This window comes from Camellia sinensis, chromosome 12 (genome assembly GCF_055761805.1).
Source record: "Camellia sinensis isolate YWXY chromosome 12, ASM5576180v1, whole genome shotgun sequence".
NCBI classification, from domain to species: Eukaryota; Viridiplantae; Streptophyta; class Magnoliopsida; order Ericales; family Theaceae; genus Camellia; species Camellia sinensis.
Window position 1 is genome coordinate 84,872,594 of NC_138972.1, and position 144,179 is coordinate 85,016,772.

Consider the following 144,179-nt stretch of genomic DNA (forward strand, 5'->3'; position numbering starts at 1 on the left):
TCCGGTATCGGGAACTTGTTATATACTTAAGCCACGGTATTGTTACCTTTCGGCAAGAGTCATGAGACCACGGTGTTATTACCCCCGAGCAAGGGCTTTGTGCTAAGGATGCCACGAATACATTTCAAAAATTTGGGCAATCATTCATTCATACAAAACATCGCATTTCAGAAAACTGATCATTTCATAGCATTAGAAAATAATTAAAGTTAAACATAACTTTATAGACTTATTACTCACAGATGGCTCCACTTGCAGAACAGATAAATCAGATAACTTGTGGCTCGTGACCTGCACTCATGTAGTAGAAACACATAATGAAACACACATTCGGTTGGTACTTAACTTCTTTCGTTTCATTCTTAGTGTGTTTCTAAGTCTTAACCTCTTATTGAGTCTTAATCATGGCCTAGGAATGCTTGGGATGCAATGTGAATGCCAAAATGCACTTTGGGACTTTTAACAAAACTTACTGAAAACATGGGTCACGCTCGAGCGCAATTTCCCTCGCTCAAGCGGACATGCAAACATGTGAGGGGCCTCTCGAGCGTAGATTCCCTCGCTTAAACAGTCTGTAAACTCTGAAAAAGTATTGGTTGTGTGAAATCTCCGCTTGATGGCTGCTCGACGGTCACTCGAGCATGAGACTGAGGTCCCCGCTCGAGCGCAACTTCTGTCGCTCGAGTAGTTTGTAAAATATGAAAACTTCTGGGAGCTTGCATTTCTCGCTCGAGCGAACTTTTGGTCGCTCGAGCAAAAGTTCAAGATCACAGAGTGGTCGCTCGAGCTCAGATTAAGCTACTGAAGCGGAAGTGCAGAATTTGGAATTTCTAGATTGTACTCCCAAGCTCCAAACTCGAATTACACCCTTCAAAACTCATTTTTTTGGCCAAATTTCTAGAAAACATTTAGAAACTTGTAAAATACCGTGATTTGAAGATCATTTTACTAAACCAAGGCCCCAAGGCATGTCAATTAACCAAAACTCCAACTTGAAATTATGAATATGCCATGAACATGACATGCATGAATTCCTTTGAACTTAAGCTTTCCAAAACATGATCAATTAATGTCAAATGGTAAGAAATGTGATGAATTCTCAAAACCAAGTCAAGATGGACATATGCATGTGAAAATTCTTTAGAAATCTATTCAAAATGCCATGATATATATATGCATGCATGCATGATATGGTTCAATCCTTTTCATTTCTAGCTCAATTCTTGTATTATCCATCATAATTCTCTAGAGTTCATGTTTTACACATCATAATTATACAATCTAGAGGTTGAATTCTTACCTAGAGTCTTAATTGCACAAGTGTAGAAGTTTCACCTCTTAATTTTATTCAATTCTCTAACTATTCCTAGCAATTCTCCTCTCTCCTAGCTTTGATCTCAACTTCTTCCTTCTTTCACTCTCTCTCACGCTTTTTACATCAAGAATGAAGATATAAGAGTGTGTGAAAGTGTAAGAAAAGGGTCATTTATGCCTTATATAGGCTTATTTAATAGTATAAATAAATTGTTGATCAAACCAATCAATTAGACACTAAATTATTCCAATTTAATCGTTTTGAATCGAATTCTAAGGGTATGTTTGGTAACCGTTTTATTTTCAGTTTACAGTTTATATTTACAAAAATTAAAAAAACTGTAGTAAAAACTCGTTTGGTAAAAAAATTGGTTTATAATTCGACTTCCCAATTTATAAATTTTACCCAAAAAACGAAAACAGAAAAAACCTGTTTTCGCTGATTTAATAAACTAGCACTGTAGCGGAAGTTACTGTAGCGGAGCTACAGTAACTTAATTGTTGGCAACTTGATCCTGGTTCAAATCTCCGCAGCACCAATATTGAATTTATTTTGTCCAACGTTAATATCTCATCTTCCTCCACCTCATTCATTTTGACTTGAACTTCACAGATCAGGTTAGTCTCTCTTCTCTCTCTGTCTCCCTCTCTTCTCTGTGTTCACCGACCTTGCTCTCTATGTTCACCGAGCTTCGATTTTTGTTTTCTTTTCTAAAACATTATGTTGCAAACATGCAGATCTTTGTAGATCTGTCAATAAATTGATCTCAAGTTTGTTTCTTCTCTTTCTCTTGCTATGGTTTGTAGGTTAATAGATCTGTCATGAAATTGATTAATGATGAGACAAAGGGTATGTTTGTTTGTTGACAGATCGATTTCATGTGCACTTAAGTCTCTTTCTTCTCTCTCTCTTCGATGGCAGCTTCGATTTCATGGTAGCTTTGGGATTTCAGCTGCCATCAAATTGATGGCAGCTTTGGGATTTCATGGCAGCTGAGATCAATTTCATGGCAGCTTCGATGGCAACAAATTGATCTCAGATTTTTGTGGAGCTACCATGGTGGTTTTTTTTTTTTTCTCTGAAACGACAAATCTATTTTGCAGATCTTTTGCAAAATTTCTGAACCACATCGATCTCCCTCTCAGGTCAGTTTCTCTTTCATGGTTGGTTGTATCTCTTTTTTTTTTTTCGGAACCAATTTCTCTATTTTTTTTGTTGGTTGTATAGATGGGTTCTTCAGATTTTCAGATTTTCATGAAAAGCAAAACCCATCAAGTATACTTTGTATGTAGAGTAGTATTTCTAGTGTAAACTGAATATGGTTAGATTAGTTTTAGTGACTAGTTAGTTGAGTTAGATATATATATATATATATATATATATATATATATAAATTGTTGAAACAATCTTCTGTGTATATAAAATAACTTGAAATAAATTCAAACAAAATAAATAAATAACATACCAGATTTATTTATCGAAATGAATTAAAATTAAGACCAAGTCGAGTGTGTGACACTCTGTCCTTAAGACAAATTCGCCCCGCTACAGTGCTTACGGTTGAGTGGCGTCTATCTCCCAGGATACAATGATCTTCACAAAATTGTTGTAGCACTTCAAACAAATTTGTTCGACGAACCAAACCTGTGTTCTAACTCTCTGAATATTTATTCTTAAATCTAAAATGAAGAATAATGCACTAAGTAATTTTGGACAACAAAAAGACAAAATATGAGATTGTTTTTAATTCCTCTCCAAGACTGTTGGTAAACCCATGTATTTATAGGCAACTTCAAAGACCCGAATAGGTGCCACAATTAAGTGAAAAGGTGCACCTCTTATTTCAAATAATTTGTCTGACCAACGGCACTAAGGAAAACCAATGTTCAAATAATTTGAAAAGTTTGACCGTTAGTGGACAAATATCAAACTGTTGGAACTTTTGAACAAATTATTCAAACTTTTGAATATGAAACCGTTGGTCAACAATTAAAACCTGTAGAACTTTATTATTTATTCAAACTATTTCAAATATATATATATATTAAACTTATTAAATATATATATATATATATATATATTAAACTATTGAAATAGTTAAATAAATAAATAAATGATGAGGTACAAACTTTAGGAAACTTTTTAGGAACCTAAAATTTGAATTTAGAATTAAATTAAATTCTCACAATTACAAATTTTAAGAAACCACTTAGGAACTCAAAATTTGAATTTAGAATTAAATTAAATTCTCACAATAATTTTTATTAAAAAAATTCAAATGAATTTTATCTAAAAAATTAATGTTAGACCCGAAAATGACGTCAACTTCCCATTCACTCATAAATGGTTTTGACGTTCCGTCTTCACCGTGTGACTTGCCACGCAGCAAGGAACACGTCACCTCTTCAGACCTACCCCACTCAAATTAGGGCTCAAAAATATGCCTATATTAAACCATTTTTCCAACAATCCCCCACATGAATGGAATTTGACGGAGAGAAAATGCAACAACATGATTTAATTACAGAGAGTACAGAAATTGGAAATATTCTGCAAAGGATAGGTAGCTTTTGGCTTTAAACTTTCCCTTGTGAGACACTATCGGATTTACTAGCTAACCAGTGAACATGATGTCTTGAACTGTTCAGCCGTTTGTGTAAACCAAGACAATAGAACTCGCACAGTATATCCCCAGACACAGTTTAGTTCTTACTAATGTCTTCATTTTGGCCCTGAACAACCTGGTTTTTCATGAGTGCTCTAGAGAATTGTAGCCCTTCACAAATCTCATAGAACCGGCCCAGTTCACACTCACATAGGTGATTCTTATGAAGAGTATCCTGCTATACTCCACTAGGTTAACCTAGATATAAGAATCATTAAAATTTTACTTAACCTTTAACGCTGCAGACATCATTATTTCATCAAAGAAATGGGTAGGAGTTAGACTCCCCAATGATCCTTCTGAGTCATTCACAACTCGGTTGTCCCTTTGAACCTAGATCTTGGGATCTCCAGTCAACTAGGTTGGGTTGCCGTTGTGGTAACTCTTATTTAACAGGCTTACATCCCATTCCCCTCGATGAATTCTCAACTAACTCTCTTGCTAACCCTTTGGTTAGTGGATCCGTTATGTTGTCTTTAGACTTAACATATTCTATGGAAATAATTCCATTAGAGAGTAGTTGTCTCACGGTGTTATGTCGACGACGAATGTGTCGTGACTTACCGTTATACATATGACTCTGTGCTCTACCTATAGCTGATTGACTATTACAATGTATGCATATAGCAGGCACCGGTTTTGGCCATATTAGAATATCTTCAAGGAAGTGGCGAAGCCATTCTGCCTCTTCCCCTGCTTTGTCTAAAGCTATGAATTCAGATTCCATAGTAGACCTAGCAATACAAGTCTGTTTGGAAGATTTCCAAGATACAGCCGCCCCACCAAGAGTAAAGGCATACCCACCAGTGGACTTCGAGTCTTTAGTATCCGATATCCAATTTGCATCACAGTATCCTTCAAGTACTGCTGGATATCTAGTATAATTAAGCTCAATGTTACGAGTAAATCGGAGATATCTTAGAACCCTTATCATTGCTTTCCAGTGTTCTACTCCCGGATTACTCGTATATCTACTTAATTTACTTACTGCATAAGCTATATCTGGGCGGGTGCAGTTCATCAAGTACATTAAGCTTCCAATAATTTGGGCATACTCTAATTGAGAAATACTTTCCTGTACATTTTTAGAAAGATACAAATTAACATCTACAGGAGTTCTAGCAAGATGATCATCATCTCTGCTGAATTTGTCAAGTATTTTCTCAATGTAATGAGATTGTGACAAAGCATATCCTTATGATGTTTTAGTAATTTTCATACCAAGAATTACATCAGCAATGCCCATGTTCTTCATGTCAAAATATTTATTCAACATTTTCTTGGTAGTTTTAATCATATCATAATTACTACCTATGATGAGCATATCATCTACATAAAGACATACAATGACATAACCTTTATTTGTGTTTTTAATATAAACACATTTGTCACACTCATTAATTTTAAATCCATTTGACATCATTGCCTTGTCAAATTTCTCATGCCATTGCTTTGGCGCTTGTTTTAAACCATATAATGATTTAACCAATTTACACACTTTCTTTTCTTTCCCTGGAACAGAAAAACCTTTTGATTGTTCCATGTAAATTTCTTCATTTAACTCACCATTTAAGAAAGGGGTTTTCACATCCATTTGATGAATTTCTAGATTGTATAGAGATGCAATGGCAATTAGCATTCTAATGGATGTTATTCTAGTAACCGGTGAGTACGTGTCAAAGTAATCAAGACCTTCTTTTTGTCTAAATCCTTTGACTACAAGTCTTGCCTTGTATTTGTCAATTGATCCATCTGCTTTCATTTTCCTTTTGAAAATCCATTTATATCCAAGAGGTTTACAACCTGGTGGTAAGTCCACTAATTCCCAAGTGTGATTTTGCAAGATGGATTCAACTTCACTGTTGACAGCTTCTTTCCATAAAGGAGCTTCAGGACTGGACATAGCCTCTTTAAAAGTTAAAGGCTCATTTTCTACCATATATGTTAGAAAATCTGGACCAAAAGATTTTGAGGTTCTAGCACGTTTACTACGCCTAGGTTCCCCTTCTTCATTTTGATCTAACTCTTGTTCTTGATCATGTTCTTGATCATTACTAGTAATAGCATCAAAAGATCTTTTCTTATTACTAGTCTCTTGTCCAATCTTATTCGGAAATACATGTTCAAAGAAAGATGCATTCCGAGATTCAATAATAGTATTTACATGCATTTCGGAATGTTCTGATTTATGAATCAAAAACCGATATGCACTACTATTTTTGGCATAACCAATGAAAATGCAATCAATGGTCTTAGGACCTATCTTAGTCTTTTTAGGACTAGGAATAGCCACTTTAGCCAAACACCCCCACACTTTTAAGTATTTGTAGGATGGAACTCTTCCATGCCGCAATTCGTAAGGTGTTTGATTTACTTTCTTTTGGGGTACTTTATTAAGTATATAATTAGCAGAAAGTATTGCTTCCCCCCACAAGTTCTGAGGTAATCTAGAACTTATTAACATGGCATTCATCATTTCTTTTAAAGTCCTATTTTTCCTTTCAGCAATTCCATTTTGTTGAAGTGAGTAAGGAGCGGTGGTTTGATGAATTATTCCATATTCTTTACAAAATTCACCAAAAGGTGATTCATATTCACCACCTCTATCACTTCTAAGTTTCTTGATTTTCTTACCAAGTTGATTTTCAACTTCATTCTTATATTGAATGAAAGTTTCCAAAGCTTCATCCTTGGTTCGAATTAAATAAATATAACTATATCTAGTATAGTCATCTATAAAAGTGATAAAATACTTTTTCCCACCTCTAGTTTGAATTGATTTAAAATCACAAATGTCACTATGAATTAATTCAAGTGGTTCCGTACTTCTTTCAATTGAATAAAAATGAGTTTTAGATAATTTTGCCTCAACGCAAATTTCACATTTATGATTTGAATCAATGTTAAATTTAGGTAAACATTTCATATTAATTAATCTATGCAAAGATCCATAATTAACATGTCCTAGTCTACCATGCCATAAATTTGAAGACTCAAGCAAGTAAGAAGAAGATGTAGTATTATTAATAACTGAGGGTACAACGGTCATTACATTTAACTTGAAAAGGCCATCAGACATGTAACCTTTTCCTACATACATCCCATTCTTAGTAAGTACAAATTTATCACTCTCAAATACTAGCCTAAACCCATTCTTACTCAACAAAGATCCGGAAACAAGATTCTTGCGAATGTCCGGTACATGTAACACATTGTTGAGAGTGAGTTCCTTCCCAGATGTCATCTTGAGTATAATCTTTCCTTGTCCTTCAACTTTGGAAATTGAGGAGTTGCCCATAAAAAGTTGTTCACCATTGTCCACTGAAGAATAAGATGTGAACATCTTTTTGTCGGCACAAATATGGCGAGTAGCACCAGTGTCCACCCACCATTCTTTAGGATTTCCGACAAGATTTGCCTCGGAAACAACTGCAGAAAGATTGATGTCATCAACACCATTGGAAATATTGTCCACTTCAGTCATGTGGGCTTGAGCAGACTTCTTGCTTGTTCTTCTTTTGTTTTTGCCTTTGCTACGGCAATCTTTGGCCCGATGTCCCTCTTTGTCACAGATGTAACATTTGCCATTAAACTTGTACTTTTTATTTTCCCCTCCTTTAGAGCCTTGTGATGAACTTTCTCCAGAAGATTTTCGTTTCTTGGTTTTTGAAGCATGTTCCACTACATTTGCCTTAGACTCCATAGGAAGCTTACCAGCCCGCTTTTCAGAATTGCGGTTGTCCTCCTCAATCCTCAAACGCACAATTAACTCGTCCATAGAAATTTCTTTGCGCTTGTGTTTGAGGTAGTTCTTGAATTCCTTCCAGCTTTTTGGTAATTTTTCAATTAAGGCTGCAACTTGAAAGGATTCACTGAGAGACATACCTTCTGCGTGAATGTCATGCAGAATGAGTTGGAAATCTTGAGCTTGGCTGATCACAGTTTTTGAATCAACCATTACAAAATCCAAGAATCTGCCAACCACAAATTTCTTTGAGCCGGCATCTTGCGTTTTGTACTTTTTCTCCAACGATTCCCAAAGTTCCTTTGCTATCTTGATTGGACCGTAGACGTTGTATAATGTGTTGTCAAGTCCGTTCAAGATGTAGTTCCGGCAAAGGAAATCGGCATGTTTCCAAGCATCAACCGCAGTAACCACTTGCCGGTCGGTTTCATCCTCTTTCAAGATAGGAGCATCTTCACGGAGGAAACGAGCCAGGTTCAAAGTTGTAAGATAGAATAACATTTTCTGTTGCCATCTTTTAAAGTCAGTTCCTAAGAACTTCTCTGGCTTTTCACCGTGATTTATCGGTACTGTTACAACAGGAGAGGGGGTTGGCGTCATTGCAGCCACCACAGTAGTACTTGTTTGGGCATTTGTTTCAGTAGCCATCAATTCTAATATATAAAACAAAATTAGAATTAGAATTTATACTACACAGAAAATTAAACCAAATTCACAGAATTAAATTCCGTAAAAAATAAAAGAAACAAGAATGTAACTTTTATTTTTCAATTAATTTGAAAATAAAATAAAATTTTATTTAAACAAATTAATTCCACACAGAAAATTAAATTCTGTAAAATAAAAGAAATAAAAACTTTAACTTTTATTTTTCAATTAAATTGGAAATAAAATAAAATTTTATTTAACCAAAAATAATTCCACACAAGAAATTAATTTCAGTAACACTTCAATAATTAAAATACTGAAACAGAATTTTAATTAATGAAAACTCAGAAAATAATTTCTAAAACCCAAAATTAATTTCTGAAAAAATTCCACAAAAATATATTCTGAATTGTTAATGACACCAGTATCGTACTACTAGTTGTTGTCAAAGAAAAGAGACAGTATATTACTACTATCTGTCAAATAGCATATAATCACTATTTATTTTTCCAACCAGAATATTATTTTGTAAATCCACAGAAAATAATTTTCTTCCGAAATTATTTACGAAGAATGAAAAAGGAAAACAAACGAAAAATTCTGTAAATAGAATAATTCGAATATGTCTTAAGATTGTTGGAACAATCTTCTGTGTATATAAAATAACTTGAAATAAATTCAAACAAAATAAATAAATAACATACCAGATTTATTTATCGAAACGAATTAAAATTAAGATCAAGTCGAGTGTGTGACACTCTGTCCTTAAGACAGATTCACCCCGCTATGGTGCTTACGGTTGAGTGGCGTCTATCTCCCAGGATACAATGATCTTCACAAAATTGTTGTAGCACTTCAAACAAATTTGTTCGGCGAACCAAACCTGTGTTCTAACTCTCTGAATATTTATTCTTAAATCTAAAATGAAGAATAATGCACTAAAAGTAATTTTGGACAACAAAAAGACAAAATATGAGATTGTTTTTAATTCCTCTCCAAGACTGTTGGTAAACCCATGTATTTATAGGCAACTTCAAAGACCCGAATAGGTGCCACAATTAAGTGAAAAGGTGCACCTCTTATTCCAAACAATTTGTCTGACCAACGGTACTAAGGAAAACCAATGTTCAAACAATTTGAAAAGTTTGACCGTTAGTGGACAAATATCAAACTGTTGGAACTTTTGAACAAATTATTCAAACTTTTGAATATGAAACCGTTGGTCAACAATTAAAACCTGTAGAACTTTATTATTTATTCAAACTATTTCAAATATATATATATATATATTAAACTTATTAAATATATATGTATTAAACTATTGAAATAGTTAAATAAATAAATAAATGATGAGGTACAAACTTTAGGAAACTTTTTAGGAACCTAAAATTTGAATTTAGAATTAAATTAAATTCTCACAATTACAAATTTTAAGAAACCACTTAGGAACTCAAAATTTGAATTTAGAATTAAATTAAATTCTCACAATTACAAATTTTAAGAAACCACTTAGGAACTCAAAATTTGAATTAAATTCTCACAATAATTTTTATTGAAAAAATTCAAATGAATTTTATCTAAAAAATTAATGTTAGACCCGAAAACGACGCCAACTTCCCATTCACTCATAAATGGTTTTGACGTTCCGTCTTCACCGTGTGACTTGCCACGCGGCAAGGAATACGTCACCTCTTCGGACCTACCCCAAACGTTGTTTGGGCCCACTCAAATTAGGGCTAAAAAATATGCCTATATTAAACCATTTTTCCAACATAAATATCATCTACTGTGTAACCTCATTCCTTTAATCAAGAATATACTTCTACATTTCTTCAAGCATATCTGGGTAATCCGAGAAATGTCACTTTTGAGGGACCTAATATGCACAAAATGAACCATAAAGTACAGCTATTGTTTTATTATCCATTTTGTAGAATAGATTCGTGTCTGTTGAGAGTACAAATTGTATGACTTACGGTGACAATGCAGTTTTATGCCTGTGTTGAAGAGAATTAGCAGATGTAGGTTGAATTCAAACAAGAATAAAGTTTTGCTGCCTTTATACTTGAATGGGGATGGCAACAACCCTTGCCATTAAGCTGACCTGATCGGAAGAAACCTCACCCTGATTTAGAATATGTTCAAAGCCTCAAACCTAATCTGATTTAGCTTCAAAATTGCTGGTCTAGACCTCATTTTAGTATTTTTCAACTTGTTTCTATAGGACCTTGGAAGGAGCCCTGATTAACCTGTGCCATAGCCATTGCTGAACATGAAATCAGATTGTTGTCAAGACTTGAGCATCAGAATTGAAAATATATTTATTGTTACAATGAGAGTTTCTTACATTCTGTCTGTTACAATGAGAGTTGAGCATAAAAAGTGACATTTTTCAGATTTTCATGTTTGTATTGATGGGTTTTGCTTGAAACTGAATTGGGTTTTGGGGAGATTTTGAATATTTGACTGGTTCTATACTATTTTTTTGATGGGCAAAAAAAAAAAAAAAAAAAAAAAAAAAAAACTCTGAAAAATGAAGGAAATGGGAGGGTGAGATATTTTTTGCCTAGTGAGTTACAATGTTCATTGTATATATATATGACATGATATGTTTGCATATATGTATGTGTTTGGGTTGGTTTTTTTCTTCAATTTCTGGTTTTTTCTCGGCATTATGTGCTTGTGAGGGTCCAAGTTCTGATTTTTCATATTTTTGTTGATGGGTTTTGCTTGAAACTGTCTTGGGTTTTGAGAGATTTGAAATATTTGACTGCGTCTGTACTATTTTTTTGGGGCAAAAAAAAAAAATGCTGAAAAATGATGGAAATTGGAGAGTGAGATCTTGTAGTTACTAGTTAAGAGCTTTAAGTGCATTGTCTGATGAGTTAAATGTTCATTGTATATACGTAGATGATATGTTTGCACATATGTATGTGCTTGGATTGGTTATCCTCTTCAATTTCTGGTTTTTTTCTCTTTCATGTGTCAGTATTATGTGGTTTTGAGGGTCCAATTTCAAAATTTCATATTTTCATTGATGGGTTTTGCTTGAAACTGAATTGGGTTTTGGGAGATTTCGAAAGCTTCAAATGCTAGTACACGTTTAACAGAATGCTAGTGATCTATACATTTATTTGACTTATATTTTTTGACTTAAGTGCTATTTTTTAACAGAATGCTAGTAAGTGCTATTGTTTGACTTAAGTGCTATTTTTTCACTTAAGTGCTACTTTTAACAGAATGCTACTAATCTAGTAACCTATACATTTATTTGATTTTAACAGAATGCTATTTTTTGACTTATATGCTAGTAAACTCATATTTTCATTTATTTGACTTATTTGCTAGAAATCTTCGAAATCTGCTATACCAACCCACAGGATATTTAAACTGCTGTTTATTCTTCAATGTCTCTTCATTTTATTTGACTTATATTTTTTTGAAATTTGTTTATCTATGAATAAATATAAATATTTAGGTAATGACATCAACAATACACTATGATCTCCCCATTGATGATGATGATGTTGTTGAAGTTGGTAGAGGAAACAGTGGTCCGTGGCCTCAGACAAATGAGGCTCTTTTCATTACCCTCATGGATGAGGAGGTGAAAACTAAGAATAGTAAAATAACTTGAACATTCACTAAACAAGCTTGGAACAGGTTGAGAGATCAAATGAACGCAAAAACCCAATACCAGTATAACGCATACCAGCTTCGGAACAAATACAATCAGCTGCGTATTATGTTCAACAAATTTACATCATTACTGAAGCATACTGGTGTTGGTTGGGATAGCCAGCGACTTACTATCACTGCACCGTATGACGTTTGGGAAGCCCTTTACAAGGTTTAATTAACTTTTTGCATTTTCTTTACTACATTTAATTGGAGAATTCTTCATGTTAACTTGAAATTCATTGGTTTGTAGGTTAATACCCATGCAAAGAGGTTTAGGAAGAAAGGGATGGTTTGCTACCATGAGTTGTCTCGTATCTTAGGAGACACATCCGCAACTGGTAAACTAGCTTTTCCTTCCACCAAATCACCTTCTGAAAGTAGTGCCAGTTCTGATCCTGAATTTAAGGTAAAGAATGAGGAGTTAGATGCATTGCAAATTGATAGTGATAATGACAATAGAGATGGCCAAGGCAAGAGCAAGGGCAAGGGCAAGAGCAAAATGAGAGGTAAAAAGAGTAAGAAGATGAGCTCTTTTCAAGCTAATATTTTTGAAGCACTCAAAGAAATGAGTGAAAATAGCAAGAGGAAGGTGGACCTAATGGAAAAGCATTTCACAAGTGCTTCAGTTACTACTGTTGGCGATGACAGTGGTTCAATTGAAGGTGGCTCTACTTCATCACGTTCATTACTGAAAGAGTGCATGGCACTATTGCATGGTATGGAGGAAATTTCTGCTGCTGCTTACACTAAAGCTGTGAACAAACTTTCATCGGATCCTATAATAAGGGAGGTATTTGTTGATATGCCTGCTAGTAGGATGAGGGATTAGGTCCTTAATCTTTGAAAGCTATTATGAGAGAGTGCTGCAGATTTAGTGTGGTATGTGTTTGTGTTGTTTAATTTATTTGGTAGTTTATTGTGGAAACAGACTTATTATGGAAGTTTATATTTGGTACTGTAACTGTTGTATTGTTGGATAATATTTGGTGCTATAACATACTTATTGTACTTTTTATTTTAACAGACTTGGTGTATTCTGTGAACAAGCTTGTATTGTTGGATAATATTTGGTGCTGTAACAAATTCGGTGCTGTAACTGTTGTATTGTTGTTTTTATTTTATTTTATTTTATTTGTTTCAGAATAATTTATTATGGAAACAGAGTTAGGTGTATCCAACATGTTTTTAATATTGTACTGCAAAGAGATGGGTAGATGGGTAGATATAAAATTGAGTAAATGGTATGCAGGCTCTCCATTATTGATATAATATTGTACTGGTATGCAGGCTCTTTTTATTATGGTAGTTTATGGTTAGTTGAAGTATTGAATGCTCTTTCTCCTATATAATGTTTATTAGTAGTATGCTCTTTTTACTGCATTGTCAACATTGCATAGGAAGTATTGTCAACATTGTATCACTGCATTCTCAACACTGCATTGCAAGGTATGTATGATCTTCTTCTATACAAAATTCTTATGTCACTGTATTGTCAACATTGTTTTTTCCATTACCTGTTCGATGAAATGTGCCAATGTGTCTAGATTATTGATACTGTTCTGTTCTAGTCAATGTGTCTGGATTTCCCCAAACTTTGAAGTCATATAAAACATCACTACATGTGGGTTTCTGACATGAATTAAAATGATTGAATTGACATTGAATTGAAACAAAATGAGTCTTATTTACATGCATGCATTCACTATGCACTGTGGATGCTCAGTTATGCATACTTGGCATACTGTTGGAATTGACACCCTAATAGGCATTGCCAAAATAATCAAAGCTGGGCTGAGTGTAGAGTTTGAGATGGATGACAAAAGTACATTAGAGCAGAGAATTACCATTTTTTATTTTTGAGATGTCACTTTTTAAGCTGTAAAGTTTATTTTTGAGATTATAGTACTATTTGGTATGGTGTAGATGCTTTAATGTATCTCATGGGCTTAAGTCCATAACTTGAACAAAAATACCCTCATCTCTAATCAAGACCTCCAATGTACTAGACCAATAAAACTACTTGGGCCTATACCTAAAAAATAATCAATTGACTTTGTAGCATATGTCACCGCTTCCATATTTATTCTTTGGCTTGGGCACTATTGACAAGAGGAACAAAAGAATGAGCAAGAAAAAGGCACCAAAAATTATTTTAATTATTTGCGTAATTGATATGAAATTATTTTAATTATTTTAAAGTGATATGAAATTAAAATATATGGAGCCAACATTTGAATTGGACCAAACGAAATGGTTAAAACTGAAAAAAAATCAATGAAAGAAAAAATTATTGTGTGACCATTATTTCATGTATTTTCATTATCACTAATACTTTTGTTTTTAAGGGGTCAGCACAATATCACAGTGATATATATGGAGCCGATGCATGCTCTTGATTTGAGTTTTGACTCAGACAGTGACGATGAAAATATACAATTTCTGGTGTGTGTGTAGCACTACATGAGTATTGTAATACTTACCTTCAACCTAGACCATGCCGAATGTCCATATTACAAGGACATGACTACGTATTAGAAATATTGAATGGCCATGAAAGAAGGTCTAAGGAAAATTTTAGAATGGAACCAGATGTATTTATTAATTTGTGCGAGGCACTTAAGGTATATGGTAAACTGGAACACTCACGTTATTTGACTGTCCAAGAGCAAGTTTGTATATTTTTGCTAACAATTGGTCACAACGAAGGAAATCGTGTTGTCCAAGAGCGATTTCAACATTCTGGCCAGACCATTTCCAAATACTTCAACCGAGTCTTGAAGGCAGTGTGTAGGCTTGGTAAACAAGTTACAAGGCCTCTAGATTTTGATGAGGTGCCTGCAGAAATTCGACATAATCCACGCTTCTATCCTTTTTTTAAGGTAATCACTAACAGAATATTTGAAATATAAATTTTAGTAAAATATCCTACATTATTAAAGTCATTTGTCAAATAGGATTGTGTTGGAGCAATTGATGGTACCCACATATCTGCAAGGGTGCCAGCATCAGAGCAAATACCATATCGGGGTAAGCATACAGTTACAACGCAAAATGTAATGTGTGTTTGCTCATTTGATATGTGATTTACGTATGTATTGGCTGGTTGGGAGGGCACTGCAAATGATTCTAGAGTGTTCATTGAAACCATACATGATCCAACAAATTTATTTCCAATGCCACCAACAGGTACGTATTATATGGCATTTTGTTAATTTATAATGAATATTCTTTTGTCAACCCATAATAATAGATACATACACGTTGAACAGATAAATACTATGTTGTCGACTCGGGTTATACAAATATGCCTAGCTTTTTATCGCCATACTGTGGTGAGAGGTACCATCCAAATGAGTTTCGTAATCAACGTCGACAACCAAGAAACAAGAAGCAAATGTTCAATTACCGACACTCCTCACTGCGCAATGTGATTGAGAGATGCTTCGGTGTCTTGAAGGTTCGTTTTCCAATTTTGAGAGACATGCCTCCGTATTCAACTAAGACGCAGAGATACATCCCCATTGCATGTTGTACAATACACAACTGGATAAGGACACATTCTCAAAGTGACACATTGTTCGCTGAATGGGCCAATCGAGATCGTATCGTTGAAGATGATGGGCCTAGTGGAGGTGGTAGTAGCAGCTCGACACATGCAGGAAGTAGTTCTCAGCAACCAATTGACTTAGACATTAGTCAACCTCAATTACGTCACATGTCTGATGTAAGGAATCAAATTGTTGGTCAAATTTGGGAATCTCTCGGAAACAATTGAAATATTATTTATGCGTATAATAGATTGTGGAAGATGTTTTTTTTATGGTTTATGGAAGAATTGAGATGTTATTATTATAGTTTGTAAGTTGTTATGAACATTATGGTTTATTATGGTTATTAAATTTATCTATGGTTGATATTGTATCAATATGATTATTATGGATAATGTGTATGATCCCATTGTCAAAAAAAATTTTAAAAAAATTAAAAAAAAAATTTTAAAAAAAAAATTAGGCCTTAACAAACATGTTTCTTAGTTTATATTTTCAAAAATTTTCAAATATTTTGTCTAAACCAAACGGGTTTATTATTTATGTTTTTCTAAAAATAAACAAAAATCAGTTTATAAAATTTTTGTAAACATAAACCAAAAACGTAAACGTTACCAAACGTTACCTAATTAAACCTACCATAATGTTCTAAAAATCCTAAATAGCACATAAATCAAGTCAATTTCTTAATTGGATGCCGATAAGGCCTTCAATTCACAAGAAGAAACAGAAATGCAAACAAATCTTTCTACGATAGATAGATATAAACACAATAATGCGGCACATACACATGCAATTAATTCAGAATTTCACTTAATTACTGATTAGGTTCATTTAACGTTAATCAAAAGTCGGGGTTGTTACAGTCTTCCCTCCTTAAAGAGTTTGGTCCTTCACACTCGAATTACCTTCATTTTGAAAGAACACTAGATCCAAAGGAAATAAGTCAGGGTATCTCTTTATCATGTATTCTTTCATTTCCCATGTTGCATAAGTCCCTCCGTGGTTTTGCCAATCAACCTTCACCAATGGAATTTCCTTGTTCCTCAATCTCTTGATTCTTCGGTTAACCACCTGAATTGGCATTTCTTTATACGTATAATCTTTTTTCAGAAGCACATGGGTTGGTTCAATGACATGTAATGAATCTCTCAAATAATCCCAAAGCATTGAAACATGAAAAACTTTGTGCATATTTTCCATCACCGGAGGTAAGGCTACTCGGTATGTTACTGAGTTAATTTTCTCTAAAATTGCATACGGGCCAACGTATCTTGGTGCTAGCTTTCCTTTCATCCTAAATCGGGTTTGACCCTTCATTGGAGTTACTTTTATGAATACATGGCCACCAACTTCGTATTCCCTATTCTTCCTCTGGACATCTACATAACTCTTTTGGTAGCTCTGTGTAGTTTTCAGACGTTGTTGAATCAGTTTCACTTTCTCAGTTGTTTCTTGCACAAGTTTTGGTCCTAACAAAGGTCTGTCACCTACTTCAACCCAGCAGATTGGAGATCGACACTTTCTACCATACAAAGCTTTATAAGGAGTCATGCCGATACTCAAATGGTAGCTATTGTTACACACAAATTCGGCCAATGGTAAATAGGTTTCCCAATTGCCTTGAAAGTCTAGGGCACACATCCGTAACAAGTTTTCCAACGTCTGAATGGTCTGTTTAGATTGGTCATCTGTCTGTGGGTGATAATCACTGCTTAGTCTCAATTTAGTCCCCAGATCTTGCTGTAGACTCTGCCAAAATCTTAAAGTGAACTTAGGATCTATGTCAAATACAATAGATACTGGCACGCCATGTAATCTCACAATCTTATTAACATATAAGTTAGCCAACTTATCCGCATTATACAAAGATTTAATAGGTAAGAAATGTGCAGATTTAGTCAAACGATCAACAATTACCCAGATAGTCCATACCTCAAGGAGAGCGAGGTAATCCCACAATGAAGTCCATTGTGACATGTTCCCATTTTCATTCCAGTATTGGAAGCGACTGTAGCAATCTGGCAGGTCATTGATGTTTAGCTTTAACTTGTTAGCAGTGCAAACATCTAGCTACAAAATCTACAATACACTTTTTCATTCCCGGCCACTAGAAATTTTGTTTCAAGTCATGATACATCTTTGTGTTTCTCGGATGCATAGCAAATTTCAAATTGTGAGCTTCAACCATGATGCGTTTCCTCAAGTCAAAACATTCTAGCACACGAAGGCGATTCTGAAATTTCAACACATCATTGTCAAGCACAAATCCTAGTCTCGGTTTTGAGTCAATCTCATCAATAATTTTCCTCAGAAACTTATCTTCACGTTGTTTCTCTTTAACTTCTTCAATTATTGCAGGTTGGGTAGAAATGGCAACCTAGATCCTACCTTGTTCACGTAACACAATTTCAATTTCATTCTTCTCCAAGCCACACAATAACTCTCTCTGACTGGTGAGCAAACATGACAAATTCCCAATAGATTTTCGGCTCAATGCATCTGCAACGGTATTTGCCTTCCCTGGATGATACAAAATTTACAAATCGTGGTCCTTGATCAATTCCAACCATCTCCTCTATCTCATGTTCAACTCTTTTTGGGTGAAAAAATATTTTAAGTTTTTATGATCTGTGTATACTTCACAAGTTACTCCATACAGATAATGGCGCCAAGTTTTTAAAACAAATATCACAGCGGCTAATTCAAGGTCATAGGTTGGATAGTTCTTTTCATGAGGGCAGAGTTGTCGAGAAGCATAATCAATCACTTTCCATTTTGCATCAACACACACCCCAAACCTTTGTGGGAAGCATCACTGTAAACTTGAAACCCATCAGTACCATTAGGCAAAGTCAAAATTAGTGCAGTTACTAACCTGGTCTTTAACTCTTGGAAAACAGTCTCTTTTTGATCAGTCCAATCAAATGGTGTAGCTTTCTGTGTTAATTAAGTGAGTGGCAAAGCAAGTTTGGAAAAATCTTTTACAAATCTGCGATAATAGCCTGTAAGTCCTAGAAAACTTCGAACTTATGATACATTTGTCGGTCTAGGCCAATTCACAATAGCTTCAATTTTCTGTGGGTTAACGGAGATACCATCCTTGTTGATTACATGCCCCAAAAATGGCACACTGTCAAGCCAAAATTCGCATTTGGAAAATTTTGCATATAACTTCTTTTCTCTCAGTATTTGTAAAGTAATTCTCAGGTGATTTTCATGTTCTTCCATACTTTTAGAATAAATCAATATATCATCGATGAACATAACAATAAACTCATCAAGGAATTGTTTGAACACTCTATTCATTAAGTCCATGAATGTTGCAGGTGCATTAGTTACCCCAAATGGCATGACTAAGAATTCATAATGTCCGTATCTAGTTCGGAAAGCGATTTTCTCAATGTCTTTTGCTTTCACCTTTAGCTGGTGATATCCGGATCTAAGGTCTATCTTAGAGAACACTTGTGCTCTTTGAAGTTGATCAAACAGGTCACCTATTCGGGTAGTGGGTAACTGTTCTTGATAGTTACTTTGTTCAACTCACGGTAGTCAATACATAGTCTCAAAGACCCGTCTTTCTTTTTGACAAATAACACTGGAGCACCCCAAGGTGAAGTGCTCGGGCGGATAACCTTATTGTCTAATAGTTCCTGGAGTTGAGTTTTTAATTTCTTCAGTTCAGAAGTGGACATTCTATATGGGGTTTTAGAAATTGGTTGTGTCCCGGGTACTACATTAATGGTGAACTCAATTAATTCCCCAGGTAGGTCAGTAGGAAATACATCAGGAAATTCATGGACTATAGGTATCGTTTCTACATTAGCACTATTCGAAGGCTCAGTCAACACACAACACAAGTAGCCCCGATAACATTTTTTTAACAATTTCCTAGCTTTCATAAATAAAATCAAGTATAACGGAGGAACTACCCCATTTCCAGTAAAAACAAACTCAGGCATACGAAGTGGTCTAAACACAATAGATTTATTCGCACAATTAATGGTGGCGCAGTATTTAGTCAACCAATCCATACCCAAAATACAATCAAAATGATCAATGCTCAGGGGCAACAAATCAACATACAATGTCATATTACCAATCATAATATCACATGCCAAATAGACATAAGCACATATCATAGAACCCCCAGACGGTATAGACACAGATAGTAAACAGTTCATAGGTTCTAATAGTCTAGTTAATTTTTGAGAAAAAATATGAGATACAAATGAATGTGTAGAACCAGAATCAATCAGCACATGGGCATTCTAAGCACAGATAGAGATTATACCTGACACCACTGACTTAATATTTTGTACATCCCCAGGTATTAATGCAAAAACCTGGCCTGTCTCAAAGTTTCTCCTCCAGTATTGGCCTTCAGAAGGGTATTGTACTTGTAGACCATGGTATTATTACCTCTGAGCAAGGGCCCTGTGCTAAGGATGCCACAAATACATTTCAGAAATTTAGACAATCATTTATTCATATAAAACATCATATTTCAAAAAACTGATCATTTCATAGCATCAGAAAATAATTAAAGTTATGCATAACTTTACAGAGTTATTACTCACAAATGGCTCCACTTGCAGAACAGACAAATTAGATAACTTATGGCGCGTGACCTACACACATGTAGCAAAAACACATAATAAAACACACACTCGATTGGTACTTAACTTCTTTCGTTTCATTCTTAGTGTGTTTCTAAGTCTTAACCGCTTATTGAGTCATGGCCTAGGAATGCCTAGGATGCAATGTGAATGCCAAAATGCACTTTGGGACTCTTAACAAAACTTGCTGAAAATATGGGTCATGCTTGAGCGCAACTTCCCTCGCTCAAACAGACATATAAATGTGTTAGGGCCCGCTGGAGTGCAGATTCCTTCGCTCGAGCGGTCTGTAAACTCTGAAAAAGTATTAGTCGTGTGAAATCTTCGCTCGATGCGCAACTTCTGTTGCTCGAGCGGTCTGTAAAATGCGAAAACTTCTGGGAGCTTGCATTTCTCGCTCGAGTGAACTTTTGGTCGCTCGAGCGTAGATTATGCCGCTTGAGCGGAAGTGCAGAATCTGAAATTTCCAGATTGCACTCCCAAGCTCTAAACTCGAATTACACGCTTCAAAACTTATCTTTTTGGGCCAAATTTCCAGAAAACATTCAGAAACTTGTAAAATACCATGATTTGAAGATCATTTCACTAAATCAAGGCCCCAAGGCATGTCAATTAACCAAAACTCCAACTTGAAATTATGAATATGCCATGAACATGACATGCATGAATTACTTTGAACTTAAGCTTTCTAAAACATGATCAATTAAGGTCAAATGGTAAGAAATGTGATGAATTCTCAAAACCAAGTCAAGATGGACACATGCATGTGAAAATTCTTTAGAAATCTACTCAAAATGCCATGATATATGCATGCATGCATGATATGGTTCAATCCTCTTCATTTCTAGCTCAATTCTTGTATACATCATAATTCTCTAGAGTTCATGTCTTACACATCATAATTATACAATCTAAAGGTTGAATTCTTACCTAGAGTCTTAATTACACAAGTATAGAAATTTCACCTCTTAATTCTCTTTAATTCTCCAATTATTCCTAATAATTCTCCCATCTCCTAGCTTTGATCTCAACTTCTTCCTTTTCTCACTCTTTCTCACGTTTTTGGCATCAAGAATGAAGATAAAAGAGTGTGTGAAAGTGTAAGAAAAGGGTCAGTTATGCCTTATATAGGCTTATTTAATAGTATAAATAAATTGTTGATCAAACCAATCAATTAGACACTAAATTATTCTAATTTAATCATTCCAAATCAAATTCTAATTAAACCTACCATAATATTCTAAAAATCCTAAATAGCACATAAATCAAGTCAATTTCTTGATTGGATGCCGATAAGGCCTTCAATTCACAAGAAGAAATAGAAATGCAAATAGATCTTTCCACGATAGACAGATATAAGCACAATAATGTGACACACACACACATGCAATTAATTCAGAATTTCACTTAATTACTGATTAGGCTCATTTAATCATGAATTAACGTTAATCATAGGTCGGGGTTATTACAAATATGCAAATGACTAATGCAACACATACAAAATGCAACTACTAAGCTCGGCTACTATCATGGCATGTGAGTCAATTCAAGGCATGCGACAAAGCACGTATTCAAATAAGGAATTTGAAATCGACATTGATTAGTATGATGAACAACCTTATGCATGCAAGACAAATGGGTTCAAATTATAGAAAACGTTAATTAAAACATGATGCTCTACGCAATCCATCATAAGCAAGTAAATAAAAGGAAGAAAGAAATGGAGATGGAAGACATACACATTATTACAATTTGCTCTCATGTAGGAGGGTCCGAATGAATATCCTAATACTAAATATTACACTACCAAAATAATTGCCAAAAATAATTAGTTATCCTAACTAATCAATTAAGTATAACACAAACTTAATTAGCTATTCTAACTAATTAATACAAATTAGAATTAAACTAACTACTAGTTACAATACGAAATTAATTAACTAAGTAATTGATTATTACAAGTCCACTACTTTAGGTACAACATGCTACTATTAACCATAATTTTAGCGGGCCCCGAGAAGCGAGGGATGGCTCATGCATGAATGAGGATTTCCACCCGAAAATGCCTTTGTTCTGCTGCCAGAATGGTTTTGTTGTGCTGCCAGAAAAATGAACTGTTTTTCCCTAGCCTTTGCACTGTTTTGTAAGGAAAAAGACACTGCTTGGCTGAAAAGAGGTGGCCAACTAGCCAGTAAAAGTGGTAGGTCGTACAGAGAGGTGCTGGTCGGCCACTAGTTTTGGGTTCTCCCTTACTACAACAGAAAAGAAACAGAGCAGAAACAGAGTATTTTCAAGAGATGTTTTGTCTACCCTGTCTCTCCTTATCATTACACAGATCAAATGAGGGGTAGGCTTGATTCGCAAGCCATCAATCAACGCAAACTTGTTGCGTGATGGTTTATGAATCAAGGGGCAAAATTCAGTAAATGACAATGAGAGACCAACAAAACCTCCTTCCTATCATGGAAATGATCGAGAAAAGTGGTTGACATTAATTCTTGAGCCATTATCATCACTAAAAGTATGAAATGACTCAAGACCCAATGGGTTCAATTAATGTCTGATTGAACCCAACTTGATTTTATTATCTTGTACCATTTTAGTCTAATTTTATTGCTTCTTTTAATTACTTTTCCATCCCTTAGTCATTTTGGTCCAAAAATGATAATTAAATCCATTAAATGGAGAAAAGTGTCAAACAAAAAGTTGTTTTGGGCATGAGAGAGAGGTAATACCCTAGTAATGAACCTCCGAAGAGATTAAACCATTTAGCATTGTATGGTCCCTTTCTCAAGCTTAAACAACACTCGGTTGAAACAATTCTCAAAGAAATAAAAAGCCCAGAAAAAAGGGAGAGTGCAGAGATGATTATATGTGAACACAAGTAGGAAAAACATGAAATAAATGCTATTAATTCAAATAGGTTGGTGGCTAAGGCCTAACCCACCAAACCTATGAGGACCACTACACTACAAGCATGCTATACAAAGAACAAATGAAATAAACAACTTAAAACAGTCCTAAAATAGCTCAAAACAGTGCTGAAAATTACATGAAAAAGATTGAAAAAGTTTGCTAAAACAAAGAAGAAATTGAGCTAGTAAACAAGCATAAGGAGGGGTGGCCAACCCCTCCATTTTTGGGACTTCAAAATAATATTTTTACCTTTTGAAAACCTCTAAAAAATAGTGGTAAAAAATTGGAAAAAAGTTGAGAAAGAAATGGGAAACATAAGGGCAAAAGCTTAGAGAACAAGGTTCAAAGAAGGGTGGTTAACCCCTCCACCTTTGATAGCTTTAAGCCACAAGTTTCAACCTATAAAAACAGTCTAAAATAGTTCAAAAATAGCAAGAAAAGATAGGAGAGAAGTAGTGTAGAGATGCTCAAAATTATACCTCTTGAAGCAAGGTAACGCTTTTGTCAACAAACTTACAAGTTCTCACTCTCAAGGGCTGAGATTTGAGCTCAAGAACCTCAGCAAGAAGAGCTAAATTTTTGGTTTAGGAAGTGTAGAGAGAGAGTGTGTAGGTTGCAAGATAGAGAGAGAGAGAGAGAGAGAGAGAGAGCTATGAAAGTATTGGAGCTTTTTGAATTTTTTTTAACCTAATTTCAAGATGGGTGGTCATCTATATATAGGAAAACACGTGCCGCAGTCGAAAATATCAATATAGAGATAGCTGGTGCAGTGCATGCACCTGTGGGAATAGTTGGCGCAGTTAGCAGTAAAATATCTGTTTTGCTGGCATAACTGTCCGGCCAGCCACTAAAGGGGACTACCGGCAACTAAAATTGGCTTATGGGGACACCTGGCTGAAATATCTGCCTCTTGGGACACCTGCCGACTGGCCAGGTACTTGTACGGCCATCCACAGAAAGTGGCCGGCCGGCCACAAAACTCTACTTTTAAGTCCGACTTCAAATAGCATATCTCACTTATCCGGACTCGGTTTTAGGTGATTCTTAAGTCTAATTTGAAGCCTCGAAAGTCTACTTTGCAATGGTGGTGGCCTCGCATCTAAATTCTAAGTGTGAAAAGAGACATGCCTAATTTAGGGAAGACTGCTCACTTCTCTCTTAACGGTTGGATGCTTAACTATTCCCCCAACTAGTTTTCTTCCCTTCCTTCATATTTCCTCAAACTCTAAACCTATAAATAAGACGTTTTTAAAGATTTTTCAAAGAGTTCACCTCCATTTAATTTATTTCCACTTATCTTTTATCGAAAGGTGTAATATTTTGAACGAAATGCGAGTATCGGAACATCGTAGAAACATTTGAAAAAATATTTTGAAAATAAGGGTTTTATGGTCTTAAATAGTTTTGGTCAAAAATGGGATGTAAGGTTGGGATTTAGAAGCTCTTCTTGCTGAAGAAATCGAACGTTTGTACAGTATAACTTTCATCATTGAGTGATCAACCTGAGACGCCCAAGTCTTAAGGGAGGTCAAAAATGGGGTGTCTATAGTAGGCTTCGGTTTGCTTTCTTCTGCCATTTTATTTTTAGGAATTTCTGTTCTATCTATGTATAATTTCCAACATGAAATTCAGATTGTTAAATATATGAATTTATTTGAATTATGTTGTCACACAATTTGTATAACATAAAGCAATAGTGCAAGCTATTCCAACTTATGTCATGTCTTGTTTTTAATTACCTGACATGTTATGCTCAGAGATGGAAGCTATAACAAGTTCCTTTTGGTAGGGGCAAAACGAAGAGAAACGTAAAATCCATTGGAAGAGGTGGGATGCTCTGTGCTCTTCAAAAGTTGAGGGTGGAATGGGTTTCTAATGTCTAAAAGCTTTTAATACGGCGATATTAGCAATGCAAGGATGACGCCTTCTAATGTTCTCGGACTCAATGTTGGCTAAATTATTGAAAGGTAAGTATTTTTCTAATATGCCTTTTCTTGAAACCCAATTGGGGGCAAACCCTTCATATACATGACGGAGTATTTTTCAAGCTAGATCTCTACTTGAGGAAGGCCTTTGATGGTGTATTGGGAATGGTGAGTGTTCGGGTGTGAGGGAATCAAGGGTTGTATCGACCAAGTTCTTTTCAAGTAATTACTCATTGTGTAGATGATTAAAGGGATATGAAGGTGAGGGATCTTATTGACCAAAATCAGTGATATTGGGATGTAGCAAAATTGAATGTTTTGTTATTAGAGATGGATGTAGAGGCTATCCTTCAAGTTCCTTTAAGCCCTAGACTTTCCCTAGATTCGTTGGTTTGGCATTACACCAAGAATGAAACTTTTTCAGCGCGATCGACTTTCCACCTTCAGCGGGGTATTGATTGGCATCTTGGGCAGGCTAGCTCGTCGAATGGAGATCAGGAGGTGAGGAATTTGTGGGGGGAAATTTGGGGTTCACGGATTCTGAATAAAATTCAAATTTTTATTTGGAAAAGCTTGATCGAATGGAGATCAAATATTGTTGAAGTGGCGGCGAATTGCCACGGATGATATTTGTGCGCAATAGAGGGATTTTTTGGAATCAATTTGTCATTGTTTGAGGGATTACCAGATGGCTCAATATGTTTGGGAGATGAGCCTGATTAGTTCCGCTCTTCAACGTTATGTTTGGATTGAGTGATTTGGAGAGAAAAGAAAAGAAATGAAGAAATATGTATTTCTCTTACTTGTTTGGATAATTTAAGTAGAGAGAAATGTGAAGAAATTGAGAGAAATTGAGAGAAACTTATTTATCTTATAAGCCTCATTTTCAATCTTCCCAAAAGTGGAGAGATTGAGAGAAAAAAGAAACCACTATTTTTATAATACCAATTTTGTCCTTATAAAAATAAAAGAAATAAAATGATTGAAAATATAAAAAGGTTATTTTGGTAATATAACATAAAATAATTTCTTTTCTTTTCTTTTCTCTTAATGAAATCTAACCAAACAAGAATAAGAGAAATTATAATCAATTCTTTTCTTTTATTTCTTCTTTATCCAAACAAAAAGGAGAGAAATCACAATCATTTCATTTCATTTCTTTTCTTTTTTCTTATAACTTAAGTAATCATTTCTTTTATTTTCTCTCCTAGATTCCCAAACATAGTGCAAGGGACTTCGCAACTAGACTTCATATCTTGGGTAAGTGAGATTATCAAGCGTTGTCATGCAGAGAGTTTGGGGTTATTTTTTGTGCTGTGTTGGGGGATTTGGTAGGCTATAATAAAGCTTTGTTAGCAGTCTATTCCAACGGATGGGATGATGCAAACAACTGATTTGTTTCAGGATTTCACAAAGGCAAGAGAGTGTGTTTCTGGAGCACAACGTCGAACAACAGGTGTGGTTTGAGTGCCTTCTGATGATACGATTTTTAAGTTAAACTTTGATGGGGCTGTTTTTGATCGGCAGAAAGGAATTGGGATTGGGGTGATAGTTCAGGATTTCAAGGGGGAAGCTATTACGACCTTGTCAAACGAAGACCTTTTTAGGTTGGAGCTGATTGCGCCGAGGCTTTTACAGCAAGTCGAGCTATTCAATGAGCTTTCAGTTTGGATGGAGAATGTTCCGCCAGGGTTAGCTATGCTGGTGGCATCTGAAGCTCCCTCTTTTTTTTTTTGATCGGCAAAGAAAATCTTTATTGATGAAAGCATGCAAAATAGATACAGAACATCAATAAAGAGGAGTTTGGAACTAAATGAAGCTCCAAGCTCCAGTTGGTGAGAAACCAACAAAGAAAACAAGAAGAAAAGCATAATAGATCAGTAACCAAGAGATGAAGGAATAGGCAGCCACAAAATTCAGACCATGACTGGAAACCCACACCACTCAGCACACCAGCAAACAACTCAAGCTAACTTTAGCACCAGCAGACCAGCAGTAAAGGCTTTAGTGAAATCAAGAAGCTAATTCAAGCACCAAACAACCCAGCAGCATAGTCAACCCAAACTACCCAGCAGAAGCTAACTCAAATTCTTTCTTAGTCCTCTCTTTTCCTCCAAATTGAAGTAACCTCACATTATCAAGTTGGGTTGCATACTTAGCACCAAAACTAGAATCTGGATTCTCTGACAACACAATGTCTATAATGATCACCTTCCCATTCTTTGGCAATGCTTCATCGCAATTCTTCAAAATTTTCAAGCACTATTCATCACTCCAATTGTGGAGTATATTCTAATTATTCAATTAGACCAGAGCTGAATCTGCAAACTCTGAATCAACCTCCTCTGAACCAGCCACCTCTGCAAATTTTGAGTGCATACCAAGAATGCAGATGGACACTCCTCTGTCTGACAATTGGATCAAAACAGAATTGAAACTTAATAATACACCAGAATTCAGGACTGCCCAACTGAGAGCATAACAAAGCATAGACCCAGCCAACTCTATCAACTGAATCAAACAGAATTGAGACTTGAAAATACAATCCAGACCAAAGACCCAACCATAGCCAACTGGACCATTTGATCACCAGCTCAAAACAGACTTCAGAATTCATTAATACAATCCAGACCCTGAATCAGGACCAGCACAGAAACAAAGCAGACCAAGGTTCAGGACAAACCAGCAGAAGCCAACATAAACCAGCCAAGGACATCAATTCAGAACATACCAGCCACAAAAACCAGATCATCATTCCATTCCTATAGACCAGCAATTCAGCACTGAATTACGCACAGAGACACACTTGATTCAGGTTATACATAATATCTTGCACCGAATAGTTAAACCCCTTCAAAGATGAAGAAACCCATAACGCAACTCTAGCCTTTATCAGGTCTTCCAATGCATTCCAATCTGGTTATACCTTATTAAATAAACAATCATTTATGCTTTTCCACATAGACCACATAACTGTTAGTGGTATTATCTTCCATATCGCTTGCAACTTCTTCTTCGTTTTTATACCTGACCACAACAGAAGTAATCCCTCCACTGATCCAGGGATAACCCACTTATAATTCCACCAGTTCACTAGCTTGGCCCACAATTTCCAAATAATAGGACAGTGCAGAAAAACATGATTTATAGACTCCACCCCAGATCTGCAGAACACACAGAGAGCAGAGGCATTTGGGCTCAACACTCCAATTCTTTGCAAAAATTCAGAACATTTAATCCTTTCTCTCCATGCTAGCCAACTCAAGAATTGAACTTTGGGAGGGGCTAAATTGTTCCAAATGCACCTAGTGACTGTACAGTCTACCTCTTGACTTGCTTCATCCACTTCCAAATTGATGCCACAGTGAACTCTTCAGACGGGTGGGCTAGCCAAGCACAAGAATCTACCACCCCCTTCATTGAGCCTAGGCGCACTCTATAGTAGATCATTAAGTCTTTGCACTTCCTCCTCTTCCCATGCTAGAAGGGGTCTTCTAAAAACCAAATTCCAGTCTGAATCTGCCACTCTTCGGTGAAAAAAATCAAACAACTTTCCATCTTTATCAACTGATAATGTGAATAATCTGGGAAAAGACACACTCAGGTTTTGGTTGTGGCACCACATATCAGTCCAAAAATACATCCTCCTACCATTTCCAACAACTAACTTGAAATTTTGCAAGAAGAAATCACGCAGAGCAGTGTTAACTACAGCCACTGATATTATATCTTTCCACGTATGCGACAGCCACACTGGACTAGACAAAAATGGGCACCATCCACCACCTAGACCTCCATACTTATGACATATCACTTGTTTCCACAAAGTTGCCTCCTCCTTGCCATACCTCCACCACCATTTAACTAGTAGGCATTCATTAACCTGACTTAGATTTCTCACACCTAACCCACCTTTAGTTTTACTTAGGCATATCTCCTTCCAGTTAATTAGGTGCACTTTCTTCCTGATTTTAGACCCTCCCCAAAGAAAATTGGCTTGAATTCTATGTAATGCTTTTGCAATGCCCACTGGCAGCTTGAAGATTGATAGAAAATATACTGGCAAACTTGACATAATGGACTTGATCAATGTTACTCTGCCCGCAAAGGATAAATACCTTCTCTTCCAAGAAGCTAGCTTGCTCTTAAATTTGTCTACCACAGGTTTCCAAGAAGCCTTTCGCCTTGGATTTGCACCTAATGGTAACCCCAGATAGCTCATTGGCAACTTTTGACTGAAACAATTTAGCTTGTTTGCAAAGACCTGGACAATATCCTCCTGCACACCTACCCCACATACCTTGCTTTTATGGAAATTTATTTTGAGTCCAGACATCAACTCAAAGCACCTTAAAATTCTTTTCACGGCTACAACTTCCTCCCACTCCGCTTCACAAAAAATAATGGTATCATCGGCAAACTGTAAGTGTGTAATTTTCAACTCAGGCCTCGTTTAGCAAGAGGTTATTTTAGCCAATTAGCCAAAAAGTTACTAAATTAGCCAAAAAGCCAACAACCCATACCAAAAAGTCAAAGATTCTCTTTTCTCTCTACTTTTTGCACATCTTTTCGTAATTAGCCAAAAAGTCATCCCAAACATACAAGTTTTTTTTACCTACCTTTTTAGCCAAATAGCCAAAAAGTTACTAAATTAGCCTGTTCCCAAACGAGGCCTCAGTTGGTCCTGCGGATACTCCTCTAATCAGTCCCAATTCCTTAGCTCTTTCCAATAGAATGTTCAGACCCTCCGCTACAATATTAAAGAGAAAAGAAGAGAGCGGATCTCCTTGCCTAAGCCCTTTCATGGGAGAAAACTCAGAAGTTGGTGAGCCATTTACAAGCACTGAAATTCGAGCTGTGGATATGCAAGTCTTCATCCACCCCACCCATTTCTCTCCAAAACCGAAGTTTTCATCATTGAGTACAAGAACTCCCAATTTACGGAATCATACGCTTTTTCAAAATCCAGCTTTAGGATGAGACCTTTCTTCTTTGACCTTTTCCACCAGTCCACCACTTTGTTGGCAATTAGAACCCCATCTATAATGTGCCTTTCACTCAAAAATGTAGTTTGAACTTCACTAATGATCTTAGGCAACACTTTCCTCAGCCTTCTTGATAAGACTTTAGCTATGATTTTGTATACGGAGGTAATCAAGCTGATTGGCCTATAATCCCCCAACCCCACAGGATCTTCCTTCTTGGGAATTAAGGTAATGAATGAACTATTTATTCCTTGGGCTAACTTTCCATTAGAATGAAACTCATTCATCAACTGCACAAACTCAACTGAAGCTCCCTCTTTTAAGCGCTCTTAGTTTCTTCTCATGAGTTACCTTAAACAAAACAAAAAAAAAAAAAAAAAACCAAGAATTGTTGTATGTCAATTTTATTTTTCACAATTTTAACAAGCTTTTTAAATGTCTAGACATTTTCAGAAAATATGATGAGGTATGAAGTGGGAAATAAATCTAAAAACTTATTTAAGTGAAAATAATTTAAAGTAACTATATATTTTTTTTAATAGAAGTCCAAGTGAACATGTATTCAGTGCAAGTAAAAACTTTGGTATAAGATATAATTCTTACTCACTCCCACATATACCTCTGTAAAAATACAATTGAATTGTTCCAATTTATAAATGCATTTTTTCAATAAATTATGATAAAGAATGTAACCACTATAACATTTTTTTTTGAAGGAAATACTTTTTCTAGCTCATGATTTTAACATAAAACTGAAATCAACTATAGTATAAACCCAAAATTTTTATTTAGAAATAGTAATGTGTAATTTAAATTTAATCTACGCATAGGCCATACAAACAATACTTAAATCTCAACCCTTAATACACAATTTGGATAATTTTCCTGACTGAAAATCTGAGTCCTAAGGCTTTTTGAACTGAAATTCTTAGAGAGAAAGCGAAACAAAACCATGATATGAAATCATCATCGTAGGTAACAATTTTTTAAAATTGTGTTTAGATAATGAATTCAATAAAAGGCTATTTACCAATAAATTCTATCTCACAAACAGTTTTACCGATTGATCGTAAGGTTATTTCTATTGTTCTGATTAGTCCTATTAGTGGAGAAATATCTTATCAGTTGATCTTATTTCCTTTGTTTGGTAACATTGATTGGTCAATTATACTCTTCCGTGCGTGTGTCACGTGACATATATCATTCCAAGGCAAAAAGCATAAAGAGCCTTAGTGTACTTTGTTGATGTGTGGCACCCATTGTGTGTGTCACGTGACATGCATCATTCCAAGACAAAAAGCATAAAGAGCCTTAGTGTACTTTGTTGATGTGTGACACCCATTGTGTGTGTTACGTGACACTCCAAGACAAAAAGTATAAAGAGCCTTAGTGTACTTTGTTGATGTGTGACACCCATTGTGTGTGTCATGTGACACTCTAAGACAAAAAGCATAAAGAGCCTTAGTGTACTTTGTTGATGTGTGGCATCCATTGTGCGTGTCACGTGACATATTGTGTGTGTCACGTGACACACCCTCATAAAGAGTCTTAGTGTACTTTGTTGATGCGTGACACCCATTGTGTGTGTCACGTGACACACCCTCATAAAGAGCATGCATCTAATAACATCTAAATGAGGGCATTAAGGTCCCTCGAAATATTCAAAAACTAAACAGTTAATTAGAAAAAACTTGGGACCAATTGGCTCATAAATTTAACATTTGAGATTTATTGGTGAATGTCCTTTCAATCAAATTTAAAAGGAAAACAAATTATCTAAATGTATAAACTAAGGGTGTGTTTGGTAACGTTTACGTTTTCAGTTTATATTTACAAAAATTTTATAAACTGGTTTTTGTTTATTTTTAGAAAAACATAAACTATAAACGCGTTTGGTAATTAACAAAATGTTTAAAAAAATTTTAAAATATAAAAAAGAGTGAGAAATGGCAAGTGGCGGCGAAAGACGGTGGTGGCAAGTGGTGACGGTAGGTGGTGGGTAGCTGGTGGTGGCGGATGGTGGCGGGTGGGTGGTGGTGGTGGGTGGGTGACGGTGGCGGGTGGCGGGTGGTAGCGAGTGGGTGGTGGTGGGTGGCGGATGGCGGGTGGTGGTGGGTGGTGGAGGGTAGGTGGTGGTGGTGGCGGGTGGGTGGGTGACGGTGGCGGGTGGTGGGAGGTAAGTGGTAGCGAGTGGGTGGTGGTGGTGGCAGATGGGTGGCGGATGACGGGTGGTGGTGGGTGGTGGGCAGTGGCGGGTGGGTAGTGGGTGGTGGGTGGTGATGGTAGGTGGGTAGGTGACGGTGGCGGGTGGTGGGTGGTAGCGAGTAGGTGGTGGTGATGGCAGGTGGGCGGCGGATGACGGGTGGTGGCAGGTAGGTGGCGGGTGGTGGTTGGTGAGTGGGTGGGTGGGTGGGTGGGTGACGGTGGTGGGTGGTAGGTGGTAGTGAGTGGGTGGTGGTGGTGGTTACAGGTGGGTGGTGGATGGCGGATGGCGAGTGGTGGTGGGTGGTGGCGGGTAGATGGCGAGTGGTGGTGGTGGTGGGTGAGTGAGTGACAGTGGCGGGTGGTAGATGGTAGCGAGTGGGTGGTGGTAGTGGTGGTGGTGGGTGGTAGGTGATGATGGTGGTGGTGGTGGTGGTGGTAGTAGCAGGTGGGTGGTGGGTGGTGGTGGTGGTGGGTGGTGGGTGGTGGGTAGTGGTGGCGGGTCGGTAGCAGGTGGCTGGTGGTGGTGGGTGGCTGGTGGTGGATGGTGGGTGGTGAGTGGTGGTGGCGGTGGCAAGTAGATGGCAGGTGGTGGTGGCGGGCGGTGGATGGTAGTGGCGGGTGGCGGGTGGTGGTGGGTGGATGGTAGGTGGGTTGCGGGTGGTGGTGGTGGCGGCGGCAAGGGGTGGGTGGTGGTGGCTAGTGGGTAGCAGGTGGGTGGTGTCTGGTAGTGGTGGGAGGTAGGTGGTGAGTGGTGGTGGTAGGTGGTAGTGGGAGGTGAGTGGTGGCTAGTGTTGGGTGGTAAAAAAAAAAAAAACTGAAAACTCAAAATGAAAACACATTTTTTGTGTTTTCATTTTTTGGCCAAATTTATAAACTGAGACCACTGATTTATAAATCAAAAATTTTACCAAACAAGTTTTTATTTGAGTTTTTAAAATTTTTATAAATATAAACAGAAAACTGAAAACGTAAGTGTTACCAAACAGCACCTAAACAAAGAGTAATTGTGTCTAAACCAAATGCAAAATGTCGTCATACAAAAACTTGAAGACTTGGTCGAGGTGACCGAACATCTCTCACCAGATCTCGACTGTGTCTATACTATCAAATGCCAACAAACCCAAGAAAAGCTGCATCACTGACACATGTCAGTTATCACCCTCAATCTCTCCCTCCTCTCTTCCCTACATAAATCACCTCTCCCCACCAGTCTCTCCACACATCACATTACACACTGGTTTTAAGAGAAAGAGCAGAAGAGATGGGGAAGAGAATGGCCGTGTTGGTGCTGGTGGTGATGTGTTATGCAGTGGCAATGGTGGGTGGTTATGAAGTGGAAGGAGGGAGGAGAGAGAGAGGAGGAGGAGGAGGAGGGAGGAGAGAGAGAGGAAAAGAAGAGATGTTTTTGTTGCCAGAGATGAGGCATGTGGTGAAGACTGATGCAGGGGAGATGAAGATGGTGAAGGGTTTTGGAGGAAGAAGGGCTACTATGGAAAGGCCTATGCATGTTGGTTTCATTACCATGGAACCCAAGTCTCTCTTCATTCCTCAGTACCTTGATTCCAACTTGATCCTCTTCCTTCGCAAAGGTAATATCCATCAGCAATTCCCAGAAAATTTATCTAGAAAAATACTCAAAAAAATATAAAAAATAAAATAAAAATTGTTTAGCTATTATATTTCATTGCTTTTTTATACTATTCCGTTTATCTTCTTATTTCAAAAAGGGCAAATTACATATACACCCCTCCAGGTTTGACAAAATTACAGATACCCCCCTGAGGTTTGAGAAATTACGAATTCCCCCCTGAATGCTATATTTGCATAAGAAATTAGGGGGTAATTTGTTATGAAATATAAACATCAGGGGGTAAATTGTTATGAAAATACAAACCTCAGGGGGCGGGATGTAATTTCCGAAACCTCAGGGGTATCTGTAATTTAACCAAACTTGGAGGGATGTATATGTAATTTGCCCTTTCAAAAAAGAAAACGTTTTGAACCTCCAGTTTTGGACTCTCAAGCCAATTTCAAGTGATGTGTCATAAGTTATATCACTTAAAAATCTTATTAAAATATAAAAACTATTCAACGAGTATTTGCCATGTCATTGAGGGTCCAAAATGGAGATTTAGCATTACTGTTCCAAAAACGAATAATATTATGTAAATAAAAATTTTATATAAAAAGTTTAGAACAGTTCTAGGAACTAGAAATGAAAACCCAGATATCTATTCAGAATTAACAATCAAGAGGCAAGATTTGTTCACAGCATGACCTACAATAACAACTTTAAATATGGACCATAGATTTGAACCATCAGAGTCAATTTTTGATTCAAAATCTGAGATAATAAACTTTTTGGAAAGTTTATATATAGAATAGCACGACTTTTTATGATAATTTTATTTTCAATCAAAACATTTACTATTTTGATTTATAATTACAAGAATGTTGTTAATATACTTATACCCACCATCTATTTTTCAAAATATATAAAATAAAAATTTATTTTCCCATGCCTGCACAATATAGTACCTACAAATTAGAGTATTTGATGGTCATATATACCCAGCTGGACAATCCGGAACCATCCAATATGCCTATGGGGGCCGCTATGAATCTGTTTATTTTGAAGTTTTAGTGCATATAAATCGTTTGAGAAATTAGATGATTTGATGATGGTAACTATATAATTTTATCATGCATGCTTTTCTTGAAAATATTGACTTGTTTTGAGGGTGGTTGTATAGGGGAAGCAAAAATTGGTTCAATATACAAAGATGAAATGGTGGAGAAGCGGTTGAAGAGCGGAGATGTGTATAGAATCCCGGCCGGTTCTGCATTCTATTTGGTTAACACCGGCGAGGACCAAAGACTTCATATCGTTTGCAGCATAGACAAACCTGAGACCTTCGGATGGGGCCATTTCCAGGTACATTATTAGGTCATCGACAAATATTTACTAATTTATTGCGCATTACACTTGTGTGTCGTGAGTTTGATTCTAAGAGACATGCAATCGTTTTGAGAAAAAATAAGGACGATTTGAACACGTGACAATTAATAATTAAACTGATACACTACTTGTTAATATACCGTAATACTTTTTGAAAAATGCTAAGTATTATGAAAAATGCTTTATGAAAATGATCATGAATAAATTTCCATCCTTGTATTACACTTTGTAACTTATTGTATATCTAATCTAAGGGTAAAAAATCTTTTATGATTATTTTCATGAAATATTTTTTTTCTAAGTCTATAGCATTAATGTCTATGCCAGTGTTCCAAAAATTTACCGAAATGTTTGCCCTTTTCTTAATGTCTCTGCAGTCTTTCTTCATCGGAGGAGGAACTTATCCAACATCTGTTCTTTCTGGGTTCGATCACTTAACCTTGTCGACCGCATTTAACGTAAGCAAATCATAACAACTTACATTGATCTTTACATCTTAAAATTTATAATTTAAAAAAAAAAAATTGACTCTAAATCAATGTTAATTACAGGTCTCAACATCAGATCTGAAGGAGTTCATGACAAGGCAGGACTCAGGCCCGATTGTATACTTATCGGATTCACACCACCCGGTACAAAACATATGGACAAAGTTCTTGCAGCTAGAACAGCAAGAGAGAGTGCATCATTTGAAGAGAATAGTGAGATTCCAAGAAGAGTCAACTAAAAAAGAGGATGATGATGATAAACCAACAACATGGTCATTGAGGAAGCTATTGGGTTCTGTTTTTGGAAATGAAATCAATGGAGATGATAACACAAGAAGCAAGTCGCCGCACTCTTACAACCTCTACAGCAAGCATCCGGATTTCAAGAACAATTACGGCTCGAGCATTGCTCTTGATGAGTCTGATTATAAGCCTCTCCATCACTCTGGCGTCGGCCTTTATATGGTTAATCTCACCGCGGTAATTAGTCACTTCCATACTCGCCGTTACTTGACTTCTCTCGTACATGCTCACCATTTTTTGATTCATTTTTGTCTTTTAGTAATTTTTTTTAAAAAAAGAAAATATGTCATTTTTTAAAAATATATTTTTGGTCAGTCTACATGATCTAAAAATTTAAAAAATAATGCTTGGTTATCATTTTTCAAAAACACTTTTCAGAAAATTTTGTTTTTTTATTTTTCGTATTTTTTTTGTTTTTACTGAATTTTTTAAATATTTTGAGCAATTTTTTAAATATTTAAACATACCTAACATACATATACCTAAAAAGTAAAATTTTTTTGAAAAACACCTTTTAAAAATTCACTAAATACCAAAAATATAAAAAAAAATATGAGAATTCAGTACATTTTTTTATATTTTTATGTATTTATTAATTTTTAAAATATTTTTTTACAAATTTTTTACTTTTTAGATACATCTAAGTAAGGTGCATCTAAAAAAGGAAAAAAAATGTTTAAAATTTTAAAATTTTAAAAATATTCACTAAAAACAAAAAAACACGAAAATCAAAAAATTCAATTTCAAAAAACTTAATTAAAAAAACTCAAATCAAACACTTTTTTTTTTTTTTTGAAAAGGTTCACTATAGAATAAGCCAAGTTTTGTAAAAGTTGGCTTATTTATGTTTTTATTTTTAATTTTTCCCCCAATTTAGGATGATCTAGTTTAGATAAATTTAAAAAATAAAATATTTTAATCTAAAATTTTAAAAAATTACTAAAAATAAAAATAGGCCTAAAAAATATTACAATGCAATCAAAAGAATCCAAAATATTGGCCGATATGTATTGGGGTTTTTATCTTTTAATAAAGATATTCAATAATATACCTGCTGATAAATGATTGAATTATCGATACGATTTTGTTATTTAAAACCGTGTTACTATTTGGTTAAGTTTTCTAAATCTATTTGTCAAAATTTAAAAAAAATTAGTTTAGTTAAAAAAAACAACAACTTATTATTTTCATATAATTTTCTTGTTTATAGGTGACTATAATTTTCAAAATATCAAAAATATATAGGGTAAATTACAAATACACCTCTTGAGGTTTGATTAAAATATGAATCGCTCCCTGTGGTTTTCAAAATTACATTTCATCCCTAAGATTTCTAATTTTATAACAAATCGTCCATTTTATTAATAAATCATCAAGTCAATTAATAGTTTTTAATGATGTTAGAAATATATTTCAATTAATAATTTTCATAATTTTATTATTGTATAGGAGAACAATTATGAATTTTATTTTTTTAGTGAATTCTGTTAAATAAAAATACTAACAAGGGGATATCTATAATTTTTTAAATCACATGAGGCAATCTGTACTTTAAGCAAATGTCAAGAGGTGTATTTGTAATTTACCCAAATATATAATATTTTTTTTATATTTATTTTTATCAAATTAATTTCTAATTTTTCAAAAAAAATTATTAAAACTCAACCAAACTATTCTTTTATATCTTGTGTTTGTAACATAGGGAGCAATGATGGCACCACACATAAATCCAACAGCAACTGAGTATGGAATAGTGTTGAAAGGAACAGGTACAATCCAAGTAGTGTTTCCAAACGGAACCCTAGCCATGAATGCCATGGTGAAAGAAGGAGACGTGTTCTGGGTTCCGCAGTACTTCCCATTCTGCCAAACAGCCTCTCGAGAAGGCTCTTTTGAGTTCTTCGGGTTCACAACCTCGTCGAGGAAGAACAAGCCGCAGTTCCTCGTGGGATCAAACTCAGTTCTTCACAGCATGAGGGGTCCCGAGTTTGCGGCTTCTTTCGGGGTGTCGGAGAAGAAGTTCAAGAAGATGATGAATGCTCAGGGGGAGTCGGTTATTTTGCCACCACCCGAGGCGCCATCACCGAGTAGGGTGGAGGAGGAGGAGGTGAAGATGAAGGAGGAGGATGAATGGATGCCCAAGGTTATGAGGAGCTTTGAAAATGAAATGATTATGGATTTTGATTGAGGAAAAAGGTGGTGATGAAGGAGAGGAGAAGAGGTGGAAAGTGTTTTGAGAGCAGTTTCTATCTTGCCCAGTGTTTTTGTTTTTTTGTTTTCTTTGGCAATTTTTTTTTTTTTTGGGATTAATTTTGCTACTGTTTTGTTTGTTCTTTCATTATAGTTAATTATGAGGTCGAGTTGTGAATAAAATGGCGGTTTGTTTTTGTTCTCACTCCTGTAGTTTATTTTTTGGACTTTTTTTTTTTAATGTTGAGCATTATTTGTTGGTGAGAATACGGTGCAAACCACTTATGGTGGTTCACAAAATAAAAACAAATACGAGAGAGAGAATGTATAATCAGAAAAACAGATTATTTAACTCAAATATTTAGGATCCACTGAGGAGAGGAAAAACTCTCTAACTCTCTTCTTTTTCCCACACACTGAACTCTCATAATACAATAGCTATATATAGATAAAACTAACAATGTGAACGCATTAAATGTAACTACGGTTGAGGCAACAAATTTCAAACGACAAACTTGATTTGCAGCTGCTACTTTTGACAATCTTGATTTGCAGCCTCCATTCTACTCTTAGGCTGGTTCTTGGGCCAGTGGAAATTGTTTTATAGTGAAGCAAGATTACTTCACAACATCCCTCCTTAATCTTGATTCTCCATGCTACTTCATCTCGAGCATTCTCTTCATTCTGTTGAACAGATCATTTTTCAATGGCTTCATGAAAATATCTGCAAGCTGATCTTGAGATTTGTAAGGAAATAATTCCGCCTCTTTATTTTTCACATGCTTTCGGATGAAATGATAGCGGATGTCAATATGCTTACTTCTTTCATGATAACTGGGTTATTTGCCAATGCAATTGCTGAGCGATTATCAACATAGATCTCAGTGGGTTTTTCTTGTGGAAATCTCAAATGCTTCAGCATGTTCCGTAACCATATTGCATGGCACACAGCTGAGTTGGCTGCAACATACTCAGCTTCGAAAGTCGATAATGTCACAATGGCTTGCTTCTTGGACGACCATGTGAAGGCTGTATCTCCCATAAAGAAAGTAAATCCCGTAATACTTTTCCGTTCATCCAAGTCACATCCCCAGTCGCTATCTGAGTAACCAACAAGACTAAAATTATTAGTTGGTTTATAGAATAAACCATCATCGACTGTACTTTTGATGTAGCGAAGAATCCTCTTTGCTGCATAAAGGTGTGACTGATCCGGTGTTTCCATATATCTGCTAATCAGTCCTACTACATAGAGTATGTCTAGCCTGGTGTAAGTAAGATATCAAAGACTTTCAACTAGGCTCTTGAAATAAGTTGGATCCACATCACCTGGCTTTGTACTTTTTTTGAGCTCCACTCCACTGTCTACAGGAGTGTTCACTAGATTGCAATTCTCCATTCGATATCTCTTGAGAATTCCTTGGCATAGCCACTTTGGGAAATAAAAATTCCATCTTTTCTTTGTGCCACTTCAATGCCGAGAAAATGAGCCATCGATCCAATATCTGTCATTTCAAATTCTTAGACCATGCTTCTTTTAAAGTCTTTGAACATGGTTGGATTGTTTCTGGTGAAAATTAGATCATCAACATAAAGACAAGCAAGCAATATGCTTCCATCAACTTCCTTCTTCAAATATAACGCGTGCTCATATGGACATTTTTCAAAACTATTGTCATGAAAATACTGATCAATTCTAGTATTCCATGCACGCGGAGCTTGCTTCAATCCATAAAGTGTTTTCTTCAATTTGTACATTTTGTCTTCATGCACATTCTGAACATACCCCGAAGGTTGTTCAATATAAATTTCTTCTTCAAGGAAACTGTTAAGAAATGCAGATTTCACATCAAGTTGATAAATCCGCTACTTGTGCTGGGCAACAAAAGAAACCATTAGCCTGATTGTCTCCAATCGAGCAACTGGAGCAAACACCTCTCCATAGTCAATTCCAGCTATCTGCTTGTAACCTTTTGCCACTAATCTCGCCTTGTAGCGTTGCACTTCGCCTTGTGCATTCCTCTTTGTCTTGTATACCCATTTCACTCCAATGGGTTTGTGCCCCTCCGGTAAACTGGTAAGCTTCCATATGTCATTTTTTTAATGGCATGAATTTCTTCATCCATTGCTTTCTTCCATTTATCTTCTTGGATGGCTTCTGAGAAGGTAAGTGGATCACTATCTGCAAGTAGGTAGAACAAGTTCAGACCTGCTTCTTCTGTAGCTTCATATATCTCATGTAAATTTCTCATTGGTCTTGGTTGTTTGAAAAAACTATTATCTGATGATGCTGATGATGATGATGATGTAGCGCTTCTGTGAGAAACTGGCGATTTAGGTGCTGGTATTCTATGTGGAGGAGTTTGTGGCTCATCTTGAACTTCTCTTGTGATTTCAACCGGAGCTTTTGATGTTTCATCTTCAAGAATGAGTTGTGCATCTTAAACAACTTCATCTTGATTCCAGTTCCAAGCTTATTCTTCTTCAAATATCACATCTTTACTCATGATCACCTTTTTGGTAATGGGATTATACAACTTGTATCCCATTGTTCTATCTCCATATCCGACAAGGATACATTTTTCTCCCTTATCATTGAGCTTGGTTTTTCTTGCTTCTGGAATCTTGGTGTACGCAACACACCCAAATATTCTGAGATGGTTGACACTTGGCGTATGTGAACTCCAAGCTTCTTCTGGAGTCATAGAATCAAGGCTCCTAGTTGGACATCTGTTCAACAAATATACAGCACATGATACGGCTTCAGCCCAAAATTGCTTGGGCAGTCCCTTCCCTTTGAATATGCTCCTTGCCGTATCTAAGATTGTACGATTTTTCCTTTCAGCAACACCATTCAGCTGTGGTGTATAGGATGGTGTTGTTTGATGCTTGATTCCATGCTCTTTGTAATAATTCTTGAAATCATCTGAAGTATATTCTCCACCTTGATCTGATCGCAATGTCTTGATGTAGTAGCCGCTTTGCTTCTCTACAAAAGCTTTGAATTCTTTGAAAATACTGAACACCTCCGACTTTCTTTTAAGAAAATACACCTATATTTTTCGGCTATAATCATCAATGAAGGTGAGAAAATATCTATTCTGTCCATTTGACATTGGCTTCAATGGACCACACACACATCAGTGTGCACTAACTCCAGCACCTTCGTTGCTCTCCACTTCACTTCTTTGGTAAAGCTAGTTCTATGAGCTTGCCAAGAATGCAGTTTTCACAGACTTCATTAGTATGAGCAATATGAGGGAGCCCTTTCACCATATTCTTGCTTGATAACAGCTTCAAGCTTTTAAAATTGAGATGTCCAAACCTCAAATGCCATAGCCAGTCTTTGTCTTTGATGATGGCACTTAAACACTTCGCAACATCATGTTGGATGTTCAATGCAAACATCCGATTCTTGGACATTCTCACCCGAGCGATCAAATTACCATGATTGTCTTTGATGGTAAGACGACAAGCTTTCATGCTAATGTCGTATCCTTTCTCTAGGAGTTGTCCCATATGCAAAATATTGTTCTTCATGACAGGAACATAATAAACATTAGAGATGTAATCATGATCTCTATTCTTGAGCTTGATCAGAATATTACCTCTTCCTTTCACTGGAGTCTTTGAAGAATCACCAAATGAGACTTGTGCTTGTACAGTCTCGTCAAGCTCAACGAACAACTCTCTTTTACCACACATGTGATTACTGGCTCCTGAATTTAGATTCCAAACATTGTTTTGGTTTTCAATGTCTCCATGGTGGACAAACAGGACTGTAGGTCCAACTTTGTTTGTTTCCTGCTCAGCAAAATTTGCTTGCTCTTCGGTTTCTGTTGTTGCTCTACTTTGGCATTCATTGCTATAATGCCCGAACTTGTGGCGCTAGTAGCACTGAACATTGCTTTTGTTAACTCCCGTTCGGTTGTTGTAACCACCTCCTCTACCACTTGCACTTCCTCTTGGAGCAAAGTGTGGTTGACTTCTTCCTCCTCTGGCTGGACCTCTTACGCCTCTTCCTCGAAAACCAGAACTTCGGTTATTGTAACCACGGCCTCTTCCTCTACTTGTTTGTGATGTCCCCCCTTGCTTGTTTCTGTCATCTCTGAAAGACAGCTTTGATTGAAAAGCTTGCTCTAGGGAATTTGAGGGAGTCTTCTTGTTGATCCTTTGTTCATGAATCTCAAGTGTGCCCATCAACTCATCGGTGGTCATGACACTGAGATCCTTGGACTCTTCTATTGCTACAACCACGTGCTCGAACTTGTCTTCTCATCTGATTAACAATGGTCAATGTTCTGTTAAAGTACTCAGAAATTGACTCATTTTCATTCATGTGCAACATCTCGAATTCGCCACGTAACACCTGGAGTCGAACTTTGATCGTCTTCTCAATTCCACGATGTGAATTGCGAAGAATACTCCATGCCTTTTTAGAGGTTGTTGCTGCTAAAATCTTCTCAAAACTAGACTCATCAATGCCTTGATAGAGTAGATACAAGGCCTTTTTATCTCTCTTCCTTAAATCTCTTTATGCCGTCTTCTGAGCATCATTTAAACTTCCTTCATCTTCGAGAGTAGCTGGCTCGTCATATCCTCAATCCACTAACTCCCACAAATCTTGTGAGGCTATTAGGACTTGCATTTGAATACTCCAATTTTCATAGTTCTCCTTGTTGATTTTTGGAAACTGGGGCTGAAAGAAGTTGTTTGTGTTGGCTATTGGTTGTCTTTAAAAAACTGCAAATTTTTAGAATGGAATTTGCAAATTCTAACCGTACAGATGTGTCCAGAATATTCCAAATAGTTGGAAACGCACTATTGGATCACTAAAAATGGGTTTCAAACGGCTTAGATCTAGCAAAAAATAATTGAACGGCTCAGATCGGCAGAATCTGGGACTTCTGAGAAACACCAGATAATTTTCTGGTTCAGATGATGTCAGCGTGACGTCAGCAGCTTGGCGGCTCAGCTCGGTCGCTGGCTAGTGAAAACAAAAATTAGTTTTGAAGTGCGGCTGTCGAGTTTCGAACGTTGGCCCTTGGAATTTAGAAAAGAGAGTCAACCACTTTTCCAGACAAGTTCCTTTGTTTTCAAAACTCAAGTTATATTATTTAACTTAACTCTTCTTCACTCTGTCTCCGTCGTCTTCTTCCTCCAGCAGAGCGTGAGCACGTTGGAGCGCGTCAGAATGGTGTCAGTGGCACTTGTGGAGCGTGCGAAGTTGTCCGAAATCCTTTTTCGACGCGATTTTCACAGTTATGCTCGTCTCATCGGGAGCTTCAAGCTGATGTGATCAAAAATAAATTTTGACTACTTTGATTTCTTGGCAATTTTTGAAAAACACTCTGTTTTTCCACAAACGCACAAAATCGACTCTGATACCACTATTGGTTGGAATGGGGTGCAAACCACTTATGGTGGTTCACAAAATAAAAACAAATACGAGAGAGAGAATGTATAATCAGAAAAACAGATTATTTAACTCAAATATTTAGGATACACTGAGGAGAGGAAAAACTCTCTAACTCTCTTCTTTTTTCCACATACTGAACTCTCATAATACAATAGTTATATATAGATAAAACTAACGATGTGAACGCATTAAGTGCAATTGTGGCTAAGGCAACAAATTTCAAACGACAAACTTGATTTGCAGATGCTACTTTTGACAATCTTGATTTGCAGCCTCCATTCTACTCTTAGGCCGGTTCTTGGGCCGGTGGAAATTGTTTTATAGTGAAGCAAGATTACTTCACAACATTATTATAATGGGTGTTTGGCTCACTACAAGAAATAACCAGTTTTGCCGACCAAAATATTAGTCGCCAAAGATCGGATTTTTAGTCGTTGATACCATTTAGCGACTAAATTTTTTTGTCACCAAGTTAGTCGCCTAAACCCTGTCGGCGAATGTTTTAGCGACTAAACGCGTGTTTGGTCACTGAAAGTGCAACATTTGGCTATTATTTTTTTTAGTCAGCAATGTTACCTTTTAGCTACTAAATTTTATTTAGTCAGCAAAAATAAATGTTTTGGCTACTAAATTATTGGTCGCCAATAATCAATTTTATTTTTTAAAATTATACATTTACCGACCATTACTCAAGAAATCGGCGACCAAACCTTGTAGAGATTCAAACCATCAACCTTAAACAACACACTCTTTCCACTACGCCTCTATAACACCATATGATTATATATGCAACATATATTATTTATATAGTACATAGACTCGTATTAATATAAAAGTATATATATAAATATAATTATTTTTTATTGAACATAATTTATGTAAAAATAAATTATTTACTAGAGAAAAAAGAGACCACTTTTGGCGACTAAACTTCTTTTTGGTCACCAAAAAGTCTCACTTTTAGCTACTAAAATTTTATTGTTGGTAAAAGCATCACATTTGGCTACTAAACATTTTTTTAGTCGCTCAATGCCTCACTTTTGGCTACTAAATTATTTATTGGCTACTAAAATTTTTTTAGTCGGTAAAAGCATCACATTTGGCTACTAAACATCTTTTTAGTCGTCCAATGCCTCACTTTTGGCTACTAAATTATTTTTAGTAGCCAAAAGCCTTACTTTTGACTACTAAAATATTTTTAACCGATAAAAGCCTTATATCAGCGACCAAACAGATTGTTAGTCGCCAAAACTTATACTTTCAGCGACCAAAAGTGCTTTTTTAGTCGCCAAAGATGCTTTTTCTTGTAGTGGCTACACTTCTTTTTTAAACAAAAAAAACTTTTTTTGTCTTTTAGAATTATGTTAAATTTTTTTAATTTGTTAGTTTGTTTTGGGCAGAGGGAATCTAAATAGTAAAATATAAATAAAAATAAAAAATCCAAAAATAGAAAACAAAGCAAAGATAACTATTTTTTACTTCGGACGAATTACACTAACTGTCCTTATAGTTTGAGACTTATGTCACTTCAATTCCTGACTTTTCAATTGGAACATATTTGATCTTGAATTTTGAATCTTTTTTCAAATAAGGACAATTAAAGATACCATTGCTTAATTTCAAGGGCAAAATCGTCGATTTGATAAAATATAAACTAATTTAACAAAATAAATATCAAGAAAATATTTTTCAATTTTTAAAATTATTTCTACTTACTAAAGATAAAATTATGTAAAATTGATAAATCTTTTAGACATTTTTTTTTAAATTTTTTTACCAAATTAATTTTTATTATGTGTTTGGATGATAATCATATAATGGGTGATTGTTTTTATTTTCATTAAATTAGTTTCTATTTTTTTAAAAGTCAAATATGGCAACAACTTTGATATCATTATTAGAATAATCCATTAAATCAAAACATTCGAAACTAAAAATATTTCATATATTAAATATATCGATTACACATTAAAATCCTAACAATCACTCATTACATGATAATCATTCACACACATAATAAAAATTAATTTGGTAAAAAAAATAAATAAATGTCTAAAAGATTTATTAATTTTACATAATTTTTTTTTGATGGATGTAAATAATTTTTAAAAATTTAAAAATATTTTTTTTGACATTTATTTTTGTCAAATTAGTTTATATTTTATCAAATTGACGATTTTGTCATTGAAATTAAGCAATGACATCTTCAATTGTCCTTATTTGAAACAAGATTCAAAATTCACGGTCAAATATGTCACAATTAAAAAGTCAAGGACTAAAGTGATACAAGTCCCAAACTATAGGGACTATTAGTGTAATTTGCCTTTTTACTTTTTAGTCTTTTCTAATTTTTTTTTTTCAAGAAAAAAAAAATAGAATGATGTTATATAGTTTTTTGTTTTTGTTTTTGTTTACCGGTTGTTAATCGTTAGATTAACATGTATAGGAGTAAGTTTTCCTACCCTTGCAAAGCACGAAATGCATGTTTCCTAATTCAACTCTCCCTAAGAAAAAATTAACTTACTCTTTGGGATTAAATTCTTAGAAGAGTCATTAAATTCTTAGAAGAGTCATGATGATCAACTAAACTAAACCTAATTGATTGATGTGATATAGTTAGAGAGGAATTATTCAACTTATTATTATCTATCTTATTATTAAGTGAAAGGTTTAAATTGGTTTAGTGAAACTTTTTTCTCCTCATGCCATATGATAACTTTATATATGTTAAAAAAAAAAATTATTATACACAACGTAAGTAAATTTTGAATACAAGACCTTGGGTTTCATTAACAATATACTTATTACTTAAGCAATATACATATTATGATATTAAATTTTTTATTATTTGTTTTTATTATCAGTTATCTAAATTACACACGTATCGTGTGTGTCACCCGTTAGTCTTTTAGAAAGTCTAAGCCCTTAGACTTTGGATCCCATAAGTTGTTAGGATTAAAAATGTGTTATGGAATCTAAGTGTAAAATGAATCTGAATTATATATATTAATATTTTTAGATAAAATTTCTAAATTTATACTGATTATTTTTTATAAAATTATAATTTTACACATGCGATCCTCTATTTTTTTAGATAAAATTTTTAAATTTATAATATTATTGATTATCTTTCACGGAACTATAATTTTACATATGCAATCCGCTATTTTTTTTATTATTTTTTTTAATTTGTGCTTATTCTTGTTGAGTTAATATTCTTAGGGTAAATTACATTAACAACCTCTGATGTTTCTGTTTAATACAGATTTTTTATCACATTTGAAAAATTACACTTACCCTCTATCAGATTAAAATGACATATTTGTCCTTTAACCTTTATATATATAAAATAATAAAATAATATAGATATTTTGTTCATGCCATTTCAAGATAAATAAAAATCACCCTCTTTAATTTAACTCACAGAAAAAATTAAGTTTTTTTATTTTTCATATATTTTTTTTTATTTTTATTGAATTTTTTTAATATTTTAAGTAAATTTTATTTTTATTTTTTAGATATACCTAATCTAGATATACTTAAGATGTATAATATTTTATATATTTTTTAAAAAATTCACTAAATATAAAAAAAACAAAAATACAATACATTATTTTATTATTTTGTTGTATTCAATGGATTTTTTAAAAGTTTTTTGTACAAATTTAATACATTTAAAATATATCTAGATTAAATTGATCTAATCTAGATATAATGGTAGAAATAAAAATAAAAAATTATATTCATATATAAAAATTTATACAAAAAATATCATAAAAATGTTATGATAGTGATATTGTTGTAAATATAGATCATGTTTATGAGCGTTTTGTTTTGAAGTGAAAGGTCACTATTAAGTCATATCATTGTGCTTGAAAATTTTATATAAAATTTATATTTGTATATCATCACTCAATAAGAATATGTTTAAGTAAAATTTAATAATGAAAAGTTATAGAATGTAGTCATGATGATAGAAAGAATAAATGGTAAAAAAAATAGCAAGATAGTCATTTAAAAAATTTTAGGACATGACATCAGCAATCTAGAAATAATTTGTAATAAAATTACAAACCTCGAAGAAGAGAATATAATTTTTTAAATATGAGAGGAAAATCCGTGTTAAATAGAAACCCGAGAGGGTGTCAGTGTAATTTATCCATATTCTTTAATTCTACATATTTTTGTGCATCAATATGCATATGCTTGTGCAGCCTACGTATCTTTTTTCTAAACAAAAATCTTTATTTCATGATAGCAATCAAGAGAAACAGAAGGAAAAAAAGAAAAAAAAAAAAAGAAGATTGAGATATTTCTAATTACATATTCTTGGTCCCTTTTTTTTTTGGTGGTTGGGGAGGAGGAGAGAAAAGAACTTCATTAATGAAGAAGAAAAGGTACACATAATGTGAAAACAACCCACAACAGAATGAAGACAGTAAACAAATCACAAAGAAAAAATTTAGACGCACAGAAGATTTTAAATACATATGTTTGGTTTGGGGGGGGGGGGGAAGAGAAAAGAACTTCATTAATGAAGAAGAAAAGGTACACATAATGTGAAAACAACCCACAACAAAATGAAGACAGTAAACAAATCACAAAGAAAAAATTTAGATGCAGAGAAGATTTTAAATACATATGTTTGGTTTAGTTTTGAGAGAGTAGTTTTCAAAAATTATTTTGGGGGAGAGAGAGTTTAAATTTTTTTTGGGTAAATTACATTTACCTCCCCTAAAGTTTCTGACAAATACAGGGATCTCTCCTGTAATTTGAATAATTACAGTAACTCCTCCTACTTTACTTGACAATGTCAAGATTCCCCTATTCCGTCTATTTTGCACAAACGACGTTAGTATCCTATAGAAAATGACCATGTTACTCTTGCTTTTGCTTGCAAAAAGACCAAAAAGCCCTTTGTTCACAAAATCCCTAATCAATACATTCACAATACAAATTCAGAGAAAGAAGAGAGAGGGAGGCGACAGTAAGAACGTAAAGCAAGGTTGATCTGTGTGAAGAAGACGAAGAAGCTATTCGATTTTGAACCGATCGTCATTGCCAGTACACAATGTAAAAGAATTTCATCGGTGAAAAGTTGTTGTTACGGCTTCCAGGTAAGATTTCAAACTCTGTAAACTTCGAATATGATTAATTTGAGTTGATGATTTTTGATTTTTTTTTCCATCTTTTTTCTTACAAATTTGTTTCTATTATGTGTTTGATTTGATGAAATGTATGTGAAAATGGTTTTATTCAAAAATATATATTTAGAGCTTATATTTTATTTGCAAAATTTCTGACTGGAAAAAAGGAATTTGTTTAATATTACTATAAGAATAGTGTAATTTAGGGATTTAATATAAATTTCTGATTTTTTTGATTTTATTTATGAGATGTATGTTTAGGGCTTTCATTTGATTTGCAATGTTTAGGGCTTTTATTTGATTTGCAAAATTTCTAATTGGATAAAAAAGGATTTTATTTTATTTGCCAAATTTTTTATTGGAAAAAAAGGAATTTGTTGAAAATTTATGAATTTCTGATTTTCTGGGTGCTATTCATGAGATGCATAGAATGAATTTTTGATTTTTTGGGTTTTACTTATGATTGTTTAATATTAGTATAATTATAGTGTAATTTAGGGATTTCTTCATGTTTTCATATTTTCTTCAGTTAATTGTTGAGTACAGTACATCTTAGGAGTTAATTTTTACATCATTTTTCTTCTTTTTCTTGTGAATTTGGGCTTTTCTTCATTATAGTGCTATTAGGGCTTTTCTTCAATTTTTTTTTCCTTTTATTCAGTTAATTGTTGAGTACAGTACATGTTAGGAATTAATTGGTACATCATTATGATCACAGTATGGCTGCATTTCCTTATTTTGATTTAATCATCAACTACAAAGGGACTGTGGGAAGAGTGTATGATGTTGACCTAAATATGTATTGCTACATTGATGCCTTGAAGGATGTAACTGCAACAATCCTCTTTCACATTTCTTGTAGTGAAACAAAAGCAATCACATTACATTGTGATATGCCTGGTACTGACACAAGGAGATTAGTAGAAAATGATCTTGATGTGCTAGACATGTTTTATGTGCAAGGTAGGAGTAAAACAATTAACTTGTATGTAGACATAACATATTCTATTGGAATGAGTGATGGTGGACATAAAAGTGATGTTGGAAATGAAAATCATGGAGTAGATGCTGTAGATATAGAGCAAGACTACCATACTATAGATGTAGATGAAGAGTACCATGAGGACAATGTTTATGGGTTTAGTGATGAGGATAGGGATTGGAATGCAACTACTGAGGATGAAAACCAATCAGATGGCTATGAGATTTTGAGTGATGATGATAATGAGTGCTCAAGTGAAGATGATGATGCTGAACTTAGTGATTGCCAATCTAGTGATGATGAAGTGCCATATTCTACTACTGATGATGATTATGATGATGAAGCAGACTGTCTAGATGATGAAGAGATGAGGTTTCCAGGCATGAAGTATGATGGTACCTACAATGGAAAAGAGCCATATATGAATCAAGATGGAGAAGTTGTATTGGAAGAAGGGATGATTTTTCCAAAAGTGAATACTTTCAGGGCTACATTGAGGGACTAGACAATGCAAACTGGTTTCAAGATAGTAAGAGACAAAAATGAGAAGTTTAGAGTAACAACCCATTGTGCTGCTGAGGGCTTCCCTTGGAGAATTCATGCATCTCTACTTCCAGATGGGATCACCTACAAGATTAAAACCTTAGTACCTACTCACACATGTAGCAGGATGAACACAAACACTTAAGCTACATCAGCTTGGATTGCTAAAAAAATGGTTGAAAGTTTTAAGGACAATCCACACATGGGCTTAGATACCATGCAAGTGAAACTAAATAAAATGTTTGCGATTGAGGCTTCAAGAATGCAACTATGTAGAGCCAGAAGGAGGTACAAAGAGGAGGTGGATGGTGGTCATGGGAGCCAATGTGTTGTTACCAACATATGTTAATGAAATCAACAAAACAAACCCTGGCAGCTTGGTGGTCATAAATTATGACATACCCTCTACCACAGTCTCAGAAGATGGAGAAGAACCAAACCCTACCATTCCTCAATATCCATTGTTCCAAAGAATTTTCATATCATTTGATGTAATGAAAGCATGGTTCATTAATGAATATAGGCCATTCATAGGGGTAGATGGTTATCACTTGAAGGGTCCCTATGGTGGTGTTTTAATTTCAGCAGTTGCCTTAGATGGAAATAATGGCTTGTTTCCATTGGCATTGGCAGTAGTAGAGGGTGAATGCAATGACAGTTGGTCGTTTTTCTTGCACAACTTGAGAACAATCATAGAAGATGCACTACCTTCTAGACCATGGGCCATCATGTCTGATCAACAAAAGGTACTTTACTGACATATTCAACAATTACTTCACTTACATAATTATGCTTGATTCTCTAATTTTAAACTTCTAATGGTTACTAATATTTCATTGTTTTTGTATGCAGGGCCTTGATAAGATTGTGAGTGACATTATACCAGAGGCAACTCATAGAAGATGTTGCATGCACCTATATAACAATTTCAGAGCCAAATTTCAGGGTTTAATTTTGAAGAAGCAATTTTGAAGAGCAGCAAGGGCTTACAATCAGATGGAGTATGATCAGGTTATGCAAGCCATTAAGGACCTGAACAATGATGCTTTCATTTGGTTGCAGAAGGTTCCAGTTGAAGGAAGGTCTATGCATGCATTTGATGGTAGGATTAGAAGTGATCACATCACAAATAACATGACAGAGTCCTTTAATAATTGGTTAGGAAATTTGAGAAGTCAGCCAATTTTAACTATGTTAGAAGGCATAAGGTGCAAGTTGATGGGTAAGTTTTAGATGAGGTATCAAAAGGCAATGCAATAGAAATCTAATGTGACATTGAATGTGAAGAAACAGCTTGAGGTCACACTGAAATGGTCGAGGACTTGCATAGTGGAGTATGCAGGAAGCAATGAGTATGAGGTGAAGGATAATGAGGGGGTTAATCACATTGTCCATATTGGGGCTATGACTTGTGTATGTAGACAATGGAAAATATCTGGTCTTCCATGCCAGCATGTTGTGGCTGCAATTTCTTACAGTAGGTTAGACATAGAAAATTTTGTCCACCCTTACTATTCTAAGGCAACTTACTTGAGAGCCAATGGTGGAATGATACATCTCATCTTAGACCATAGCATGTGGACACTTATACCTGGGGACCCTTTACAACCCCTACCACTGAAAAAATTGCCAGGAAGGCCAAGGACTTCAAGAAAGAGGGCTGCTCATGAGCCACCAACTGGAACAAGTCAGAGCAAAAGGTCTAGTACTTGAGATGCAAATGGTGCATGCAATTTGGACACAACAAGAGAACTTGCCAAAAAGGTCCAGTCAGGAGTGAAACATCCGCTACTGGTAGGGGCAGTGGTAGAGGCAGTGCCAAAACTGCTGGTAGGGGCAGTGGCAGATCTGTGAGTAGGGGCAGAGGTAGAGGCAATTCAAGTGGGAGAGGTAGTTCAGCTAAGAGGGGCAATGCAAGTGGTAGAGGCAATTCAAGTGGGAGGGACAGTTCAGTTGGAAGGGGAAATACAACTACAAGAGGAAGTTCAACTGGGAAGGGAAATTCAACTGGGAGAGGCAAGGGGAAGGCCAACCATGTACAAGTAAGTTTTTTCTATTCGTTTTGCCTTTTCATTTGTGATTTTTATTTGTTTTCTCTATCAATTTATGATATTGATATGCATATTTATTACCTTACTTTGGTTTTCAATTTAGGATATTCCAAGAGGGACCCCCCCAACGCCTACTCAGTGTGTGACATAGGTCACACAACATCATGTTAGTTATGAACTTACTTATGAAGTTACAATGAAATTAGCTAAGCTGTTGATATTTGTTTGTTTGTGACACATGTCACACAACATCAATTTATTTGTTTGTTTGTTTGACTTTTTTGCGGATGACTTAGCTAAGCTGTTGATATTTTGGGTACAAGGATTAATATAGGTTGAAGGTATAAAATTTATGTTGCTTGACTGTATAGTTAGTGAGGATTATGTTTCACTTTTTTGTATTTTTATAGTGGACATGCAATGCTAAGAAATATGATGATGTGGCCATTTTTGTTTTTTTTTTTGTAGTGGCCATGAAGTATTTTATAAATACTCATTTTGGGAATGTATATGATGTAATTGCATAGACTTGACAAATATGGTCTATCGAATGATGTAACTGAACATATCTGATAGGAATGATGTAAGTTAACTACTTGAACATATTTGACAACAATCATGATGTAATTAAACAGATGTGCATATTTATGGAATGGTTTTACTTGATGTTTAGATGATTTAATGGAATGGTTTTCATGTTTACAGGTCATTATGTTAGTCAAATTAGATGTGCATATTTATATAATGCTGAAATAACTTCATCATATTTATATATGGTCCATTACAAAACATACTGCATTACAAACATAAGGTCTATTACAAAATATTACAAAACCTTACATAAGGGCCATTACAAAACATTAGGTGAATCATTACCATTACATTTTCAGAGCAACCATTAGGGAAATCAAACATAAAACAACATTCATGATCATTATTATCTTTATAAACCCCATTTTTGCTTCAAGTACTTGCATCCTTGTTTGCATAGCCCCATTTGGTTCATTAAATTCATTGCAAGACTTTCTTCTTCATAGGATAAAGTGTGTCTATTAACAGTTGTTTGAGTGTCTTTCATCATCATTTCTTATCCAACAGATGAGTTTACTGGTTTGCACCACTCCCAGAATCCACATTTCCCATTTGGGCATAAATAATACAATTTGCCTCTGTTTTTTTCAGATTCAGTGACTTTAATTGTTGTTTTGCTCCCACAGTAACAGAGCTTGCTTCTGTAATGCCCTCAAAATAATAACATTAAAACCCAACAACATAGACATGCATTGGTATAAAAGATAAATATTCTTCTATTCATCAGAGTAGTTCCTTACAAAAGTATTACATGTTAACAATAAAAGCAAATGCCCTACGGGCTTACAGCTTTCCAAGTTAACACTTGGTTACAAAAGAAGAGTGTTAACTCAATACATATTAAGCCCTTGGCTTGAATTTACATGTAATACATCAAAAGAAAGTAAACAAAACAATCTGTCTGCCTCTAGCCTCCCAAGCTATGTCCTTGGAGGTGGCATGCTACCTGTACCTGAAAATGATGTTCCATAAAGGGTGAGCCACAGCCCAGTAGAAATACACTAAACCAGCCATGAACAATGACTAAAAGATTAGCAGTTGATAGATGGTCAACATAGATACATCCACATATATCACATTTCGATTTCATGACATTAAGTCCATGTTACATTTCATTTCTCATATCTTTTCTAACTTTGAGTTTGAAACCAAGGCTCAACACCTAGCCAAATAACTTAATGAGATTTAGATTCATCTTAAAAACACTTTCAAAATTTCTGAGGGATGCACATTTTTATGCTGTATCAATAACACTTAAACCATTTCTACACTTTGCGAAAGATACACATTTTAATGCTGTATCAATAACACTTAAACCATTCCTACACTTTGCGAAAGATAAACATTTCGGTGCTGTATCAACATAACATAGAATCATTTCTATACTTTACAATTGATAACGATATACATTTTAGTGCTATATCAAATCAATTCAAACACTTCCATAATCAACACTTGATACACATTGTAGTGCTGTATCAATGTCACACAAAATCCGGTTTAGAGGTCCATCCCCTATCTCCTCCCACACAACACATGTATATAAACATAGGTCATATACATTCAATCAATACATAGAATTAATGTATTATTCCAGTTGCTATATTCGATAGCATACTCAATCGATTAGTTTTAGTTTGCCTAATCATCATGCAGTGTCTACAACAATCAAGACTATTCTCTACCGATAACTCAAAGCAGTTATTTCTATACTGAAAATAAATGCACCAAATGGATATATAATCAAAATTTCAACTAGGTGAGCTATGAACAAATCAAACTACACCCTTTAATCCCATACACATCCAATTCCAACATTTTCGATTTAATTCTTCATTCCTTCAAATTAATTATCCCAATTAATTTATCAATGTAATTAGAGCATTTCTCATAATTAACATCACAACCCCAAGGTTCCATTTTTACCAATAAACCAATATTGATCTCATTTCTCTATGCCAAACTTGCATACAAGTTCATATAAACAAAACCCCAATTTTTGTAAAATTACACAAAGGCCCAAACTTTTTCAAAATTACCCACTAACCCCTAACTCATCAAAATGCTAAAATTCAAAGACAAAACTCATGAGAAGGAGTAGAATATCCCTACCTCGAAGTTAGAGCTCAAATGGGGAAGGAGAGAAAGTGAAAATGCTCCAAACACCACGATTCTCGGATCGAAACGAAGCCCTTGACGATCAACACACTTTTTACAAAGGTCGGAGGATAGAGAGACACTCTAACTAGATCAAACCGTAGAGAGAAGGGAGTTTTTAGAGAGAGGAGCTCTCAAAATAGCTTTTTAGAAAGTAAGAGAGAGAGAGTGTGTGTAAAAAGTGATTTTAAAATGCCCAGCTGCCAACTGATATACGACATTCCCGCTCGAGCGGAGAACACAACGCTCGAGCGTCAAGAACAAAAACTAGGTACGCTCGAGCGCAAGAAGGCCCGCTCGAGCGCCAAGACACAAGAATAAAGTACATCTGCTTGAGCGCGAAAATCAGTCCGCTCGAGCGTAGATTTTCCCCTCCCAGAATTTACACCAAAAAGTACAACCCGCTCGAGCGCCAGAGTACCTGCTCGAGCGCGACCGCTCGAGCGTAAAGAAACCCGTTCGAGGGTAAAAATCACACCTGCAGAAGTTTTGCAGGGACACGAAAAACTGGGAGTGTTTAATCTCCGCTCGAGCACAACAAGGCCCGCTCGAGCGGAACGACCAAAAACCTGGCAACAAGATTCAGACCAAGGTTCAACCCACATGTTCGAAACAAGCCCAACACATCCTAGAACTCAAACAAATGGAATTAAAGGATGACAACAAGATAGATACAACTACCAACTTCACGGAACCGAGTCCGGAATACAATAGAACAGTAAAGGGACAACCGTGATCGCTATAGCTTCTATATTTCATCACCCCTCCTCCATTACTTGATGATGATATATCCATCCAATGAACCTACATTCATGAAATGTGAGAGTTATAATGCATTTTCAGAACATATATTGCATTTTGTTGTTGTTGTGCTTTATTTCTAAATAATGGGACATACCTGTGTTGGATGTTTGTATTTTGTGCTTCATTTCTCAATAATGGATCATAGTTATAATGCATTTTCACATGCAAATTTTTTTTTTTAAATAGTTAATGTGAGTGGGAACATACCTGTGTTGTGTTTGGCCCTTTCTTCTTTTTGTTGTTCTTCAGTTTTGGTTGCCTTTGTAAATTTCTCTCTTTAACTTGGATTTACTGAAGCTGGAGAACTCTAGCATTTGGTATATATAGATGGGTTGAGGGTATTATGGGCATTTTATTATTTACATTTGATGATATCGACAGGGTCTATTAAGGGTATAAGTGGTTGTCAAATTTTGGGAAAATCTTGACATTGTCAGGTAAAGTAGGGGGGGGGGTTACTGTAATTATTCAAATCACAGGAAAGGTCCCTGTATTTGTTAGAAACCTCAGGGGAGGTAAATGTAATTTACTCAAATTTTTTTGATTTGTTTGGTTGTGTATTTTGAAAGTAATTTTGGAGTTTGAGAGTTTGGAATGATTTGATATTTTGTTATAATTGAGTAGATGTGTGTGAGAGAAAAAGTGATTGAAAATGATAGAGAAAAAGTGATTGATTAATGTGTAAGAGAGAGAAAGTAATTTCGAAAATTGTTTTGAAAAAATTACAAACCAAACAAGTTTTTTAGAAAATTTTTTCCAAAATCACTCTACAAGACCAAACCAAACATTTATGTTTGGATGTGATCTACAAATGTGAGTTTGATTAGAGAGCTTCTCTCTCTACCCCTTTTCTTCTTCTTCTAGGGTTTCCGTCTTTGAGCGCCATTGGGGGTGCGGGTGGGGGTTTTGGCCTCCGGCTGCCTTTCTCCTCCTCTTTACCCATTTTTTTTCTTCCGTTTTCCTCTGCCACTTCTGGTCAATAAGCTTTGGAAGCTTTGCTTTCCACATTTCTCCCTCCTTGTGAGGTGTTTTCCCCTTATGGTGGATTTTCAGTTTGTTTTTCTCCACTCCTCTTTCCCTCTGCCTTATCCCAGCTGAAGCCTTCACCAGATCTGCTGTCTCCCTCCTCTTTGCTTCATGCCGGCGTCGCTGTCACCACCACCACATCGACACCAACTCTGCCACTTCTAACCAGATCTGCTGCCTCCCCCTACCGGCCTCCTCGGATTTGGCTTCTAGGAGTTTGAGTACGAGCCATGGTGGAAATGTGCTTACCCACTGGTTTTAAGGTTGAGTTCTGGTCTTCTTTTGTTTTTGTTTGTGTTTATTTTGGTTTGGTTTTGCCTCTAAAATCTATCAGTGCTTAGTGTTGCTTACTCACTTTGTGATTGTAACCTATGATCTATTCTCGGCATGCTCTACGATCATTTGTTGGCCTCTGCTTGCAGTACGAGTACAAGCACTTGGTATGCAGCTGGGTATTTTTCATCGATTTACTCTTGGGTTTTCTTTGTTTTTCCATCTTTCCTTTGATGGTGTAAGTTTATTTTGGATGGTTTCCTCTCTTTGTAAGTACCGTTTGGCTACTTTAATGGAAATTTCTTTTCTAATAAAAAAAAAAAAATCTACAAATATGAATATTTTTTATCTCACATTTATATATTCTGTCTTATCACAGCTAAATCACAACATGGTGGACCGAAGATTAATATTTCCCATGATATTTTGAGTTTAGGAACACAGCATCACCAAACAGAACTCCGCTTTAGTGCTCGTTGGGGGAGATAGGTTTGGGATTTTTTTTTAGCTAAAATAGTCACACAAAAAAATAAAATAGTTTTATTAGTTTAATAAAACAAAACATCACATGTAATCCATAATCATTACATTATTTTTCTCACAAAAATCAAAAAAATCAAAAAAAAATCCATCCCAAATGAGATTTTTTAATCCCATACTAAAATAATTAAAAAATCAAAAAACCAACCCAATTCCTAAACCAAGCCTTCACCAGAATAAAGTGTTTACTGGGGAAGTTGACATCCACTTTAGTACCTCACCTTAGGGGTGTGCATAATACCGCCGAAACCGCCGAAACCGCACCGAACCGCACCGCCAAGGCAAATTCGTTATTATTTGTCAATCGAATCGCCGGTTTTTAGTAAGAAAAATGGCAAATTCTAGTGACACTTTTATCAATCCGCCGGTTTCTATTTTTCTTCCAAACCGCACCGACCCGCACCGCTATTAAATCATGTTTTATAGGATTCTAAAAATTCTTTATTATTTAAGTTTGCTTTTGTTCTATACCTTAGAATATAGTATTACATTACTGCTCGAGGGGAATTTTATGTATTGTATTTGATCATTGTAGCTTCCACAGATGCTTGTAATGAACTGATGGCATAGTCGTTGATATTATCATGTTGTTGCTACACTTGCTGCATCAGAAGAAAGTTTCGCAAGATGCTTAACATCACGATATCTCTCGTCTTTTTTTTACTCTTTGATTTAAGTTTTGTAATTTGAATTATATTTTTTATAAACCGCCAATCCGCCCGAACCGCCAAGGCAAATCCGCCATTATTTGCCAACTGAACCGCCGGTTTTTGATAAGAAAAATGGCAAATTCTAGTGACACTTTTATCAATCCGCCACCCGCCATACGGTTTCTATTTTTCTCTCAAACCGCACTGACCCGCACAGCGCACACCCCTACCTCACCTATTGTGTTTGTTGGATTATTATTATTATTATTATTATTATTATTATTATTCTTAAGTTAGAAATTAATAATTATAAAGTCAAAGTTAAATAGGAAAATTACAAGAAAATAATATGAACATAAAATAATTGTAATATTATAAAAGTATAAGTAATTTATACCTTAAATCATGCAATTAAGTGTTGTGTTTCCATCTCTTTATAATTATTTTGAGTTTATACTATTTTCCTGCAATTGTCCGTAGTTAAAAGTATATATTTCTGTTTGTACAAGTCACTTTATGTCTAAGTTCTAAGTAAAAATTACACTAAATATTTTAACATAAATTTTATAAATTTTTTTTTATAAGTAACTCCATAAATAAATAAATAAATAGCAATAAACAAGGCAATTGCTAGTATAGTGTTTTAAATTAATAGAATAACTTTGCCTCGAGTAGGCTTGAATGTATATTTGTAGGCATGTTTGACAATGCAGTTTTGGAAATCAAAATAAAAAGTCACGTTTTTGTTAAAATGTCCAAAAATACAAGCGACAAAAACATAACAAAATTAGTTTAGAAAGTATCAAAAACGCAATTGTGAAATTACAAATTGGGACTTATGACAAAAAAATAAATTTCTTATGTTAGGTAAGGATATTTTGGTCATTTTAATTTGATTTGATACCATAAACAAATATTAAACTAAAAAGTTAAAAGTCAACTTTTTACCAACTTTCTAAATCACTTTCCAAAAAGCTAAAAAGTTTGGTAAAAAGCCAAAAGTTAGCTTTTTATCCACTTCCCAAAGCACCCCACTTTTTATATAAAAAAAATCAACTAAAAACAGTTTTTTCTTTAATTCTTAGGGCAGTTTAGTGTAGTAAGATTTAAAAAAAAAAATTATTTTTAGATTTAAAAGTGAATTATTTTTTAATTAATTTTTTTTTACAAAATTTAAAAAGTACTTGACAAGCACATTTTTAAGTTGGCCATGTTTGATTTGTGTTCGTGAAATAATTTTAAAAAAGAGTTTTTTAGAAAGAATTTATAAAATTTAAAACTTTATTTAATTGTATTTTTTTAAATAATTTTTGAATTTTGAAGTTTGAAATGATTTAAGTACCGTTTGGTTTACTTTCTGATCAGTTTTTCTTTATCCTTTCTCCTCTCTCACATTCTATACATTAATCAATTAAATTTTCTTTTAGACTCATCTATTCAATTACAAAAAAAAAAAAAAAAAAAAAAAATTTACAAATTATCCCAAAATTATTTTCAAAATTTATAACCAAATAAATTTTTAATTTTCAAAACTATTTTTAACAATTTATTTTTAAAATATAACTTAAAACTCAAAACTCATTTCAAAAATTAAATCAAACGGAGTTTTAATTGATTTTTTTTTTTATAATTGAATAGATGAGTGTGAGAAAAAAAATAATTTATTAATATATAATAGAAAGAAAAGTGATTTTAGATTTTTTTTAAAAAAGTTTTCAATTAAATAAATTTTAACATTACTCAAGAGACGAACTAAACAAAGTTTTGAATTATAAATTTGAATAGAAATTTAAAAAGAAAAGAGAAACGAATTTCTGTCTGTAATAGTGACCCCAGATAAAATAGGACTAATCAAGTCCGCAATTGGAGAGGGAGAGAGAGAGTACGATCACTGGTTTGAATTTGTTCGGAGAGTGAAGAAGACAGAGAGTCATCAGAGACACAGAGTGAACCTCAAAACTGTTGGTGCGATGAAACTCTTCAATCAGCGTTCTCTGATTCTAATATCAATTCTTCTTTTCAATTCACTATCTTCTCAAGCTGAGGTCATAACCCTAACCGCTGATACTTTCAATGACAAGGTCAATCTCATCCTCCAAAACCCCCAATTCATCTTCTCAACTAGGGTTTTTAATTTATCTAAACTGACATGTTGAATGTTTAGAATTCTTCGTTTTTGGTGCTGGATTATCAAAATCTGGGTTTGCATTGTGCAGTTTGTTGCTTTATGAAATGTGGATCCCATTAAGGACAAATTTTAGTCCTTTTGATTAAAATGTTTGCTCTTTGGATGATTGAACAATTAAGTTGTATTGGGAAGTCAATATGCAGATCAAAATTATTTTTTTTTCAAAGTTATTTGTGGTTTAAAAAAAGATTTGTGCACATATGTTGTGAACTTCTGGGGCTGAACTGAATGTGATACTTAAGAGATTTTTTTTTTTTTTTTTAAATGACCGGGTGTCCGGTCCAGCTTTCGTGTACCTCGACTAATCCAGGATCCCTCCACGTGGATCGGGCAAATTTTGGGCAGAGTCCGCAGTGTGGCCCCAATGAGCGGATTACCCCTAAGAGATCTATGTGCTATACACATTTATATTTCAGTAAAATGATGACATGTTGTAGTGAATTGATTGATATATTCAGCACAACTTCTTTTATTCTATGTTTGAAGTGGGATATGCTCATGTTGACTTCTAATGCTTGTTGAAACCATATTTGGGTTTGTCTGTGTTTCATTTAGGTGCAGGAGAAGGATACTGCATGGTTTGTGAAATTTTGTGTTCCTTGGTGTAAGCACTGGTAATAATTCTACCTTTGTGATTCCCATGAATACAATGAATTTCGCTCTAATGGGTTATATTGCTTTTTTGGCTTATTTTCAATTGTTAAAATGAGTTTGCAGTAAGAACTTGGGGTCATTGTGGGAGGACTTGGGGAAAACTATGGAAGGGGAGGATGAGATAGAGATTGGGCAAGTTGATTGTGGTACTAGTAAGCCACTGTGCAACAAAGTTGATATTCATTCATATCCTACATTCAAGCTCTTTTATAATGGAGAAGAAGTCACAAAATATCAAGGTACATTTGAGTTTCCTGTGATGCTTTGCTTAGTATTTTTGAAATACCAATAGCAAATCACTTTTTCAAGATTTCAAGTTTGTAAGTTGTAACTCGTCATCTAGATCCAAAGCACTGAAAGTTTAAGCTTTCATATGCTTTTGTTTTAGCATGTTTGCTGATATTTGAATTCAGTATTCTTGTTGTATAATTGTTGTGGCACTTGGGTTTTGTTATGAATTTAGTGAAATCTACAATACAAACCTAAGGAAAAACATATACATCAGCCTTATAAATTAAGAGACGAAAGAGTGGAATGAAATGGGCTCCAACCCACATGTAGAAGAAGGTTAAGTTCTACCGTGTATAACATAACTTACCAGTTGTTTTGTACCTACTTATGACTTGTTCTGAAAAGACTTGCTACTTAGTATGACTCTCTAAATTGGTTAGTTTTTATGAGTGGAAAGTGGGATCATATTTAGTAGTATAATAACTTAATACTATGTATGGCATTACTTACCACTTGTTCTAAAATAACTTACTATGCAGTATGATTCTAAGTTGGTTAGATTTTAGATTTTATTGAGTGGTAAGTAGCTTGTAAATGAGTGGAAAGTAGGATAATATTTAGTAGTATAATAACTTACCACTTGTTTTAAACTTAATTACCACTCAGGTTGAGCTAATTAATTCTAACACTAACTAATATTCAATTTCATGAAATTAATTTTTCTATACTTACGACAAATGAGATATCCTTGTCCTCCTCCTCCACCACTCCACCACCCTACCAACACGTCCATTTCCATCACTTCCCGTATCCAATTCACCCAACCTCTACCTCCATCACCACCATCTCCACCTCCGTACCCAGTTCAACCAAACCATCATCACCACCACCACCTCCCATACCCAATTTAACCCAACCCGCTTAAATCCCTTTAAATGAGCAGGTTTGACTTCGGTTGTTTTAATGCACAACCCATTTTGACTCAGCCAAACCCGATCATTTGATTTCGATGAAGTTGATAAATAGGTAATTTGGATAATTTGATTTGATTAAAATGACAAAACGGGTTTGGATAATTTGATTGATTAAAATGATAGACTGATTATTTTAAACCATTTAATTTTATTAAAGTGGCTAAAAGGTTTATTGGGACTGTTTGTTTTGATTAAAATGACAAATGGTTGGTATTTATTATAAGTTTGCTCTTATTGAGTGGTAAGTAGTTTGTAATTGAGTGGTAAGTTGGAACACATTTGGTAGTAAAAAACCTTGCACTCGTAAACAAACTTATTAATATTGTGACCAAACTTTACTATAACCAAGTGTCTCTAAATTCTTTACTAGAAACAACCATAATAACTCGTAACTAAACACAACTATAGATCATAACAAAAAACTGCTAGTTTTATAGCACTTTAATATTTAGGTGGCCTCATAACCATATCAAGCTTAAAAACCATTAGAATATGGGGGTATATGAAACCTGAAACTGCTTTTTTGGAGGGACCATCCTATTGCAATTTGCATGTCAGGAGCCCAAAACACTACAACCTAATGGAATTCTTTTGATCTTAGCAGGAGCCACAGCCCCCCCTAGCCTGCACTTGGGTCCACCTGTGACCATTTTTGCTTCTTACTGTGACTTACTTTCCACACCTGTGTCCCTTCTTACTTTCTCACTATGTTAATTGCTTCTCATTGTGACCCTTCTATTAACTGCAAGTTTATTCGTATTTATTGAAAGTTGATTTTACGAAGTGATAAATAGTTTTTCATCAAGTAGTAAAAAAACTTGCTGTCCATTATCAGCGAACTTACCAATATTGTGATCAAACTTACTACTCAGTGTGTTACCACCACATGTTCCTTACCACTTAACTTCACCTTACCATACAATGTTGAGCCTCCTTGTTTTTCACTGACACATTGCGACCAATATTACCAACGTCCTTGACACGACAAACCGCAAATATGCAGCATTAGCAGTAAAGTTAGCAGCATCAATAATGCTACAATGACCACATTATCTTATCACATTTTGCTTACTATGTGATGTGTCACTATTGCATTGGTAATAAACATGAGTGGTGTGACCCACTTAACCAATGTAATGTTGATACATTACATGGTAAGCACAATGTAGTAAGATAATATGGTCATTGTAAGAGCATCTCCAACCCTTCACCATTTTTTTTCCCATCTAATAAGAATCTAAATTTGAATAAAAAGTTTGATTTGATATGAACTATTCCAATCTTTTTATTAAATTTTCATCAAAATCTTTTTAAAAGCTCCTCTCTTATCCCAAATTTCCCTTCTCATCAAATTTGGTGAAAAAAAATCATCTCCAATGCTTCATCTTTTTAGATGAAGGATTTGATGAGTTCTCAATATGATGAAAAAAAATAACTCTCCCTAGATTTGATGAACATTTGAGGAAATGATTTGAGATAATTTTTGAGCACTTTTTAATTTGATGAAAGAAAATGTGAAGGATTGGAGATGCTCTAGCACCATTCTAGTAGCATTACTGTCCCTTCTACTACTTTTTGATTGTTTATTTTCATTAGAGTTCAGATATCTCATAGCATGATTCCTTTGGTTTAATCATTTCTCCTTTTCCTCCAACTCTCTTGGCAAATGAATTACTTCAGCACCTTTATTGTCAAAGCTAGCGCTTCTTGCTCCAATAAATGTTTGCTATTAAAGTTTGATCACATATCTTTATTATAGACTTCAAATTGAAATTACAAAGAGAGTTAGATCGTTTCTAAATACAAAATGAGAGAGAGAGGAAGGACCGACCGCCATAGAAATACGGGAAATGCTATGGTGTGCACCCCTTTAGGGATGCATACCATATGCACCCTACCACAAAATGCGTAACTTTACCACAAAATTTTGTAATATCAACCACAAAATACGTAATCTCGCTACAAATTGGTACAACAAAAAATGCCGTAATCAAACCACAAACTTTTGCAACATCAACCATAAAATTTTGGACATTTTGTTACGCCAATTTGTGGCTAGGTTATGTATTTTGTGGTTGATGTTACGAAATTTTGTAGTAAAGCTGCACATTTTTGTGGTAGGGTGCATATGGTATGCACCTCTAAAGGGGTGCACATCATAGGGTTTCCCTAGAAATACAGAGAATGAATCAAAGGGAGGGAGAGCAAACCATGAAATCTAGATATTCGGAGGGAAGGAGGAGACGAACTGTAGTGACAGGAGAGGGAGGAGAATTTTGCTTCACCGGTTGTAACTGGTTACCTCTTTTATCTTTGAATGCTCAAGATTCAAGATCCTCATCTCATGGTTGAAAATCATTTTTAGGTATGGTACCCAAATTTGGGTACCATAGTTGGACCCAAATTCTAACGGTGGAGTTCTGTTCTATCGAAATTTAGCTTCACAAATCACTTCATTGTCTTCCATACTTGTGCACATCAGAAATAAAAGTAATGAACGATTTTCTAGAAAATTTAGACTTTGTTTTTTATAATTCATATTTCTGTAAAGCCAAGAAACAAGGGCATTTATCTGCTGCCAGGCACATTTTTCGACAGTTGACACTTCCATGCAAAGTTTCTTCAGAATAAGTTGCTTTGTATCATTCAATTTCTATAATTCCTTTGCTTACTAGATCTGATTATGATTTTGCTAAACTGGCATGTAACCAGGGCCTAGGGATGTGGAGTCGCTAAAAACATTTGTTTTAGAAGAAGCAGAAAAGGCAGCAACAAAAGCGCAGCTTGAGAGTGAGAAAGAGTTATGATAGTCTGTCAGGTAAATAAAGAAGTTATGTTTGGCTCTGGTTTCTTTTTGTACATCAGAAGGAAGTCTTTCTAGGGAATGAATGAGTTGCACTACATGGAGTTTATTTTTATTTCTGTCAGAAATTTTCTTTGCCAAAAAAAAAAGAAGGTTTATAACATTGGTCATTTGATAGATAAAATATCTTTATATTGACTCCTTAAAAGTTCCAGCAGTACGTGACTTCACGTTCAAATTGATGATGATCTGTGCAGTCTTGGTTCTCGTCATGGAGGCTGAACGACCGTCAGCCATTAACAATGAAAGCAGGAAAGCAATGAAAGCTACATCCCCATGTTGTTATGAAGTTTTGGCAGATACTTTAACGGTGTTCAATTATTTTTTGTTTTACTACCGGATGTTTGAACAGAGTGATGCCACATAAACAGATCTAAGCTTGTAGGTGTTTTTATATGCATATCAAATTTATTTTGCAATGAACATTTTGAGATTGTCAATGTTATGCACTAATGTTATGATGACACTATTGCAACCCCATCAGCCCTCTCAGATTGTTATGATTCAGAATGCTGGTGGAAAAACAGCATGATTAAAAAAACTTAATGTCGCTTTAGTTTGTTCTCCCAGATAGTTGAACAACAAGAAGTAAACAGTGTACCAGGATTTAGAATTAGGGTACAACTCTCTTGCAAATTTAGCACAGGGAAAGGTGGTGCCGTCTAATCAGGGCCGACAAGCTCCCCTTCTTGACCCTTGGCTCCTTTCCTACTCTGCACTTTCCCTCATGGAATTTGTTTGGAGCTCCCTGTTTCAGATTCCAATGTGGTCCTGCAAAGATAAGCCTTCAAAGGTAATTTGATCTTTCGAACTGACAGCCCAACCTAGTGCAATTATGTGGCCTGTGTTGACCTTAACTCCACTGCCTGCCCGTTTGTGGGTTGACTCACAAGAGATCTGCACTTCGCTACCTGCTCGTTTGTGACTCGGCACGAGATGCAACTAGCAACTAGTTCAGCAACTAACGGTTCATGTTTGAGCGTGTTGGCTTGCTCTTGCTTCATTGTCATTTACGCTACTTGAATTTACTTGGTAACCCAAAGGAGGATCCGGATGGATTGAGAGATAGAGTGCAACTGCTCCCGCTCTGCCCCCTCTTTTCCCTCCAAATGCAACCTTTCCCTCTCTTGCTTTCTCAAGCACAGGAACAAATCACAAAAGAAACGGTAAACTGTCACTCGCGTGGACCAATAAACATACTGCCATAAATACATTAATTCAACAGCGAACTGAAGAGTATACCGAAAATTGTGACTGTCATCATGATCGGTCAGGGTTAGATTGTTGTTAGGTTGCACAATTTGTGATATTCAAGGAGAGAAAAGGCACGTCGAATTGTACAAGGATCGAGTCCTCCATGAGGCTACATCAAATGCATCACTCTAATCAACCCTAAGTTGAAAATGAACTCTGCTAGCCATAACAGAGTCGGCGACTTTCTGCTCTAGGTCAATAGGAGACCTTAAAGTGAGGATCAAGATTTTAACTTAGTTTTGTTTGCTCTGACATAAAATATTTTTGTTAAAAATATTTTACTTATTTTTTGTTATTTGGTTGAACAAAAAGTATGAAAAATATTTTTACAATATTTTTTCAAAAATGACTACTTTTTTTTAAAATTTCATAAATTAATTTCTATAGAGTTGATTATCTCTCGTCACCTTTTCAACACATTTAACCATCTAAATAAATTTTTAAACTCACTTAAAAGTCATACATTTTATTGAATCAAAATTTTTCTTTTTAAGTAATAAAATATTTTTGTTTAAAGTGTCAACCAAATGATCAAAACAAAAACAAAAACAATTTTTTTTTTTTTTTGGTGTAAAGTCAATTTCCATCAAAACAAACAGATCTTGATATCATAAAACTTCACCCAAACAATTTCATCTAATGTCAAAGTCAAAAAAGCGTTCACATAAATGCAAGGAGAACAACAAAAAACTAAAAAAAAAAAAAATTACAAAAACCAGAAAATTAATTTATATGATCCGCAAAGACACAGGCACAAAACTCTTTGAGATGCTTGAGAAAACATGAAGCATCTCAAACCAAAACCCTATAAACACAAGAATAAAAACAATAACAGAGATTCTCAAACCAAAAGTAACTGAGACACTCATGCTATAGGATCTGCCACCGCCTGTCAAGCACCCAGTTCTGGTAATGGCTACCCAACAAACAAGGCAGAAAACTATAACATACAAAACCAAACAACCGACCTACCATAGCAGGCCTAACAAATACTGAGTTTTTTTTACCCTCTTTATTTTTATGATAGTAAACTCCATATACAGTAATCCAAACCCGCATGGTTCACTTGGCACCCTTCTTTGCTGCAGCCTTGGTGACCTTGGCTCCAGTAGGATCCTTCTTCTCGACACTCTTGATAACACCAACAGCCACAGTCTGCCTCATGTCCCTAACAGCAAAACGTCCAAGAGGTGGGTATTCAGAGAAGGTCTCGACCACCATGGGCTTGGAGGGGATCATCTTCACAAAACCCGCATCACCATTTTTCAAGAACTTGGGTTCCTTCTCAAGCTCCTTGCCAGATCGCCTGTCAATCTTGGTCACCAGTTCAGCAAACTTGACAGCAATATGGGAGGTGTGACAGTCAAGAACCGGGGCATAACCGTTTCCAATTTGTCCAGGGTGGTTCATGATGATGACTTGAGAGGTGAAGTTAGCAGCCTCCTTGGCAGGATCGTCCTTTGAGTTTGAAGCCACAAATCCACGCTTCAGATCCTTCACAGCAACATTCTTGACATTGAAGCCAACGTTGTCACCAGGCAGGGCCTCCAGAAGAGCTTCATGGTGCATCTCCACAGACTTAACTTCAGTTGTCAGTCCAGTAGGCCCAAAGGTCACAACCATACCAGGCTTGAGAACACCAGTCTCAACACGTCCCACTGGGACAGTTCCAATACCACCAATCTTGTAGACATCCTGAAGTGGGAGACGGAGTGGCTTGTCTGTGGGTCTCTTGGGCTCCGAGATCATGTCAAGAGCATCGAGGAGGGTTGGACCCTTGTACCAGTCGAGGTTTGTTGATCTCTCAATCATGTTGTCTCCTTCAAAACCAGAGATGGGAACAAATGGGATCTTGTCAGGGTTGTATCCCACCTTCTTCAGATAAGAAGAAACTTCCTTGACGATTTCATCATACCTTGCCTTGGAATATTTTGGAGTGGTAGCATCCATCTATACAAAAATAAGTCGAGGAAAGAAACATTTAAATCCCAAATACAACCTTGCGCAACCAAAACTGCTCAAGCAGAACATAACTATATATCTAATAGCATCAAACTCAGAAGCTTACCTTATTGCAGCAGCAGATCATTTGCTTGACACCAAGAGTGAAAGCAAGCAAAGCATGTTCACGAGTTTGACCATCCTTTGATATACCAGCTTCAAAGCCACCAGTAGTGGAATCAATAATAAGAACAGCGCAGTCAGCCTGTGAGGTACCAGTGATCATGTTCTTGATGAAATCACGATGTCCAGGAGCATCAATGACGGTGCAGTAGTACTTGGTAGTCTCAAACTTCCACAAAGCAATGTCAATGGTGATACCACGTTCACGCTCAGCCTTAAGCTTGTCCAACACCCAGGCATACTTGAATGACCGCTTGTTCATCTCAGCAGCTTCCTTCTCGAATCTCTCGATAACACGCTTGTCAATACCTCCGAGCTTGTAGATGAGGTGACCAGTGGTGGTCGACTTGCCGGAGTCGACATGACCGATGACAACAATGTTGATGTGAACCTTCTCCTTACCCATTCTGAACAGGAAAGGCTGAGAAGAAAACATTTTTTTACAAAAATAAAAAATAAGGAAAAGGCCGAACACATTCAGTAATATTGTTTATCTATTCAGAATAAATTCATAAATATGAAAGAAAGAAAAGATAACAGCAAAACAAAATCACTACACATATAACCACAATTGAACTTGGGCCTTTGGCTAACACAGCTGCTGCCTGCTAGTACATATTTGCATGCACGGCAGAGAAAAAAAGACGCAAAAAAGCAGTCAACCAAGGAACTAAGCCCCAATCATTGATAAAAACAAAAAAACAAAGAATAAAAGAAAACATGTGCGTAAGAAAGAAAAAAAAAAAGGTTAATAATGAAAAAAAAAGGTTGATAAAAAATTAAACCAACTGACAATAGCATCAAAGACAGAAAAAAGCAAGCTTCTAGATTTCAAAATTAGCAGCCCCAATTTTTACACACATATCAAGGCTAATGATGGTTGTTATTAGCATTTTCCATAAGATAAATCAGCAAGTAGAATACTACCAATCTAAGAGCATCCCCACCAGCTTACCTAAATTTTATCCTAAAATATTATTAAAAAATTCATTCCCTATTTTAGGAATCACTTTTTCATTTACTTCCCTCAACAAACTCCCTATTTTTTCTCTATTCTATTAGCAAACTCTCTATTTTTTCTTTATTTTATTAAAATATAATTTTTAATTATAAATTTTAAAAAAATAAAAATCATAAATGTGTACTGTAGTTCCTAAACAAAACAAAGCAAGAAAAAAAAATATACGGGAGCTAGCAAAAACTAATTTAAGGGATCATTTAGGGGATCTGATGTAGGTGGATAGGGAGTCATTTACCCCTTAAAATAGGTAAAGAGGGGGTTTAGAGGCTTTGCAGAGCATCCCCATCTCTTCCCTTATATTCCCTCCTTTCTATCAAAACACATCCCCAGTAGTTCCTTTATCCAACCCCCTAAATAGAAGTATTGCTACCCGTGAGAGTTCTGGAAAATGTTCAAAATTAGCTTGACTGGTCGACTGCCCGGTCGCCCCTTTTTCCTCTGCTGCTACTTCCTTATGCAATGTTGTTGTGCTCCTTTGTTTTTATTATTTTATTATTAAAAAAATATTTAATTATAAAAATAATTAAAAATATTATTTTAATAGAATAGAGAAAGAATAGAGAATTTGTTGGGAGAAGTAGATAAAAAAATATCAGCGCTGCTTCAGACCCCAGTGACGTGGCGCGTTGTCATTCGCTGAAACAAAAAAAAAAGTCTTTTTTTTTGGGCCAATCACGCGCTGACACACACCACCCCCCAGTGACCCCCACTGGGGATCTTGGGCATTTTTCAAAAAATAATTCCTAAAATAGAGAATGAATTTTTTAATAATATTTTAGGGTAAAATTTAGGTAGGCTGATAAGGATGCTCTAACTTCACAATTCAAGAAATGCTAACCCACAAATTTACCAACGGCAATGGAGTTGGACTATATATGATTGAGTGTGTAACAAATCAATCAAATTTCAACAAGAAAAAAAAGAAGATACCGCAAACATATTAATTGCATATCCATTTAATTCCCTTACAATCTTTTCAAATTAAAAAAAAAAGAAAAGAAAAGAAAAGAAAAAGCAGATGATTTTCCGAATACAAATGTAATACAAATTCAGCAAATCAGAGCTGATCCAATATCAAGGTCCATCAGTATCGATCATTAGATACGATCAACAAACAAACCAACTCGTTTGCAACAAAAATGATCAAATTCCATTTGAAAGCAAACAATTTAACAAGATAAGCACTATACATATAGGTACAATTTACAAATCAAACTAAGATCGAAACAGAAAATAGAAGAACAAATGATCGGAGATCTGACCTACTGAAGTAGAAAGATAGCCGAAGCAAGTAACACAGCTTAAACCCTAACAGAGAGCAACGTAAGGGTTTGGGGAATGCTACGATAGTATTTATAGAAGAGAAGCGTGAGAGGTAGGGCTTCTAGTTATAGTGGGAAACCTAGTTTGATTTTGCTTGAGAAACTACAAACATAGCAAAACAAAATTTAAAAAAAAAAATAAAAAAATTTTATTGATAAATTATTTATAAAATATTAATTTGATTTAATATTTATAATTAAATAATTTTATTATATTTAACATATCATATCAATCATCATCCCATCATATCATCATATATATTCGTTTGAGATATGAGTTAACTTTTTAATTTTTCTGTTTTTTAACTATTTTAGTTTGGAATTCAAAAGTATCGTTTAAGATTAGTTTTTTTTGACTTTTATGAGAGAGAATGAAATGATTATGACTTGGTTATGACATTTTGTCTTATTAACTTTTTAACTTTTTTTTTTTTTAACTTAAATAACCAAAAAATCAAGTTTTTTGGCATGCCAATCGAAGGCACAAGGCATGTATTATTAAAAGGATTGTCTTTCTTTTGCTTAGATAGCAAAATTTAAAAGCTTATTTTTTTCTAAAAAATTTATAACAGCATGTCTTTTCTATTTATTTATAAATTTCTATACAAACTCAATTTCAATTATAATAACCAATTTTATATGGATTTTATAAGAAAAATACTTATTTTTCATATACATAATTATTATAATTTAATTATTATGATATTTGAAAAAAATTATCTCGATATCTTACATCAGGAAAAGAAGGAAAAACTGAGTTGTCACCTATATAAAATAAATCTTATATTCCTATTTAATATTGTAGTGTTATGTATGTTTCAGTTCAAGATAGTTTAAGTTTTAAAATTAAAATAATATTTAAAAGTTTTAATTAATTAATTTTTGTATAGGTTGATTGGTTTTTTGACGTAACCGATTGGGTTGAACCGTTTTCGGTTTAACTGATTCGTTAGTTTAATCGCGATCTTAGCAATTTTATCAAAATATATTGGTTAAATTTGTTTGATTCAAAATAAATTAAAAATTGACCTAATTAAATATTAAATGGTTGATATTGTTTGATTTGAAATAAATTTCTCACCCAAACAATTGTTATTTTTTTTTATAAATAATCTCATATCGAGAAAAGGAAAAAAAAAGTGAGTTGTTTTACTTACATAAAATAAACCTACGCTTCCATTTAAAAATTTTAATTAATTAATTTTTATGTAAGTTGGTTGGTCTTTTAACCGATTTTAACGTTTTTATTAAAATATATATTGTTTTATTTCTAAAATGTAAGTTTAAGTTTTAGTTTTATGACAAACTTTAACATAGAAAACTTAAAATAAAAAAAATTATAAAACGAAATTTATTTTTATTTTATCATAAATATAATTTTTTAAAATTTATTCTATTTTTTTCATCTTTACCATTTAAATTATGACATCTATTAGAATATACAATTAATGACATAATAACTGTAATATATATTCTAATAAAATGGTTAAAATTTAATTCATTCTAAATTATTTTTATATACTTTTTAAATAAAATTTATGTTATTATTTAATTTAAAAATTATTTTTAATTATTTATTTAGCCCGTCGCACGGGTTCATATGCTAATTTTGGAACAAATTAGACTATGAGTATAATTTTATAAATAAATTATTTTTAAAAAAATAAATATGATAAAATTATATAACTGTTTGGTATTGACTTTTTTATTGATTTTTTTTATTTTTTTATTTTAGTGAATTATTTTTAAGATTTTCAAATAAGTTTAGATTTTTAGAATCTACTTGACTAGACGAACGAAAGATAAATAATAAAAAAATTTGAAAAAAAGTATTACTACTAACGATAAAAATAAAAAAAAAACTTCTTTTTTTGTATTGAATTTTTTTTGGATTTTTTAATTTTTTTATTACTTTTTAAATTCTTGTACATTAAATGGATTAGGAAAAGCAAAAAATTTAACTCTAAAAAAAAAAAAATAGAAAAACTAAGAACAAAAAAGTTTTTTTTTTTTTTTTTTTTTATCTTTTAAATGTGAATTTTTTAGTTGGATACTAAATGAGCTCAATATCAAATCAATCTGATTTATTTTATCTACATACAAAATCGTATAAAATCAACTAATTTTGTCATTTCCTACTCTTGAATACATAGAATATAATTTTAATGATAATAGAAGTAGAGGTAATCGAGAATTGAATACTAAAAACAAGGAGGTAATAACAATTTTGTTATCCAAGTTGGATTGTTAACAAGGATGCTAGAGGTGGATATAATATGTAATCTATATAGTCAAATGTGGTGATGGATAGTGGGAGATGACCAGTGGTGACTGCCGAAGGTGATGGTTGGAGTGTCTCCGGAGATCACAAGACGGCTAGATGTCTCAGGTAGTGACTACCCAGTCATTGGAGCCGGCCAGAGAGTTACAGAAAGGTGGCCAAAAGGTCACCGGCGGTGGCCAGTGGGGGACAGGATTTTGTTTCAAAATTTTTTGAAATTTTAGAATCAATTTCTTCCAAGCAATATACAGAACAAGTTTTTGTTTCTAAATTCAAAAACATGAAAGGGCAATTCATTTCAGTTCAGATAATCAATGTCTCTTATCACTTTCGATCATTTGATGAACACAGTAGATTAGTCCACAAGAGAAACTTCAAATGAACTCAGTTAACAACATACATATAGTTTACTAAATGAAAATAAAGATGGAATTAAATTTTAAATTCGGCAACTCAAGGTGCTGCTATGTTTTTCAATTTTCAAGCCACGTGCTTCGGCACTACCAAGACCCTTCAGCGCCCACAGTTGGATTCTGAAAAGCAGCAAAATTCCAGAAAGTCTTCAATGCATAGGGCTGAGAAATCGTCACACCCTCTTCAGTGATTTTTGCTATCTGCAATTTCCAAGTTATCAATTGTGTTATATACAATCTTCAAAAACTGCCACATCTAGCTCATTTTCCCCTTAAAAATTAAAATTTAAAAAAAAAAAAAATTTCAACGGTGTAGAAGTAAAGAACTAATTCGTGCAATAGAAAATCCTTGTCATGGAAAAGAACATCCTTCCAATAACTTGAGCACAATAATTCACATTAATATGAAAAGGGAACTAAAAACTAAGTTGGCTCGGGCGAACTAAGTACAACCAATTCTGCAAGGAAAAGCCCTTACATAGATCCACATTATAGCAAGTAAACGAATTTCATAGTCCCATCTCTAGATTAGACCGAAGTACTAGCATTTTCTTATATTATTAGAACATCAGAAAAGATATATAAAACTCTACGAGGATTTGGCACTAGATAACACAAATCAAATTTGGTGCTATACAATAATGATATCAGAGGGTTGAAAAAAAATTCACCATGACGAACACATAGAAACATTCAAATGATCCGTTCAATTTCATTGATTCATGATAGTTACCTGATAAGTTCCTAAACTACAGCATATGCTACTGCAGGTCCTGCCGTCATGCACCAACATAATAGTTGCCACAAATCAGTGAAAGAGCCTAGTAACCCATGTCCTCTATGTTACACGGACTCTTCAAAGTAGATCAAAACACCCGTATCGGACACTTTGGATAAGAATATGGGGTATGTGTCCGAGACTTCCCATTGAAATGTCATTACATGTATTTTTTGTTGCATAATTGCTGGTAAGTGCTAAAATAAATAGATTGAGGTCCCCTAAACTATACTAGTTAAGTCCATATCAATTATTATTTAATGATTTTAATGAATTTCTATGTTGTGCAAGTTATATGAGCCTTTGTGATTGAAAAGTATAATTTGATGCACTTTTTAAGCCCATTCCAACCCTAATAGATATGGGAGTATAAAGGGGTGACCAAGCCTTCATAAAAGGGATTCTTCACATGTCGAAATGAAGCACGAGAGGCAAGAGGGAGGAAACCAAAAGTTTCCAAGGATGGAGTTCTCCACATCCATGGCGTTCTTCACCTTCTCCATGGGTGGCTAATCTTCTTTTTCGGGATTGAGATAAAACCCTAATCAAGTAACTTGTAATTTTGTATTTAGATTCTAGTTTTTTTTAAATTTGAATAATCATCGTATGATTGTTAAAGATCTTTTGTCTAAGATACATTTTCATCTGATTTATGTATTTGATTTCTGTGATTGATAATGCATGATCATACAACTGTTATGCTTACTTATATATAGATATGGCAATTGGAAACCGACCCGACGGGGACCCGATCCCCCGACCTCGAATTGAGCAGTTATTCCCTGAAAAATACCCCCGACGGGCCGGGGATGGTATTAAAAATTGAATCCCCGATGATATTCGGGCCGGGGACGGGGATACCTATTTTAGCCCCGGACCCGGCCCAGCCCCGCCCCGCCCTGGCCCCGATCCCCGTCTCGCTTGCCCCCCAACATGAAATGACTATTTTGCCCCTGGCTATATATAACACGTGTGTGTGTTTAGGGTTTTGGTTGAATAAAACACACACACAACACAAACACAAACACAAAGCCGTCCCTCTCTCTCTGCTCTCTCTCTCTCTCTATCTCTAGGGTTTCGCCTTCCTCTCTTTCTCTCTCTCAACGACGGCGTCTATCCTCCCTCACCGCCGATCCTCCATCACCGCCGCTCGTACGTCATTGTCGATCCTTCTCCCTCACCGCCGATGCTGGTTAGAGTTTCGCCTCCGTCTCTCTCTCTCACACACGACGGCGGCTGCTCCCTCACCGCCACTCCTCCCTCACCGCCGATTTTCAAAGGGTATCTATCTCTCTCTCTCTCTCTCTCTCTCTCGGGATGTCGATATAGGGTTACATACATATATATATATATATATCTGTGTGTATATCAAGGGGTTTCGACCTCTGTTCCTTTTTTTTTTCTCTAAATTTATTTATTTATTTTTATTCCGTAAAAATTCCGTAAAAATTATTTTTTGATTTGTTAAATAAATATGCATTGATCTATTATTGATCCGTTAAAATTCCTTTTTTTGATCTGTTAAATAAATATGTATATATATACAGCTCTGGGTGAATAAATATAGAGTTTTGGTTAAATATATATATAGAGTTCTTGATCTGTTAAAATAAATATAAATATTTTTTTTTTTATATTTCAAGCCTGATGATGATGTTGAGAAATTAGCCAGAACTTGCTTAGTTATTAAATTGATGATATTTCAAGCCTGATTATATTTCAGCCAGAACTTGCTTAGTTCAGATATTTTAGTTCAAAGTTATGGCACCTGATTATATTTCAAGCCTGATGATGATGTTGATGATGATGAAGAATAAATTTAGAGTTCTGTTAATATTTTTTTATTAATTATGTCATGGTCTGTTTGTAGTTGATGATTCCATTAATTAATGGTCTATAGTTTATGTCATGGTCTGTTTGTGGCTCCTGAGTGTATTTTACTACTTCTGGTCTGTTTGTAGTTGATGATTCCTGTTAAAACCTATCATCTACTCCACTAAACCTAACCCACTACACCACTACCACCTCCACTTTACCTACTCCATCTACCACCTACTACCACCTACTCTTCTATATATAGGAATCATTATAACATTCAATACATCAATCAATAATACAATCAATATCTATACAATTCTCTATTTCTCTTTATACATTAAATTTTCTACATGGTATCAGAGCAGGTTTAGAACCTAGTATTTTCGCTTCCCCGGCGGGCGGCAACCTCACCTTAGCCGCCCGCCGGACCTCAACCTATTCCGCTGTCATCTCTATCAATACATATAGCTTCCAGTTCGCCGCCACCAGAGGCGACTTCTCTACATACAAAGATCAACCATTCTCATCTCTCTCTGAGATGAAGAGGCCAACTTCTCTCTCTCGGCAACTCTCTCTTTGGTTTCTCTCTACACCACCTTCTCAACCTTTTAGTTCTACTACTGTGACCCTCTCTATGATGGTTTTGGTGTCTCTGCAATGTGGGCTGTTCTTACTATTGTTGTTGTCTTTGACTTCTCTGTGGGTGCAACACTTGGAAGGGGTGTAAATAGGGGTTTTGCAACACTGCTTGCTGGTACTCTTGGCGTTGGAGCTCATTGAATTGCTAGTTTTTCTGGAGAAATATGTGAGCCCATACTACTTGGGCTTTTCATCTTCATACTAGCTGCAGTAGTGACATTCATAAGATTTTTTCCAAGAATGAAAGCAAGATACGATTATGGGCTGCTGATATTTATATTAACATTCTGTTTAATATCAGTATCTGGTTATAGAGATGATGAGGTGTTAGAGATGGCCCACAGGAGGCTATCCACCATACTCATCAGTGGTGCCAGCGCTGTGATTGTGTGTGTATGCATTTGTCCATATGTGGTGCTGGTGTTGTCAAGGGCTTCCAGCCATCTATCTATCAGGCAAATAATGGTGGGGCCAATTTTGTGGCACATGGTTAGAACCTTTTCAGAGGACTACAATGATTTGAATGTTGAGCCTTCGTTTGGAGAAACCAATCTCGACTTTGAAGGCAGAGAGAGGAGCACTAAGGAAAGCACACCCATTCTTCTTTTATTTATTTAATCACACTCACCAAGTTTGTTTCACTCTCATTATCACATCCATACACACCGGTATCATGTTGTCTTCAACTTTCTTTTATTTATCATTTTAAAATACACCCTTATCATGTTGTTCCCCACCTTCTTTACTTTATATATATATATATATATATATATCTCTTTTTATTATATTCTATTACTCAAACTCTCCTCCATTTGATTTTAAAATCACTTATTTTTTATTTATTTTTTCCAAATCACTTTTCCTCCTTTTTACATACCCCCACTTTATTTTTGAAACAATCACACTGATATTTTTCATATAATCCATCTATACATATTTTTTTATCTATTTTCTTTCTCCCTTGTTTTCTTTCATTTTATTTTTATTTTTTCAACACAACACTCCCAAAAAAAAAAAAACATTTTACAAACTTGTCATTTCTTCATGCCGGGGATCAACCCCGATCAGCATTTTACACCAAAAAAAAAAAAAAAAAAAAAAAAAAAAAACACACACAAAACAACCACATCCACAGGCGGGATTTTGCTTCTCTACTCTGCTGCGGGTCGCTTTTTTTTGCCTCCATCCTGGGCGGCCCTTGCCGGTGCTGCCTCTGTGTTTCCCGCACCCACTCCACTGGGCACGATCACTACTCCTTGCTCCATTGCAGCATATGGCGGACCTCCAAATCGGAACATAACGGTGGCCTTCCGCTTCAGTTCCTTATTTTCCGCCTTTAGCACACTTATCTCTGCTCGCGCATCCTTATACATGCGTTGGAGCAGAGCCAGTTGGGCGTTTAACTGCTGCACCTCATTTGTCCTACTCTGCAGCCGGTGCGACAAGTTTGTGACCGCAATCATGGTTTCCACACATGACTTCAAAGTATACTGATTCGCCTCAATATCTGATTGCGCTGCCATTCTTTGCTCCACAGACCGCATAGGAAAGGTCAACGGAGCAAACTCAGGGGCGTTTGGTTGAGGTTCAAGGGCAACCGCACCGGTTATCTCTCTTGTGGACTCGTTGAGGTCGGGAAAGAGAGTAAGCAGACCACGGGAAGAAGAGGCCATGTTCAGGGTAGCTGGACGGGAAGAAGAGGCCATGTTTTTGGGTTGCTAAGTGTTTCAGAGAAGCAGCGATTACCGATTGGTACTGTCAGACAGGGTTGGTTACAGAGTGTTTCAAGATTTGCAGCTCTTCGAGACAAGCTCTCTGAGAATGCAGAGGTTTCAACTGGTTTGTTATGCTTCCAAGCCTCAGCCTCCGCTTCGGTTTATAAAGACCCTGACGAAGAGGCCGACACGCGTTCTGTCGGTCACGTGCATCACCGCGTGTCTGGCGCGCCTTTTGATGGCTCGCCGCTCGATGATTTCTGTCGGGCACATCTTTTGATAAAGTGGGTGCGCCTTTTGAGGGCGCGACTTTTGCGGGCTCGATATATATATCTACATGTATATCTTTTGGGCAGCCTATATACACACTCATACAGTGTCTTCTACACCGGTCCGACATGACCCCATAAACTGTCTTCTACATCGGTCCGACATGACCCCGTAAACAGTCTTCTACAGCGGTCCAACATGACCCCATAAACTGTCTTCTACAGGGGTCCGACAAGACTCTGTAAACTGTCCCGACATTGATTCCGGTTAGCTCCTTCATGGGTCCGACAAGACTCTGTAAACTGTCCCGACATTGATTCCGGTTAGTTTCTACAAGGGTCCAGCAAGACTCCATAAACTGTCACAACAACTGTCACAACACCTTTTGAGGGTGCGACTTTTTAAGGGTCCGACAAGACTCTATAAACTGTCCCGACATTGATTCCGGTTAGCTCCTTCATGGGTCCGACAAGACTCTGTAAACTGTCCCGACATTGATTCCGGTTAGTTTCTACAAGGGTCCAGCAAGACTCCGTAAACTGTCACAACAACTGTCACAACATTGTCTGCTACAACGGTCCGACATGACCCCATAAACTGTCTTCTACATCGGTTTGCCATAACCATACAGTCTTCTACAACGGTCTGACACGACCATACAGTGTCTCCTATCCTCTTTTATTTTTATGTATTTTCTTGTTTTGTTACTCTCTCCAAACTCAAGTTGGTTAGTTCCTATCCCCCTTGAGTTTGCGGGGGGCTGTTAAAACCTATCACCTACTCCACTAAACCTAACCCACTACACCACTACCACCTCCACTTTACCTACTCCATCTACCACCTACTACCACCTACTCTTCTATATATAGGAATCATTGTAACATTCAATACATCAATCAATAATACAATCAATATCTATACAATTCTCTATTTCTCTTTATACATTAAATTTTCTACAATTCCATTAGCTGAATATAAATTGATGATATTGATGATTCCATTAGGTTAGTTGATGATTCCATTATCTGTTTATGTGAAGAAAATTGATAATTAGTTGATGATGATGTTGATGATTCCATTAATTCAATCCATTAGCTTAGTTATTATTAATCTGTTTCTCAGTTCTAGTAATCTACTTTTATGTTGCCTCTGTTAATATTAATTGAATCCATATTATTTTTATAAAGGTTAAAAATGTCAGATGTTAACTCTAAAGCACCAGTTAACTCTGAAGTACCCGTTAACTCTTAAGTATCCGTTAACTCTCAAGTACCATTTGAGAGTGACGCGTCACAACATTCATCGCCAGCTACAAACTCACCTACGAACTCACCGTCTCCTCTCTCTAATCAAAATGTTATTGATTTAGAAGAAGAGTCTAATACTACTTGCGGAGGAACTAAAAGAAAACCTAGTGTTTGTGGGAACATTTTAAAAAACAAGTCAATGGGGTGTGGAAGACAATATGTAATTATTGTAATAAGCATCTTGGAAGTGATTCAAAAAATGAAACTAGGCATTTGCATGATCACCATAAGAGTTGTACTAGGAAAAAAGTGATGGACCTGAGGCAAAAAGCTTTAACTAACAACTTTAGTAAAGAGAGTCCAAAAATGAATTCTTATATTTTTTATCAAGATTTTGCTAGGAAAAAGTTGTCACATGCCACAATCTTGCATAAATATCCCCTCTATCGTAGACCATGTTGGTTTTAAATGATATTCAGCAGCACTTCAAGCATTGTTTAAAGTGCCTTCTTGAAATACGATAGAGTGATATTTTAAAGATTTATGATTATGAGAGAGTGAAGACATTGAGTTTGGTGGAGCATAATAAAAGTAGGGTGGCAATCACAACTGATATGTGGACTGCTAGCAATCAAAAGAAAGAATTCATGACTATCATCGCACACTTTATTAATGGTTCATGGACATTGCAAAGTCGCATTTTGAGGTATATTTTTGTAAATTTGCAAATCATTGAAAAGTTCTATCTTATTCAGTTCAATTTGTATGTTATTAATACTTGTTTATGAATATCATATTATAGGTTTATTTATGTTCCATGTCCACACACAAAAGAAGTTCTTTGTGATACTTTGCTTGAGTGTATGATGGATTAGAATATTGATTGAAAAATCTCTATTGTTACTGTTGACAATTGCTCCACAAATGATGCCATGATTACCATGTTGATGGATAAGTTAAGTAATACATCGCTTTTGTTGGGTGGTACTTTGTTTCATATGCGTTGTTGTGCACATATTTTGAATTTGATAGTGAAAGATGGATTGGATGTCATACGAGTGGGTGTGGAGAAAATTCGAGAGAGTTTAGCTTATTGGACAGCAACACCAAAAAGACAAGAAAAATTTGAAGAAGCAGTCAATCAATTGCGTATTCCACATACTAAGAAATTTGGACTTGATTGTGCAACTAGGTGAAATTCAACCTACTTGATTCTTCAGACAGCCTTATTGTATAAGGATGTCTTTTCTAGGTTGAAAATTAGAGAGCCCCAATATAAGACTGTGCCAAGTGAGCAAGAATGGGAGTTTGCTGGAAAGATTAGTGAGAGGTTTAAGATTTTTTTTTTGTCACAGAGTTATTTTCTGGTACTAAGTATCCCACAGCCAATGTTTGTTTCCCAGCTTTATGTGAGATTAGGATGACACTGTCTCAATGGCTCTCTTGTGAAATTGAAGTGATTAGAACAATGGCATCAAAAATGGTGGAAAGTTTTGATAAATATTGGTTAGTGATACATGGTGTTATTGGAGTTGCAGTTGTACTTGATCCTAGGTATAAGATGAGTGTATTGGAGTTTTATTTTGAAAAACTTTATGGAGACAAAGCTGAAGATGAAGTTGATAGGGTTCGTCAGATTTGTTATGATTTGTTGCAAGAGTATCAGCACCGAGTTAGTATGGAGACCAATGTTGTTGGTGACTCTTCTACTCATCTAGAAATTGTTACAGAGACCCTTTCAGAATTTGATTTGTTTATTAATAGAAAGAGAAGTAAAAAAATGAAGAATGTAAGATCAGAGTTGGACCATTATCTAGAAGATAATGTTTTGCCAAGAACTTCAGGTTTTGATGTTTTGAATTGGTGGAAAGCTAATGGACCAAAGTATCCAACCTTACAGGCAATAGCTAGGGACATTTTAGCTATTCCTGTATTCACTGTTGCTTCTGAGTCAGCATTTAGTACTAGTGAAAGGTTGATGAGTCCACATCGTAGTAGACTTCATCCAAACACATTAGAAGCATTAATGTGTGCACAAAGTTGGTTGTGGGGTGCAGAGATGAAAGGTGTTATTTCATTCAATCTACATATTATTATTTCACTTTTATTATTTATATTACCATAGAATAATTTCAATACTTAATTTATATTCTTTACGTTTTAGGAAATTCAACATTGGAATCGGTGGGCTATGCAACTATATATGATGATGATGATGAGATCGACTCGAATGAGTCCTGTGCCACTTTTGTGTTTGTTGTCATCTTTTTTTGTTTTAATTATTTTTTACATTTTATTATTAGTATTAATTATTTATTTATTTCCTTTTGTTATTTAACAGGAATTCAAGTTGAAGAAGATGATGAAAGTTGTTGTGTGGTTTGTATGAGTATTGGAGAAACAATGGATTTGATTTTTTATGTTGTAATGAAATTTTTTTTTTTTTTAATTTCAATTTTTGGGTAACTTATCCCTTACGGGTTGTGCTTGGGACTAATTATTCTCTTTGCAACTTGTTGAATTTTCTTGTGTGTGCGGGCTGCTGGACAGATGTTTTGTTGTTTGTGCTGTTTTGTTGAACAGGATGCTATTCTCTCTGCTGGACAGATTTATTAAATATTTGGCAGATGTTATTTTGTTTAGGATATATTGATTTGAATAGGATGCTGCTACTACTGCTGCTGGACAGATTTATTGAATATTTGACATATGCTATTTTGTTTAGGATATATTGATTTGAATAGGAATAGGATGCTGCTGCTGGACAGATTTATTGACAAATATCATATTTGAAATATCAGATTTATTGAATATTGATTTGATAGATGTTATTTTGTTCTTTACAGATAGAAAATAGGTTGACAAATATCATATTTGAAATATATTTGAATTGGATGTTTACAGATTTTTTTAATTTGAAAATATGTTACAAATATGTTTGAATTGAATGTTTATGGATTTTTTTTAATTGGCAAATATGTTGACAAATATATTTCAATAGGATTAGGCTGTTTACATATTTTTGCAGATCAAAAAAAAAAAAACCATCGGGGATTTTTCAGGGTGAGGGATCCCCGGGGTAGGGACGGGGGCGGGCTATGGGTACCCGTCGGGGATCGGGGGCGGGGACGGGAAATATATCACAATTGGGGATCAGGGACGGGGAGTGTAGTCCCCGGCCCCGCCCCGCCCCAACCCGCCTCGTTGCCATTCCTACTTATATATACAAACCGTGAGACGAGTCATGCTTAGGAGAGACGAGTCGTGCCGCAACCTAGTTTAGTGTGGACGATTTGTGCCAACCATCGTGCTTGCGATTTGATTATACTTATCCTCTTGACAATGATATCGGGGCTTGTAGCCACGATATATCACTATTATCCGAATCATTGATTTATTGGAATTCAATATATTAATTACTTGTTATCAAATTAGACTTCGATTCAAAACCCCAAACTATTTTCTACTTAAATTCCATCACAAGCTTTCTTTTTGTTTAATAATTCTTTTCAATTAATTTTATATTCAAATCAAAATATTCATCTGATTCGAATTAATTAAGAATTGATTTTCTAATATTTAAACAACTTAGTCTTTTAGTCCCCGTGGATCGATTCTTGAACTTACCATTATTCTACGGAATTGAGGTTTAGTTTAGTTCTTTATTTTTGGTATGAAAACGACCCATCAATTGCTACAAAAGTATAGTGCTTTTTTTTTTTTTTTTCCTTTCAAAGTCTGTGTATCCTTTCGGTTAGAGGTTTGATAGGTCCAACCCTTAGATACACAATAGCTCTCTATACCTGTACCCAAGTCCATGCAACATGACCCATGCCTTAGCTTAGTGCTGCTCAAGGCTTTAGATGCAACTCATCCCATGCTAAAAATAGAATCTATTCTCATAGCAATCTAATTAGAATAGCAACATGAAGTTCAAAACTAGAATTTAGGCCAGAGAGACAATTAAAAAAAAATTATTGCAGAGATTAAGGCCAAGTTTGGCAACTCCAATATAATCCATCTTTTTATCTTTTTTCCATCACATCACCTCTCTATTTTTCTGTACATCTTTTTGTAAAAAGACAAAAAGTGCACTTATTTAGGTCATCCCAAACAACCCCTAAGTGTTAGCGAAATTTCCTCAAAATTTCTAGAAGATTTACGGATATCTAGAAGAAGAAACAGCGTGCGTATTTATTTAAACTAGAACACAATAGTTCAATCAAACTTTCACAGGAACTAGATGAAAAAAGAACAAATTACATGTTTTTCAGTTCACAACTCCCTCAGATCTTCATGAATGCGATAAAATTGAACGATTTGACAATTAGAATCAACGAAAAATCATACTGAACTTCTCCCAAAGATAACAGTGGTACAAATATATAAGACAAATAGCATTTAATACAAAATAAAATTTTCAGAAGTTCAGCAAGACAAGAAAGGCAATCTGAAAATCTTCTTTTAGTGAACATCTCAAAAGTCTATCTAAGAATATTTCATTAGAATACCTGATAGCATATCAAGGCTCAAGCATAAAAAATAAAAAATAAATAAATAAAGGGAAAAAAAAATGATAAATGGCACCATAAGAAGAAGCCATCAAGTAAATTTCATGAATTAAAAAAATACCTGAAGTTTGTTGATCGCAGACCTATCACGATAGAGAAGTACACGCATGCATTTCTCCAGTAACTTAACACCATCTTCAAAACTCAAGTTTGCATGCCATTCATCACGGAGAATAGGCCTTGCAAGGTGATTTCCAAATCCAGTTGCCACATGATCGTCCTCAAAATGAACACCGATCATATTAACCTGGATCACATTTACTAAAACAGATGATTCGTATTCCATGATACAGAAAGCTTATCCTTGGGCATCAGGTAAATGAGTTAATTGACAGATAAGATTACCGTTCCAAGATACTTCTGACCATTTTTCACTCCTCCAAGTACAAGTGAATTCCATAGTGGGTTGAACTTGTTGCGACGATTGTACATCATCCGAGTCAAATAGTTGTGCACTTCCTTAGGCCCCATTGAGTTCCCATCATCCCACATATTGTCATACAAACTGCCCAAATTAAGCACTCAGGAAAAAAAGAGTCAGCAGGAATCTACAATGAACACTGGGAGCACCACCATCCTCGATATAGTGATAGTGTAACAATGGAAAACAAATAAAAATTAATAAATACAAAAGGGTCAGCACTACGTATTTGCCAAGTCTTTCTACAAGATCAGATGCTTACATGAGCTCGTCAAGGTTGCGTAAAATCTCCTGAAAATCACTAATTTCTCCACTTGCACCAAGAAGAGAGTGTTTTCCAATAGACTTCAATCGCTCCACACTCTTGTAACGCAGGGTAGACCCATAGGAACCTGTAAATCGAAGCATTAATTACATGAAGTAGAAACAATTTTAGAACTTTTCTCATGTACCCAGATAGAAGCATGTGTCAGATGAGGAACAAAGAATTATTGATGCTATCTCTACTAGTATGAAAAACTCAAAAGTGCAAATAGCCAAATCTCTGATGTTGACTTCCGGTAGATTATCCACTGTCTACATCTAAACGATCATACTCTTCAAATAGATGTTGACACCAAATAATTGGATATTGAAAAATAAAAATTCAAATCAATGAAATCGAGAAATAAGTATATGTCATGTGAAGTCAAGTAAGACAAGTTAAGGAGCTACCTCCCATATCAGCAGCCATGAGAATACCATCCTTGTACTTGATGCCAATTACTGATGTACCGGTCACATATGGATAACTGTTCCAAAATTCATCAATGATTTCATACTCAACACACACACACACACAAAAAGTAAGGAAAAAAAAAAAGAAGCTAATCCATTTCATATGCATGCACCTATATATGTATATACGCATGTGTTTGTTGGTATATACGAGTATACATTCAGCTTCAGCGATTCAACCCTGGTTCAGAGGTTTAACCCCTAACACCATAAAATATGAACATGACTAGTGACACCCTCCAATAATCTACCACTCAATACATTCTCATATTTCAGTAATGAGTACTCATCATGGAAAGGCTACATTTGGTTGCACAAATTCAACCATTCCATTTAGCATTTATTAATTCCAATGTGCAATCCTAAATTAGTTAATTCAAAAACCTGTATGGCCACAAAAGAAAAAAAAATAATTTATCTCCCAATTATAGATTAGGTAATTTTTTAGTTTATAACAAACAATCAATTTTAAATTTTTATTAAAAATGCAAACTATAATAGATTTGGGAATTATTTTGCCACCAAACACATCTAATTATCTATCTAATTGATAAATGGGGGAACATATGCAAAACCCAGTCACTTCACCTACTTTATTGCCCCAACTGTTTCTTGTTCCTCCATTGAATCATAATGGTTTCATTTCATGTTCTTTCATCGGTCGGTTATTCCCCCCAATTGTATCTCTTTCTCCAGTTCCAATCTCATTTAATTCACAAGATAGAATGTGGCAAGTTCTCCTCCGGACCTTTGATATGATGGTTTACCAAAAAATTTTGAGCCTGGTGCATAAGCATGGTTCTTGGACGAACTTAAAAGGACTTTCAGTTCTTTGCACCCTATTCTGGTTTGCAACTTCTAAAATGGTCCAATTAACATTTTGAGACCACCAAACAGGTCCTGATGAAATACTTGTGCTTGTAGTGGAATCATAAAGGAGTGCCCTTGGCACTTTTTACGATATATCCTATTCATCTCCCTTGTAATAAAAAAAGGAACATAACACTAACTAAAATTAAAAAGCCATATATTCCACAACTTAGAACATTAGGATATCATTCACATAACAATTGCATTACAAAGAATACAAAACAATTGTATTCATCTTATAAATGTTTTAAAATGTATTTAGATTGCACATTGTTCCTATGAAGAGATTTATCACATAAGTCGAGTTTGGAGGGTTCAAGTGTAAGATTTCTGAATAGCTTTATGTATCTCATATATTCAATGTGTGAATGATTACAATCAGACCTTAGATTATATAGTCCTAAATCCTAAACCAAAAGGGAGAATACAATTATGCCTCTAATAGGACTGGGAGAATATATTGTGTATTTTCTATTATAGTCCTATTAGAGGTATGATTGCGTTAGAGTCCTATTAGAGGATTTCAGATGCAAAATCCAATGGGTCGAACCAGCCTCAAACATAACCCTTTTGAGTGAGAGAAGCTGAGAGGTAACTTCACTTCGATGCAACCAACAGATGCGACGAAGCAGCCAGAGAACCATACACCAGGGACAATCGCGAGGCAGAGAGCAACGAGAAGAAGTCGCGAGTCAAAGACTTGCGAATCATCTAGGTCGCGAAATTTGTCCAGAGAGCTTCGAACCAGAGAGAGAACTAAGGGTTTCGACAGACTGAACTAGAGATGGGTCGAAGTCTTGCAAAACCAAGATGGGTTGACCATGAAGGAGAGCCAGAGAGAGAAGACGAGCTGTGAGGAGGCGATGACTAGATGGGTCGAACCGTTGGATGGGTGTGACTACCAAATAGCACAAACAAAGAAGAAATCCAGATAGGTTGACTGAGACAAGGCAAAACCACGAACAAGAGAGTAATGGAGATGGCTCTAGGGTTTTGGATCAGAGAACGGCTCTGATACCATGCAAGATTTCTGAATAGCTTTCTGTATCTCATATATTCAATGTGCGAATGATTACAATCAGACCTTAGATTATATAGTCTTAAATCCTAAACCAAAAGGGAGAATACAATTATGTCTCTAATAGGACTAGGAGAATACAATTATGCCTCTAATAGAACTCTAACACAATCATACCTCTAATAGGACTATAATAGAAAATATACAATATATTCTCACATCAAGAAGTGTCCAGTATTATGAATTTAAACTTCGATTAAGATGTGTTGAAGAAGTGACAGACACGCTCTTGGGAGTGCCCACAGAGTGTCAGTGTCCGACATGACACACCTCCTCCGTAGAGTGAGTGTGCTTTTTAGGTTTTCATTAGTCTCTAACAACCACACATGCACACAAAGAAGAAAAAAGAAGAAAGTACACCATTGTTCTTTTGTCCTACCTCTAAAAAGAAGTAATTTGCACAAAAAATACAAAAATATACTTTTGGTTAACACAAAAGGATTTGGTGGATTGCGGGGCATGCCAAGGCAACAGTGTCTAAGTGGACGAAAATGGGAATGGAAAATCTCTAATTTCTAAAACAGGGGATTATGTGAAGTCCAAAGGGATAAAAACCTCTTGGTTCTTGTTCTGCCTCAATAAAGAGGACTTAAAATCTCCAACGAGTTTGTAAAGTCAAGAAGAGAAATGGATAGAAGGAAATGAACTAAAAAACAACTACTTTTATAGATTCAAACGGATTGAACATATAAAAGTGCAAGAAATAGTTTGAAAAACATTAAATTGAGTTGCAAATGGAATGTAGACACAATTTAAGCTTCAAAGCAAATGCCATTGATGGCCAAACAACTAATTGATACACGTGTCAAGTAAACTAAGGCTAAATCTATGGCAAAGATGCCTTTCACTGCTAATCTAGGGCTAAATTGGAGCTAAGACTAGGGATAAATAGCACTGATGCCATGTAATTATGTTGTGATTGAGTGGGGTTTGTTCAATCTTCAAATGTGGAATTTATAGATGCTAAGACCTCTTGAGAATCACACCTTGCCTCCTAAAAATCAGCAACTACCTCCTGAAGTATCTCCATGATCTCTAGATAGTGGGTTGCTTGAGTTCCTCCTGAATTGCCATCTTTCCTATCTTCCTTCTTCTCAACAAGTGGTTGATTGTTCCTCAAGACTAGGAGCTATTATAACCTCCTTCAAATCTGGACCATTAGATGGTGGATGGGGAATCTTGGATGGATGACACTTGTCCTACCTTGGTCAAAGCAGTGCCTTTATTGTAGGAGCCGTTGGGCACATTTGAATTGAGGCCTTTGGATGGCCTAAGTAGTGGATGCTTCCTCCATTTGATCAATGCAACGTAACCATCTGATGCATTTATCTCCAAATATATTTAATAAATAATATATATATATATATATACACATATATCCATTGATAAAAAAGGAAAAGAGGCTCACGTGAACCTTACTTCTTAGAGATTTGACTAAATCAAATCAAAACCATGATTGCAACTTTCCATCACCCAAACCCAAATTTGTCACCACTGTGGAATGCTAGAGTTATCCACTTTCACTCATCACAAAGACATGTGGCAGCTCCTGACTGGTGGGTTTTTTTGATACAAACACTGCCCCCCCTCAAGTGTTACTCTTAAATAAAGAGTGAAGCTTGATTTGGATTTGTGCCTATCCTCCTGCCGCTGAACTCTCCTCTTCATTGGTCCTTATTAAATAGGATTTTCCATTACTTTTGGCGGCAAACTCAAGTAATTTTAAAATTCAAAATGAATTTTCCCAAGTCCTTGATTCTGCCAAAGCCTCATACATACACTAGGACTTAGCCATTTTTCTTACATTCCTTCTCCACACATTCGTCTTCCTCTCTCCTCCATAGCTTTGAAGCTTCAACACTGATTCATTAATGTCAACAAAAAGGTTCTCCTTGACTCCAAAAGACCCTAGCAGCATAGGTAACACTATTGCAAAACTCATCACTGAGCACAAACCCCTTTCGTTTAATGGCTATCTCATTTCCATCTCGTCTCTTCTCTCTTCGTCGGCTCAACATCAACACAATCTTGGCCCTTCTTTGCAAGCCCCATATCCGCCATTTTTGGAAGCTTACTACCTTTCATTGGAGGGCTATCTCCCTTTCGCCTCTGAGATTGCTCCAGAACGGGAAAAATATCATGCCAACACTCCTATACGCCTTTGGCCTTTTGTCACTTCAGCATATGTTGAGTGACTTAACCGCGTTGCTGCTGCAAAAGGAGATCGGGATCTATGACTTGATCATGTTGAGTCATTCCATTTGGAAGCTAGATAAAGATCTTCTCCTTGTTGCAAGCCAATTTCGGTCAGTCTCAACAAATCTTTCCACTTTCGATTCGGCATGATGGCTCGAACGATCCAAGAATTGAGTTTTTTGGCTAGCATTCGCCCGCACGGTGAAGAAGCCAATGCCTTGATCTCCTACAAAAGCATTAACTTTGCTTACCTAGACTGAAAAGACCTCTCCTATGGCATCTTTCTGAATGACCAAAAGAAGGTTGATGGTGAGATGATTGAGAAAGAACATATCTCTTTTCTAACTTATTGGCTGAATAGGTTTATTTTCTGTATTTCTTCACAAAAGGTGACCAAAAATTTCCTAGACTTGGCCAAAATCTTTTTGGCCAAAATCTTTTTAGCACGTAGGAAATTGGCTATAGCTCCAATTATTCTAGCTCATTTGTATAGAAGTATGAAAGAACTTGTGGACTCCAGATTCATAGAAGGTGCTGGGCCACCCTAACTTCTTCAACTGTGGCTATGGGCTTATTTTCCTTAATTCCGCAACCTCCTATGTCAACGCAGAACCTTGGAACTTCTCTTTTGATAAGTGCTTCACCTTCTTTTACCAAGAGTTAGTCATCAGAAATTGTCTCATTAGAGGGAATCGTGAAGTTTCCTAGAAGATCTCATGGTCCTTCAATGAGATGAAAGAGTCCCAACAGGAGCTTACAAGGGCATTAAAAAGAAAGTGGCCATGTTTGGAGATTGAATACAACCATCTGCTTAGTCCGCTATCCCACAATGTGGAACAATTGAACAATAACCAAAAGGCACCCTGCCTAGAGGTCTAACTATTAACCATCCACCATCTCTTGGGTATGGTCAGGGTTCATCATCCAATACCCCTGTTCCAAGAGGACGGGTTGCAGACACTGGGGGGGTCATCTTGTTCGGCAAACCCCAAAAACTTCAGCCTTTCTAGTGACTGATTCTTAGTAAAAGAAGGTGAAACACTTACCAAAAGAGAAGTTAAAAAATTGTGTTGACATATGAGTCCCCAAAGCAAGTTACAACGGCCTCTGCAGAAGGTTTCTCTAGGCGAAATTCAAGGAAATAAGCCTATAGCTACAGTTGAAAAAGATATAGTGGTCCAGCCTATGAAGCATGGACACTCCAAAATTAGTGCCGTGGCGGTGTCCGACACGGGGACACGCCAGGGACACGGGGACACGCCGGGGACACGTATGGGACACGCCAGATGGCGTGTCCCTTTAATTTAATGATTTTTTTGCAAGGGACACGGCAGGGACACGGCGGGGACACGGCAGGGCTATTTTTATTTTTATTTTTTTTTAATTTAATTTTTTTTTATTTTTTTAATCTTTTGCCTCTCTTATTTAGTGCTTTTGTGAAAAATATTGTTGGATGTTGAATGTTTTCCCCTTCTCGTCTTAGTTCTTGTTATCGTTTATTATGACTTTTTTGTGAATTTTTTGTGAATGGATGATCTATTAATTTGTTTAAATGTAATAGTTATGTTTATTCAATTAATGTTACTATGTTAGTGTTTGTTAATTTTAATTTAGGATGAATGTAATATGAATCTACATAACACATAAAAATATATAAAATAAATAAAATAAAATTCGCCGTGTCCCCCGCTGTGTCCGTGTCCCCATTTTTTGAAAATTGCCGTGTACCGTGTCCGTGTCCGTGTCCGTATCCGTATCCGTATCCGTGTCTGTGTCCGTGCTTCATAGGGTCCAGCACCTTCTACGAATCTAGAGTCCAGAAATTCTTTGATGGTTCTATACAAATGGGCCAAAATAATTGGGACCAAAGCCAATTTCCTACATACTGAAAGGGCCTTGGCCAAGTCCGTGAATCTTTGGTTATCTTGTGTGAAGAAATACAAAAAATAAATCTATTCAACCAATAAGTTAGAAAGGATTTGGGAAAATCCATTTTGAATTTTAAAATTACTTGAGTTTGCTACCAAAAGTAATGGAGAATCTTGTTTAATTAGGATAGATAAAGAGGAGAGTTTGGTAGTAAGAGTATAGGCACAAATTCAAATCGAGCTTCACATTTTATTCAAGAATAAAGCTTGAGGGGGGCAGTGATTGTACTGAAAATAACCCACTAGTCAAGAGCTACCACGTGTCTTTGTGGTGAGTGAAAATGGGTATCTCTAGCATTACAAAGTGTTAACAAATTTGGGTTTGAGTTATGGAAAGTTGCAATCATGACTTTGATTTGATTTAGTCAAATTCCTAAGAAGTAAGGATCACGTGGGACTCTTTTACTCTTTTATTGATAAATATGTATATTAATTATTATATATATTTGGAAAAAATGCATCAGATGGTCACGTGACATTAATCAAATGGAGAAGGCATTCACTAACTACGACCTTAGTTCAAATGTGCTTAACAACTCCCAAAATAAAGGTGCTACTTTGACCAAGGCGGAAGAAGTGTCATCCATCCAATATCCTCACCCACCATCCAATGGTCCAAATTTAATGGAGGTTATAATAGCTCATAGTCTTGAGGAACAATCAACCACTTGTTGAAAAGAAAGAAGATATGGCAGATGGTAGTTCAGGGTGAATTCAAACAACCCATTATCTAGAGATCATGCAGATATTTCAAGAGGTAGTTGCTGATTTCCAAGAGGCAGGACTTGATTCTCAAGAGGTCTTAGCATCTATAAATACCCCATTTGAAGATGGAACAAACTCTACTCAATCAATCAATCAATCAATCAACATAATTACATGGCATCAATGCTATTTATCCACAGTCTTGCCTCCAATTTAGCCCTACATTGACAGTAAACTGCATTTTTGTCATAGATTTAGCCCTAATTTACTTGACACCGGTGTCAATTAGTTGTTTGGCCATCATTTGTTTTGAAGCTTTAATTGCGTCTACATTCCATTTGTAACTCAATTTTATGTTTTTCAAACTAGTTCTTGCACTTTTATATGTTCAAACCATTTGAATCTATAAAAGTAGTTTTTTTTTAGTTCATTTCCTTCTATCCATTTCTCTTCTTAACTTAACAAATTCCTTAGAGATTTTAAGTCCTCTTTATTGAGGCAAAACAAGAACCATGAGGTTTTTATCCCTTTGGACCTCATAAAATCCCCTATTTTAGAAGTCAAAGATTTTCCATTTCTATTTTCATCCACTTAGGCACTGTTGTCTTGGCATGTCCGCAATCCACCAAATCCTTCTGTGTTAACCAAAAGTACATTTTTGTATTTTTTGTGCAAACAACACGGTTATTCAAAAAAATAAACAAGGTCAATTGATTGTATAAGTACTTGACTTAATTCAATGAGTTCTTACATTGGAAAAAATCTCCGACAAATTCACATACACATATGCATAAACAAGGTCAATTAAATGACTAAACAGGTTTTCAAGCAAAACATTACAGATTGAGGCAGCCAAAAATATTATGGTCAAATTATCTTTTAAAGAGTGCTGCCAACATGCACATAGAACACAACCAAATAACATTTGAATTGGATAATGCTATAACAAAGCTCAACCTATTCGTATTTCCATCACAACAGTAAGTTGCAACAAGTAAACATATACTGAAAAACCACATATTAGGACTAATTCCAAATGTTTAAACTCCCTAGATTAAAACTCTTAACAAGTCATGGAATTGATTATGTGTCGATATCAAAATACAGGTATCATACACCAATATTTTAAAACTTCATTCAACGCATGCTTTCTACCTTTGTATGTATTAAAGTAGTTGTGCATGCCATTCTATTAACTGCCAAATTTCACCACTTCTGGAATGTCAATATCACTACTAAAGTAAACTACTACTTTCCCGCAATAATCAACATCAACAAAGTCCATATATATTTGGAATTGAAACCTCAATATCACTACATTGATATTTTACTCCTAGAAACAGGAAAGGGGCCCTAAATGAAGGGAGACATAAGTAGATTGGAACTTGTAACTTGGAAGTAGTGACTATACTATCCATTAGGAAATCTTGGCAGCATAACCCAAAAGGGTATGACGCAATACTTAAGGATTGTCTTTGAGCAGTTAGGAGGACAAATAAATATTGGCAATTTGGCAGCACTGTTGAAAACGTAAAAACAAAGACATCTAAGTCATTCCAAAAGCTTGACATGTACAAGTGTTCATATTAACAAGACTACATTTTTTCTAGTGGAACCATGGCAAAGGCACTCAATAAGCTTCATTAGTAGGATTTTCAAAAAAAAGACAAGAATATAATCCTTGCCACATAAACCCAAAGCTAGAATTGCATAACTCCAGGTAATACATGAAATTTACAACAATAGGGCTTGAAAAAATAAATAAAGTAAAACTGTATTTTATAAAGTAAAACAACTCACAAATAGTATGAACTTTGGGAGTCGCTTGCATACTGATGGAAAATGTCTCAAATCATTTGACATTTCCCCAAAATTAGTGGAGTGAGGTGTAGTCAAAGAAATAATTTCTTGATTATCACCTCCCAAAGCCGTGCACAAAAAATCTTACATCCGATTTTTTTTTTGCACAAATTTTGAAAATACCCACAGTACAAAATTCTGATAATTCCCTAAAAGCATAATAAATCAATGAAGACAAAGCAACCAATTCTTTAATCATCTTCTTGTGAAAAAAAAAAAAAAAAAAAAAACTTATGATTGATGTTAATTTCAACCTAGCCAGCTTACCAAAATCACTCCTAGGGCTGCAATTTTCAATCCAAAACATGTGAACATGTGGAAACCGCTCTAGAGAAAAAGTTTCAAATCTCACTCCTACTGAGTATAGGTACAAACATTTCCATGCTGTATAACATGGAGGAAAGCAGGATAGAAGTTGTAATTAGGGTTAAACCTAAAACCCATTGACAATCCTCAAAAACAATAAGAAACCAATGATTATATGGGATTAACTCTTAGCAAAATTCCTATTCCTTAAATTCCACCCCTTCCTTTCCATTTCCCTCCTCCCCCAGCCCCCTCTCGTGCCACTCGCCTTCTTTTCTTCCTCCGAATAGTCTCCAAACAAGAAATCCACCACCATGCAGCCTCTATATAGTTAATCCTACACAACCACCTCATCAGCATTTCCGGTTTGATTCGCTCGTTTTGGCATACATTGACAAACACTCTATGCCACCAGTAGGCAATTCACGATGCAGTATTAATTATGGGGAACTTCATTATCCTATTTCATAGGGCTCTTTGCAAACAACACACTGTGATTCGGTTGCTATATACCTCTCAACAATCTCAATTTGGGGAAAGATCAATTTTTTATAACAGAATTTGTAGACATATATATATAGAGAGAGAGAGAGAGAGACATACAGAGTTCTCTCTGATGCAGCTTCAGAGACCATTAAGTTGTTGTTTTGAGCTTGATTAGAGTCCACCAGCTGCATATATAACACAGAAATAGATCAGTAACAAAATTTTCTCAGTCATGATTACCAAAATCACAACAAAAAGAGAAAATCTTTTACATTCATTTTGAGATTTTGATTTTGATTTTGATTGCTACTTTCTCAACAAAATACGGAGCAAAATTTCGTTTCGATCTGAAAGATATGTATGAATGAACTTCTTCGGGTGTCCCTTCTTCCAAGAAAGCCAGGCTAACTAGGCCCGAATTCAAACCGCACAGCCCGTTAACTTTCGAGAATATTAGGCTGGACTTGACTCTGGCCCAAACGTACCGAGGGAGAATGATGCTAGTATTTTAGTTAAATTTTTTTTTAATTCCTTACGAAAAAAATATATAAAAAAATAAAAAAGTGGTGTGATTGGATATTTTGGCTTATTGTTTATTTTATACGACGATGCTACGTAGCTCAAATTTTGTGGCTCAAAAGTGGCTCAAATTGCCAAAACGACGTCGTTTTGAGTACATAACAACATAAAAATGGCCAAAACGACGTCGTTTTGGCCATTTGAGCCACTTTTGAGCCACAAAATTTGAGCTACGAGACATTTTCCTATTTTATAAGTGCTTATTGTGTACTCTTGAAATATAGTCATGTGGTGATCTAAAATATTATGATTGATGAAGAAAATATGATCAATAATTTTTTATCATTAAGAAATATAAAAAAGCGTAATATATGATAATTAATTTTAAATTATAGACCTGTAATGATTTTAAATAGTTTATCTTATTTTGGCCTCAATCCCACCTTCCAAACGGAGCCTGAATTATGCCTTTGGTTGGCCATCCTATAGAAATGGGGTTACTGCTATGCTAAAGGCATAGTTGTGACTGTTGTGTCTCAATTTGAGGTACATTATGGATTTATTTTTATGTTCTGAATCGTTTATTTTGTAGAGTTTGTTGAATACTGCATGCCTAAAAAAAACATATTAATCGAATACCAATAACTATATGATTGAATTGCATATTTTTTATGTTATTTCTCAAAAGAAAAACTTATTATTTATTTTGTTGGTTATCGATCATATAGTTATTGATATTCAATTAATATGATTTTTGGTAGGTATGAAATACTTAATAAACCCTACAAAACAAACGGTTTAGATCATAAAAATAAACTCATAATGCACCTCAAATTGAGATACAACAATCATTACTGTGTCTTTAGCACAACAGTTACCCCAATTCCCCCATCCAATTGATTTGCACCAAACATTAATTGCGGCCCATGAAATTTCGTTGTAGTCTTTATAATTTTAATTTTATTAATTTAAATCTTACACTTCTTGTTATTGTTTAATGTGATCTTTTTGTCAACATTTTGGCTGGGAAAAAAATATCATGTGCAGATCTCATAAAAAAGTTAGTAATTTATGCACAAACAAAAAAATAAAATAAAATTTGTCTATTTGCACTTTAATACATCTAATTTTGGGACCGGCTGTGATTCAGACCCCCAGCTGGGGGCACCCCCAGTGACCCCCAGCGCCACATGGCACTCTCCAAGTGGCTGAAACCAAAGAAAAAAAAAAAAAAAAAAAAAACAGTTTTTTTGGCCAATCAGGAGTGACCCCCAGTACCCCCACTGGGGGTCTTAAGCTTTATTCTTTTGGGACTTCATTTATCCTTCTAACAACGTTAAATAACAATTGATGACGGGAGGAATTACATTAAAATATAATTGAAAATATTAAGTTAAAATTGATGAAATTAAAATTATGAAAATTAAAGTGAAACTAGATTTAAAATTTACAATCGAAGAGACTCAAACAATCCTAATTTAGGAGTGGTCATGGGCTTGATGGCCAGTTAAACCTAGTTTGATATTTTTAGGACTTGAAAAAGACAAAAAAAGAAAAAAGAAAAAAAAATTGTGCATAGTGTAGGTTGGGTTAAAATTTTGAGTTAGCCATGGAACATGGAGTTTTAGCCCAACTAGGCCCATTCATTTATATTATTTTTATTTTTAAATTATATTGTTAAAAAATAAATTATAAGAATAATAAATTATAATAAAAGTATTTAAATATACATGTATATATTTCTTTCTATGACTTAAAAATAAGTGGGTTTTCATTCATAAATCCCATAATTAGAACTTGTATCCCATTTGGTCCTATTGATAATTTACAATTTCATTTAGCCCCATAGTTTTCAAAATGATCAAAAAAATCCCTTTTTAATGTATCTCCAAATTTGGCAATAGAATCCTAATTCAATTTGTAACTTGATTATAGAAAAATATTTCATTACAGTATCTAATCTAATTTATCTTTTACAATATGATTTATTTTGTTATATATATATATATATATATATATTATATCAAATTATATATTTTTGAGGGAGAAAAAAAAATCACCATAAGTCTACTTACGCCTCCTTATCTAGGCTGGCCATGCAACCCCAGATTGTGTGCGCATCACCTCTATTGTACTTCTCTGGACGAGTGAATGTACTGCCCCTTCTTTCCTTTACATGTGTATGCATCAATATTGCCAAACAACATTGGCTAAACTGCCAAATGGTATTGATTCATATCCAGAGTAGATTCCTCTTCTCTTGCCATTGGTCCACATGGAGGACCCCTACCGAGCTATTACTTGTGGCACCAAAGGCACTAACTTTGACCAGCCGAGTTAAATTATGCTGGGCTCTGAGTAGGAACGCTCGCCCAAAACCTTAACAACATCACCTCAAGCCAGTCAACCGTGGACACGCCGTTTGTCATCTCGGCCACATAACGTGGCCCTAAGGCGTATCACTTGTCCTACGCGCCTGGTTCAAACTATTATTAGCTCGGCCGACTTGTGGCCCTACTATGGCTCTTAATACTGCGATGCTAAAGATAGTTAGGCCCGACATCATGCTCTATGACGGCCTGGCCTGGCCTATACTATGTGTTAGTTTAGTTCGGCCTAATACCATACTTGGTGTTGGTTTAGCAACACCGTGCTTCATGTTGGTTTAACTTGGCCCAACACCAGGCTCCGTGTTAGTTTAGCTTGGCCACTGTTCGACATAAATCTCCCTTTTAGTTTCTAAAAAGTGTAAAAACTAGTGTGTATATTCGCTACTTTTCAAAAAAATATTCATATCTTTCTTATTCATAGAATTACAAAAGTCATTCAATAAAAAATTATGAATTTTATAAAATATCTTTAAGACTTCATATGATACTGTGAAATTTAATTTATTTTACATTTACAGTACGTAAAATTTCACTCTATATAAGAAATTGAGATTTTAAAATTTTTTAATTAAAAAAATTACTGTCCGACTACCATTCACCTAGTGATAATTCCGATAATGATATTACAATAGGTTGTAATGACGTTTGTTGTAAACCCGTTAAACAAATTACTGTCCTTACCAAAACTACTCAAGAAGAATCTGCTTTAATTGACCTAATTAGTAAATTAGATGATCCCAAGTTAAAACAAAAATATACTGATAAATTAAAATCCCTCTTAATTCATTCAGATTCCAAACCTAAATTTGATAAACCTATAATTAGTCTATCCAAAACTTTAGAAAGATTTAAAAATAAACAAAAAGAAGTCACATTACAAGATTTACAACAAGAAATTAATCAGATTAAACAAACAATCAAACAATTACAACATAAAGATAAAAAATTAGAAGATGAAATTATTACTTTAAAACTTGATAAAAGTTTAGATAATTTCCAAACCAATGAACAAGAATCCCCACATGAATCTGATCATGAATCTGATCCTACTAATCCTGAGAATTTAATATTTGATAATCGATCACACTCCAATAATCCTGAAGAAAAACAATTAAGTTTAATCAACAAACTTTACATTCAAAAATGGTATTCTAAAATCAAAATAATTGTTAATGATTTTGAATTTGAATTAATTTCTTTAATTGATACTGGTGCTGATTTAAATTGTATCCAAGAAGGATTACTTCCTACTACATATTATGAAAAATGTCAAGAAAAATTAACTTCTGCTAATGGTACTAAAATGCATATCAAATATAAATTACCAAAAGTACATGTTTGCCAAGATAATGTATGTTTTAAAACCTCTTTTGTTTTAGTCACTAATATGACAGATAAAATTATTTTGGGTTCCCCATTTATATATTTACTATATCCCTTTACTACATCTAGTACAGGAATTACTACACATGTTTTAGGCCAACCAGTTACATTTAAGTTTTTATCTCCTCCTGAATTATTACACTTAAATCAATTAAAAGATTGCTCTATTTCTCATCAAATTAATCGCCTAACTCGGCATTTAAAATTTCTTAAAGAAGAAATTAATCACAAACGAGTAGACCAACAATTAACTAATCCAGTTCTTGTCTCTCAAATCAATGATTTTAACTTAAAACTTAAATCAACTGTCTGCTCCACTTTGCCTACTGCATTCTGGCATAGGAAAAAACATGTCGTTACTTTACCCTATATTAAAGATTTTCATGAATCTCAAATTCCTACTAAATCTCGACCTATTCAAATGAATCATGAATTACTTGAAATGTGTAAAAAAGAAATTAATGAATTATTAAAAAAATCGTATAATTAGCCCAAGTAAGTCACCTTGGTCCTGTCCTGCTTTTTATGTTAATAAGAATGCTGAATTAGAACGTGGTGTCCCTCGACTTGTTATTAATTACAAACCATTAAATTCTGTTTTAGAATGGATTCGGTATCCTATTCCTAATAAAAAAGATTTAATTAAACGACTTAGTCAAGCCGTTATTTTCAGTAAATTCGACTTAAAAAGTGGTTTTTGGCAAATTCAAATTCATCCCAACGATAGATATAAAACTGCATTTAATACACCCTTTGGTCAATATGAATGGAATGTCATGCCATTTGGTTTAAAAAATGCTCCTAGTGAATTTCAGCATATCATGAATGACATATTTAACCCATTTAGTCATTTTTCCATTGTTTACATTGATGACATCTTAATTTTTTCAAAATCACTTAGTGAACATTGGAAGCATTTAAATGCATTCTATTACACCATCAAAAGTCATGGTCTCGTCATTTCTGCTCCTAAAATTAAATTATTTCAAACCAAAGTCAGGTTTTTAGGATATGATATTCATCATAATACCATCCTACCCATTAGTAGATCCATTGAATTTGCTTCCAAATTCCCTGATGAAATCCTTGATAAAACTCAATTACAAAGGTTCTTAGGTTCCCTCAATTACATTGCTGAGTTTTATAAAGACCTTAGGAAAACTTGCCAACCCCTATTTGATAGGCTAAAAGATAATCCTCCTCCTTGGTCTTCTGTTCATACTTCTATTGTTAAACAGGTCAAACAATATGTTAAGTCTCTTCCTTGTCTTGGTATTCCCACTGAAAATTCATTCAAAATTGTTCAAACTGATGCCTCCGATATCGGTTATGGTGGCATTCTCCTTCAGCAACTTACTCCTCAATCATCTGAACAAATTGTTCGCTATCATTCTGGTGTCTGGAATAAAGCTCAATTTAATTATAGTACTATTAAAAAAGAACTTTTATCTACTGTTTTATGTATTCAAAAATTTCAAGATGATGTTTTAAATCAAAAATTCTTACTTCGTGTTGATTGCAAATCTGCCAAATTTATTTTAGAAAAAGATGTTCAAAATCTTGCTAGTAAGCAAATTTTTGCCCGTTGGCAAGCTATTTTAAGTATTTTTGATTTTGATATTACCTATATACCTGGTTGTCAAAATTCCCTACCTGATTTTCTTACCCGGGAATTTTTACAGGGGGGTAAGGGATGACTACACCATTTACTGCTTACCATAAATCCCGAATCACCTATTTCAAAACCCTCATTAAACAACTTACCCATCGCATTCACCGCCTCAAATCAGCTAGACCTACTACCAAACGAGCCCAATACATCAATTACCACCAAATTCTAGCTCGCCGCAATTTACTTGCTCACAACTACAATTGTTTACATCGTCATCAAGATTATCTTGATCTCCTTTCTGGTTGCTAATCACTGTTTATTATTTCACAGATGTCTCGTCCAAGGCCTCCTTCAAAGGCTTTGGCCTCCTCTTCCAATAAACCAAATCAACTCATTGTCCCTCCTCCTTTGGAGTCAGTTTCCCCCTCTTATTCACTTGATCTCATTAACCGTTACCAAACCCTTGGTACTATTCAACGCCCTGATTATTCATCTATATTGGCCTCTGATCCTTTTGTATCTAGCCAATCAGTTTCAGTTACTCCATTCCCAGTTAACCCTATTAAATCATCTCGATCTGAATATACCAATTCACATGTTACCAACCTGTTCTATAAAGAACCCAGTCACCCAAGAAATCAAACCATCAATGACATTGCTAAATTCCATTTTGGCACTGGATGCCATTTCACCCTTTCCCATCCAGAGAAAACTCTAGCCTATTACAAGGATATTTTAATCAACCAACATTCCATCCTAATCAAGCCAATTCAGGACCGCACCTATGCCTATAAGGTCCTATACCATTCACTTTATATTCACAACATTGTTTCCATGGCTGAATGGGGAAATCCTAACCAGCTTCGTGATCTACCTGGTCATTCTATTCCATACAATTATCATGATTACGTTGATGCTTGGTTCAAGATTTTCTTGTACCAAAATGAAACTTTTAGTCATTCCTGGTTCATCTCATTTGATCAAAAATTCAAATCTGAGTTACCAACTTGGTTTTTGAGATGGTGGTCTCACTATGGCGCCATTTCAGCTATCCTTCCTGATGATCTCAAAAATATAATTCGTTATTTCAACTCTGTTTACCCATTTTCTGCTCACCAGAAGCAATTTCCCTTATTACTCATATTCATTGCCAAATACAAGATTCCATGGATATTCAAATGGCATTATGGGATTGATGATAATATTATCATCCGCCAACACACAGTTAAATGGTGGGACAAATTCAATGTTCCCAGAATTCTTGAAATTGTTCCAGCAGAATTTCCACCTGATCAATATGCTCCAACTCCTGCTCTTGCTCAAGCCCAGCAGAACCCAACTGCTGCAATCACTCAAGGAAGCCAGCCCAGTTTTCCTCCAGTCAACCTTGGCAGCCCCTCATCTAGTGGCTCCAAGCCCAAATCAACAAAATCAAAGTCCAAAGCTGTTACTGCTCAACCAGCCCAATCCAAGCCCAAAGCACAGTCCAAAGACAAGGCAAAGCCCATTCCACCTCCTGTTCAGACCAAAGGTAAATCCAAAAGTAAAGCCCAATCATCCAAAGCAGACATGATCCAGTTAGCCCATCAACTGTTGAATCAAGCTAAAGCCCAATCCACCGATTCAGACAATTCAGATGATTCAGCTCAGATCCATTCCTCTGAAGAATCAACCAATCAATATTCCGGACCAGAGTTTCAAGATGCTCAAGATCCATTTATCTGATCAACATTGGATTCCATATAGATACAAATTAGCTTCAATCAATACTCTTTTGAGAAAAGCTGCCAATTTGTATTTATATTGATTCCATAACTCACATGTTCCACCGAAAGTGTTTTACTATTCACCATCACTGTTCACCTAGTCAACTTTTGTTCAAAGCTGCTCAACTATTCAATCAATCAACCGAAAGCAACCGACAGCATCTGCTTTTCACATGCTCGGCCAGCTGCTTTCAGAAGTCACATGTTTACTGTTTTACTTTTTATTTCTTTATATTGTAATCAGTTGTAAGCATTCAGGCATTCTTCAATTTTCTTCTCCTTCATTGTTGTAAGAAAAACCAGAGTGTTCTGAGAGCCTTACCTGTTTCCCCGTTGTACCTATTTAAGATCCTTGCAGTTGCTACTAATACAATTGTAAGTTAAGTTAAATGTTTTTAAGCAGTTAAATGTTTTTAATATTTTAAGTTTCAGTTAATGATTAAATGTGTTCGAATTTTGATGTTTGATGTTTTATCCATCTCCTTCATATATATGCTACCAAAAAGGCGGAAGCAGCATATATGAAGGAGATGGATTACGAAGTCAAAATTCAACACATCAGATAAGAACTAAGCACTGGAAAATGGAAAATAATTTAATAAAACATTTTAAATAACAAAAAATAACTTACAATTACAATTGTATGGAAAATAATTTAATAAAACATTTTAAATAACAAAAAATAACTTACAATTACAATTGTAGTAACTGCAAGGATCTTAAATAGGTACAACGAAGCAACTGGTAAGGCTCTCAAAACACTCTGGTTTTTCTTACAACAGAAATGGAGAAGAAAATTGAAGAATGCCTGAATGCTTACAATTGATTACAATATAAAGAAATAAAAAGAAAAATAGTAAACATGTGACTCCTGAAAGCAGCTGGCCAAGCATGTGAAAAGTAGATGCTGTCGGATGCTTTCGGCTAATTGATGGAATAGTTGAGCAACTTTAAACAAAAGTTGACTGGGTGAATAGTGATGGTGAATAGTAAAAGTAAACAGTAACTTTTACTATTCATCACTTTCGGTGGAACATGTGAATTATGGAATCAATATAAATACAAATTGGCAGCTTTTCTCAAAAGAGTATTGATTGAAGCTAATTTGTATCTATATGGAATCCAATGTTGATCAGATAAATGGATCTTGAGCATCTTGAAACTCTGGCCCGGAATATTGATTGGTTGATTCTTCAGAGGAATGGACCTGAGCTGAATCATCTGAATTATCTGAATCGGTGGATTGGGCTTTAGCTTGATTCAACAGTTGATGGGCTAACTGGATCATGTCTTCTTTGGATGATTGGGCTTTACTTTTGGATTTACCTTTGAGCTGAACAGGAGGTGGAATGGGCTTTGCCTTGACTTTGGACTGTGCTTTGGGCTTGGATTGGGCTGGTTGAGCAGCAACAGCTTTGGACTTTGATTTTGTTGATTTGGGCTTGGAGCCACTAGATGAGGGGCTGCCAAGGTTGACTGGAGGAAGACTGGGCTGGCTTCCTTGAGTGACTGCAGCAGTTGGGTTCTGCTGGGCTTGAGCAAGAGCAGGAGTTGGAGCATATTGATCAGGTGGAAATTCTGCTGGAACAATTTCAAGAATTCTGGGAACATTGAATTTATCCCACCATTTAACTGTGTGTTGGCGGATGATAATATTATCATCAATCCCATAATGCCATTTGAATATCCATGGAATCTTGTATTTGGCAATGAATATGAGTAATAAGGGAAATTGCTTCTGGTGAGCAGAAAATGGGTAAACAGAGTTGAAATAATGAATTATATTTTTGAGATCATCAGGAAGGATAGCTGAAATGGCGCCATAGTGAGACCACCATCTCAGAAACCAAGTTGGTAACTCAGATTTGAATTTTTGATCAAATGAGATGAACCAAGAATGACTAAAAGTTTCATTTTGGTACAAGAAAATCTTGAACCAAGCATCAACGTAATCATGATAATTGTATGAATAGAATGACCAGGTAGATCACGAAGCTGGTTAGGATTTCCCCATTCAGCCATGGAAACAATGTTGTGAATATAAAGTGAATGGTATAGGACCTTATAGGCATAGGTGCGGTCCTGAATTGGCTTGATTAGGATGGAATGATGGTTGATTAAAATATCCTTGTAATAGGCTAGAGTTTTCTCTGGATGGGAAAGGGTGAAATGGCATCCAGAGCCAAAATGGAATTTAGCAATGTCATTGATGGTTTGATTTCTTGGGTGACTGGGTTCTTTATAGAACAGGTTGGTAACATGTGAATTGGTATATTCAGATCGAGATGATTTAATAGGGTTAACTGGGAATGGAGTAACTGAAACTGATTGGCTAGATACAAAAGGATCGGAGGCCAATATAGATGAATAATCAGGGCGTTGAATAGTACCAAGGGTTTGGTAACGGTTAATGAGGTCAAGTGAATAAGAGGGGGTAACTGACTCCAAAGGAGGAGGGACAAGAAGTTGATTTGGTTTATTGGAAGAGGAGGCCAAAGCCTTTGAAGGAGGCCTTGGACGAGACATCTGTGAAATAATAAACAGTGATTAGCAACCAGAAAGAAGATCTAAATAATCTTGATGATGATGTAAACAATTGTAGTTGTGAGCAAGTAAATTGCGGCGAGCTTGAAGCTGTTGGTAATTGATGTATTGGGCTCTTTTGGTAGTGGGTCTAGCTGATTTGAGGCGGCGAATGCGATGGGTAAGTTGTTTAATAAGAGTGTTGAAATAGGTAATTCGGGATTTATGGTAAGCAGTAAATGGTGCAGTCATCCCTTACCCCCCTATAAAAATTCCCGGGTAAGAAAATCAGGTAGGGAATTTTGACAACCAGGTATATAGGTAATATCAAAATCAAAAATACTTAAAATAGCTTGCCAACGGGCAAAAATTTGCTTACTAGCAAGATTTTGAACATCTTTTTCTAAAATAAATTTGGCAGATTTGCAATCAACACGAAGTAAGAATTTTTGATTTAAAACATCATCTTGAAATTTTTGAATACATAAAACAGTAGATAAAATTTCTTTTTTAATAGTACTATAATTAAATTGTGCTTTATTCCAGACACCAGAATGATAGCGAACAATTTGTTCAGATGATTGAGGAGTAAGTTGCTGAAGGAGAATGCCACCATAACCAATATCGGAGGCATCAGTTTGAATAATTTTGAATGAATTTTCAGTGGGAATACCAAGACAAGGAAGAGACTTAACATATTGTTTGACCTGTTTAACAATAGAAGTATGAACAGAAGACCAAGGAGAGGCTGGAACTTCAGAACCTTGGTGATCAATTATTATATTTTCTAATGGAGGATGATTAGAACTAACAGAAGTATTAGGAGAAGTTTTCCATTTATGTTTTGTGATTGTATTAATCTTTTTGTAATATTGATCCATATAATCAAAGAAAGATAATTCAAAACCATATTGAACCATAAAATTATACCATTCTCTAGTTATTCTGGATTGTTGAACAGAATTATATTTAGCACTATAAGCATGTCGTTTAGTTTTATTTTCTTTGGATCGGAATTCAATAAGTAATTTATTTAAATCAGGAGTAAAATCTTTTTTGATAGTCATTAGCTGGGGATTCACAGGTTGTATAAATTCTTCGAAATCAGTTTGAGTTGGGGAATTATTTGAAGCAATGTCTTCTTCGGGTAACTGTGTTTGAGTAGTGTAAACAGGTTTACTGATTTGGGAAGTGGTAGAATTATCAATTCCTTTTAATTTATGTTTTGAAGTTGGATTGGTTGAACCAAGATGGATTTGACTATTTTTCCTAAATAGAGGAGTGTTAAATATTTCGTCTTCAGTCGATATTTCAGAAGGGACACTAGATGTACTATGTCTAGAAGACTGGCTTCGATTAAATTTGATATTAACTGATCCATCATTGTTTTGCTGGATATGTTGAATGTCTTGGATTGAAGATTGTTGTTGATTATGTTTGTAATTTTCATTGACAGTAACCCATTGATCAGGTAAATTAATATCTTTCCATTCAATCATGTGAGGAATATTAATGTTTGATTCATTAGTACTACTGCTTTGGATTAATAAAGTTTTATCTTTGGGGCTTTATGTAGAGCATGAACATTTAAATTAGTTTGCATACATTTATAATGAACACGATAAATTAAAGCAATATTATGAGAAGAATCTAACATTTCAGTATATTCACCATGTAATTGAATGTTTAAGGTTAATGCCTTGAGGATATGTGGATCACGTAAACTTAATGTAAAATCAGGAAAACAATTAAAATGAACAGGACCTTTATTAAGACCAGTTTCCATCATTCCCATTAAACTAGCATTGTAATTAAGAAAACGAGCATCTCGTAAACAGAGTAAAACAGAAGTATTTTGTCCTATCATTGTTAATGGATTGACACCAATTTGTATTAAACCAATATGCATAAAATTGTAACCACGATCTAAATGTCGTTTGATTAATTTTTTATCAAATAACTGACAGGTTTCTCTGGGTTTTTCTAAAGCATAAACTTGTTCAATAGTTTTAACATGGAGAGTAACTTTAAAAACATCCTGTATAAAAGAAGTTTTATAAATTTCTTTAATAGGTAGTTTTGGAATATTCCATCCAGAATTAATTTGATCATTTTGTATTTCAACATCTTCTTCATTAATTATGATGCCTGGATTAGGTATGGAAGGCAAGGTAGTTGACCTAGAACTGACTGATGAGTTACTTCTAAATAATCGATTCATTGTTTTGATTTAATTAACCAGTTTTACAGATATCTTAATACATACCCTATTCTTGTCAATTTTACCACATACCTAGTATACATACATACCCTATCTTTAAACCCCAAAGTCTGACTCTGCCTAAACCAAAGGACTTACAGAAGACTGGAAAGAAGTGGGTGACTTAAACTAGGTGGATAGAACAGACTGATCTTTCGGGTGATTAAGATGAACTGAAAACAGGATTAATTAAACAAACAAGGAAGACGATTGAACAGAAGTAGCTAAACAGTTAGAAACAGGATACAACATCACTTGGCTCTGATACCAAAAAGACGGAAGCAGCATCACTTGGATGATACTGTGAAATTTAATTTATTTTACATTTACAGTACGTAAAATTTCACTCTATATAAGAAATTGAGATTTTAAAATTTTTTAATTAAAAAAATTACTGTCCGACTACCATTCACCTAGTGATAATTCCGATAATGATATTACAATAGGTTGTAATGACGTTTGTTGTAAACCCGTTAAACAAATTACTGTCCTTACCAAAACTACTCAAGAAGAATCTGCTTTAATTGACCTAATTAGTAAATTAGATGATCCCAAGTTAAAACAAAAATATACTGATAAATTAAAATCCCTCTTAATTCATTCAGATTCCAAACCTAAATTTGATAAACCTATAATTAGTCTATCCAAAACTTTAGAAAGATTTAAAAATAAACAAAAAGAAGTCACATTACAAGATTTACAACAAGAAATTAATCAGATTAAACAAACAATCAAACAATTACAACATAAAGATAAAAAATTAGAAGATGAAATTATTACTTTAAAACTTGATAAAAGTTTAGATAATTTCCAAACCAATGAACAAGAATCCCCACATGAATCTGATCATGAATCTGATCCTACTAATCCTGAGAATTTAATATTTGATAATCGATCACACTCCAATAATCCTGAAGAAAAACGATTAAGTTTAATCAACAACCTTTACATTCAAAAATGGTATTCTAAAATCAAAATAATTGTTAATGATTTTGAATTTGAATTAATTGCTTTAATTGATACTGGTGCTGATTTAAATTGTATCCAAGAAGGATTACTTCCTACTACATATTATGAAAAATGTCAAGAAAAATTAACTTCTGCTAATGGTACTAAAATGCATATCAAATATAAATTACCAAAAATACATGTTTGCCAAGATAATGTATGTTTTAAAACCTCTTTTGTTTTAGTCACTAATATGACAGATAAAATTATTTTGGGTTCCCCATTTATATATTTACTATATCCCTTTACTACATCTAGTACAGGAATTACTACACATGTTTTAGGCCAACCAGTTACATTTAAGTTTTTATCTCCTCCTGAATTATTACACTTAAATCAATTAAAAGATTGCTCTATTTCTCATCAAATTAATCGCCTAACTCGGCATTTAAAATTTCTTAAAGAAGAAATTAATCACAAACGAGTAGACCAACAATTAACTAATCCAGTTCTTGTCTCTCAAATCAATAATTTTAACTTAAAACTTGAATCAACTGTCTGCTCCACTTTGCCTACTGCATTCTGGCATAGGAAAAAACATGTCGTTACTTTACCCTATATTAAAGATTTTCATGAATCTCAAATTCCTACTAAATCTCGACCTATTCAAATGAATCATGAATTACTTGAAATGTGTAAAAAAGAAATTAATGAATTATTAAAAAAATCGTATAATTAGCCCAAGTAAGTCACCTTGGTCCTGTCCTGCTTTTTATGTTAATAAGAATGCTGAATTAGAACGTGGTGTCCCTCGACTTGTTATTAATTACAAACCATTAAATTCTGTTTTAGAATGGATTCGGTATCCTATTCCTAATAAAAAAGATTTAATTAAACGACTTAGTCAAGCCGTTATTTTCAGTAAATTCGACTTAAAAAGTGGTTTTTGGCAAATTCAAATTCATCCCAACGATAGATATAAAACTGCATTTAATACACCCTTTGGTCAATATGAATGGAATGTCATGCCATTTGGTTTAAAAAATGCTCCTAGTGAATTTCAGCATATCATGAATGACATATTTAACCCATTTAGTCATTTTTCCATTGTTTACATTGATGACATCTTAATTTTTTCAAAATCACTTAGTGAACATTGGAAGCATTTAAATGCATTCTATTACACCATCAAAAGTCATGGTCTCGTCATTTCTGCTCCTAAAATTAAATTATTTCAAACCAAAGTCAGGTTTTTAGGATATGATATTCATCATAATACCATCCTACCCATTAGTAGATCCATTGAATTTGCTTCCAAATTCCCTGATGAAATCCTTGATAAAACTCAATTACAAAGGTTCTTAGGTTCCCTCAATTACATTGCTGAGTTTTATAAAGACCTTAGGAAAACTTGTCAACCCCTATTTGATAGGCTAAAAGATAATCCTCCTCCTTGGTCTTCTGTTCATACTTCTATTGTTAAACAGGTCAAACAATATGTTAAGTCTCTTCCTTGTCTTGGTATTCCCACTGAAAATTCATTCAAAATTGTTCAAACTGATGCCTCCGATATCGGTTATGGTGACATTCTCCTTCAGCAACTTACTCCTCAATCATCTGAACAAATTGTTCGCTATCATTCTGGTGTCTGGAATAAAGCTCAATTTAATTATAGTACTATTAAAAAAGAACTTTTATCTACTGTTTTATGTATTCAAAAATTTCAAGATGATGTTTTAAATCAAAAATTCTTACTTCGTGTTGATTGCAAATCTGCCAAATTTATTTTAGAGAAAGATGTTCAAAATCTTGCTAGTAAGCAAATTTTTGCCCGTTGGCAAGCTATTTTAAGTATTTTTGATTTTGATATTACCTATATACCTGGTTGTCAAAATTCCCTACCTGATTTTCTTACCCGGGAATTTTTACAGGGGGGTAAGGGATGACTACACCATTTACTGCTTACCATAAATCCCGAATCACCTATTTCAAAACCCTCATTAAACAACTTACCCATCGCATTCACCGCCTCAAATCAGCTAGACCTACTACCAAACGAGCCCAATACATCAATTACCACCAAATTCTAGCTCGCCGCAATTTACTTGCTCACAACTACAATTGTTTACATCGTCATCAAGATTATCTTGATCTCCTTTCTGGTTGCTAATCACTGTTTATTATTTCACAGATGTCTCGTCCAAGGCCTCCTTCAAAGGCTTTGGCCTCCTCTTCCAATAAACCAAATCAACTCATTGTCCCTCCTCCTTTGGAGTCAGTTTCCCCCTCTTATTCACTTGATCTCATTAACCGTTACCAAACCCTTGGTACTATTCAACGCCCTGATTATTCATCTATATTAGCCTCTGATCCTTTTGTATCTAGCCAATCAGTTTCAGTTACTCCATTCCCAGTTAACCCTATTAAATCATCTCGATCTGAATATACCAATTCACATGTTACCAACCTGTTCTATAAAGAACCCAGTCACCCAAGAAATCAAACCATCAATGACATTGCTAAATTCCATTTTGGCACTGGATGCCATTTCACCCTTTCCCATCCAGAGAAAACTCTAGCCTATTACAAGGATATTTTAATCAACCATCATTCCATCCTAATCAAGCCAATTCAGGACCGCACCTATGCCTATAAGGTCCTATACCATTCACTTTATATTCACAACATTGTTTCCATGGCTGAATGGGGAAATCCTAACCAGCTTCGTGATCTACCTGGTCATTCTATTCCATACAATTATCATGATTACGTTGATGCTTGGTTCAAGATTTTCTTGTACCAAAATGAAACTTTTAGTCATTCCTGGTTCATCTCATTTGATCAAAAATTCAAATCTGAGTTACCAACTTGGTTTTTGAGATGGTGGTCTCACTATGGCGCCATTTCAGCTATCCTTCCTGATGATCTCAAAAATATAATTCGTTATTTCAACTCTGTTTACCCATTTTCTGCTCACCAGAAGCAATTTCCCTTATTACTCATATTCATTGCCAAATACAAGATTCCATGGATATTCAAATGGCATTATGGGATTGATGATAATATTATCATCCGCCAACACACAGTTAAATGGTGGGACAAATTCAATGTTCCCAGAATTCTTGAAATTGTTCCAGCAGAATTTCCACCTGATCAATATGCTCCAACTCCTGCTCTTGCTCAAGCCCAGCAGAACCCAACTGCTGCAATCACTCAAGGAAGCCAGCCCAGTTTTCCTCCAGTCAACCTTGGCAGCCCCTCATCTAGTGGCTCCAAGCCCAAATCAACAAAATCAAAGTCCAAAGCTGTTACTGCTCAACCAGCCCAATCCAAGCCCAAAGCACAGTCCAAAGACAAGGCAAAGCCCATTCCACCTCCTGTTCAGACCAAAGGTAAATCCAAAAGTAAAGCCCAATCATCCAAAGCAGACATGATCCAGTTAGCCCATCAACTGTTGAATCAAGCTAAAGCCCAATCCACCGATTCAGACAATTCAGATGATTCAGCTCAGATCCATTCCTCTGAAGAATCAACCAATCAATATTCCGGACCAGAGTTTCAAGATGCTCAAGATCCATTTATCTGATCAACATTGGATTCCATATAGATACAAATTAGCTTCAATCAATACTCTTTTGAGAAAAGCTGCCAATTTGTATTTATATTGATTCCATAACTCACATGTTCCACCGAAAGTGTTTTACTATTCACCATCACTGTTCACCTAGTCAACTTTTGTTTAAAGCTGCTCAACTATTCAATCAATCAACCGAAAGCAACCGACAGCATCTGCTTTTCACATGCTCGGCCAGTTGCTTTCAGAAGTCACATGTTTACTGTTTTACTTTTTATTTCTTTATATTGTAATCAGTTGTAAGCATTCAGGCATTCTTCAATTTTCTTCTCCTTCATTGTTGTAAGAAAAACCAGAGTGTTCTGAGAGCCTTACCTGTTTCCCCGTTGTACCTATTTAAGATCCTTGCAGTTGCTACTAATACAATTGTAAGTTAAGTTAAATGTTTTTAAGCAGTTAAATGTTTTTAATATTTTAAGTTTCAGTTAATGATGAAATTTATTTAAGATCCTTGCAGTTGCTACTAATACAATTGTAAGTTAAGTTAAATGTTTTTAAGCAGTTAAATGTTTTTAATATTTTAAGTTTCAGTTAATGATGAAATGTGTTATCCATCTCCTTCATATATATGCTACTGCTTCCGCACTCTACATAATTAAAAAATTATGTAAAATTTTAAAAACATTTCTCAAAAAATATAAAATTTTAGAAGTTAAAATTTTCATACTTTCAAATTCAAAAAAAAAAAAAAGTGAAGTTTTTTTTTTTTTGATATTCAAGTGAGATATTGTTTGATAAATCTCATTGCGTAATTTTAAAAAATGTAAATTTTTATCAAAACAGATGTATACATAAGAAATTATGAAATTTTAAAGTTTGAAACATAAAAAATATATAATAATAATAGTTGACTTTCTTAGATTTGTATTTACACATAAATAAGGGTAAAAATATATCAAATGTTGCTAAAAAATGACGTCTTCCAAACAACTTATATAATGGGATTTTATTGATTAAGAAAAAAGTGATGGAACTTAATGAATACCAATGGATAAAATAGGATTTATAAATTGTAGGAGAGGGTTCAAGAAAGGAGTTGGAAAATTCGAAGATCTTCAAAGATCCTTGAAGAACAACTTCGAATTCTCTAGAATATGATGAGAGGCTTAGATTCTTCAATGATCTCAACTTAGGAGCACAACAACAAAGGAGATGATGGAGATAAGAGATTGAGTGAAGAAGAAGGCAAAATGGCTAGAGAATAGAATAATGGCAAGGCTCTCCCATTGATCTCCCACTTTCACTCTCAAGGTCGATAATGGAGAAGGGAAATTAGTTCTTTCTCAAGAGTTAAAAATCTCCAAAATCCATCCCCAGTAAAGCTATGGGTGGGTGCTATTTATAGGCACCTCATGATGTAGGATGGAGCCCATGTGCAAGGCACATGGGGGATATTCTCTCTAACCACCTTGTCCGAGGAGGTGACCTCTCCGAGGAGGTGATTTCTTCGAGGATAAGAAAACCCCGAAGAGGAGATCACTCCCTCGGCGAACCCTTCTTCTTAGCCATACCTAACCAATGATCCCCAATCATCCCAAAGGGTCAGGGGTAGTCCCAGAGGACGTCCTGCCGCAAAATATTGCCGAGTCTCATGGACCCCCCGGGGTCGTGCCACCTCGACCCGGGTATAGGCTAGTTTAACCGAAGAGTGAATTTATCTCCACTCACCGTCCTCGGGATCGGGTCCTTTGTTCGAACTCCATTACGCCCATGGTTCTGGTACGTAGATCCCGGAAAGCTCCGAGCCCGCAAGTGTTCTGGGACTCATTAACGGAGCGACTTCTAGATTGCGTCTGAATCCGTTCGAAGCCAAGTACTTCGGATCTCTAGATTCGTGGGTCCGAATCCTTTCGAGTTCGAGTGCCTCGGATCTCTAGGCTTGCTTAATACCCTTTCGAGTCCGGGCCCGAGTAAGTCTCTAGGTTTGTGGACCCGAACCCTTTCGAGGCTTACAGCGATTCAATCCGTTTGATGGCGATAAATCTGGGTCCACCGATTCTTGGACTTGCGATAAATTCGGGCCCACTAATCTTGGGCTATTGGGCCTAAATAATTTAGTGGGCTCAAATTAGCCCCTCTTACATTTGCCCCTTGCGTGTATGAGAAATTTTAAATTTCTCAGACATGCATACTGTCATTTCTTCGACCCTGTTTCGCATCACGTTCCCCAAAAAAAAAAAAAAATGTTTTGTCACGACAGAGCCTATGGATAAAGTTGATGACGCACTTCAATTTACAGAAAAAATTGATAAGCAAAAATTTTATTTTATTTTTTTTTTTTTTTTGTACAACTCAAAATATTGATAATTAAATTTTCATTTCTCCAAGTATTGGAAAACGTAAAACTCTTTCTTTTTTTTTCTTCCAAGTCAAAAAAATAAGAACTAAAAAAAATCAATTTCTGTATTCTTGACAAGATAAGCCACACTTTTTCTTTTAGAATACAGCTAGCCCACTTTTCACTTTATAGCATAAAAAGGTAAGGTTCATGCACCTTTATTTTTGATTTGGAAAAAAACAAACGGCAGGCTGTTATGTAGGCATCACACCATTTTTTTTATTTAAAGAAATGGCACAAAACCCTAAACTTCACCAACTTATTTTTGCCTCAGCCGCCGAAATCAGCCAAATTTCTTCTCTTAGCCTACTCTCTCTCTATATTGAGAGACCCAGTTCTTCATTTTCAAGAAAAACTTTGCTTCTAAAATATTACTAGACGCCATTGTCGGGCTCTCTTTCTTCAACAAAGAGAGACCTAACTTTCTTCTTCAACAAACCAGCACCGCTGCCATTTGCACAGCCCTCCATCACAACTTCCATCAACGCCGCCGAAGACCCAGCCACTGTCACGGCAGGCCAGCACCAGCACCGACTTGCCATCACCTTGCCCCAGCTCCGACGACCGTGCGTATCGCGACCCAAGCCACTGCTCACCATAGGTGCTTTACTTCGGCTCATCGACAAATATTCCGGAGCAAGGTTCACCAACTAGCACCGACACTGACTTCTCTTGTGACGACACTGCTGCTTCCGGCTTTTGAGAGCCATTGTGACGCCGACTCCTCTACCTCACCATCGGTGTTTTACTATTGTCGGCTTATCTCTGCTGTAATCTTTGCTACCGGCATCGGCTATCCAGCGCTACCCACATGCGTTGCTACTTCTGTCCTTAACTGCCCAACACCGACCACACATGCCGCCGACTCAACGTGGCGTGCGTGGTCTCACCAAGCACCGTTCAACTTGTTGTTGGTATTCTTTCTTAGCTTAACAATATTTATCGGGGCTCCGAACTCACGAATTTCGGCCCTACTTTCATACCCATTGTAATCCATCGCTATTGGTTCCGGCTATGATTAATCAACGCCAACCACACCGCCGACTCAGCGCGGTGTTGGTTTGCCTAGCTGCCCGCTGTTTCGTGCACCATTCTCAGCCTACGCCGCCTTTGGTCTTCATCCTCTTCGTTACTTCTCTAAGTCTGTGGGTAAGTATTATTATTATTTATTTATTTATTATTTATTTATTTTTTTACTTTGCCACTTGAAAATTTGTAGACAAGTATATATATTGATTATATATATATATATATATATATATATATTTTTAGCTTCGAATCTACTGGTGCTTGCTTTAGATTGAATCTGCTGGTGGTTCAGTTTTTTTTTTTTTTTTTTTTTTTTTATGCTTGACAAACTTTGGGCAAATATATATATATATATATATATATACTGATTATCATATATATATTCTTTTTTTGTTTAGAGCTCGGATTACCCACATTAGCCTTGGCTTGTGCACAATCAATCGCTGCTTCCGGCTTCAGCTTATCCGACGTCGACCACGCACGTTCGCCCTCTCAACGCAACATGTGTGGTCTTACCCAACCTAGCTCCACATCGCTGCTTCCGGCTTCAGCTTATCCGACGTTGACCACGCACGTTCGCCCTCTCAACGCAACGTGTGTGGTCTTGCCCAAGCCTAGCCCAGTCTTGTTGATTACAGTCTGTAAAGCCTCTCTGATTTCAGCTTAAATTTCCAGTATCGGCTTCGGACTTCACCTCTCTAACTGCCCAAATTTGTAAGTATGACGTTCGACCCCCTCTTCCGAATATAAATATATTTAAATATATATAAATATATTTTTTGTGACAATATAGAGGGCTCAAGCAATCTGATGAAAATAAAAATAAAATAAATAAATAAAAACTGAATCTGAATATGGACTCAATTTTTGTGGGAATCCCAATGATATATATATATATATATTTTTTAGCTCAAACACCGTGATTTTGGCCATATGGAAACATGCACTAGCACTTGAAACCTTATTGAGGTGCTTGGCTTGAACATAATTTGTTGAACTTTATCACCGAGGAAAGGCCGAATATAACTTGTTGACTAGTATTTGAGCTCCATTTTTGACATGGAGAGAGAAAACCCTGGACTTATGAATATGGACTTTGGAAAGGACATTCTTGTAATTTGCATAATGATCCATTGAATCTTGCTACTGATAAGCAATGTAATATACTTCGGATCTCGGGCCTGAAATTTACTATTGAACTTCACTCTGTCCAAATTTTGAGCCCCGTATAAATTGGACCTTTAATATAGAACATAGTGACTTTAAGAAATTGACCCAATTGAACTTCATCATGAAGCGACCTATGACATTGCACCTCTTATTGATGATAGAAGACGAAAATCTATATGTTGATGATGCACCCATTGGTATTAAAATTTGTTGAGCTTGAGGAACACCCGAGAAAAAGAATTGTTGATGACTTCCGGGGTTGAACCTGGACTCTTGGTGTAAAAAAAAAAAAAAAAAATTCCTCGTAGAATTTGTTGAATTCATGGACTCTCAGAGAAACGAATAGTTGATGCCGAAATTTCATTCGAATGTGTTGCTTTAATTCCAATATTCTGAATTTTAATACGGTCAACTCCTTACTATTTATACCTGTTATTTCAGCCATATGTCTTCTCGAAAGAAACCCGTTGTCCCGGGGTCATCGGAACCGGCTCTCATGAAAGAGAGGGATGTACCTCCGGCATCTGAGTGGAGGAAATCTCCTTATTTTGGTCGGAAGGACCCCTTCTGGCGGGCGGCTACCTCCACCACTTCTCTTCTATCTCCGAAGGCGGCTCCATTATGTCTCACTGAGGACACTGACTCTGGACATGAGGCCCTCATTTCTCCTTCCTTGGTGCTACGCTTTCGGATTGAGCAGGGGGACTTTCCATACTGTTATCCTCAGTTCAAGGCCTTATCAAACCCTCCTTTCGGTTGGCAAGAGTGGGTCGATGATGTCCTCTCGGACAAGAGCCTCTGTCAACGACTTCAGGAGGCCCGACTATTGATCCCGGTGAAAATATCTAGATCTCTATCCATCCGTCGCAACAATGCTAGCCTGGAAGCCATGGCTCTTCGGTGGAGCACCGAGACACACACCTTTATACTTGGCCAGCACGAGATGGGGCCCACCCTTGAGGATGTGTTCATGTTGCTGCGTCTGGAAGTGACCGGCCCTGATGCCTTCGACCCTGAGCAGACACCCCCCGAAGATGATTCTTTGATCCAATCTCTGAAGCTAAATCTTCAAACTTGTGGTCGGTGGAGTTCTGTTTTTGATGGTTCAGCGAGGAGGACTAGTCGAGTAAGGACGGACCGTGCCTCCTATACTGCATGGATCCATCACTTCTTCAAGGATCTTCAGCCCTTGGCCAGAGATGCTGATCCTGACTCTCGGGAGTATGAAGCCGGTCCGATGTATGGCTCCAGGCTCTATTTCTTGGGATTTCTGGCTTGCTTCCTTTCATTCTTCATTCTTCCGAGCACACCTCCGGATTCCCTCAATCCTTTCGTCTTCCCCTTGGCAGTCAGGCTCTTTAGAGGAGATCGGATCCCTTTGGCTCCCCTATTTCTTGGGAATCTCTATTATCGGCTGGATCTACTACATCGAGATATGGTTCGCTCCGTGGGTCGATATGAGTCTGTCTCCTTCATTCACAGCCAGTTCCTACTTTGTTTCTTCTTCGAGAGGTTCCCAAAATTTGCCCCCGCTCCGACTGTATTCGAGGCGGAGGTTCTTCGGGAGATAGTGGATAAAGATGGCATCCCCGTGCTCGATACTGATGGGTCTCGGACATTTGAGAAAGTGAAGTCTTGCCAGCCGTTGATTACACGTTGGTCACGTACCATTTCCACCTTATCCTTGAATACTCTGGTGGATGATCCCCGACGCTTTGTGGCACGGCCGTATGTATGCCCACCTGTAGGTGTGGCCACACCGCTTATCTATCATGGTTCCTCCCGCTCGGTGTCCTTTCCTTTGCCGAAGAACATCCCTGCACCCTTTGTTGATATGCTGATTATGATCCGTCCGAGTTCATTACCGGTGTGGCATGAGGAAGGCGTTGATAGTGCCGTTTATAGGCCTGACCGTGTAGCATGTCAATTTGGGTTTGATCAATGTGCCCCGGGGCCAGCACCTCATTTATTATCATTTTCAGAGAGCTACGGGCGCTTCAGTCGCCGGCTTGTACACACCGTGCTTCCCATATCCGGCTCTTTGACGATGCCAGGCTTGAGCCGAGTAGGGGGTTTCACCCCCTCTTTCAGGCGGTATTGGCAGAAGAATATCGATGCGTTTATTGCATTTGTCCAGAGCAGACCGACCGTATGTTTGCCTCCGCCGATTTATAAGAAGGATTTTTCTCTTCGGCTACCCGAGAGCCGAAAATCTGACCACATGTACGAGGGTTTCTTCACTTCATCTGCTCCAACTGACCCTTCTGCTCGGGCATCTGCTTCTAGCTTGGCAATTACTTCTCCAGAGCCAGTCCCTTTGAATAAGGCCTCTGGTCCTCGGACGACCCGCCTTAAGAAGATGGCTCACAAGAGGACTTCTGATGCCAGTCCTTCCGCTCCTCGCCTTTCCAAAAGGCTTCATGAGGTACCCGAAATTCTTGATTTGAAGCTACTTTCCTTCTTGCTACTATACCTTCTAAAATGAAAACTTTTATTTGCCCATGTTGTGTAGGATCCTGCGGTTGTTGACGTTCTCGGTACCGTGGCTCCTGGCCATGCTGCCTCCCCCAGGCCGGACTCAGACTTGGACGACACCCTCCCTTTGTCTGCAAGACTTGTGAAGATGTGCACCCCTCGTATAGCAGTTATAGATGACGATGATGATGAGGCTGAGTCCTCCGATCATTTTTGTGACCTTATTCCACGCACGCGTCGTCATCGCCCTACCGTAGCTGAGGAGGAGCACTACCTTGGTGACGAGTTTATTGGGGCTCACCATTCTGATGTTGAGATTGCTGGAGGGACTGATGCCACAGAAATTGATGTCGCGGGCCATGCTTCTAGAAGCGATGTAGAGATGAGGTGCGCCTCTGGGAATGGTGTGGAGGTGGATGTGCTAGAGATCTCTGAGACTCGCTCTGGCACTTATGGTGATTCTCATCCTCCGGCCCTCCTTCCTTCTTCAGGGATGACTGCTACTGTTCAGGCTTCATCAGACATTGAGATCGATCAGGTGGTCTCTATACGACCAAGTGACTTTGTTGATGCTAGGAGTCCTTCAGTTGCCCCTGCTTTGCATATTGATTCTCCTTCTGGTAATCTTTCTTTCTGAAGTTTGTCATTTACTTATATCTGTGAGAAATCTTTACTTAAATGACTTTCCTGTTCCCTACCTCTAATAAGGCCTTCTTATCTTTTCTTCAGTGTTAGCTGCTAACGGGGTCTTGCCTTCACCTACCTCAGACTCTGCTCCAGTGTTAGCTGCTACCGGGGTCCTGCCTTCACCTGCCTCGGACTCTGCTCCAGTGTTAGCTGCTACCGGGGTCCTGCCTTCACCTGCCTCGGACTCTGCTCCAGTGTTAGCTGCTACCGGGGTCCTGCCTTCACCTGCCTCGGACTCTGCTCCAGTGTTAGCTGCTACCGGGGTCCTGCCTTCACCTGCCTCGGGCTCTTCTCCGACTCTCTTTGTAACTCCTCACGGTTCTCCTTCTCAAGAGGGGACACCTGCCTTTGAGACGACTGCCAGAGGTTCTTCATCGCCAGTGCCTTCGAATATTTTGGATCTGAATCTTAGTGGTTTCCACATTGATAGTGATGCTTTTGGTCTTTCCCCTTATCGTTCGGCATTCTCAGGCTCGGGACCTCTGCCGGGAGTTACCCCTCCGGGTGGTTCTTCTAACCCGATAGACATTGGGGAGATTCCTGAGACTAGCAGCTTTCCGGCCCCAATTCCTCCTTCAGCTTCTGGCAAAGTATCATTTCTCCATTATTGGGTAGCTCCTGAGTTTGCTTCAGTTCTACAGCTTGTGCATTCAAGTTACCCGGAGACCTTTGCTTCATTTGCTTGCCAGTGTCCACTCATTCAGACTGCTCTTCTCGAGTCTTTTGCCACTATCTTATATAGCTTGGACAGGCAACGGTTGTGTGACCTTAATGGAAAAGTAGTCGAGACGGCGTATCAGGGGATCTCTGACATGGAGCGTCACCAAGTGGACTTATCATGGCTTCGGAAGCGCCTGGATATAGCTTCGAACGCCAGTCATCAGCTGGAACTTATGTCTGTGCTTGCCTCTTATCGCACCTCTATAGATGAGATAAAGGCAACTCTTCGTGAACTTGAGTCGGGTTATGCTCGGGCCTTGGAGACTTTAGAGGCACACTCTACTGTTTGTCCTCCAGATATAGATATGACGGGCAGCTTCTTCGAGGGTGTCTTTAGGAAAGATTGAGTTTTTTTTTTATCATTACTTTCTTGCCCCTTTCGATAAAAATGTTTTATCTAGGACAATGCAATGAAATGACAAAATTTTTGTTGTTTGGATATTTTCGCATTGTTTTCTCATTCTACTTGATAAAATATTTATTTCGAATGATATAATGGAAAGAACAATCATATGCACATATAAAAGCTGAAATATTCTCATTAGTTCTTCAACTTTCTTGACGAAAGTATAATAGATTCACTGTAAGTGATGGGATAAAACATGCACCATAGAGAAAACCAGCTTTTTCATAACGTAAGGGAAATACAACTTTTAGACAAAGTAAGAAAGTGAAAATGAATTTCAACATAGATGAGTCCAACTATGGGTAGTAATGCTTGATAAACTTTGCATTGAGCGGGCCAGTTCGGAAGCCGTCTTCAACCCTTACAAGTTTGTAGTACCCGCTTGAGCTCGCCCGAACCACCTTGTAGGGCCCTTCCCATTTTGGAGAAAACTTGGGCAAAGGCTGTCCTCGCATGATTGGGTCTACAATCTTCCATACTAGATCACCTTCTTCAAACTTCCTTGGTATCACAGTCTGGTTATAGGCTCGGGCGATGGACTCATGATACCTTTCCATGACTTTTGCAGCTCTGTCATGCTTTTCCTCTAATGCTTCCAATCTGGTGGTTCGAGGCTCCAATACCATCCCCGAGGCGAGAGCCATTCGAGCAGATGGCGTTTCCAACTCTATAGGTAACACTGCCTCGGACCCATACACAAGGGAGTAAGGAGCTGCTTGAGTTGGCTTTCTCTTCGAAGTGCGATACGCCCACAGGGCTACTATCAACTGTTCGGACCAAGTCCCCCCAAACTCATCCATCATCTTGCTCAGAATCCTTATCAGTGTCTTGTTTGTGGCTTCCGCTTGCCCGTTCCCTTTTGGATAGTAGGGTGTGGATTTGTGATGCTTCACTTGGTAAGTCTCTAGGAGGCTCTTCACATATTTGTTTATGAAGGGAGTGCCGTTATCCGAGAGGATGGTGTTTGGTACTCCAAATCGGCAAATGATATTCTCCTTGATGAAGTTCGTAACTGCAGGCCCCGTAGCGTTCTTCAGAGGAATTGCTTCGACCCACTTTGTACTCAATTCTGTGGCTGCGAGAATCCACTTGTACCCCTTAGAAGATGTGGAGATGAGCCCTATCAGATCAAAAGCCCAAGTATGGAACGGCCATGGCGTTCGGATACTATGCAGGTCTACAGCTGGAGCATGGATCAAATTTCCGTGTTTCTGACAAGTCTGGCACCTCTTCACGTGATGGGATGCATCTGACTCCATGGTCGGCCAGTAATACCCAAGGTGTATAAGTTGCTCGAACAGCCGAGTCCCTCCTTGATGTTCAATCTCGTGGGCTCTTCCGAGGACTAGATCTGACTCCTCCTTGGAGAGACATCTCAGGGGAGTGCCCTCAATACTTCTTCTATACAGCTTGTCCTGATCAAGAAAGTACCGCCTCGCTCTCCTCTTGAGGTGTGCAATGTCCCTCGGGCTCTCAGGTAGTGTTCCCTCTTTGAGATAGTCAATGTAGACTTGCCTCCAGTCAGGGGTATCAATTTCAAAGCAACTCTCATCCTCCTGGATGTATGACTGACACTTGGGGCATTCCCTCTGTAATTGATTTGAGTCCTTCTCCATCTCGGGCCAATAATAACCTTGTCTTTGGATTCTTCTATACAGACTGATATCCCCATCCCCGCAAGACTTTTCATGGATCTATTGTAGTCGGAAGCTTGCTTCTTGTTGGCCAATACACCGGGCTAGGAATCCGGTACCTCATCGGAAGTAAAGTTCACCTTGAATAATTGTGAATTGGGCAAGCTTGGCCATAGTCAGTTTTCCCACTTTGCTTCTGAGTTGCTCGAGGACTTCTCCTCTCCAGTCCTCCGGAAGGCCTTTGTCTTCGGGTATTATTGAAGGTTCTGTTCTCTTCTTGATAACAATTGTTGCCTCTTCCTCTGGAATGTCAACTCTTGCCCCTAATGTTGCGAGGGCATCTGAAAACTTGTTGTCGGTGCGAGGCACATGCTCTATTTCGACCTTCTGAAATTTGTCAAGAAGCCTTTGGACTGTTGTTCGATATGTGGCCAAGGCAGGCTCCTTTAAGACGAACTGTCCTGAAACTTGCTTCACTATCAGCTTTGAGTCCCCCCGGATCCGAATCTTCTTGATACTGTGCTTCTCAGCTGCTATCAAGCCTAAAATAAGAGCCTCATACTCGGCTTCGTTATTCGAACAATGGAAATCCAGTTTATAAGACAAATATAACTTTTCCTCACTTTTGCTTGTAAGGACTATCCCGGTTCCTCCCTTCCCTCCGGCTGCTGCTCCGTCAAAGCTCAATGTCCAGAAGCTTTCCTCGGAAGCCATAGCTGCGTGCACCTCTCCTCTTAATTCTTCATTCACTGGTTCATAGTCACCACTTGGAAATTGGGCAAGGAGATCAGCTAAGGCTTGGCTTTTGATCGCCTTGGGGGCTACACATGTGATCTCGAATTCACCCAATGCTAACAACCATCTTGCCACCTTCCTGGTTAGAGCAGGCTTGCTGAGGAGGTATCGGATTGGATCACTTCTAGTAACAATCTGAATCTGATGTGCTAGGAAGTAATGTCTGAGCTTTTGGGCAGTGAATACCAAAGCTAAACAATGTCTCTCTACTGGAGTATATCGGACTTCTGCTCCTCGAATCTTCTGACTGATGTAATACACCGGGCGTTCTACTCCATCTACATCTTGGACCAATAATGCCCCTATGGACTTGGGGGTTGAAGTTAGGTACAACATTAGAGGCACCTCGGGCTGCGGGGCTATCATGGTCTGAGGCGAGGTCAAGGCCGCCTTGATTCTCCCAAAGGCCTTTTGGTGCTCTTGGTTCCACTCGAACTTGGCATCTCCTTTTAACAAAGAGCCGAAAGGCGCAGAGATCTCTGCCAGTGCTGGGATAAACCTCCGAATATAAGACACCTTCCCGAGGAACTTCTTTAACTCTTTCTGAGAATGCGGGGGAGGCATTGCTCTGATAGATTTGACCTTGTCTTCATCTGCCTCGATACCATGCCTATGTACAAGAAACCCGAGGAACTTCCCGGCCGTCACCCCGAAAGCACATTTGAGAGGATTCATCCTCATTTTGAATTTCTGGCACCTCTTGAATACCTTCTCAAGGTCTCGGAGATGGTCTTCTTCTTTCTTGGATTTCACCACTAGATCATCAACATAATCTTCCATCTCATGATGGATCATGTCATGAAAGATTGCAGTCATAGCCCTTTGGTAAGTTGCACCGGCATTCTTGAGTCCGAAAGGCATGACTGTATAGAAGAAGTTTCCGAGAGGTGTTCTAAAAGCAGTCTTTTCTGCGTCCTCTTCAGCCATCTTAATCTGATTGTATCCACTAAATCCATCCATGAATGAGAACATCTGGTGTCCCGAGGTAGTATCCACGAGGGTGTCGATGTGAGGAAGAGGGAATTCATCATTCGGGCAAGATTTGTTCAAATCTCGAAAGTCTACACATACTCTGATTTGGCTATTCTTCTTCTTTACTGGCACGATGTTTGCTAACCACGTGGGGTACTGTATTGGCCGGATGAAACCAGCCTGTTGAAGTTTTTCAATCTCCTCCTTAATCTTCTCTTCGAGATCTGGATGATATTTTCGAGCAGCTTGCTTAATTGGCTTGGAGTTTGGGAAGACATCAAGATAGTGAGAGACTAGGTCAGGATCTAGTCCGGGCATTTCCTTATATGACCAAGCAAACACATCTGAGTATCGGCTTATCAACTTTAACAACTGTTCCCGCTTTTCTAGGCTAAGGCTCGAACTTACGAATACCGGCCTCGGTGCATCTTGTCCATCACTCAGATCTATTTCGATAAGTTGTTCAGGCTGAGGCTTCGGCCCATCTTGCATACATTCTGGAGCCACTTCAGGCTTTATTACTATATCATTGTCAGGAGGCTCTTCTTTTGACTCGGAGTCGGTGACTGAAGAAACCGACTCCCCGCACCTTCATAAATAATACACCATCTTGCCTCCTTCTCGAACTTTCATCACCTTCCGAGGAATAGGCGGACTTTCTGGTCTAGACATCGCCCGCTTACTTGATTCTGTCATCGGCTCCTTGTCATCTTTGATATCCTCCCAACGAGGAATTTTGACCCCTCGAGGCTTAGAGGTGGTGGGAACTTCTTCAACAGCCAGTTCGGTGAAGTAGATGGCATCAGAATAATGAGCTTCATGGATCTCGAACGGCCTTTCTGTAGCCTGAATTGTCACCGTCTTCTTTCCCCATTTAGCCTTAACACACTGATGATAACTTGATGGTACAGCCCCATATCTATGCATCCAGGTCCTCCCTAGAATGATGTGATAATTTGCCTCAGAATCGATAATATGGAACTTGGTGGCCGAGCGAATCTCTCCAACGGCTAAATCAACTGTTACGCATCCGATAGTAATTCTCCTTTCTCCACCGAAGCCAGTGATGACTATCGGCTGCTTCACAATGCGTTCTTCAGAGATTCCGGCTTTTTCTAGAGTAGCGCGAGTCATAATGTTGATAGAGGCTCCACTATCTAGAAAGGCCCTTTTGAACTCAACCCCGTTAATAAAAACAGTAACATAAAGCGGGCGATTGTGAGAAAAAGGATACTTTCGATCAGCCTCGGAGAAAGTAATGGCACTAGATTGCTCTTTTGCCTTCCTCGGGATAGACCCCTCAGTCGACATGCATTCCTCATGGTGTGCCTCGGCTATATTAATGATAGAGTTGGTGATTTCCGTTCTTGCCTCCCTGGAAAGTCCAAGCTGGTCAAAGAACTGCTTGAACTTTACACAGTCTTGCAGGGTTTTGGCATAGTGATCCGGATCTTTTTCCACTCTTGGAGGCTCGTAGTTAACCATCTCTTCGGTCTCCTTAAAATAAGATGCCACATAAACATGGTGTCCTCCTCTTCCATAGTATTCTTCTCCTCCTTCTGGATCAAAGGGATCTTCGCCATGAGTCATAAATGTTCTGCCCTCTGGATCGAGAGCACTTCCATAGTAAACTTGCTCACCCTCTGGCTCGAGGATGTCGTCCAGATAACTGTCATCGTCATCGAGATTAGCGATAGCCTCGATCATTGGGCCTTCATAAGCTATCATAGCAACATTCTTGCCCTTGTCTCGGTGTTGAGGATACGGTTGTTCTCGGATGTCTTGAGTCCCTCGCTTTTTGAACCTCAATTCGTCTGCCTCGACTTTATCTCTGAAGATTTTCCTGAGAGTCCAACACTTCTCTGTCGGATGTTTCAATGTACGATGGTAGACACAAAATTCAGGGCTCTCACGGTCCTTTTTTGATGGCATTTCTTCAACATAAGGCAATTTTAGCTCTCCGTCAGCCACCCATTCCTTAACTAGAGCTTTCACTTCCTCGATTCCACATGGATAAGAAACATTCCCCTTTTCACCATTATATTGCTTTCTTTTCTGGCCCCTATGACCTCCTCCTTGTGAATTTCGGGTATCCGGGGCAGAGGCAGCAGCAACGATAGGTCCACGAGATGACTTGAAACTAGTCTTGTAACTGGCTTTAAATCCGGACTCCTGAGCCTGAGGGATGCTAATGTTCCGAGCTGCTTCTATTAATGCCGAGAAGGTGGGTAACTTGTGGTTAACTAGAAACATTTTGTACCTGCTCAATGTCCCTTCTAGACAAATTTGAACCAGATAACTCTCCTCAACTGCTTCATGACAATCCACGGCCTTGTCCTGAAACCTTTTGACGTAGTCAAGGATGTCTTCACTTTCTTGTTGCTTCTCTTTACATAATGTAAGTGTGGTCACCTTCTCCGCCACTTGAAAGAACTTGGAGTGGAATTTGTTAACCATTTCCTCCCAACTTCGGACAGAGTTTGGGGCCAAATTAACATACCAACTATATGCTCGGTCGGTGAGGGACTTAGAGAATTCTCTCAGTCGGAGGACGTGGTTTGAACCATGAATACCTAGAGTCTCGATGAATCGCACAACATGTTCTCGGGCATTTCCTTGTTTGCCGTCGAACTTGATGAACTTCGGCACTGTATACCCCTCAGGGTATGGATAGCTCAGCATCTCAATGGGGTAAGACGGCTTGACGTCTGGATCAGGCAAAGAGGGTAAGGTCCTCTTGCCCCGTTCGAGATCGAACATGGCCTGCACATCGGCGAGAGTGAGAAACTGTTGAGGGAGAGAGTTTGATGGTGGTATTCCCGGGACTTGGCTTATGTACCCGAAGACTGAGCTAGGGGCGTCTTGGCCATTCTGGTGCTGCGAATTCATCATTGGTGAGGACATTTGACGATACTGGCCATCAGCGCCTATAGACAAGCCAGTTGGTGATGGGATATTGAATTGAGGCCCGTAAAGTCCACCGTACGGCGCCGCTATACCGGGTTGTGCTTGCAGATTTGTTGTCGGCACCAAAGGAGGCCCGCTTGGTGCTTGGGTAACATTTACTGGTGGCGTGACAAGATTAGGTACGGGCAGAGCTCCCTTTTGCGCCATCACGCTCCTTATGTTTTCCTGGACACCAACAGTCGCCGGAGCACCATTCATTACACTAGAAACTCCCCTAGTCACCATTGGATCTTGGCTTGGCACGCCATGGAGCCCGGGCATGGGCAAACTGCCGCCGCCTACTGTGGTTTGAGCATGTGTTACTGTGGCCGTGTTGCCATGAGCCATAGGCTGATTGGGGCCTACTTCTCCTTGGATTTGATTTTGCGCTCCGGCGAGAATAACTCCACCACCAGTTTGATTCCCGTTTGGCGCCGGTGCAAGGTTAGAACTCATCACCAACATGGTGTGAGTGAGATTCTGAAGAGTGGTAAGAATCTCTTGTTGAGTATTCTGAAGTCCTTGAATGGCTTCAAGCAAAAGTGGTTGATCTGGAGTCATGGTTCTGTCATCACCACCATTAGAGGATCCTTGTTGGTGAACTTCATCTTCTCCCGCCATTCTTGTTGGAGTTGTGTGGATTCCAGATCTCGTTGAGACCATTAACCAATCCGCCTCCCCAGTGGAGTCGCCAAAATGTAGGAGAGGGTTCAAGAAAGGAGTTGGAAAATTCGAAGATCTTCAAAGATCCTTGAAGAACAACTTCGAATTCTCTAGAATATGATGAGAGGCTTAGATTCTTCAATGATCTCAACTTAGGAGCACAACAACAAAGGAGATGATGGAGATAAGAGATTGGGTGAAGAAGAAGGCAAAATGGCTAGAGAATAGAATAATGGCAAGGCTCTCCCATTGATCTCCCACTTTCACTCTCAAGGTCGATAATGGAGAAGGGAAATTAGTTCTTTCCCAAGAGTTAAAAATCTCCAAAATCCATCCCCTGTAAAGCTATGGGTGGGTGCTATTTATAGGCACCTCATGATGTAGGATGGAGCCCATGTGCAAGGCACATGGGGGATATTCTCTCTAACCACCTTGTCCGAGGAGGTGACCTCTCCGAGGAGGTGACTTCTTCGAGGATGAGAAAACTCCGAAGAGGAGATCACTCCCTCGGCGAACCCTTCTTCTTAGCCACACCTAACCAATGATCCCCAATCATCCCAAAGGGTCAGGGGTAGTCCCAGAGGACGTCCTGCCGCAAAATATTGCCGAGTCTCATGGACCCCCCGGGGTCGTGCCACCTCGACCCGGGTATAGGCTAGTTTAACCGAAGAGTGAATTTATCTCCACTCACCGTTCTCGGGATCGGGTCCTTTGTTCGAACTCCATTACGCCCATGGTTCTGGTGCGTAGATCCCGGAAAGCTCTGAGCCCGCAAGTGTTCTGGGACTCATTAACGGAGCGACTTCTAGATTGCGTCTGAATCCATTCGAAGCCAAGTACTTCGGATCTCTAGATTCGTGGGTCCGAATCCTTTCGAGTTCGAGTGCCTCGGATCTCTAGGCTTGCTTAATACCCTTTCGAGTCCGGGTCCGAGTAAGTCTCTAGGTTCGTGGACCCGAACCCTTTCGAGGCTTACAGCGATTCAATCTGTTTGATGGCGATAAATCTGGGTCCACCGATTCTTGGACTTGCGATAAATTCGGGCCCACTAATCTTGGGCTATTGGGCCTAAATAATTTAGTGGGCTCAAATTAGCCCCTCTTACATAAATAAAAACCCCTAGAATGAAATGTTTGTTAAGAAATTATATTTATTTTACAATTGAATTTTTTGTTAATATTTTAAATTTAAATAATTATTTAAAGGTCCTAAATAACTTACTAGTACTTGAAGATAAAAATAAATAATAAATAATCCATATACAATGAGCTAAATTAGTGAATTAGAGATTTAATTTTTTATTTTTATTTTAAAATTGAGCTTGAAATGCCTAAATAAGTATGATGTTGAACCGGAACTGGACTTAGATATGAATTATTATTTAAATGCAAATAGAACAGTACAAGCTTAGCCTAGCCTAGCCTAACCTAACCCAGCCCGGGCCCAGATCCAACCTAATCAGTCTATTGTTTCTTCATGCACTCCACAGAAAAGTGTATTTTGGTTACATTTTTACACGAATATTTTGCATATATTTTTTACATTCTTTCAACTGAATATATAAAAAAAAATTTAGGCTGTGTTTGACGCGGAGTTCAATCATGCTCGACACCCATATCTGAGTATAATGTTTAGTTACAACTTTTAAAAATTAATTCTACGCCACTTTTGAAAACTCGTTTCAGGAGGGATTTGAATTTTGAAATTTGGCCTATCCAGTCGTTCTCTCGAACGTCCGGCCAGTTGACCGAAACAGTGTATTTTTTTTTTTTTGCAATTGGCGCGTGTCACTTTTTATATATTAAATAAAAATATTTTCTAAACTTTTAAAAAAAAATTATGAGTTTTGAATAGAATTTTGGGTTGTGTGTTTGGTTATAAGTTGTAGTTTTTAATCAAATATCATATGTCATATCAATTATTTCAGACTCAATTTAAAACTCATAACCAAACAAATTTTTCACATTCAAATCATAATTTCAAAACTCACAAACTCAAAATACAACTCTATTATCAGATAATAATTCTAAAACTTTACCAAACGCAACCTCAGCGTTTCTCTCGCAACTAAATCGTTGATGCTGAGAAAATGGTAATCAGTTTCAGAGATAAACTTTGCTTTTTCTCATTCTCAAGGGAAGAAGACCCAATGTGTTTCGATTCTCTTTCTCTTCTCTCTCTACCTCTGTAACGATTTTCAATTCAGGCATCGTTTTTGCTACTTTAATGCTATTTCAATTCCTCTATCTTTCCCTTTCTCACTATTTTTTAACCGGGAATGACTTCTCTCCATACCATTATGTTTCATACTTAATTTTGTTGGAAACATTGTGTGCAAAAACTTACTTTATCCGATATTGATGAATATATAAACAAATCGTATTTTGTTTTATAATATGAACGGGTTAAGTTTAAATTCATATTTGTCGCCCATTTAAAAATAAAAATAAAAATGTACTTTATTCATTTGTGTGTCTAGTAGTGATGACTGAAGAATTGATTTTTTTGCATAACCGTTCTGATTATCGTTATAGGCCAGGGATGAGACCTACAAAATAGAATATGAAGGGCTATGGAGGATGGGAGCCATTTCCTTTAAATCTGGGTTATGAAAAAATTGAAGGGCTTTTCTTTTCTTATAGAAATTTGTTCTCTTTGTCTTTATTTTATTTTCGAGCTGGACTTTTTGGTTGTTGGTGCTTTGAGTTACTACTGTGAGTGCTTTTCTAGAACATAATCAGATTCCATATGTTTATATTTTGTTAGGAGTAATGTCATACAAACAACTGATGTGACAGCTAATTTGTTATTATAATTTTGTTTTGGATAAATTGTATTGTCTTCTAAAGTTTAGAAAAAGAAAAATGTGTTAGAGCTCGAAATTTCCGAGGCTCGAGTGGCTCAAATTCAAAATAAAGTCGTTTTGATTTTTTTTCCCTCTCTTTTATCTATGAAACAGAAGGAGTGAGGAAAAGAGAAAGAGAGAGAAGAGAGAGGAAGAGAGAAGAGGGAGGGAGAACAGAGAGACCCATCTGCACCGCCATCACCGGCGCCGCCTCCACAGATCTGTGTATACACAGATAGATCTGTGTGTGTATATACAGATCTGTATTGATCTGTGTATATATCTCTCTCTGTTCTGTGTATCTCTCTCTCTTTGTATCTCTTTTTCTAATTGGTTTTGATTTGTGGGTTTTATTTTTGGTTTTGATTTGAATCTCTCTGGGTTTGATTTTTGGCTTTGATTTGTGTTGGTTTTGATTTTGATTTTTGGGTTTGAATCTCTCTGCTCTATCTCTTTCATCGCCTCTTATCTCCTCTTCTTTCTTCTTCTTCTGCAAGTTATGGAAACGAAGAATAAAAAAAAAAAGTCAAAACGACGTTGTTTTGGGATTTTGGGCCACTCGAGCCTCTAATTTTTCGAGCTACTTAGCGGGGTTGTTAGAAAAAATACAATAAGTTTTATATTTTTGATAAAATTACACTGACTTTTTTTTTTGTTAAGTCAAAAAGGATCGGAACGAATGCAGATAGTGTGAAAATATAAAAATGAATAAGGTAAAAAATGTATATCTATATATATTTCAATGTAAAAGAGATAACAATATCATTTTTCATCAGTACGATTATTGAATTTTTGATAAAAATGGGATATGTTATGTGAATTAAAATCTTAAGAGAGTTCAATGCAATTATGCTAAACTTATGTGGCCTATTATATTTTCTCCAAATCTAAATGGAGGTTGGTGTAATTTAGCCTTTAATTTTAGTGGGTTTATTTCAAAATTCAATACTTTGTTATTGCAGGCCACATTAGTTTGTTAAAAGGAATGTACATGAAGTTGGTTGTATAACATTTTCCTTGTTAAATTAGGTTTCATGGAATGAACTCTTTGCTATATTTTTTATACCCCGGACCATGTAATCTTTGTGAATAATTCTACTGAATATGTTAGGTGAGCCTGTATCTGTGTTTATATGTTGGAGGAGATTTTAAGAGACAATTTTGAAACATTTTATGGATATAATTTCCTATTTTGAACCACAAATGTTAATTTGGCTCTTCCATTGTAGCCATGTAGGTTCTGTAAACTTCTAGTGGAGTTCTAGTGTGTCAAGAAGTTTATTTCATGTGGCTGAATTATATTTTGCTAAGAGTTTTTGGATGTTTTCATATAAGATTCTCCTCTTATTTTGGTTTGGGTTGCAGCCAACATAATCTTATTGGTTGCTGAAAATGGGCCAATTATGTGATCTTTGTAGAGATCAAAGATCCATGGTGTATTGCCAATCTGATAATGCTTGCTTATGTTTCTCGCGTGACTGGAATGTTCACTCTACAAATGTTATTTCGAGGTGCCATTCGAGGACTCGTGTGTGTGAAAGATGCAATTCTCAGCTTGCAATAATAAGGTGTATTGAAGAGGAGATCTCCTTTTGTTCAAACTGTTATTGGATTGGGCATGTCAGTTGTACTTCAGCTTCAGGACACGAGAGGCAGACTATCAACTGTTATTCTGGCTGTCCTTCAGTAGAAGAACTTTCAAAGATCTGGTCATTTGTTTTAGAATCCCCTTCTGTGGATGATCCTAGTCGTGAGCAGGGAAGCGGTTTACTGGGCGTGACAGATGGAAATGGTGATGACCATTTGCTGCGTCAAATACATGAAGAATGCTGTTTGGATGGCATTCTCTTCAGTGGCTGCTATGGATCCCCTGCCAGCTATTGTTGACCAGCTTACTCAATCTGATAATGCACCAAGCTAAAATGACTTATGATTTCTAAAATGTAAAACTAATACTAAATATATTCGTTTGAAAGCCTTAGGTTCCTATCATGACCATATATGGCTTAAAGGACAATATGACAATAGCATGTTATTGCTAGCCTTGGATATGCAGGGGAATGGTTCGGTTCCCCTTGTTTAATTGGTATTGCACAAAACAAGATATATGTTATGTGCTGTTAGATTTTCATACCATATGGTTCTATGGAAGTGATGTTGGGTCTGTTTTTGCTTCTGTTGTCACTAATTTGTTATTTTAAAAAAATTGTCACAGAAAAATGCATTTATAAGTAATTACTCATAGTTTTGCATGCATTTACACGTGGTCTGCTTTGTTTGTAAAGTACTTTTAATGAATTACTAGACTTGCCCTAAAATGATTTTGGGACTATTGCATAGAGTGGAAAGAGGTTGGTGGTATTCTTTAAAACCTGGTGCTAAGTATGTTGAATGGAAGGCAAGTGTGAGGCTTACTAGTTTAGGAAATATTAAATGTATGGAATTCATAGTGACTGATACCTTTAGTTACGTGTAAATTGTAGGTAATAATTAGCTATATCATGGTGCGTGTGCACCTCTTTATGTTTTGTGGATATGTTGCCCATTTTGGCATAGATAATATGCTCATGTATTTTCAGAAATATGCTTGAAAAAGTAATGGCTTTGGCTGTATTTTATTTCATTTGATTTCTCCGTATTAATATGCAGCCATGCTGCTTTGGAAGCAAAGGCCTTGATTCAACATGGAGGATCTTGACTTGAATTTGGAGAACTATGAAGAACTCTCTGGAAGTGATAACTTGTTTGAAAATGGGGATGTGCATGGTGATGATATCAATACACACTGTGCATTTCCTTTTGGGTTCTCCTTCTAATCCATTCTTTTATTGTAGTTTATCCCTTCTTTTTTTTTTTTTTTCTCATCTATTTTTTGCTACCTTGTTTAGCTTCATTTTTACTTAGGGGCATTTATTCATAAATCCATCTTCACCTACTTATATTTTACTTAGTCCAAATTATTTTCTTATGTTCCACTAAATCCTATGGGTGACATAATTACCAAAATACCCCTAATAATAATATTCATATTGATAGTGTGAATGTTCCGTGATGTGAACATTCACACTGTTAATGTCAATGTGAACATTCATACTCTCAATGTAAATGTTTTAGATCACCAAGTTGCTAAGTGTTTAAAAAATATTTATAATATAAAATTTCTTAAATAAAAGAATTAGGATTTGGTGGATCAAATGTCCAAATAATATGATTTATTGAAATACAAAAAATATGTTATGGACTAACTGGAATACAAGGACTTGAAAAAGAATTTCCTAATAAATCCCCTTTTTACTTACTGTTTCCTTTGTTCTCATGAGTTGGTGTCAAAAGTATTGTGTTTTTAACATATATCCTAAATGGCGATCCTAGTTTTCATTAATGCAACTCCGCACTGCCAAGGGAAGCTTTTGGTAATCTTTTATGCATTTTTTCTTTTTCTTTTAATTATCTCAAATGAAAGATTCAACTCTTGTCATCAAGGTGTTTCTTTAATATTTATGCAGTTATATTGGCAGTGGTTAGAAATATATATGTGTGCTTCAGATTTTAATCCTCACAACAGTCTAAAATAATGTGTTTTACTGCATCCCATGCCAATATGTTTGTCACGGCCCGTTCCGGTGACCAGGACTGGGTTTGCAACTAGTTAATTTTAAAATTTCTCAAATGAATTCTAAGTAATTAAATTAAATAATGCAGCAGAATAAAATAAAAGATGTAGATAAATATCCGAAGTGTACATAAAAATTATTATTTATGTAACAATGTAACATCGGTCAAATAATGATTACAAGAAAAAAAAAAAAAAGAAAAAAAAAAGACATTCATGCCACATTTGGGTTTTGATCCATGGGATAAAATCATCATTCTTTAAATTTCTTCACCTGAAAAGGTTTTAACAGCTATAAGCACATGATAGAGTGAGAAATATTATATTAAGAGTATAAAGGCACAAAATTCATCATGGATAATTATTGGTTAAATAGAGCTTGATATTAAAATACAAAGTATATAATGCAGAAATCATTTGACATATAATATAGAAATCATATAAACAAAATAATTATAACCACGGTATGGTACAGAACAGAACAGAGAGTCAATGGATCCATGACAAACAGAGGGTCACAGTGTAACTAATCAGAGGGCCAAAGGTTATTTAAGTTCCCCAAGGCATGGGACTGTCAAAGGGTCACTAAAGTGACAATTCAGAGGGCCAGTAATTGTTTAAGCCTCCAAGTCGTGGGACCTCTGTAGTGGTACTTATTCAAAAATAATGTTTCTAAAATCGTTGTCAAATAATTTCTAAAATTTAAACAAACATATCCATGGGTTTCAATTTAAGCAAATAGAGTTTCGAAAAATAATCCACGTAATTGAAATATTAACATAACCATAAAACATGATTATATAAAATAAATTGTGAAAACTCAAAACATTCGTAAAATATATTATGGTAACTCAAGATATAATATAACTCATCGAAATATTGACCCTTAACCTCTAGCCTTCACTTTTCTATTATTGTCTCGTTAAACCCTGTATGTATATTTCTTCTGAAGCTAGGTGATCTCGGCCACAGAGTCTTGAACTATTTACAGGGAGAGTATGCGTGGTCTCTATTTGACATGTGGCACATTTTGCCACCACTCAACAGGTGTCAATTGCCTAATTCCCATATGTCCCTCTAGGTAGGTGACTCACCTAAGCTATATGCTTATTCATCATCCTATACATTAGGATGGTGATAAGCTATCATTGTGATTTTTTGTTGTTGTTGTTGTTGTTGTTGTTGTTGTTGTTGTTGTGTGTATGGAGCTTATCCACTCCACACTTGAGAGTTTATTTACAATAACCCTGCTTCATTTTACATTAATCCTAATTAATAGAATAATTGCACAATAACTCCACATGTAAATTAAATTACACGTTATCGCATACTATCATAAAATTAATTATTTTATGTGATTGGTTGTGGTATTAATTAAATATTTAAGGTGTGACATTTCTCCATTTCTAAATGGAAGTTTGTCCTCAAACTTGTCGTACCTTAGTTTTCGAAAAGATGTGGATATCGAGCCCGTATTTGACTTTTCGCTTCCCATGTAACTTTTTCGACATGATGATTTCGCCATAAGACTTTGACAAGGGGTATAGTCTTATTTCGGAGAATTTAATTACGACGGTCAAGAATCTGTACCGGTTGTTCTTCATAAGAGAGATCTTTTTGAACATCCAGGTTTTCATAGTTAACAACATGCTCTGGATCTTGAAGATACTGTCGAAGCATCGAAACGTGGAACACATTGTGAACATTGGATAATTCTGGTGGAAGAGCAAGACGGTATGCTACAGGGCCAATTCTCTCTAGTATTTCAAATGGTCCAACGTAACGCGGGTTTAACTTTCCTTGTTTTCCAAATCGAATGACTCCCCTAGTTAGTGAGACCTTTAAAAAAACTTGTTCTCCTACCTGAAATTCCAAATCTCGTCTCTGCTTATCCGCATAGCTTTTCTAGCTGGTTTGAGCAGTGCAAATTCACTGTTGGATGAGTTGAATTTTATCACTTGTTATTTGCACGATTTCAGGACCTAATAGTTTCCTATCTCCGACTTTTGTCCAATACAGGGGTGACCGACATCTCCTTCCATATAGTGCTTCGTACGGTGCCCTTCCAATGCTTGCTTGGTAACTGTTGTTATAGGAAAATTCTACCAAGGGTAGGTGCTCATCCCAATTACCTTTGAGGTCTAACAAGCATACACGTAACTTGTCTTCCAAGGTCGGGATTGTTCTTTCGGATTGTCCATCAGTTTGCGGGTGGTAAACAGTGCTAAATTTCAATGTAGTTCCCAAAGCTTCTTGCAATTTGTTCCAAAAGTGAGATACGAAGCCGAGGATCTTGGTCAGACACGATTGAAACTGGAGTACCATGCAATCAAATAATTTCTTTGATGTACAGAGTGGCGAACTTATTAAGGGGGTATGCGATTCGGATTGGCAGAAAATGTGCCGACTTTGTTAACCGATCTACGATAACCACGAAGTCCATCGTAATGTGCTCCTATTTCCATTCAGGAATAGGGAGTGGTTGCAGAGTTCTTACGGGTCTCTGGTGTTTTGCTTTAATACGTTGACAATGCAAGTATTTGGAGACGTGGCTTGCTATGTCTTTTTTCATCCCTGTCCACAAGTAGTGTTCCTTTAGATCATGGTACATCTTTGTATTGCTAGAGTGGACTGTAAACCTTGAGTAGTGATCTTCCACCAGTATCTTCTTCTTGAGCTCTGGTATGTCGGGTACACAAATTCGGTTTCCAAATTTTAGCATCCCATTGCTTATAGTGAAGTCAGGATCGGGCGTACTTCTCTTGTCACGCCCCCAAACCACCCCTAGTATTTTGGTGCCGTGATGGCCAGTAATCCGTAATTACCGAAGGCCAACTTACAAAATTCACACACAATCAGAGTATTTATATAGGGGGCTCACAAATGCGGAAGCAATAATTCAAGCTACAAGTGGTCCATAAGAGCAGTGCATTGGTCAAATGAAATGACATACATCTTTATAAAGTCTTACAACTTAAATACAATAAGGAAATGAAATACAAAACACATCTTGACCAAAAGGCTTCTCAAGCCGACATATACAAGTACAAATGAAAAATAAGCCGAGAAGCATGATCTTCAAGATGGTGCAAAAATGTTAATCCAAAACATGTCGGCAAAGCACCCAAAACACATCGGCAATCACGTCTAGGCCTCAATGCCTTCTTGTTCATCACCTACATATATATAGAGAGGGTGAGCTTGGATACTCAGTGAATGATATCATAAATAAAGGTTTTGCATGATTGATATCCAAGATCTTTTTCAAAATAATACATAGCATACTTTACAGTCAAGGGGAAAAATCAAGTTCATTGCCGGCCTTTCAAGTACTTTGGATGCTATTACATCTACTTAATACAAGAGGGTGATGACAATTCCAAGACAAGAGTGCAGTTGCATTATAGTCCCCTGCAGCTAAGGACTTTCAAGACAAGAGTGCAGTTGCATTATAGTCCCCTGCAGCTAAGGACTTTCAAGACAAGAGTGCAGTTGCATTATAGTCCCCTGCAGCTAAGGACTTTCAAGACAAGAGTGCAGTTGCATTATAGTCCCCTGCAGCTAAGGACTTTCAAGACATGTCATCAAAACAAGATAGTGTTTAATATACAAGTAGGGATAGTCATTCATGCTAGATCAAGTACTTTTCAAAACAAGGCAAGACGAGATTTACGAAAACAAGTGTAACATAGCTTTATTAAAAATACCACTCACATAGTTTCTTCAAACGTCGGGGTCGAGACAAGCCCAAATCCTACAAACACATGGCAAAGCCTATTGAATGCACCTTCAACAAGTTTCGTATGTACACAAATGTTTTCGGAAAACATGCTGGGCACCAACCAGGTCTAGGCCGAGGTTCCACACCTCCTCGCCGAGGTGTGTTCCCGAGGGCCACATGCAAGGAAAAGAGGTCGGGAAACTCTGGGTTTCCCTCTGCTGATGAACATGAAGAACATGAGTGTGAAAACATGAAAAATATGGATGTTCAATCATAATCTGTCGTCACAAATCTGGGATTTTCGTGTTATGAGTTTGAAAACATGGACCTGGGTACCCGTACTTGGAGTTCTTGCGGAAATAAACACAAAAACATGATTCTTTATGCAAGCTTTCGGATCAAAACAAGACTTTCTTGAAGAACACATGAATGTCATTTTCTCTTTCTAAAATCGAACTTCAAAACGATGCATGGCTTACAAATCATTTTCAATCATGCAATGCAATAACATAAACATAGAGACCATCATGAGCAGATCAAGAATCTAACCTTAGAACACGGATCTAACGGTTCGATCTCTAGGAATCAAGCTTGAAGATCTACTTCCTCACTCAAAAACTCTTTCTTCCTCGTAGAGCTTCTCTCTCTACAAGGCAAGTTTATGATACCAAATAATAGTTTTCTATACCCAGTTCTGGGGTTAACCCTCTGCTGAAACACGTGGCGGCGACTGGTTGGGTTTATCCTGAAAAGGTGGCTGACAGACCAGACAAAGCATGGTGGAAAGGGTGTTCAACAAGCAAAGCGGTATGGGCTCTCTGACGAGGCAATGACATCGGCTAATAACGAGGCGTATCTAACACGCTATACGGAATGGTACTCCGGCAAGGGGTGACATCGGCTAACAAAGGACTTCGGCAACTAAGGTGACAATGACCTCGGCTAGGAAGGACAACACTTGACTAAGCTGTGCCACATCTTGGCCTAGATGCGCCACACCTTGGCCTAGGTCGTACCACTCCAGGACGAGATCGCTTGGGTGCAAGGTAACATCTCGGCTAATGTGGTCAAGGCAAGGACGGAGGTCAACAAGGGGTTCCAAGATACTACTACTAGACTAAGGATGACCTCGGCTTGGAATAACATCGGCTAGCATAACTCAGGCAAGGCGTGACCTAAGTTTCACATCAAGGAAGGAACAAGACAAGCATACTACACTTAGACAAATCACAAGGCTTCAAAACAAGACATGGATCACATTAGCTCAAGCGAAACAAATCACAACATACACATGCAAGCTAAACAAGTCATAATCATACCGATGCTCATGAACATGATGAGGACATAAAATGTGGGTTCCTACAGTCTACCCTCCTTAAAGAAGTTTGGTCCCCAAACTTAAGTTACCTTGTCCTACGAATAACTCCGGGTAACGGATTTTCATCTCCTCTTCCTTTTCCCATGTGGCCTCCTTGCCGTAATGCTTCTCCCATTCGATTTTCACCATTGATATCGACTTGTTTCTCAACTGTCTCACTTGCCTGTCGATAATTCTCATCGGCTTCTCTTCGTAGCCCAAGTCTTCATTAACTACAACCCCGGAGTAATCTATTACATGCAGTGGGTCTCGGATATATTTTCTCAGCATTGAAACATGGAACACGCTGTGGACTTGGCTCAAATCTGGCGGCAAAGCGAGTCTGTAAGCAACGGTGTTAACTTTCTCAAGAATTTCAAACGGCCCAATATATCGGGGTGCAAGTTTACCCTTCTTCCCAAATCTCGAAACTCCTGTCATCGGCGAGACCTTCAAAAATACGTGATCCCCAATTTCAAATTCTAACTCCCTCATTCTTTGGTCGGCATAACACTTCTGTCGACTCTGTGCAGTTTTAATCCTCTGTTGAATGAGTTTGATCTTTTCAGTCGTCATCTGAACCAACTCGGGACCAATTAGAGCTTTGTCTCCTACTTCAGTCCAACATATCGGCGATCTGCACTCCCTTCCATACAAAGCTTCATACGGCGCCATGCCTATGCTGGCTTGATAACTGTTGTTGTACGCGAACTCTACTAATGGCAAATGTGACTCCCAACTTCCCTGGAAATCCAACACGCACAGTCTGAGCATGTCTTCGAGCGTCTGAATCGTTCTTTCTGTCTGCCCGTCGGTCTGAGGGTGAAAGGCTGTGCTAAATCTCAACTCTGTTCCCAAGGCTCCTTGTAGACTCTGCCAAAATCTAGAAACGAACTTCGGATCTCGGTCTGACACAATGGACATCGGCACACCATGAAGCCTAACGATCTCATTCATGTACAATTCGGCAAGTCGGTCGGCATTGAATGTAGTCTTGACCGGCAAAAAGTGGGCTGACTTAGTAAACCTGTCGACTATAACCCAAATGGAATCCGTACCTCTTTGCGTCCTCGGCAAACCTACTACGAAATCCATGGAGATGTGCTCCCATTTCCACTCAGGAATTGACAAGGGTTGAAGAAGTCCTGCCGGTCTCTGGTGTTCTGCCTTCACTCGCTGACAACACAGACATTGAAACACAAACTCGGCTATCTCTCTTTTCATGTTTGGCCACCAAAAGGTCCGCTTCACGTCCCGATACATCTTGGTGCTCCCTGGATGGATGGCAAACTTGGAACTATGAGCCTCTTGCAAAATCTTCCTTTTTAACTCTGGTACGTCGGCTACACACAATCTCCCTTCAAACCTAAGCACTTGATTCTCCATAGTGTATCCCGGCCTCGGCTTGGTAACGAATTCATCCATTACCTTCTTGAGGAATTTATCCTCCTTCTGTCTGGTCTTCGCTTCCTTAATAATCGTCGGTTCCACCGAAACCGCTGTCAGGCACGCCAAACTTCCAACTAACTTCCTGCTCAATGCGTCGGCTACGGAATTTGCCTTACCTGGGTGGTACTGAATCTGCATGTCATAATCCTTCAGTAGCTCGAGCCATCTTCTCTGCCTCATATTTAACTCTTTCTGAGTGAACAGGTACTTCAGACTCTTGTGGTCGGTGAAAACTTGGCAAGATGTTCCATACAGGTAATGACGCCATATCTTCAAAGCAAAAACTACGGCAGCTAGATCCAGATCATGGGTAGGATAATTCTTTTCATTGGGCTTCAATTGACGAGACGCGTACGCTATGACTTTACCTTTTTGCATTAACACGCAACCCAAACCTTTATGTGAAGCATCACTGTAAATCTGAAATTCCTCATTAGCTGATGGTAGTACCAGAACTGGTGCTGTAACTAACCTCATCTTCAGCTCCTGGAAAGCTGATTCTCTTTCATTGGTCCATTCATAAGCTGCTCCCTTCTTGGTTAGTTGTGTCAAAGGCACTGCAATCCTCGAGAAATCCTTCACAAACTTTCTGTAATAACCTGCCAAACCCAGAAAACTACGAACCTCGGACACGTTGGTCGGCGTCGGCCAATCCACAATGGCTTCAATCTTACTGGGGTCAACTGATATACCGTCTTCATTAATCACATGTCCTAGAAATGAAATGCTGGAAAGCCAAAACTCGCATTTACTTAACTTGGCGTACAACTTCTTATCCCTCAAGGTTTGCAGGGCAAGTCTCAGATGATTCTCGTGCTCGCTCGTACTCCCGGAATAGATCAATATGTCGTCGATAAAAATAATGACAAACTCATCTAGGTACGGCTTAAAGACTCTGTTCATCAAGTCCATGAATGCTGCCGGGGCATTGGTTACTCCGAAGGGCATTACCAAGAATTCGTAGTGGCCATATCTTGTCCGAAAAGCAGTTTTCTCAATGTCCTCGGCTTTAACCTTCAACTGGTGGTAGCCCGACCTAAGGTCAATCTTGGAAAAGACTCGTGCTCCTCGTAGTTGATCAAGCAAATCGTCGATTCTAGGCAATGGGTATTTGTTCTTGATGGTCACCTTATTAAGTTCTCTGTAGTCAATGCAAAGACAAAGTGTGCCATCCTTTTTCTTAACAAATAGAACGGGTGCTCCCCATGGTGAAGTGCTCGGCCTAACAAATCCTTTGTCCAACAATTCTTGTAATTGCGATTTCAGTTCTCTAAGTTCGGCTGGGGCCATTCTGTAGGGTGTTTTGGAGATGGGTTGTGTTCCTGACAAGATGTCCACAGTAAACTCTATTTCCCTATCGACAAGGTGGCCAGGCAACTCATTCGGAAAGACATCGGGGAATTCCTCAACAACGGGTATGTCGGCTAACTCAACATTTCCATTCAGATCACTTAGTACACTGCATAAATAACCCTTACATCCTTTTTGGATCAACTTGTAGGCCTTCATGGATGAGATTAAGTAAGGTGGGGGTACTACTCCTTTACCTTGAAAAATGACCTCGGCTTGGCTTGGGGTCTTCAATGTGACGCTCTTAGTAACACAATTAATGGATGCATGATTCGCTACTAACCAATCCATTCCCAATATGACATCGAAATGGGTCATGCTTAGTGGCATCAAATCAACTAACAACTCTACGCTCTCGATCATAACAATACACGCCCTATAAATGGATGTAACAATCATATTTCTCCCAGATGGAGTAGACACAGACAATACGTAATCAAGGGGTGCTAATTCTCTATTCAACTTCTCGGCGAATATAGTGGACACAAATGAATGCGTAGAACCCGAATCAATCAATACGTATGCATCTTGAGAACAAATTGAAATGGTACCTGACACCACTGTTTCAGCATTCTGGGCGTCTCCTGGCACCAATGCGAAAACTCTGCCCTGCCTCGCCTGTACTCCCCCGATGTTATTCTTCTGTGCAGAGCCCGAGGTGCTTCCATTCCTCTTCTCGTCATCGGTCCTTGCTTTCGGGCAGTCCTTCACGCGATGGCCTATCTCGCCACACTCGTAGCAAGCCCCCGTCGCCCAACGGCAGACCCCAAAATGTAGCTTCCCACAACTCGTACACAACGGCTTAGCATTTCCATCCTGAGTTGAGTTACTGGAACTGTCCGCATTCGCCTTTTTCTTGGCATTGAACGGAACTCGGCGATTGTCATAATTCTGTCTCTTCCTCTGGCCCTCACTTGAACTCTGGTATCGATTCAAGTTAGCTTCAGCTAAGATAGCCTTGTCTAGTACTCCAGCGTATGTCGGCATATTGAGCATGTTGACCCGGTCTTGTATCGGCCCACGCAACCCACTTTCAAACTTCCTCGCCTTCCGATAGTCGTCATCAACCATGTGAGGCGCATACCTCGCCAATTCGGTAAAGGCACGGTCATACTCTGCCACCGTCTTGTTCCCCTGTGTCAGATTCTGGAACTCCGTGGTCTTTCGGTCTCGGACACTAAGGGGAAAATGTTTGTTGTAGAACAACTCCAGGAATCTGGCCCAAGTCAAACCCGGATTACTTTCTCGAACCATCATCCACTACCTGCGGGCGTCGTCGTCCAACGTGAACGCTGCCAGAGATACCTTCTGAGCGTCTGTACTGGGGAAAATTTCAAACAGCTTCTCCATTTCTAAAACCCACGCCTCGGCTTTCATTGGTTCTATGCCCCCTTGGAATCTTGGCGGTTTCATTTTCTTGAACTCTCTGATCAGGGTTATCGTGTCGTTCCCATACAAAGCTTGCTACGGAGGCACTTGTGGCACTGGAGGGGGTGGAGGCGGAGCTACATATCGGCCATTGGTCTGCTCGGCCTGGGTAGAGGTGGTACCAGTATCCTGTGGCCTCGGTTGCCTCAGCTCACGAACCAAGCCTTCGACTAACCTTTCC

General features: G+C 36.6%; 7 protein-coding genes and 1 pseudogene across 9 annotated transcripts; 5 read left to right on the forward strand and 3 right to left on the reverse strand.

The window, feature by feature from the left end:
* Nucleotides 1–14,633: 14,633 nt before the first annotated feature.
* LOC114285365 (uncharacterized) lies at nucleotides 14,634–15,829 on the forward strand. Its single transcript, XM_082897025.1, has 3 exons — nucleotides 14,634–14,933; nucleotides 15,009–15,081; nucleotides 15,324–15,829. The coding sequence occupies exons 1-3, from the start codon at nucleotides 14,634–14,636 to the stop codon at nucleotides 15,827–15,829; spliced, it is 879 nt and encodes a 292-aa protein (XP_082753151.1).
* Nucleotides 15,830–33,513: 17,684 nt separating this feature from the next.
* Nucleotides 33,514–38,847, forward strand: LOC114285366 (vicilin-like seed storage protein At2g28490). Its single transcript, XM_028228408.2, has 5 exons — nucleotides 33,514–33,841; nucleotides 35,006–35,187; nucleotides 35,589–35,669; nucleotides 35,763–36,179; nucleotides 37,705–38,847. The coding sequence occupies exons 1-5, from the start codon at nucleotides 33,514–33,516 to the stop codon at nucleotides 38,188–38,190; spliced, it is 1,494 nt and encodes a 497-aa protein (XP_028084209.2). The 3' UTR covers nucleotides 38,191–38,847.
* A 120-nt stretch (nucleotides 38,848–38,967) lies between these two features.
* On the reverse strand, nucleotides 38,968–39,417 carry LOC145803705 (secreted RxLR effector protein 161-like). The gene has a single exon (XM_082897026.1). It carries the CDS (start codon nucleotides 39,415–39,417, stop codon nucleotides 38,968–38,970), a length of 450 nt encoding a protein of 149 aa, XP_082753152.1.
* Nucleotides 39,418–50,597: 11,180 nt separating this feature from the next.
* Nucleotides 50,598–51,996, forward strand: LOC145803707 (uncharacterized). Its single transcript, XM_082897027.1, has 4 exons — nucleotides 50,598–51,029; nucleotides 51,136–51,187; nucleotides 51,263–51,348; nucleotides 51,571–51,996. The coding sequence occupies exons 1-4, from the start codon at nucleotides 50,598–50,600 to the stop codon at nucleotides 51,994–51,996; spliced, it is 996 nt and encodes a 331-aa protein (XP_082753153.1).
* Nucleotides 51,997–60,124: 8,128 nt separating this feature from the next.
* Nucleotides 60,125–65,751, forward strand: LOC114303768 (protein disulfide-isomerase 5-1). Of its 3 annotated transcripts, none has more exons than XM_082899126.1 (5): nucleotides 60,125–60,456; nucleotides 61,119–61,177; nucleotides 61,281–61,456; nucleotides 65,135–65,240; nucleotides 65,483–65,751. In XM_082899126.1, exons 1-4 carry the CDS (start codon nucleotides 60,346–60,348, stop codon nucleotides 65,227–65,229), a joined length of 441 nt encoding a protein of 146 aa, XP_082755252.1. In that variant the 5' UTR covers nucleotides 60,125–60,345; the 3' UTR covers nucleotides 65,230–65,240; nucleotides 65,483–65,751. The 3 variants fall into 3 exon arrangements, with proteins under 3 accessions (XP_082755252.1, XP_082755254.1, XP_082755253.1); XM_082899128.1 differs by having other exon boundaries at nucleotides 60,159–60,456; nucleotides 65,435–65,751; XM_082899127.1 differs by having other exon boundaries at nucleotides 60,159–60,456; nucleotides 65,444–65,751.
* Nucleotides 65,752–67,245: 1,494 nt separating this feature from the next.
* Nucleotides 67,246–71,152, reverse strand: LOC114285373 (elongation factor 1-alpha). Its single transcript, XM_028228415.2, has 3 exons — nucleotides 70,947–71,152; nucleotides 68,608–69,084; nucleotides 67,246–68,489 (listed from the first exon to the last, which is right to left on the reverse strand). Exons 2-3 carry the CDS (start codon nucleotides 69,067–69,069, stop codon nucleotides 67,602–67,604), a joined length of 1,350 nt encoding a protein of 449 aa, XP_028084216.1. The 5' UTR covers nucleotides 69,070–69,084; nucleotides 70,947–71,152; the 3' UTR covers nucleotides 67,246–67,601.
* A 2,392-nt stretch (nucleotides 71,153–73,544) lies between these two features.
* On the reverse strand, nucleotides 73,545–95,881 carry LOC114285374 (proteasome subunit beta type-4). The gene is made up of 7 exons (XM_028228416.2): nucleotides 95,638–95,881; nucleotides 95,483–95,550; nucleotides 85,874–85,950; nucleotides 85,422–85,551; nucleotides 85,084–85,243; nucleotides 84,800–84,985; nucleotides 73,545–73,901 (listed from the first exon to the last, which is right to left on the reverse strand). The coding sequence occupies exons 1-7, from the start codon at nucleotides 95,641–95,643 to the stop codon at nucleotides 73,788–73,790; spliced, it is 741 nt and encodes a 246-aa protein (XP_028084217.1). The 5' UTR covers nucleotides 95,644–95,881; the 3' UTR covers nucleotides 73,545–73,787.
* Nucleotides 95,882–132,472: 36,591 nt separating this feature from the next.
* LOC114285381 (zinc finger protein CONSTANS-LIKE 10 pseudogene) lies at nucleotides 132,473–132,967 on the forward strand (annotated as a pseudogene).
* The last annotated feature ends 11,212 nt before the right edge of the window (nucleotides 132,968–144,179 follow it).

Coding starts and splice junctions, on each gene's coding strand:
- LOC114285365 (XM_082897025.1), top strand. CDS start 14,634: ATGGAACCAGATGTATTTATTAATTTGTGCGAGGCACTTAAGGTATAT. Junction 14,934..15,008: donor GCTTCTATCCTTTTTTTAAG/GTAATCACTAAC, acceptor TTTGTCAAATAG/GATTGTGTTGGAGCAATTGA. Junction 15,082..15,323: donor AGAGCAAATACCATATCGGG/GTAAGCATACAG, acceptor CACGTTGAACAG/ATAAATACTATGTTGTCGAC.
- LOC114285366 (XM_028228408.2), top strand. CDS start 33,514: ATGGGGAAGAGAATGGCCGTGTTGGTGCTGGTGGTGATGTGTTATGCA. Junction 33,842..35,005: donor GATCCTCTTCCTTCGCAAAG/GTAATATCCATC, acceptor GTGGTTGTATAG/GGGAAGCAAAAATTGGTTCA. Junction 35,188..35,588: donor TCGGATGGGGCCATTTCCAG/GTACATTATTAG, acceptor ATGTCTCTGCAG/TCTTTCTTCATCGGAGGAGG.
- LOC145803705 (XM_082897026.1), bottom strand. CDS start 39,417: ATGGAAACACCGGATCAGTCACACCTTTATGCAGCAAAGAGGATTCTT.
- LOC145803707 (XM_082897027.1), top strand. CDS start 50,598: ATGGGAGCCAATGTGTTGTTACCAACATATGTTAATGAAATCAACAAA. Junction 51,188..51,262: donor AGAGGCAACTCATAGAAGAT/GTTGCATGCACC, acceptor TTTGAAGAGCAG/CAAGGGCTTACAATCAGATG. Junction 51,349..51,570: donor CTTTCATTTGGTTGCAGAAG/GTTCCAGTTGAA, acceptor TTGAATGTGAAG/AAACAGCTTGAGGTCACACT.
- LOC114303768 (XM_082899126.1), top strand. CDS start 60,346: ATGAAACTCTTCAATCAGCGTTCTCTGATTCTAATATCAATTCTTCTT. Junction 61,178..61,280: donor GTTCCTTGGTGTAAGCACTG/GTAATAATTCTA, acceptor ATGAGTTTGCAG/TAAGAACTTGGGGTCATTGT. Junction 61,457..65,134: donor AGAAGTCACAAAATATCAAG/GTACATTTGAGT, acceptor GCATGTAACCAG/GGCCTAGGGATGTGGAGTCG.
- LOC114285373 (XM_028228415.2), bottom strand. CDS start 69,069: ATGGGTAAGGAGAAGGTTCACATCAACATTGTTGTCATCGGTCATGTC. Junction 68,490..68,607: donor TGATCTGCTGCTGCAATAAG/GTAAGCTTCTGA, acceptor ATTTTTGTATAG/ATGGATGCTACCACTCCAAA.
- LOC114285374 (XM_028228416.2), bottom strand. Junction 85,951..95,482: donor GCTGCATCAGAGAGAACTCT/GTATGTCTCTCT, acceptor ATTTTGGAACAG/TTATCCATATGTGACCGGTA. Junction 85,552..85,873: donor CATGGCTGCTGATATGGGAG/GTAGCTCCTTAA, acceptor TTCGATTTACAG/GTTCCTATGGGTCTACCCTG.